The 141,102-nt window shown below is 47.0% G+C and overlaps 1 protein-coding gene across 1 annotated transcript; it reads left to right on the top strand.

Moving 5' to 3' along the window:
• The first annotated feature begins 24,294 nt into the window (after nucleotides 1-24,294).
• On the top strand, nucleotides 24,295-91,321 carry LOC147109296 (protein ELYS-like). Its single transcript, XM_086004184.1, has 9 exons — nucleotides 24,295-24,322; nucleotides 25,690-25,786; nucleotides 55,400-55,532; nucleotides 79,845-79,959; nucleotides 80,739-80,838; nucleotides 81,511-81,689; nucleotides 81,909-81,970; nucleotides 82,068-82,163; nucleotides 90,817-91,321. Exons 1-8 carry the CDS (start codon nucleotides 24,295-24,297, stop codon nucleotides 82,122-82,124), a joined length of 771 nt encoding a protein of 256 aa, XP_085860310.1. The 3' UTR covers nucleotides 82,125-82,163; nucleotides 90,817-91,321.
• Nucleotides 91,322-141,102: the final 49,781 nt, after the last annotated feature.

The following is a 141,102-nucleotide window of genomic DNA, read 5'->3' as shown; positions in this document are numbered from 1 at the left end:
TCAGCACTGCTCTCCCCTGCTTAAAACAGAACATAAACTGCCTAGTAACAGTTTGTTGTGTGCTTTTTTCTGTGTGTGTGTAAAACTGTTGAGGAATCATATAGGTAAAGGTCATTACTTTTTTTCTCAATGACTTGCTGATTAGAGCGTTATTTGATCCAGTTAGGAAATTAAAGCTGTTGACGTTGTGGAATTTTTAATCGTTACAGGAAACTCTTTTTTATCCGGCACCGGCGTGGTGCCGGTTTATCAAAAAGTCCCGATTACAGAGAGGTATAGTAAAAGGTACGAGAGCTCCGTACACGGCCACAGATCCAGGCGTCCCTGGCAACAGGTGCAGGAACCCCGGCCACAGATCCAGGCATCCCTGTTGCATAGCAACAGGTGCAGGAACCCCGGTTACACGGCCGCAGATCCAGGAATGGCCACTAATATAAAGTAAAACTTACCTGAACCTACTCCTGAATTTTGCCGGTTAACAGAGATTTCCGGTTATTTATGTGCCGGTAAATCGAGAGTTTCCTGTATATGCGTGCAAGAGGAAAGTTAGGCACTTCCAGGTAAAAACTTAGCCCTCACAGTTATAATGTCATGCAAGGTGCATGTATCAATCATTTCAGATATCATTTTTCCAAGTCCCGTAGTAGTGAAGTTACTGTCACTTTTGCCCTCAGTGAATCCTAATTCAGTTCATGTAATCTGTAGTGCTAATTTTCTTTAGCTGCTATTAAAATATCAGGGAGCAGTATAGCTCTCAACCTGCAGACTAAAAAATCAGGGAAATAGACCCTAAAAGTCAGTGGCACAAATGGCCAAAATCAGGAACACTTTACATGTGCATTTAAATAATCTATTGTTATCATTTAATTATAAATAATTGAACATTAGCATTTAATTATAAATAATCTAATGTTATTATTTAATTACTTATTTACTTCTAATAAGTTTCAGGTATTATTACAGTGCCCACAGATCCAAATACAAATTAAGGTGGTTGAAGTCTGGTACGTGTTTAATGCTTTTCACCCCTCTTAAACAGTATCATTAACATCTTATTGTGGCTTTAACAATATGTAGCTAAATCATTACACTATGTAAAATACAATAAACTGGTCATTCCTGGTGAAAGGCATCTCCTCACTGACCTGTGTGCCCATAGAGCAGTGGATATCTATAAAATTTTGGAATGCCTTCATCATGGTTGCCCATAACCATTCGGCAAGTGAATTGAAGCCAGGCATGACTGAACCTTGTAGTTGGAAACCAGGTCCCCAATAGCAGCAATCATGAAAGGTGCTGTTACTCTGCCAATAACCAGTGTGAGTGAGGTCCCCTCTCTAAATGTCCTGGAATCACATGCTCAATGGCGGCACAGACAATCAGTGGTCCTTGGCTCATATGGCTAATGGCCGCACACGTCCTCCACACTCTCCAGATCACCTTGAGCAAAGAGGTAAGTGATTACTCAGCACAGAACTGCTGCTGTGACAACCTCTGCTTCAAAAAAGGCCCATCAAGTCCGTATTCCCATATACCTCAGTAGCAGCACTCAGCATGTTCAGCTTGTACATCTGGCCTCCTATCAACTAACACCACTGATGCTCCTTTCCTCCTCACAGTGCTCAGTATTTCATCTGTGCTTCTTTCTTTTTCCTTAGTGTGTGTATCTTGCCTGGCTTCTGCTTCAGGTTAGGGTAGTGATGGTTATTACTCGCATGTGGTGTACTCTGGGTGCAGTCGGTGTCCCATTGGGGATAAAAAGAAAGAACAAACTGCAAATGCTGAAAATCCCAAATGAAAATATAAAATGCTGGAAATATGCAGCAGATTAGTCAGCATTTGAAAACAGAATTGATAGGCTAACATTTCAGTTAGGGATGGTTTCAAAAGGTCTCTACCCAAAAAATTAACCCGTCTTTTCTCTTCAGATGCTAAAGGACCTGCTGCATATTTTATGTTTTCATTTTGCTTTTTGCAGAAAGGTTTCCAGGTATTTCAGCGACTTACACCCGTTTTACACGGGTTTTATACCAATGACTGCACCAATGTGAATGCAAATAAGCTGACTCAGGAAACCCATGTGTAACACCACAAGTGCAACCTTATTTTTGAGGAAGTGGTAGGCCAAGAAAACAGGGGAGTAAGTCAGGGTGATTAATCCCAAGCAGCACCATTATTACAGTGCACTCACTTTCCCATCATGGTTTGTGGAGAGCATAACCTGCATAGCTCTGCTGTTTTCACTTCCAGTGCTTTGCATTGCTACATGTTTGCTAACGTTTCAATGTCAGACAAGCATTTTTTTTAACAACTTCTCCTTTCCTGTGCTGTTACTTTACAATAATTTGTGCTCTTCTTTAGATTGTGCACCTTCTTTTGGACCTCATGCCAGGTTCTTTTTATTGGTGGAGACAGCGTGAATGTGACTGTCATGCATTGTTATACTTCAGATCTTTTGCATAATTGGGGCTGTCCTCCCCCGCCAAACGTGACTTATTTTAGAATTGTCCACTGAAGGAGCAGATTAATATCTATAGTAAATCAAACTGTACTTAATTTAGCCTAACAAAGAAAATCAAAAAGCACGCCACACTGTCCCTGTTAGAGGGTTAAATGTAACTTTTTTGATCAACAATCCTTCTGATTCTGACCAACTATATCTTAAGGATAACTTGCGCCTAGTCTCTCCATCAGCATACCTTCTAGCAAGGATTGCCACGTGTGTGCGGTCGATGGCGCTCTGCACCTGTGGGAAGCCAACCTGAGCCGCAAAGCCGAGCACCCACTCATTCTGATGGCATCACCGCAGGCAATGTGGACATAATTGGCAAACAAGAATCAGTGACTTGTCTAGTGCATTTGTGGGCCGCCAATTGGGAGATCCTGGATATGTCTGCGGCAGAGCCCTGGAAGGATCGGAGGCAAAAAAGTTGAGGACGGTGGTGACTTTGAGAGCCACTGGTAACATGTGGCCACCAGGTCCAGCAGGCAACTGGTCTTCTAGGAGGCTGCAGATGTCTGCCACCACCTGACATGATATCCTGAGCCTCCTGAGGCACTGGTGTTCAAATATATCAAGGAAACTGAGCCTCTGTTTCATGGGTAGTGCCTCTTGCGAGCTGCACCTCTCTGCTGGTCTCCTCTCTGCTGGTCCCCTCTCTGCTGGTCCCCTCTCTGCTCACCACCTCTCTGCTGCTGCCCTCTCTCCTGGGCAGCTACAGGTCTGTGAGCAGCAGACTGTTGCTGGTGCTATTGCTGGTCACATTGGTCCTCATATCAGGTCCAATCTAAGGTAGCATAAGTGGCACCCATTCTGATCTGATAGAGCAAACCTGCAAACTGTAGATCTCGGGGGCGATTTTGCCAGCCCTGGGGAGGCAGGTTTGGAGGCAGGACTGCCGGGAAAATGGCAGAATCTGGGAACGGCTACCCATTCCGTCCCCAACCCGCCTCTGTGCCATCTTCCCAGGAGACGGGTAGCCGACCCGCACTGGGTCCCGTCTCCTGGAGGCGAGAAGGGGATTACAGCCACTTAACTGCCTGTTAACAGGTAGTTAACAGGCAGTTAAGAGGATTATCCTCATTTTTCCACCAGAGGCGCGGGCTTCCCGTCGTTGGGGAAACCTCGCCAGGGTCACTGAGGCGAGCAGTGGGTCTGCGGGGGTCTGCGGGGTCCAAAAGTGTGCTGTGGAGGTAAGTGATGGGTGCAAGTGTGGAGAGGTAAGTATGTGAGGTAAGTGGAAGGTGTTAGAAATGTTTTACTTACCTTTGTTTCTTCCTGCAGGCTTCAACTGTTGGGGATGCAGAGACTCTCGCATCTCACTGGCAGAGATGACAGATGGCTGCTGCATTCTCCGATGCAACAGCCATCTAATTTCTGCTCACAAAAGATGTTTGATGAGTCTTGAATACAAGAACTCATCAAACAACAGAGAATGTCAGTGTTTGACAGCTTCACAGAGCTGTCAAATGATAACAATTCATCTGTCAAAAATTTTTGACAGATGAAACGTCATACGCTGACGTTCTCTGTAACCGGCTTCCCCTTAATTGGCCTGCTAAGCTCGCTGGGCGGGCTTAACAAGGTCAATCAAGGGAAAATAGCATGGGTTGGCCACAAGTCGATGGAGGCGGGACTAAAACCCGACAAGTGGGAGTCCCGCCTCCAAAAGCTCCCCATTAACAAAATCCAGCCCCAAATCTCCAAAGTGTTGATATATTCACAATTTTATATTTACAATTCACAACAGTTTCAGCATGTATTAATTGTAATCTTTTGCAACCAACCCCAATCGTGCTATTTCATTTGCTGATGTGCAGCAATAAACAATTCCACTCCCTGAAAATGGAATTGCTTCACCATGAATATTTTTTGGTCCTTTATTGGGTAAACCCCGCCCCCCTTTCCATGGCTGCATCAGAGAATTGGGGAGTCCTGAACAGCGCCATGCTGCCTGCTGCTTCTATAACTTGCTCTCCACTCACCTCCCCTTTAAGACTGCCTTTTAGTGACAGCCTCCCCACCAGATATCCCGCCCTCCCAATCGGTGAGCTGTCTATTAGGAGCCAGTAATTCACAAGTTGCATTTAATTGAGGCAGCAACCACGAAAATTGACCGGACCTCCCAGAAATGCCATCGGGCGGGTGGAGCAGACCCACTGCTCACCACCCAGCACCTACTGCCCACTGCCCACAGGCTAGCGCCCACTACCCAACCCCCACAGCATGCCACCCACTGAGCATATGGCCTGCACAAGAATCGGATTTTGGCGTGTAAATGAAATGCTAAAAGCAAATTCCTTACAGGAGCTAAAAGTAGAGTGAGGTTCTGTGCACCGAGTATTAATTGTTTAGAGTCTGTGCTTTCTTTTTAATGATCTAATGACATTTTCTGTTACTGACAATATGAGTGGTAAATGATTTAATTTACATCTGCATTGAATCAGTTTAGCTTAGGGTGATTAAACTTTTAAAATGAGGCGTTTTAAAATATATCTAGTGGTCATCTGGCAATATTTGAAAATGTGTTGTTATAATTATTGTGAAATATTTTAAAATGGTGAATCATACAGACAGAGCAAAGTAAATTGATCAGTGCCAGGCAAAAAAAACATACTGCGGCCATTTAAAAAATATTTGTGTAGTGGGCGTGTCAGTTTTCTACTGACCATGACTTTATTTCACATCCATCTTAATGTTTTCAGTATGAATCACATAGTAAATGATAACCCATAGTAAATCTGACACCCACAAGTAATTCACGCATTAATTCGTATTGCATTCATGACAATGCTACTCTTTGTGTTAAAAGTACACACCAGCAGAATTCTAGGTCCACCTTATAGTTGCACAATGTCAATCTAAGCAGCTTTATAAGAAAGTGAATTACCAAGGTGTGAGATTAATGAAATTCCTGCCTTTCAGCTACACAGACACCTGAGCCTTGATTTAGGCCTGAGCCAACTAGGAGTAGGGTGGAGTGTGGGACATGAATTATAAATTTAAAATATTAACTAATTACACAAAATGTAATTTTGTAGACTGGAAGCTGCACCACCAGATTTGAAAAATTCCTTCTTCCAGACACCATTAACAGTACAAAGAGAATGGAGATATTTACTATTCCCTGTGTTTGTTTTTTTAGACAGGTTTTATAGTATAATGGGATATCACTTTACATGCTAAAAGCTTCTTGAATTGGTGTGAAGCACAATTTTAGATATGGTATTATTTTGAGTTATGATGATTAACATAAAAATTGATCTGTATATTGTACCCTTGTTCCTGAACATGCTACATAAATTACACTGATATATACTGAATCTTAAAGTAGGCATTATCTACTGACTCGTGCACTAGATTTATGATAATGGATTTTTGATTGTTGTCCTTCATATATCATAGGTGAGCTGCATTCTTTCACCAAGGAAGTTTTTAACTGATTTTCATCTGGAAACATGTAACCTTGTTTGCCCTGTATAAAGTACTGTACCACCTATTCTGTGTTTGCAATTGAACTGCAACCAAATGGCATACGTGAAACCTTTACTTTAAGCAATACATCTGCTTTTGGCCTGTGGACATTTCCTCAGAACATGTTGAGATTTGATTGAAATAAATTACAGTTTTAAATTTCAGTTTGACGTCAAGTCCTAGCCTTAAAATCCTGGTTGACCACAAGAAGGCGTTTTTGCAAATGAATGATAATAACTGGCGCCTCTAATACCTTTCATCAGACCACACTTTTGTACGTATGTGTTTTACCAATGAATTCAAGGAAAAGCCAAGAAAAAGAGTTATCATTGTAATGATATCAGCAAATAGTGATGGTATTTGCCTGTTTGATTATGATGCCTTACCAGCATAGTTGCCTGATTGATTACTTATGCCTGAGCAGCAGAGGTCATGTGAGAGACAAGCAGTTTAGTTTTGGTTTCGTTTTAGATGAATCTGAAACATGATGTCTCCTGTGATGCTGTTTAACTGAGTTGAACATACTTTAGATAAAAAGACATTCTCTTTCATAAATGTCTCGTCATTGAACCCACAAAGAAATCAATACATGGTGTCAGAAGTGGGATCCGATGAGGTGTCAAACTGCACAATATGCCTGAAATATCGAGCAAGCAATCCGGTAGAACCACTAAAGCCACACCCAGCGCCAGACAGACCTTACCAGAAGGTAGGCGCTGACCTATTCGTATGTCAAGGGAAGGACTATCTTGTAGTCACAGACTATTACTCCCTGTATCCAGAGGTTTGTAGACTGTACACCACCACTGCAGATGCTGTGATAACATGTATGAAAGCCATATTCTCCAGACATGGCGTGGCAAGCGAGGTCTTCACAGACAACGGACCCCAGTTTTACAATGCAAGTTTCCGACACTTTGCCAGAGAGTGGGACTTTGTCCACACAACGTCAAGTCCTCACTTTCCACAGTCCAATGGACTAGTGGAAAAATCAGTCCAGACAGTGAAAAGACTGATGTACAAGGCAAAAGACAGTGGAACTGACTTCTACCAAAGCATGCTTGTATACCGCACAATGCCACTCGAGTGTGGTATGTCACCAGCCCAACTCCTTATGGGACGTCTGCTAAGGTCAAACCTACCCATCCCGGAGAACCTCCTGAAAACAAAAGAGGGGGAGAAAGTGAGGAAGTTCAAAGAACAACAGAAAGAAAAGCAAAAGTACTACTATGACAGAGGAACACAAAACCTACCTGAACTCCACACTGGTGACCAAGTAAGGTTCAAAGACAAAACAAACATATGGACTCAGAAGGGAACTGTCCTGAGTGAAGTTCAACCAAGATTATACACCATTCAGACAGATTAGGGTGCTGTTCTGAGAAGAAATCATCGAGATCTTCTCATGGGACAGCAAGTCAAAAGACTGATACTGTTGAACAACCTGATCACACAGCAGGTCAAAAGACTGATACTGTTGAACAACCTGATCACACAGCTGAGAAATCATCATCTGAGGCAACAACTCAGATTCAAGGACAATCAATCAGAAAATCCTCAAGACGCGTGAAGCCTCCTGAGAGACTCATTGAGCAAATTTAAGGACTATTGTTATAGAAGGAAGTAATGTTATCTTATTCTTTCTTCAAGTTCTAGTGTATTTACATATTTCATGTGAACACACAAAGCAAGGTTAAAAAACCTTGATAATGATAATGTTAATGTAAGTTCATTAAGTGTTACAGTTAAAATGCAGATTAATACAAAGAAAACATGTTGTTAGATAAAAGTAAAATACTTTTGTTTTAAGAAAGGGAGATGTAATGATATCAGCAAATAGTGATGGTATTTGCCTGTTTGATTATGATGCCTTACCAGCATAGTTGCCTGATTGATTACTTATGCCTGAGCAGCAGAGGTCATGTGAGAGACAAGCAGTTTAGTTTTGGTTTCGTTTTAGATGAATCTGAAACATGATGTCTCCTGTAATGCTGTTTAACTGAGTTGAACATACTTTAGATTAAAAGACATTCTCTTTCATAAATGTCTCGTCATTGAACCCACAAAGAAATCAATACAATCATAATTTGGAGGAGCTTGTTAAGCGCAAAAAGGAGCAAACAGGATAATAATTCCAAGTCATTCTGAACAGGCAACTGGTTCATGGCTAAATTTTATTTCAGACCATAGACAATCCCTGTTTTGGGTCTGGGACTTGCCTCTGCTGATGTCCGTGAGCCAGTTGCATTTAAGGGGCTCATTCTCTTATTTTTTGCTTCTGGATTGTCTACTCTGCTAACTACTGCTGACATGGCAACCTCAAGGGCGAAGGCCTCACCACGATTTGCTGCTGACTCCCTCCATGCTCTTGTGGAGGATGTCAGAGGTCAAAAGGAGGTACTCTTCCCATCCTCTAGGAGGAAGAAGCCACCACAGCAGACCAAAGTTGTGTGGCAGCAAATTGCACAGGAGGTCAGCTCGACATCGATGTGCAGTCTAACCTGGGTGCAGTGCCGAAAAAGGTTCAATGACCTGGTCCGCTCAGGGAAAGTGAGTATAACATCACCATTACCCACAATCTGCTTCCCATCTCCTCTCATCACCATCACTCTGCATTGTCAATCTACTCCTCCACATCCCACTTTACCCTTACATCCCTTGCACCCTTAACCATCCCTCTCTCTATGTACACAATCTCTTCACTATTCGACTATGCTGCCCTCACACTCGCTACCACTGTTATGCAATGCCAACAACTAACAATGCACAGGGTGGGTCCTTGGTATTGGCACCTCACGCCATCTTTGTTTCCTTCTAAGCATCTATGCTATGGCTTCTCTACACTCACTCCATTGTTCTCACACAAACTCCACTTGTGTCCCTCATTGCAGGAAAAGAGAGCCCACAATAAGAGGGAGAGGGCTAGGACAGGAGGAGGGCCACCTTCAATCACCCATTTGACCAACGCTAAGGAGGCTGCCCTCAAAATAATCGGAGGTGGTGAGGATCTGGAAATGGGGGACGGTCAGATGGGCGCAGCAAAGCAAGCTGGTAACAGAATAGATTTGCATCTCTTTCATTTACATTGCATGAGTGACTGATATGGCATCTGATGCTGAAACAGATTGACTTATGATGATCTGCACGATTTCATGTGCATGCTACGTTAATATCACATGTGTAACTCATGCCTTTACTCCCCCACAGGACCATCGACAGCCCCTCTCCCCACTGTCCAGGAGGAAGAGCCGGAGCCAGAAGACTCCTCAGAGGTACCCGCAACCTCTGAGGGTGAAGCGTCAGCAGAATTAAGCGCACCCAGCACCGGCGCAGACACTCACACCTCGGTGGGTCCTTTGGGAGATAGAGTAGAGTTGTCACCTGGTGTATCACAGCTCACAAGTGAGCATCAGCAGATGGTGGAGACAGGGACAGCAGTGGAGAGTCCTTGTCGGAGGCTGCAGGGCACTCCCAGCTCTGCTTAGCTGCATGTGGACCCTGTGCCTTTGGGTCCATCCAGAAAGAGAGCGGTGCTGGAACTCCAGGGACAGGTGCAGGAGTCTCTGACAGGTCTTGTCTCCAGGGTTACTGCGCGTGTGGAGAGGATGGAGGAGTCCATGTCTAACATGAGCAGTGCCTTTGTGGAGGCAATGGCACATGGACGCACCAACACAGATAGGATGGCAACCTCCGTGGAAAGGCTGGTTATGGTCATGGAGGAAATAAGTTGCCAGAGTCAGGAAAACATGGTGACTGTTCAGAATAGACTGACATCTCTGGAGTTGCGATGGGCGGCTATTGAGCAGAGAAACCAGAGCTTTATGGAAGTCCTTTTAAGTAGGACTGCCAGTGCAGATACAGGTCCTCATGGCCCCCCTGATGTGCAGCAAGGTGCTGTCAAGCCACTTGCTAACACTGAAGTGGGGCTGACCCATGAGAAGGATGTTGGTGGCAGGCAACAAGGAAGTGGGGGCTCCTCTCCAAGTGCTCACACTCCCATGCCACTGAGTAGCCCTCGGTCAGAGCCCCATTAGAGTCCTTATCCAACTGAGATGGGCGTCTCAGCCCCTGCACAGACGCAGGAGGAGCAGACTGTTGCCGAGCCCTCACAGGCTCGCAAACCCAGAGGACGCCCGGCAAAAGTGTCAAAGCAGGAGCAGCATGAAAGTGAGCAAGGTGCCTCCACATCTGCTGAAGCCACATGGGAAGCACCACATAGAAGCACGCGTAAGAGGAAGATAAAGCACAATTAGTCACAAGGGTAGTCACTTGGGTGTTCTGTTATGTTCTGTTGTGTATAATTTTTGACATTGTCATCCTTTTGTTAATGGATTAAACAGAAGTGATGGCAAACAGCTGAAGTTCTGACCTATGTGATCTCGGAAATGAAAGTTCCACGTTGAGGGCTCAGGACGACTTGCATGTGTAATGATGGTGGTGAGAGTGATAGGAACCCACAGGTTCTTGTACATTGTATATGGTGTGATAAGGAAGTGCCAGCCACATTTGTTTGATTCGTCTACGTAAACTAATCTGGCAAAGATTAGTGCATCCCTTGCATCATGGGCAGTGAAGTGTTTGCGTGCTGCTGGAACTGGCACATCCGCCTCTGCAAGGTCTTCCTTCTTCTCCTCCTCCTCCTCATCTGAGGAAGCTATGCGCTGAACCACTTGTTCCTCAGGCAGCTGCAAGCCACAAGCCACAATGCTGTGCAATGTTGTGCAGTGCACAGCAGACCATGACAATTCTGGAGATCCTGGCTGCTGAATACTGTAGGGCTCCACCTGATCTGTCAAGGCATCTGAATCGCATCATCAGCAAGCCAATGGTTTGCTCGATAATGGATCTGGTCGAAATGTGGCTGGTATTGTAGCGATCCTCAGCTTCGTTCGATGGTCTCCTCAACGACGTCATCAGCCACGTCTTCAGGGGTTAGCCCTTGTCTCCAAGTAGCCACCCAGGAAGTTGGTTTGGCGGATTGAAGAGCAGAAGCACACTAGACTGGCGCAGGATGAACAAGTCATGACAACAGCCAGGGTACTTCGCGCAAACATGCAAAATGTCCTTCTTGTGGTTACACACCAGCTGCACTTTGAGGGAGTGGAAGCCCTTGCGGTTGACAAAAACAGCTGGGTTGTGATAGGGTGCCCTAAGGGCCACGTGTGCAGTCTACGATGCCCTGCACCCTTGGCAAGCCTGCCATATTTGCAAAGCCAACCACACACATGGTTACACATGCTTGATCCGTCGAGAAGTGTATGTAATTGTGTGCCTTGGCAAAGAGAGCATCAGTTACCTGCGTGATGCAAGTGTGTGCGGCTGACTGGGAGATGCTGCTGACGTCTGCTGATGAGCCCTGAAGCAAAAAAATTGAGGGCGGTGGTGACTTTGACAGCCACCCACTCTTCTGGGCTCCAGGTGTTGGTGCAGTATTGCACAGGTGTCATCGACTACCTCTCGCGAAAGTCTCAGCCTCCTTTGGCACTGCTGCTCAGTCATGTTGAGGTAGCTCATCCTCGGCTTGTAGACCCTGTGTTGAGGGTATCTCCTGCGGCGACGTGCATCCCTGCGCTGGTGCCTTCTGCCCTGTGCACCATCAGATGGCTGAACAGGAGGTTGACGCTCCTGCTGTTGGTGCTGCTGTTGTGCCTGGTTCTGCTGCTGCCACAGCTGCTCGTCCTCCGAATCTGAGGACCAGGATAAAAGGAAATAAATGGTTCCCATGCTGCTGGTGGATATCTCTGTTGAAGAAGCACTCAGTCAATGTGGGGAGAGGGTTTTCTCAGGAGGTCACAGTGGAGATGGATCTCAGCTTCACCACTTCCAAGATCAGTAGACCTGCAAAAAGTTTTCCAAGACCCGAAAAGACAAAGTTCTGCCACCTGCAACTGATCCTTGTTGAGAGCTCCATTTTGATGCTGGAGCTGTAGCTGTCAAGAAGGCAGCCACTTGTGAACCCGGCACAATCAGCTGGCGTGGTTTGGGAATGGTGTGGAACACACAGAAAAAGTGGTAAAATGTAAAATGACTGTCAAAATAGCATTATCCAGGCAGTTAACAAGCAGTTAACTGCCTTAAGTGCCTATCCCGCCGCTTGGTGGCGGGACCGAACGGGAGTCTCTGAGCCCGCCTTTGGCAAAGTTGCACGGAGGTGGGTTGATGGCAGGATCAGAACCCACTGTCATTTTTTTCAATTTTACCACCTGACCCACCTCCAAACCCGCTCCCTGAGCGCCGGCAAAATCGCAGCCATTGTGTGTGACACACATGAGTCGTAGGCATCCTAGAATCTTGCATACACAGGTGTCAGAAATTTGAAAGTTGGTTATCTGAGATTTGTGAACAAAATGTCAGCTATATGTAACTGGGCAAGATCATTGTTTTGTAATTATCTACTTTTATTCAAGTTAACGATGAAAGGAAATGATCAACTTCTTGTAAATAGAGCCTTTGTATTTCATCCTCGTTATTTAGTTTGCTTTCCACATTTTGTATTGCACATACTACAACTAGAAGTGGAGTGCCATGGGTAATGGCAAAATTTGTGATATTATTAATCAGTTCTAATTTAGTTTATTATCTGGGTATATATGACTACTCAGGAACATGATAACAGACTACAATAAAGATTAAAAGGTTAGAAGAATTACATCAAAACTGGAAGATATCGAAGAGAAACAGTATTTAAAAAGGAATAGAAACAAAGGATGGGATGAAACACACACACACACAAACACATGTTAGAGAAGAAATGAAATGGAGAAAGAACTTGCATTTATATAATGCCTTTCATGACTTCAGAATGTCCCAAAGCACTTCACAGCCAATTCATTACTTTTGAAGTGTAGTCACTGTTGTAATGTAGGCAAATGCAGCAGCCAATTTGCATACAGCAAGGTCCCACAAACACCAATGAGATACATGACCAATTAAACTGTTTTAGTGTTAGTATATATTGGCCAGGATACCAGGAGAATTGCCTTGCTCTTCTTTGAATAGTGCCATGCGATATTTTATGTCCACCTGAGAGGACAGCCAGGACCTCTGTTTAACACTTCACCTGAATGATGGCATCTCCAACAGTGTAGCACTCCCTCAGTACTACACTGGAGTGTCAGCCAAAATGATGTGCTCCAGTCCTGGAGTGAGGCTTGAATCGACAACCTTCTGACTGAGGTGACAGCGCTACCACTGAGCCATTGTGGCAAGCCATCCTGGCACCAAACAGAAGTAAGGCCAGAAAAGGCCCAGAAAGGTGAGCAAATGTTTTTTTTGGTTTTCTTGTGGGCTGGGAGGAATAGGAGTGCTCCTCCGGACCTCACAAGGAAACCTTAGGGCCTGCCTCAAGGTGGCTTCCCGCTACCTCCCAACCGCAATGCTTTCCCAACACCCCTCCTAACCACTTAACCGAGTGCCGTGGACCGTGCTCTCTAACCCCTCGAGGAAGCCTCCTACCCCCGAAATGAAAACCTGAAATCCTGCTTCCCGGCAGGTTTGGACAGGATACTGACATGTACCATACACATGAGGCCCGGGCCTCATGCTGTGGAGGGCCAGACATTTTCCCATCCGCCTCAGTCCCTGTGCTCACGACACCCCCTGGGAGTTAAAAACCAGGCTTGAAAACCTGATTTAAAGGGGCAAACATCGGCAGACAAAAGAGTATTTTGCTTAATGTCTTAGTTGAGTGATGTGGAACCTTCTGAAACTTCAGCACTGACTAGAACGGGCGGGTTATTTGAAAATTCTCGCCAGAATGTATTCTTTGCCTTCATGGAGGGTGAATGAGGAGAGGACGCACGGGAGTGATTCTTGCAACCCAATTGTGGGCAGAGGAGGAGGAAGAGCATCAACAGCAGCAGCAAGAGCAACAAGGAGAGCATGCTGGAACTGTGCAGGTGATATCAGAGCGGCACATAGAAGAGTGTTTGCCCACAGGTGACCCCACCCTCCATATAAGGTTTATAGACCCAGAATCAGTTACCAGGAGCTCACTAAGGAGGTTCTCCTGGCACACAGTAGCAGACCTGTGCCGCCTCCTGCAGGAGAACTTGCAGGTTGCTGTGCCATCTGGTCGTTCTTTGCCTGAATTCTTTAGCTTCAGGGTCCTTTCAGGCTGCAGCAGGGAACTTGTTAGCCAGTTGGCTGCATGCCTAAAAACAAGTGGCAGATACTCCGTTCACTAAGGCAAACCAGTACATCAAGATCCCCATGGACACTGTCAATCAACATGGCAGGACAGGGGGGTTTGCAGCAATTACCAGGTTCCCACAAGTCCACGTTGCTATTGTCTACACTCATGTGGCAATTAAGGCACCGCCACATGAGCCAGCACCTTTTATGAACAGGAAGGGGTGCCACTCTCAATGGGCAGCTGGCGTGTGACTATGATAGCCAGGGAGCACTCAAGCACTAATAGGAACATAGGAATAGGAGTAGGACATTTAGACCCTTGAACATGTTTGGCCACTCAATGAGATCATGGCTGATCTGTACCTCAACTTCATTTATCCGCCTTTGCTTCATATCCCTTAATATCCTTACCTAGCAAAAATCTATTGAACTAAGTCTTCAAAATTTCCATTGACCTAATATCCACAGCCTTGTGTGGGTGCGAGTTCCAGATTTCCACTACCCTTTGTGTGAAAAAGTGCTTCCTGATTTCACTCCTAAATGGCCGAGCTCTGATTTTAAGATTTTGCCTCCTCGTTCTGGATTCCTCCAACAGAGTAAATAGTTTCTGTATCCTATTGAATCCCATAATCATTCTAAACACCTCAATTAGACCACATTCTAAACTCCAGGGAATACAAACCAAGTTTAGGCAACCAGTCCTCATAATTTAATCCTTTAAACCCTGGTATAATTCTGATGAATCTACGCTGTATCCCTTCCAAGACTAATATATATTTCCAGTGGTTTGGTGCCCAAAACTGAAGGCAGTACTCCAGATGGAGTCTGACCTAGGCTGTGTACAACTGAAGCATAACTTCCTCCTCTTTGTATTCCAAAACCCATGAGATATAGGCCAACATTCCATTAGCCTTTTTGATTACTTCTTATACTTGTGCACTAGGTTTTGGTGATTTGGATACATGGTCACATAAATTCCTTTGCTGCTCCACAGCTCCTTGTCTCTCACCATTTAGAAAATATTCCAATTTGTCTTTCTCAGATCCAAAGTGGATGACCTCACGCTTCCCCACATTGAACTCCATCTGCCATAGTATTGCTCACTCACTTAGTCTGTCGGCATCCCTTTGTAACTTACTGCTCCCATACACACAATTTACTGTGCCCCCAAACTTAGTATAATCTGCAAACTTGGATACAACTCTTTGGGGGAAAAATTCAGTTGGTTTGCGCCTCCCGTTAGTGCCTTAAGAGGGCACTAATGGGGCGCAAAGCAACTAGCGCACGTGCGCGGTGATGTTTGCGCTGCTCACGAAATTAACTAGACATTTTGCGGTGGCGCGAAACACTACTGCCACAATCGCCTGCACCGGCAGATCGTGACATCAGTCGAGTGTGCAACGCCGGATATTGAGTGGCGCCCCCTGTCTTACCACCTGCCGCTAGCAACGACAGGTTGAGGGGAGCGTTTTGCAGTCAGGAAGGGACTGGGGGAGCACTATTTAAAGGTGACCGCTTCCTGCCTTTTTTTGTTGGTGACATTTTTGCACCACGCATTCTGAGAAAGAGAGAGAGAGACTTCTGGAGAGATTCAATGCTGTGAAGGAGTTTTGGGTACGGAGCAGCACTTTGCAGGTTCATTTTGATTTGCCCTTCCTTGAATCGATTTAGAAGAGACTGTGTGGACTGCACTCTGAGCTCTTTCCCTGGGCCTCTCCATTGTTCTTTCCAGCAGATTTGATGTACAGGTCTCTCCAGGCCGAGATTCAAAGTTGCAATGAGTAGGATGTGGATGGAGAGCAAGATCAACCCTCCCCTTTAAGAACTGGTCGGTGCCAGTGTGTCTGTGTTCCATTGCTGAGTGACATCACATCAGCTTTGCCAGCGCTCTGAGGTAGCGCCTCGTTCCTCAGCCTTTGCGCCTTAAGAGAGGTGTGTAGCGCCTGATTTAGCGCTCCAATCAACTCCGGGGGCAGTTGGAGGTGATAATTAGCGCCAGGCGCTAAACTTTGCGCACGGCTGATAATCGCGCCCCAAACGGGGTGATACTGAATTTCCCCCCCTTTATTCCTTCATTTAAGTCATTAATATACATGGTGAAAAAGCTGAGGTCTCTACAGATTCCTGAGGAACACCACTTGTTACATTCCGACAATCAGTGAATGTTCCCTTTATCCCTACTTGCCATCTTCTACCTCCCAACCAATTACCGACCCACATTACAAGGTTACCTCCAATGCTGTGCACACTCATTTTTGCTAATAATCCGTTGTGTAAATTCTGGGTCATTCTTCCCATAGTGTTGCCACTGTTTCCAACCTTACTGAAATCCCTTCTTTCTACCGCATTAACTGTGCCCTTTATCAATATTATTATGGCTCCCCAACCTTGTCCTTTCTAAAGATCGGAAAGCCTAGAATATTTAGCTCCCATTCATGCTCAAGTAGTCTGTAATGGCTACCACATTGTGCCCTTTAAGTTGAATTTGAGCTTCCAATTGACTTGTTTTATTTCTTACGCTGCATGCAATTGTGTACAGAGCTCTTGTCTGGGCAACTGTCCCCACCCTGGCCATATATCCTGCTGCTCTTTTTCTCATAGTTTTGACACAGTGTGAATTTTCCCCTCCCACCCCGCTAACTAATTTAAATATTTCCCCACTGCCCCATTTATCCTAACACAAGGACACAGGTGCATCTCCAGTTTAGATGAAGGTCATCCTGTCTCTACAACCTTCCCTGGCCCCAAAAAGTGGCCCCAGTGTTCCAGAAATCTGAAACTCTCCTTTCTACACCATCCTTAAAGACATCCGTTGACAATCCTAATCTTTCTCCCCCAGAGATTATTACACTGGAGGTTCTGCTTCTTGATCTAGAATTTAGCACCTTGATGCCCCTTTGCAAAGCTTTGAACCTACTCCTATGTCCTTAGATCCCACATGAAGCATGACCTCTGGCTGCTCACCCTCCCATTCCAGAACATTTTGTATTTACTTTGTGATGTCCCAAATCCTGGCACCTGGGAAGCATTTGGGACTCTAGATCAAGAAACTGTTTACTACCCAGACTATAGAATCCCCACAATCACCACTTGTCTACTCTTACTATCTATAATGTTTCTCCCATGGGTAACCACTCGTTCCCCTGTGTCTTGTTGTACCTCATGGATACCCTCCTCTGTTTGTCCAAATCACTGGTACCAGAATATGTATACCCATTAGACAAATCCAGCTCCATAGATGATGGTCACCCAACCGTCTCCCACACCAGCTTCTCTACTCCTAGCAACCTGTGGGGTGACCACCCTCTGGAACATCTGCTCCAGAAAACGTTCTCCCTCCTGCATGCATCACTACAGATTCTGATCCTGTCAAATGTTTTTATAACCCAATAGATATTTAACCCAATAGCAAAATACTGCGGATGCTGGAAATCTGAAATAACAACAGAAAATGCTGGAAATGCTCAGCAGGCCAGGCAGCATCCGTGGAGAGAGAAACAGAGTTAACGTTTCAGGTCTGGGACCCTTCATCAGAACTGGAAAAAGCTGGAAATGTAACAGATATTAAGCAGGTGCAGAGACAGGCAGGGGGGGCGGGGGTGCAGGTTGGGGGGGGGCGGTTTAGGAGGGGAGGAAGGAATTGAACGAACATCCTGTACTTTTGTAAGAGGCAGGAAAGATAAAATGTTGCAAATGGGAATGGCAAAAATCATACAGTATGAAAAATGGGGGCAGGGATTATTATCTGAAATTGTTGAACTCAATGTTGAGTCCAGAAGGCTGTAAAGTGCCTAATCGAAAGATGAGGTGCTGTTCCTCGAGCTTATGTTGAGCTTTATTGGAACAGTGTAATAGGCCGAGGACAGAGAGATTTAACCCAGATTTTTTTAAGTCATTGTTTTTTGAATTATTTCTAAGTACTCACTCTATTATTTTTACTTAATATGTTATGATAGTCTATGTCCTACCCCCTGAAGCTATTATATAGTAAAAGCTGTAAATTAGAGTTCAGAAAGAATAATTTGTTACAAAATACTTAATGCTTTCTTGCCACTGCTGCTCCTCGCTTGTAGGTTTTTGGTTTTTTTGGTGGGTGGGGAATGGATTGTTGGGACTTGTACTGTGAGAAAAGGTGGCCGACTTACCCGCTAACATTCCTAAATGCTGGTGACACCTGGTAAGCTGATACACAGTCTATGATTTGCTGTATCCTAATCAACAAATCTGAATATTAGGAAAAACTTCCAGCATACATCCACCCTGAAATGTCCTTACCTGCACTGGCCTATATATGACTCCAGTCTCACACCATTGTGATTGACTCTTAACTGCTCTCTGAAGTGGCCTTGCAAGCCATTTAGTTGTATCAAACGCAGGGTAACTAAGAATGAGCAATGAATTCTGGCCTTGCCAGCAATGCCCACATCCCGAGAATAAATAAGTCTCCATTTGTAGGCTGGGCTTGTGAGGTCTACATCTTGATCAGCAGAACTTCCCCCATCCATAATCATTTGCTTCTTCTCACTAGTGCTATGCAAAACCACTAGTGCATCCCTCTCTAGCTCACTCTCTATCCGAAACTCTGTGCTGATGCTTGGAAGAGATAGAATGAGTGACAATGCTTTTTGGGAGGGTTCTCCTCCTCCAAGGTTTCTGCTGCAGCTTTCGAAGGACGAGGAGAACCTAGAGAAGGGGAGAAGTTTCTTAGGGTGGCAACAATTAATGAAGCAATGGATGGCTGTCAGCGCTAGACTGCACCAAGATGCCACACAGCCTACATGCAACATAGCGAGAGGAAAGAGAGAATATAGTTTAAAAAAAAAGGGCAGACACCCTGCTGTGGGCTTGCACCAGCCTCACTATGTACAATACTTCTCGTTCTTCCTCCTGCCAAAATCTGCATGGCTTCCTTCTCCATTTGTGACGGGGTGGATGGATACAGGCTCCCTGCCCCCACCCCAGCTTGGGTCCCCTCCCTCTCGTTATGGACTATATTCTCCTGTAAAAATAGTTGCAGAAAGTTTGTATTTATTTGGTGTAAAATGCTGTTCAGCTGTGTGAGTCTTCTTCATCTAGACTGCATGCCAAGAGGGAGAAGAAGCAGGTATGGAGAAGGAAGGGGGGGTTGTCTTGTGCAGGTCAGTGGCTGCAGTGAGAAAAGGAACCACTGAGGAGATGAGTGAGAGGTCTTCCAGAGGCCAGCGGGTGGACCCAGACTGCAGTTTGTGAGCGTTGTGAGGGCATGAGCAGCAGGTGAGTGTTTGTTTGAAACAGAAGGAGACAGCAGGACCAGCATCACACTTTGGCCTAGAAATTCGGTATAGCCGCGTTTGGGGCGCTAGTCCTGGCGATGCGCAAAGTTTAGCGCCAGGCGCAATTTAGCGCCACCTAGCGCGATATTGGGTTGCAGCGCCCCTAAAGGTGATTGCAGCGCTAAATCAGGCACTGCACGCTACTCTTAAGGCGCTAACCCGGCGGCGCAACCCAATTTCGCGGCGGCGGGGCACAGCAAGGGTGCTGTCAATAATCACTTTCCCTGAGACACACTGGCGCCGGCCAGCTCTTAAAGGGGCAGGTCAATTGGCATCACCAGACACACTCACTACCTTGTAGGCCTTCAAAGCGGTGGGAGCCTACCTGTGGCGCACCAGCCTAGCAAGAAATGGAAAGGGTGAGGCAGAGGGCGGAACGCCTCACTGATGGGGCATTGGATGCTTTGGTTGGCGCAGTGGAATCAAGGCCAAGGAAGATGGTCGGAATGTGATTTATGTTTTGGACAGTCTCCCGGGTGTGAGAGCCAGTTATGTCTCAGTGTATTAGTTTTGCTTTCTGTTGCCATAGCTTTCTCATATTTGAAGGAACCACATTTTGTGCAATGAAACACTTTCTTCATTTACAATGGCCATGCCTTCTATTTACATGCATCTTGCTCTTCACATGCTTGGGGGTATCAGACCGGTTCCATTCCTGTTCTTGGAATGGCAGCAAGCATTCCGAGAGGGGCCTAGAAGCTACTTCTGATCAGCCTCTGACGCGCAGCCTGAGAAGAGCCGCTCGCATAGAAGTTCAGGCCAGCAGGCATCTTCTCAGCCACCGACAGAGATGTCCTGCACCTTATCTGAGGCTGCAGATCTGGCTGAAGCAGCTGGCACAGCTCAGTCACCACCTCCTTTCTAAATCGCAGCCTTCTGACACACTGCTCCTCCGGCATGTTCATGTAGGAAAACTGCTGTCGGAAAACCCTGCCAGCGTAAGGTCTGCTGTGGCGACGTCTGTTGGCCCTCCTCCATCTGGCCATGCCCGCCCCCCTCTCCCAGCGTCTCAGTGCCATTTCCAGATGATTCAGCAGCAGGACGTTCCCCTCCAATGCAGCCCCCATAATAAGTGCCCACAGGAAGGTTCCCCGCTGTCAGGGCTCACCAACAGCAAGGTGATGGTCAGAAGGCTGAAGATCGTCTGCCTGCGCTGGCTCAGTGGTCAAATGGCTCTCAGTGTGCAGCTCAGCAACTCTTTGTAGCTCTCGAGGAAGTTGTGCTCCAAAAATGGCTGCCGCTTTTAAACCACACCAGTCCCCTTTAAATAACGCTCCTCCAGCCCGAGAGTGACTTGGTAAGGTCCAGGTAAGCTGGCACTATTAGCGCCAGGCGCTATGGAGGGGGGCACCACTGAATTTCCGGTCCGGGGCGCCCAAAAGGTGTTGTACACTCAAATGACGTCATAATCAGCCTGCGCCCACGAGCGGGCGCTAAGATATAGCGCCGGCGCTAAATGCATGCTCAATATGGGGCGAGGCGCTAGGCGCCTTGCGCCCGCCTGGAAATTGGCTAGCGCCCCACTTCTCGGCCTCTTTAGGCATTAATTGGTGGCGCTAACAACCGAATTTCTCCCCCTTTGGCTGGTCAAGTTGTTAAGCCATTTTCACCACTGAATCCAGGTCTGTGGGGTGATGCTCAGTCTGCTCACTGTTTCTGCAACTTCCTTCCAACATTGCTGCAGGGTCTACTTGGTGCCACCTCTGGGGAAGAGGCAGTGTTGCCAACCCTCCAGGGTTGCCCTGGAGCCTCCAGGAATTGAAGATTGATCTCCAGGACACTGCCACAAGCAACCCGGGACTAAACTCACAGGAGCATTAAAAAAGGTGTTTTATGCATTTTTTTGAACACTTTCATTTGTTAGTTATTAAAATATTGGACGCCAGCAAAAAGTCAGAAATCATCCAATCAGGTAAGAAAGCGTCTGTTTGCTTTCCAATTGGTGTGGAAAGGCAGTGCCTGGTGAGGATGGGTGTGCCGGGCGAACAATGGCGGGAGTGTTGTGATGGGAAAGTGGGAGACGGAGGGTCATGTGATGGAATCGCCTGGAATACATCCAATTATAGTTGTCAACCCTACCTGCCTTCTTCCCTCACTTGGTCCATCACTTCCATTGCCAGCTCACTGAATCTTGTAGCTCGGTGTTTGGCCATTCTGTAAGCACTTCAATTAAGTGGAGAAACAGTCGGCCAGTGCGCTTACAGAGTGACTTTAGCGATTGGTCAAAATTCAGGACACAACAATTCGGCACGAATGTCGAGGTGAATTGACACGCCTCTTTAAGAGGTGCTTTCACCCTTGAAATATCGAGGACGGACAGCAGAAATCTCGACCCCCAATTGGTCAGGCTGCCCATCATCGGTCCCAACGCCTAGGCAGCCCACCAATGAGATGCAAATAAGGCCCTGGCATCAATATCAGTCGGGCCTGATGGCCACGTGATTGGGCGGCTGGATTGACTGCATCACCCAACGGTCCCAACACCGTTCCATGGGAAAATCTACCTCTGTGTGTTAGAGCACATCACCAGACTAGGTCATCGTCTGCAAAAGTGAGTGTCAGTAAAACTTCAATTAGTAGACAAAAAGTATAAAGAATCTGCTAAAAAGTGTAGCTTACTCCATGACTTTGTTGCTCATGTGCTATACAGTTCGTTCACCAGTAGTAAAAATATGGTGCCATTGTTGTGAGTTTTAATGTAAGTGGAAGTGATTGCTTCACAAAGGCTGCAAAGCAGGAAGAACTTACAGGGAACAAGGTGAATAAAAATGCTTACTCTAACCACAGCTATGGTTATGCGTCATTTAAACAAGCATTCTCTCAATTTTAATATAGGAATTTCTTATTCAGTCAGTGATGAATAGCTATTCAAAGGGGCTGGGGCATATACTTTATATAATAGAATTCAGCAGAAAAAAAACCCTGTGAATACCTGAATCATGAATTTCTCAGCTCTTTGTCCTTGTGTACACCTTGGGAGCTTACTTCATCTAGACTTTATTCTAACAGCGCCAATTGGACATTTATCAGATGTAATACAAACTAGCACAAAATAGAATGGACCTGTGATTGTCTTGGTCATGTGAGTATCTGTGCATTTGCCTTCATGCACCTAGCAAATGCTGCTAAACGTTATGGATGAGGAACTACTTCAGCCCCAATGTTGAGGAACTATTCCAGCCCCAATGTTGAGGAACTATTCTAGCCCCCAATGTTGAGGAACTATTCCAGCCCCAATGTTGAGGAACTATTCCAGCCCCAATGTTGGGGAACTATTCCAGCCCCAGTGTTGAGGAACTATTCCAGCCCCAATGTTGAGGAACTATTCCAGCCCCAGTGTTGAGGAACTATTCCAGCCCCAATGTTGAGGAACTATTCCAGCCCCAATGTTGAGGAACTATTCCAGCCCCAGTGTTGAGGAACTATTCCAGCCCCAATGTTGAGGAACTATTCCAGCCCCAATGTTGAGGAACTATTCCAGCCCCAGTGTTGAGGAACTATTCCAGCCCCAATGTTGAGGAACTATTCCAGCCCCAATGTTGAGGAACTATTCCAGCCCCAATGTTGAGGAACTATTCCAGCCCCAATGTTGAGGAACTATTCCAGTCCCAATGTTGAGGAACTATTCCAGCCCCAATGTTGAGGAACTATTCCAGCCCCAGTGTTGAGGAACTATTCCAGCCCCAATGTTGAGGAACTATTCCAGCCCCAATGTTGAGGAACTATTCCAGCCCCAGTGTTGAGGAACTATTCCAGCCCCAATGTTGAGGAACTATTCCAGCCCCAATGTTGAGGAACTATTCCAGCCCCAATGTTGAGGAACTATTCCAGCCCCAGTGTTGAGGAACTATTCCAGCCCCAATGTTGAGGAACTATTCCAGCCCCCAATGTTGAGGAACTATTCCAGCCCCAATGTTGAGGAACTATTCCAGCCCCAATGTTGAGGAACTATTCCAGCCCCAATGTTGAGGAACTATTCCAGCCCCAATGTTGGGAACTATTCCAGTCCCAATGTTGAGGAACTATTCCAGCCCCAATGTTGAGGAACTATTCCAGCCCCCAATGTTGAGGAACTATTCCAGCCCCAATGTTGGGAAATATTCCAGCCCCAATGTTGGGAACTATTCCAGTCCCAATGTTGAGGAACTATTCCAGCCCCAATGTTGAGGAACTATTCCAGCCCCAATGTTGAGGAACTATTCCAGCCCCAATGTTGGGAAATATTCCAGCCCCAATGTTGAGGAACTATTCCAGCCCAAATGTTGGGAACTATTCCAACCCCAATGTTGAGGAACTATTCCAGCTCCCAATGTTGAGGAACTATTCCAGCTCCCAATGTTGAGGAACTAATTCAGCCCCAATGTTGAGGAACTACTTCAGCCCTGAATTTTACTCTCCCAGGTAATTTCTTACAAATTGATGCAAAAGTTGCCCCCATCTGCATTTGTGTGTAAGCCTCCAATCTTCTGTCCATGCATAGGAGAGTAAAGCATATTTTGTAAATAACATAATTGCCCAAGTGGTTAGTCTTGGCACCCACTTTCAGCTTTGCCCAGGCAGAATTGTATACACGGGGATGATTTTCAACAGCCTTCTGCCAAAGTTTTGCCTGGAAAATGGGAGACCATCAGAGGAAAATCAGGGGGGTGGGGGGCGGGGGGCGGTTGGGGGTGGGATTGGGAGTGCAGAACGTGTGTGCTTGGCTACCCCTTGGAGGCCCAAGGCCTGCCTGGTGCAATATTTAGGTGACCCTGTAAATGGGCAATCAATGTGCTCACCTGTTTGGGCGGGAGGCTGTTTAATTATATAAATTGGATTCCTACGCCTCTGCAGGGCCCCATTTGCAATTTTGATGTACAAGTGGGTAGAGCCTGCATGGAGTCTTGCCCATTTGTACCAGGCGGTGAGTACCCATATCAGCGGTCCTTAAAGGGACCACGGGTAGCCTCTCCGCAGGAAAGGCCCCAAACCTTTTTTATTTATTTTGTGGTGCCAGGAGGTGCATTAATACACTCCTGACTCCACAAAACTACTGGCTTGTGCTTGTCCACCTGTTGGGGAGGCAGGTCCAGATATTGAAAGCAGCATTCAGAGGGGGAAGGGTGATGCATAATCCATTTCCTTTTAGATGTGTAGCACAGTAACAACATATACCAGGCCAACTTAATTCTATGTCACAGATAGATCTACTAAAAGAATGAATCTGATGGCATTTTACTGCATATAAAACTTTAATTTGCCAGTTCTATTTCTAGAAATTGTTTATACAAAAATGCACAGTTGCAGATATGTTAGCAAATATGCTGTAATGGTAGTTTTGTTCTTGCATGTAATTGGACAACTGATATACAGGAAGCTCTTTGGTATCCGGCACCGACGGGACCGGGATGGTGCCGGTTGATTAAAAATTCCGGATGACGGAGAGGGTTATCTACCGAGGCTATTTTTAACAAACAAAAATTAAAAAATCAAGAAATGTGCAGTATATTGGGTACTCACCCACAGAATGTTGTGTTAAATGGATGGTGGAAGATGCTTGCCAGTTGAGGGTAATCCATAACTCTTTAATTACTTAACAGTAAAACAAAACTTATACAGTAAACAACTGCATACAGACAATAGTTGACTGTGCACTTATTCCAAGTCAGCTGGTTCATCATTGAGGTGTTCGGACCTCCGACAGCGCCAAGAAGCCGAGTAGTGGCAGTTTGGAGAACTACCCCCACTGACTAACTCGGACTCGGCAACACTTCTGGTTATTGAGGTGTTGTTTTCGGAGTATGAATTTTGCCGGTTAATAGAGAATTCTGGATATTTAGGTGCCGTTTAAACGAGAGTTTCCTGTACAGACCACTATCATTCTTACAACATAATATTTCAACAACAATAGAACTGAAATAATCCCCAGTACAGATTACACTGCACGTTATCTTTCTATTTTGAGTAAGCAGAAAAACAGACATACTGTAGCCAATGAGAATTCAAGGTTTTGAGATTACTGGATTACATGGATTTTAAGATTTTCTCAGTCATGACTGGCTGAGGTACAAGCCTGACATTTCTTAATCTATTTAGCAAAGCCATCTTTAAATGTATGGTGACAGAGTTGCAAGATACAAGTGCTCCGTGTAGTAAAATGCTCCTAAGAAAGAATGAAGCATGTAAAATGTGCATACTTGATGAATATGTTTAGTTCCATGGCTTTACATATTTTCTATTATAGTAAGTACAGCCATACCTTGCTTATTGTTTCAACATGTTTTATGTAAGTCTTAAAACTTGTTTTATGGTTCTCCAAGGAATATTCAGCCATAGGTATTTGGGAATATGACTGTAAGAACACCACTAAAGATTCAAAAACAACAAGGTATGTAGTTTTCTTATGTTTACAACAGATTTGGAAGGTATTGAGTTATAAAAATGCATTGTTGATTTATAACCTATAAAAGCCAACCTAGTAAATCAGTATCATTTTATTGCTTTTGCTGTTAATTGTAAGTGCTGTTATATAAAATACTGTAAAATGGGTATACGGAAGTGCTTTGAAATAGCACCATTCATTTAACAATGTACAGTACAAGCAATGTGATTTAAGATGATGAACAAAGTTTAGAATTCTTTCTTATGTATTTGTGCTTTAAATTACCAGTCACCACATTTACTATAATTGCGTTGTGAAACATGTTTCAGAATAAAGAAATTATATGGTAATAGTTTCATCAAACTATTTATAAAAACATCCTCTTGCCAATACATACTGTTATTGAAAGGATAGACTGTGCATGCTTAAATTTAAAGCTTGACTCAGATTTTTCCTTTATTCTATTTTAGTTGCATTTATATATAGAAATCTGTGATCTTCTGAATTACCCTTAAAATGCGGTCCTTTTAAATTATTTTTTATTTAGTTAAAGAGTACACATGACCTTATTCAACCTTTTGTAATATTTAAAAACACACCAATATTCAATGTAGTAAGCTTTCAATTTAGCTAATTTAGGCATTGCGATACCATTCAGGGTCAGCTACGATGACAAATATAAGTGAGCCTATTGGATTTACACATGTACCTGGGAATCATGGAGAACCAGCTTAGGTTTTGGGGGGAGAAGGAATATGGGTAGATTTCCTGCTCCAATGTATTGGTAATGTATTTGCATATCAAGAGCAGAAAATTTGGGGAGGAGTGGGAGAGCTGTAAATGTGGCAGGAGTGCACTTCCCAGTGATTTCCGACTGGGCAATGCTGAGGTGTTCAGGAGGCTCATGCTGCTACAGCGTGCGGGCCTCATTAGAGTTCACAACAATATGCCAAATAAAGGGGAGGCTACCCTCTCCTGTGCTATCCAATGAGTTCACCCATAATGCAATGTCATTACTGTAAGCCTATATAAAATCAGAGTGTCTATTGACACCACTGTGTCAGTCAATGAGTGGGAGGCAGCGCAGGACTTAGCAAACAGTGGCCTAGAAATTCATTGTAGCCACTTTTGGGGCGGTAAAGTAGGGCGGCCGCTAAAGTTTGTGCCCGCCGCCAAATCGAGGCCACTTCTCCGATATTCATTAGCTTCGCCCTAAGAGTTCGCTCGAGCGCTAAAACTGGTGCTGGACGCCTCTCTTTGGGTGCTAAGCTGGAGGTGCTGATCGATAGCGCCGAGGCTGGGCGCAGCGCAGGTGCGGCCATCTCGTGATTGACAGCAGACACCCTGGCGCCGGCCAGCTCTTAAGGGGGAAGGGTCAACTGTGTCTGCTGCCACGCCCTGGATAGTGGAGCCCTCCAGCTAGGCCTGAACACTGCTGCTGGACCCAAATAGCGCCTGAAGCCATGCAGAAGGCCCGTGAACGTGCGCAGCGCTTCTCAGAGCGTGATCTGAGTGTGCTGGTTGGTGCTGTGGAGAAGAGGCGCCATGTTTTATACCCGGACAATGGCAAGAAGGCGCCGTTCCGCGTCTACAGGAGAGCCTGGAGGCATGTCGCCAGCAAGCTGTCAGCCAACAGCGAGGTCCCCAGGAGCGGTGTCCAATGCCGCAAAAAGTTTAATGACCTCACTCGCATTGTCAGGGTGAGTACCCTTTCCAGTGACCTCCTCATCCTTGCATGTGCACCTCACATTATGGGCAAAGGGACCTGAAAGCCCTAATGGCCAGCCCTCATCCAGCAGCGATGGGACAGGCATGAACATCAATTGCACATTCTGCACTTAACACACTGGCCAAACTATTCCACCATGGGAGGCAGTGCACACAAGATCAGGGCGACACACTGGCCAGGCTATTCCACCATGGGAGGCAGTGCACACAAGATCAGGGCAACACACTGTACTTAGAGGCTGTCCTTTCTCTTGCAGGCCAAGCTGGCGAACAATAGGAAGAGCCGGACTGCGACTGGGGGAGGCCGACCCCATATCCAGCCACTCACTGAGCTGCAACATTGCGTGGAGTGCATCATGGGTGGCCGGGTGATTGGGCCCGTTGCATGTGGAGATGCCGACCCTGTTCTGGCCAGCAATGTTAAGGACATCACCTTTTGGACCTCTCTCGTCCCACTTGCGCATCAGATCTACATCCTTTGCCACTGTCCGACCAATGTGCTGAATGCCACCACTCATGCATCCCTTGCTGACGCCCTCTCCTCACTCTAAAGCTACTCTTGTGCCTTCCTGCTTTCAGATGGTGAGGAGGAGGTCCCTGAACTTGCCAGTGACAGCCCCTCAGAAGAGGAGCAGGAGGAGGAGCAAGAGGAAGGCAGCCCATCAGGGGAACCCTCAGCCGCGGCCACCCAGGCCAATGTAGGGGACACGTCTTCCCTGGAGGGGAGCGTGGCGGAAGTGTCGAAGGGGAGGGGAGCTCATGGGACCTGCGGCCTGCAGAAAGGCCGGAGGGGGGTGGAAGCTCGGCGGCCTTCTCCCCAGAGGGGGGATGCGTCGGAGGGGAGTCCAATTGCTGGGCCCAGCGGCGTCCAGCAACGCAGGAAGGGTCGGCCAGCTCGGCGGCCTTCTCCCCAGAGGGAGAGTCCGGCCTCCAGTCCGGAGATGGTCTTCGCCGAGGAGATGGAACGCCTCGAGGACTTGTCCGCGGACTCGGAGCGCCGGCACACGGAGCTCATGGCGGCAGTGGCACGGTTGCCTGAGGCCATCGAGTTCCTCTCTCGGAGTGTGACCGAGTTCGGGCCCTCAGAGGCCACCAGTCGGGCGGAATTCCGGGCAGATCAGGCAGCGAGTCGGGCGGAATTCGGGGCAGCTCTGGCAGTGAGTCGGGCGGAATTCGGGGCAGCTCTGGCAGCGACTGGCCAGGTGATCAGTGGTGTCGCCCAGTCACTGGCTGCTCTGATGCGGTCAGTGAACAGGTCAACACGGGCACTCACTGCTGCCACACTCGCTGTGTCAGCCAGGCATCGCCAGGGCACCCGGCGCACTGCAGCAGCACAGCGGTCTGTCCCTCGGCAGATTGGTGCACATGCTGCAGTGCTGGCCCGGGCGAGTGCCAGTGTCTCAGGCGACCAGCGAGCGCCTGCCATCCGCCAGCTTGCCCCCATTCCTCCAGCCGCCACTGCCACTCCCCCAGTGGAGCTGCCAGGAGCTGCTGCAGCGACTGATGCTGGCCAGCCACAGCTGCAGCATTCAACAGCCGCCCGCTCGACGGCCAGACCTCGACTAGGCCGACCCCCAAGGGCATCTGCCGTCACGACATGTGCCCCTCAGGAGCCTGCCCCCAGCCTTGCAGCAGCCAATGGCCTTACTTTGAGGAGGAGCAGCAGGGCGGGCAGGGGCCACACAAAGATGGCCAAGGCATCGCCCTAGCGGGCCAAATAGTCGAATGTGTGGCCAGTTGTGTTTGTTTCTTGAGGCCGAGAATTGGATGTTTGTTTTTTGAAGGCTGATGATCTGATGTTTGTTTTTTACGAAGGCCGAGAATGACGGCCATTTTCACAGAATCACAGAAACCCCACAGTGCAGATAGAGGCCATTTCGGCCCATCGAGCCTGCCCGACACATATCCCACCCGATCCCCGTAACCCCTACACCAACACATATCCCACCCTATCCCTGTAACCCCACGTATTTAATCCCCCTAACACTAAGGGTCAATTTATCATAGCCAATCAACCTAACCCGCACATCTTTGGACTGTGGGAGGAAACCGGAGCACCCGGAGAAAACCCACGCAAACACGGGGAGAATGTGCAAACTCCACACAGACAGTCGCCCCAGGCCGGATTTGAACCCGGGTCTCTGGCGCTGTGAGGCAACAGTGCTAACCACTATGCCACCGTGCTGCCCATTTTAGTTGCACTATTTTGTTAATCCTCTCCAGGTTGTGGGAGCGAGTAATGTGTTTGAGTGTTTTTTGGGGGTTTCGTCTGTTTTTGGTATTCATGTGGGAAGGGACCTGAGTTTGAACAATAAAGCATTTTATTTATTAACATTGTCCATGTTTGATCTTTGAAGTGTTTGTTGCCTTAACCGGCTGAGGGCTTGCGGAGCGGCTACAATCATGTTCTTTCATTGGCACAAGCCATTCCCTGACAGGGGGCCTAGAAGTGACGTTCAATAAGCCGCCGACGGGCGGCCCTTGGACCTTGTGCCTCCCTCCTGGGCTGGTACTCCTCGTCCTCCTCCTCCTCATGCTCCTCCTGCTCCTCTTCCTGAGGTGGTGGTCCAACGTGAGGTGGCAGTGCCTGAGTCCTGCGGATAGCCAGGTTGTGCAGCATGCAGCAAACGACGACGAATTGGGAGACTCGATCCTGCGAATACTGGAGGGCTCCCCCGGAGCGATCGAGACAGCGGAACCGTTGTTTGAGGACGCCGATTGTTTGTTCTATGATGTTCCTAGTCGCTTGATGGCTCTCGTTGTATGCCTCTTCAGCAGGGGTCGTGGGCGCGTGGAGCGGGGTCATGAGCCAGGTACACAAAGGATAGCCTTTGTCCCCGATAAGCCATCCTCTTGGGGGAGGCTGTGCCTGGAACATGTCAGCCACAGTTGTCTGTCGCAGGATAAAGGCATCGTGGCTGCTGCCTGGAAAGCGGGCATTGACAGCTAGGATGCGCTGCCTGTGGTCACACACCAGCTGTACATTGAGGGAATGGTAGCCCTTCCGGTTGCGGTAATCCTCGGCATGCTCAAGAGGTGCCCGCAAAGCCACATGCGTGCAGTCAATGGCGCCCTGCACCATGGGGAAGCCCGCTATTCTTGCAAATCCCACTGCACGCTGCTGCTGCTTGTCCAGGGTCATGGGGAAGGAGATGAATTGATGTCTCCTTGTGAAAAGGGCTTCGGTCACCTGGCGGATGCAGCAATGCATGGCGAACTGGGAGATGTTAGCGATGTCCCCAGTAGCGGATTGGAAGGAGCCGGTGGCATAGAAGTTGAGAGCCACCGTCACCTTCACTGCCACCGACAGAGACGTCCTGCGCATCAGCTGTGGCTGCAGATCTCTCTGAAGCAGCCGGCAGATGTCTGCAACCACCTCCCTTCTGAATCGCAGTCTCCTAACACACATCGCGGCAGACATGGTCAGATAGGAGGTCTGCTGGCGGTATACCCTGGGTGGGTAAGGCCTCAGTTGGCGATGCCTGTTGCCCCCTCTGCGTCTAGCCAGGGCTGCCACTCTCTCATGGCGTCTGTAAGCCCTTCTGGCATAAGGCTGAAAGTCAGCGTTGCCACCCAATGCAGCCCCCATTATATGCTGGCAAACACTGAGCTCTCAATGAAGGCAAAGATAATTGCTAAGCTCTGGCCTGAGCCAAAAATACCTGTCCTAGTGTTGGTCCAAACCAGTAAGCTCTCCTCCTTGGTCTCTGTCCAAAAAACCGTTGCACAAGAGTGAATGCTGCAAAATGGCGGCCCTTTATAGTGCAGGGTAAGTGCCCTTTAATTAGCGCTCCCCGCGGCCCGGCTTGGCTGTGTACCGTTCCACTTCACAGTCGTTAGGGCCGCCCGGCGCACAATGGGCCGGCGCGAGTGAAGTTCCGGTTTGGGGCGCACAAAGGGCGTTGCACTAGTAAATGACGTCATGATCTGCGCGCGCAGCAGGGCGCGTGCTAAGACTTTGCGCCGGCGCTAAATGTGTACTGAAGTTGGGGCGAGGCACAGATCGCGCTGTGTCCGGGCGCTAAGCGCCTAGCTCTCGAGATCTACTCCTCCTAAGGCGCTAACGGCTGGCGCACCCAACTGAATTTCTAGTGTGTATTACAGCAAACAAAGCAAACAGCAAAGCAAACAAAGTCTATTTACAGAGTCTATTTAAAAAGAGTCTCTATGAACTGCAGCTAACATAGAATCGTAGAATCATAGAATGGTTACAGCACAGAAGGAGGCCATTTGGTCCGTCGAGCCCGTGCTGGCTCTCTTGCAAGAGCACTTCAGCTAGTCCCACTCCCCCGCCCTTTCCCCGTAGCCCTGCAATTTGTTTTCCTTCAGGTACTTATCCAATTCCCTTTTGAAAGCCATGATTGAGTCTACCTCCACCACCCTTTCAGGCAATGCATTCCAGATCCTAACCACTCACTGTGTAAAAAAGTTTTTCCTCATGTCGCCTTTGGTTCTTTTGCCAATCACCTTAAATCTGTGTCTCTGGCTCTCGACCCTTACACCAATGGGAACAGTTTCTCTCTATCTACTCTGCCTAGACCCATCTCATGACCAAAATTGGAGCAACTTCTCCTGATAAAAGCACAGCGATTTCTCCAGCAAAATGCAGTGAGTGGAGGATAGTTACATAATACAAATTATGTGCGTAAAATCAATCCCAGTCACTTACTGCAGTGCGGTCTCCAGGCCTGATTGACGGCGGAATTACCCAATCATCTCCATTCTGGCCAGGAATAGTGGTGTCAATATATGCGGCCAATTTTTTTGACAATTGTTTTCAGACTGGAAACAGTCCCTGTTGCATACGATGGGTGTTCCTCATGGCCTTAGAGAACTACAGGATGAGAAGCAGTTCCATGGGCCTGAGCGGAGTCAGGTGTATCTGCATTAGAGGTGGGTCGAGTGGACCCATTCCTATCCAAGTAAGCAGGTGTACAGGCAATGCCACAGTTATTTGGGTATGTCTGACAAACTCTATGTTTGCCTCCTATGCTTCACTCCAGGAGTTAGGAACTCCTGCAGCGATGTCTGGGGCTGTGATGATTGGCTTCCAACAACTATGACCATTTTCCTTTTGTCAGAGATGACTCCAGCCACTGAGGGTTTTCCCGTTTGACTCCCATTGACCTCAGTTTCGCCAGGGCTTCTTGGTTATAGTTTTGGCCAAATACTGCATTGATGTCAACAGCAGTTACTTTCTCCTCCCTTTGGCATTTAGCTCTTGTTCTCATGCTTGGATCAAGGTTGTGATGATGTTTGGATTCCTGTGGTTCTGGTGGAACCTGAACTGAGTGTTGCTGAGCAGGGTATCAGTGAGTAAGTGTTGTTTAATAGCTCTGTTGTTGACTCCTTCTATCATTTTACTGATGATTGGAAGGATGCTGATAAGACAGTAATTAGCTGGGTTAAAATTGTCCTACTTTTTATGGATAGGACATAACTGTGGTGTATGTAACCTGTTCCACCTTAAGAGAACGACCTTAAGAGATGTACTACTTTCTCTTGGCTGCTGTATACTGTAATACCGGTGGTGACCACACCGGTATATAAGTGTTGTGTAGGGATTTGCTGGGAAGTTCAGCCCTGACCTCCGAATAGTAAAGACCTGTTAAAAGTTATTCTTGTTGTCTGTGTCCAGTGATTGATCCCAAGCATAACTGGGACACACAGACTCAACAGTGGCGACGAGTCCGATCTTACCCTGCGGCAGTTTTACATCCAAGGCAGCTTCGTCCTCAGAACGGGCGTCGAGAAGAGGCATCCGCCCTCATCATCCTGCTGAGCACCATCGCACGGGAGGCATCGAGAACCCGGGTTAAAAAGAAAAATTCTGACCACAAAGCCCTCCATCAGCGACAGGCAGTGATCATCCCTTCTACCACGGTGGTGGGTAAGTCGATCAGCGACACGAGCAGAAAGTCGGCTGCGTTGGCTGTGGAGTAGGGGAGGGAAAACGGAGGAATAAGGGCGGAGAACTCGACCACGGCCGGTAAAAAGGGCCGGGCTGCAATCGAGGCCGAGAGGCGCAGCGACTGGGGCAGCTTAAGGCACGAGAGCCGCGGAGAACTCAAACGCAGCCGGTGTAAAGGACCAGGCTGCAAGCGGGGCTGCGAGGCAAAGCAGCGTCGGGGAATTGAGAACCGCTGGGGAGGCGAGAACGGCAGCAGCACGGCAATCGCCATTGCAGCCAGCGGGGGAAGAAGGCAAACGCAGGAATCCGCCATTGTAGTCGGCGGGGGAAGAAGACGAGCGCGGGAAAGACCACCAAGCGCGGGAAGCCGCCATTTTAGTAGGCGGGGGAAGAAGACAAGCGCGGGAAGCCGCCATTTTGAGAAAAAGAAAAATTTAAAAACTTGCAAGGATGCCTAAACATGGGAACATTAATACCTTTGATAGCGATATCGAAGATTGGACCACGTATGTAGAACGCATGGAAGTTTATTGTAAAGCAAATAAGGTACCAGATGATGAGAAAGCACTAACCTTATTAAGCTCAATGGGTGCGAAGACATACGGGCTATTGAAGCACCTTCTATCACCAAATAAACCGGCGGATCAGACTTTCGTGAATATTGTTACTGTCCTGAAAAATCATTTAAACCCCACGCCGCTGATGATAGCGGAACGATTTAAATTTTACAGAAGAACGCAGCTGAAAGACGAAAGCAACGCTGAATTTTTAATTGAACTGCGTAAGCTATCGAAGTACTGTCAGTTTGGAACAGGACTAGCAGATGCGCTGAGAGATAAATTTGTGTGTGGATTGTTAAAAGAAGGAACACAAAAGCGACTGCTTGAGGAGAATGATCTTACGCTTGATAAAGCTGTCACTATTGCAGCATCGCAAGAAGCCGCAGCGAGAGGCACGGTGGAAATGCAGCTATGGTCACCGGAACTCAGCACCAATCAAATGGTCTTGGGTACAGTAAAATGTTATCGTTGTGGAAAGACAACGCATGATCAGAACCAGTGCTGGTTCAAAAATCAGGAATGCAGAAAATGTGGCAGGCTTGGTCACATAGCTAAAGTATGCCGGTCAGGAAAGAAGACCAGCAACAAAATGTCACCGCAGGAAAAGTACAGAAAGGTACACAAGGTGACAGAGAACAGTTCGAACGAACAGAAGTCAGATTCAGACTCCAGCAGTAATGAACTGGGTAGTCTAAGAGTACACAATGTTGGTAAGGAAGCAGACCTCCAAACAATTTGGGTCACACTTCAGATAGCAGGAGTCCAAGTGAAGATGGAATTGGACACTGGATCGGCATTGACGGTCATGAATAAGCAAGATTACAAAAGGTTATTCCCACATATTCCCCTACGGGATACGGAGATTGTATTGAAAACATACACGGGGCAAAGAGTATACCCCATCGGGAAGATAGAGGTAAAGGTGGTCCACAAGGGCAAAGAAAGCCGAGGAATGGACTTATATGTGCTACCTGAGGGAGGTCCACCACTACTGGGACGGGAGTGGATTAGGAAAATAAATATGGACTGGCATTCCTTAAAAGCACTAACGGTAGATTCCGGTAAAAAAGATGTCAAACCTAAACGATTGTCCAGAATATTGGACGATGCTAAAGAGGTGTTCCAACAGGGACTGGGAACACTGAGAGGAATTACGGCAAACATCAAGGTTGAAGAACATGCAAACCTGAAATTTTTCAAAGCCAGACCGGTACCTTATGCGATACGACCTGCTGTGGAAGCTGAGCTGGAAGGGCTAGAATGTTCAGGAGTACTGTCTAAGGTAGACTGGAGTGAGTGGGCTACGCCCATTGTTCCCGTCATGAAGCGTTCATCGAGTAACAAGCCGGGGGAACTGGGGAAGGTTCGCATCTGTGGAGATTTCAAGATCACTGTTAATCCGGTGCTTCACACGGTGCAGTATCCGCTTCCGCGGATTGAGGATATCTTCGCTTCGTTGTCTGGCGGGAAACACTTCACCAAGATAGACCTGGCGCAGGCGTACTTACAGATGGAAGTTGAGGAAGAGTCACGCCAGTATCTCACGATCAACACACATAGAGGCTTGTACCGGTATAATAGACTGGTTTTTGGAGTGGCATCGGCTCCAGCAATTTGGCAGAGGGCCATGGAGCAGGTATTACAGGGAATTACAGGCACACAATGTTACCTGGACGATATTCTGATTACAGGAGATGATGACGAGGAACACCTTGCAAATTTGGAACTGGTGCTCACCAGATTGAAAGAATATGGACTTCGAGTTAATCGCCAGAAATGTGAGTTCTTTCAGAAGCGGATCTCGTACTGTGGTCATGTCATTGACAAGGAGGGGCTTCATAAGTCTCCTGACAAGATCGAAGCTGTTGTGAAGGCTCCCGCTCCGGATAATGTATCCCAGTTGAGGTCGTTCCTAGGGTTGATTAACTATTACCATAAGTTTCTGCCAAATTTATCCACGGTGCTGCACCCGCTGAATGCTCTTTTGCAGAAGGGAGTACCATGGAAGTGGAGCGAGGACTGTAAGAGGGCCTTTCGCAAAAGCAAGGCATTGATCACCTCAGAGGAAGTGTTCACAGAATCGCAGAATCTACAGTGCAGATAGAGGCCATTTCGGCCCATCAAGCCTGCACCGACACATATCCCACCCTATCCCTGTAACCCCACGTATTTAATCCCCTAACACTAAGGGTCAATTTATCATAGCCAAATCAACCTAACCTGCACATCTTTGGACTGTGGGAGGAAACCGGAGCACCCGGAGGAAACCCACGCAGACACAGGGAGAATGTGCAAACTCCACACAGACAGTCGCCCGAGGCCAGATTTGAACCCGGGTCCCTGGCGCTGTGAGGCAACAGTGCTAACCACTATGCCACCGTGCCTCCCCTCACTTCAACCCAACGCTGCCTATTCGTTTGGCTTGTGATGCTTCTCCATATGGTATTGGGGCAGTACTCTCACACAAGTTGCCAAATGGCCTGGAGAGGCCAGTCGCGTTCGCATCCAGATCATTGACCTCCGCGGAGCGCAACTATGCTCAGATAGATAGGGAGGCTCTCAGCCTTGTGTGGGGAGTAAAGAAGTTTAATCATTACCTGCAGGGCCAAAAGTTTACGCTTCTGACAGACCACCAGCCGTTGGTATCCATTTTTAACCCTAAGAAGGGTGTTTCAGTGATGACAGCACAGAGACTCCAGAGATGGTCCCTTTTCCTAGGGGCACATCAATATCAGATTGAATTCAAAGGTACAAAGCAGCATGGTAATGCTGATGGGCTGTCGCGCCTGCCACTACCTACAGAGGAGGAGGCACCGACGGTTGACCCTGTTGAGTTATTTCACTCGACCATCATCGAATGTTTACCAGTCACCAATGCAAGTATTGAAAGAGAAACCAGGAATGACCCGACACTGTCCCGGGTCTACGAAGTGACAGTGAAGGGATGGCCAGCACATGGTGATCCACTGTTACCGGCATTCTCAGCAAGACGAGAACAGCTGTCCGTCTGTCAAGGAACATTGATGTATGGAACAAGGGTGATTATTCCTCCTAAGTTAAGAGAGAGAGTTCTAAAGGAACTGCATGAAGGTCATCTGGGGGGAGTCAAGATGAAAAGCCTTGCTAGGGCTTATGTGTGGTGGCCGGGTATCGACCAACAGATAGAGGGTCTGACGAAAAGCTGCTCAGGGTGCCAAAAAGTGCAAAATGCACCTCTGATTGCACCGCTGCATCCATGGGAATGGCCTTCAACCCCATGGCAATGTGTACATATTGACTTTGCTGGTCCATTCATGGACTCCATGTTTTTAATTGCGGTGGACGCACATTCTAAATGGCCAGAAGTGATTAAGATGACTACCACTACCTCGGAAAAGACGATCGCGGTGCTAAGAACGATATTTGCAAGAAATGGATTGCCAGAACAAATATGTTCAGACAACGGACCGCAGTTCGTGTCAGAAGAATTCCAGAAATTCATGAAGAAGAATGGGGTGAAACATTATACCTCTGCCCCATATCATCCGGCTACAAACGGGTTGACCGAGAGATTTGTACAAACGTTCAAAAAAGCAATAAAGGCCATGAGCGAAGATCAGATTCCACTACAACACAAGGTGGACAAATTCCTACTGCCATATCGAAACACCACTCATGCAGTGACAAACCAAAGTCCTGCCATGATGTTCTATAACAGGAGGTTGCGGTCCAGGTTGGACTTGTTAAAACCAAATGTGCGGAGGGAAGTTGAAAACAAACAGTTCCAGCATATAAATAACAAGACCACTCGGAGTTTTGAAATAGGACAACCAGTGTTAGCCCGGGACTATAAAAATGAGAAATGGCAATCTGGAACAATTCGGGCCAGACAAGGACCCCTGATGTACACGGTAGATATTGGTGAAAATGTAATACGGCGTCATGCTGACCAACTGGTAGAATCGAGAACAAGGGTCGAACCCATGGTTACGGCAGAGACAACCGTGGAAGAAGTTAGTGAACCTGAAGCATCTACCTCAGAAGTGAATGTACCTGATGATGATGTCCAATCCATAAGAGACCAACTAGATGAGTCACCCCAGCAACGAGAATCAGAGACCCCTGAAAGGCGTATTCCAACTCGAATCAGGAGGCCTCCTCAGAGACTGAATCTTTGAACTGTTTTGCATGAAGTTGTATATATATATATATATGTTATTATGTTATGTTAAATGGGGATATAACTGTTAAGCTAAAAAGGGAGGATTGTGGTGTATGTAACCTGTTCCACCTTAAGAGAACTACCTTAAGAGATGTACTACTTTCTCTTGGCTGCTGTATACTGTAATACCGGTGGTGACCACACCGGTATATAAGTGTTGTGTAGGGAATAGCTGGGCAGTTCAGCCCTGACCTCCGAATAGTAAAGACCTGTTAAAAGTTATTCTTGTTGTCTGTGTCCAGCGATTGATCCTAAGCATAACTGGGACACACAGACTCAACAATAACCTGGGCAATTTCCCACATTATTAGGTAGATACCAGTGTTAATGCTGCACTAGAATAGCTTGGCCATGGCGAAGGGGTGGGGAGTAGCTAGCTCTGGTGTGAATGTCATCAGCACTACAGCCAGAAATATTCAGAGTCCATAGCCATCACGGTGCCCAGTGTACACAGCCATTTTTTAAAGTCATGCAGAGTGAACTGATTTGGCATCTACTGATGGGGGCATCGAGAGGAGGCTGAACGAGATCATCCACTTGGAACTTATGGTTGCAGATACTTGCAAACACATCAGCCTTGTCTCCTGCACTCATCTGCTGGCTTCCACCATTGTTGAAGACAGAGAGGTTCTTGGCACCTCCTCCCCTTGTCAGCTGCCTGATTGTCCTACCACCATTCTCAACTGATTGTGAAAGGGCTTCTAAGTTTTGTTCTGATCTGTTAGTTGTGGGACTGCTTTGTTCAGGCGATAGCCTGCTGCTTTTGGTGTTTAGCATGCAGGTAGCTCTTTGCAGTAGCTTCACTAAGCCATAAGGTTACAGATTGTGGCTATATACAATTCTGCTGTTGTTAATGGCCTACAGCGCCTCATGGATGCCCAGTTTTGGGCTGCTAGATTTATCTTTAGTCTGTTCCACTTAGCATGAAGGTGGTGATACACAATGGCAGGCTGTTGCTTGACTAGTCTGTGGGACGGTTCTCCAACTTGGGCACCAGCCCAAGGAGGACTTTGCAGGATCAACTGGGCTAAGATTAACTTAGTCTTGTCCTGATTTGATACCCAGGTCATTGCTGGTAGGTCTGCTTGATATTTCTCTTAGAATTCTGTTCTGCTGCAACTGTTTTACAACTTAGTAGACTGCTAGGCCATTTCAGAGTGAGAGTCAACCACATATTGTGGGATTGGAGTGATGTGTGGATATTTTATTTAATTGACTTTGGACTATTCATCAGCTGTAAGGTATTACATTTAGACTGTTCCAGAAGAGAGAGAATAAATCATTAATTTATTTTCTTCAAGCAGCGTTAGAGATCACAGGCATATAACATTGTCCATTAGGATTCACAGAACATTTTTGAATATTATTGGCAAGCTGATTTTAGAAGATTTTGTTAATGTTGTTATGATTTTTTTAACTGCCAGTATTTTTACACTGAGTGTTGTTGGAGCAAGGAATGCTTTGCCACAGGCTGAGAGCATTACATCTTTAAAAGGGAAAGTGGAAAAGTATTTGAAGCAGAGAAAGATGCAGGACCACAGGGAGAGCGGGGACACCAGTAAAGAACTGACACAGACACAAACCGAAAGGCTTCCTTCTGTGCTGTAAAACATTATGGGGGAAAAATTGAGTCGCGCCCCCTTTGGGGCACTAACTTCGCCTTTTTAGCGCCCCAAAAAAATTAGCGCCCCCGCGGCCAAAATTCATCGGTAGCGCCCCAAGAGGGAAGCCTCCCTCTTGGGCCACTGCGAGGGAATATCACGGCGCTACGTGCCACTGTGGCACGTCGCGCCATGGTATTGCAGGCCTTCCTCCACTTCTTAAAGGGGAGGGGCCTTGCGCAGCGTGACTCGGGGCCCAGCTGGGCCACTGGGGATCGGAGAGCCGGCAAAAGAGCCCGGTGTTATAAATCTCATCATTCATCAAGAAACTACTCATGAAATAGTGCTGGACGGCCAGCTGGTGGCACCGCCCAAGGAGTATAAATACTCGGGCATGGGCCCAGCTTTTCAGGGACATTTTGTAAGACAAGGAACTAGTGAAGTACAACTAGACCTCCATGTTCTGAAACAAGTTGATTAAAGCCTTGCTTTATGCTCAAACCAAGTGCGTAGTGAGTTTTATTACGTCACCCGGCACTCAAGAGAAGTGCCGGGCTCATGGAGCGCAGCCGACACTCCGCGCGGGCAGTGGGGGGGGCGGGTGTTTGCTAAGGTGTCTGGGGAGGGCAGGTGCTGGCAGGCAGCCAACAACAAAAATGGCCACCCGGCACCTCGCCTTTAATTAGCGCCGCCCCGGCCGCAGGTAGGCTCCCCTAACCCCGTTGGACGTAGCGTCCGGCGGTAAGTCAGGGGGCGCTACCGAAAATCATGGCCGGGGCGCGAACAGGGCGCTGTGCACGGCGATGATGTCATCGCCGGCGGTGCAGCGCTGCGGGGCGCTAACGGTTACCGCCGCCGCTAACCTCCCGCTGAATTTTGCGGGAGGCGTTGGTGGCGCCGCGCCCGGGTGCTAGTTGTTTTGTGCCCCGTTAGTGGCCTCTTAGGGTGCTAACAGGAGGCGCAAAGCAACCGAATTTCTCCCCCTATGGTTCTAAGTACATTTAAAAAGAAAACAACAAACAATACAATTTACCAGAATGGGAAGGTTCTCCTATAAAGGGATTTCTTGCCCCAAGAAATACATTTTTGAATTTGAAGCGCTGCCTCACTAAATCAACAAATCAGTCTCCGTGAAAAATGGGGGTGGGGGCGACATTCAGTTTCAGCGCACATCAGATGGATGGTGAGTGGGGCCTGCCCTGTATCAGTCTGAAGGAGCCAGCATCAGAACCTTTTCGTGGCTAGGCTTCATTTACATTAATTCACTGAGCTCCCTATAGGCGGCTGATCTGGAGGCCAGGAATTCTAGCGGGGTGGCCGATTTTGAAGAGCTTGCACCAACCCTTAAAGGGGAGGCGTGAAAGCATCGGGAGTGAAAGGAAGCATCAGTTTTGAGCTTTAGGCAACATTTAATGTAGTTAGCACATATCACAAGTCTCTTGCCTGTTTCTGGTGGAAGTTGTGGCAGCTTAGATTGAGGTCTGCACCAAAATCAGTATGGGCGAGAGTCAGCCATGCGATTTTGGTCCCATTAACCTCAAGCAGGATGGTAGGGACATGGAAATTGTCACTATGGTCTCCTTTGAGGCCTTTCTGTTTCGCATCATTCTCTTACCTTTATTACAAGAATATTAAAAGCCATATTTATTTACGTAAATCATATTACAAAATAATTATGTTGAGGAAGGCCGTTCAACCCATCTTAGCTCACCCAGCCAGAAACAATCTAAAGTCCGCCCACCCCTGCAGCATTCAGTTGGCTCTTAAATTATTTCATAGCTTTTGCATCCAATGTCCTATCCTGGAGTCCATTTCATGTATGGCCCACGCTTTTTGTGAAGAACTTTTTTGTTAGATCCATGATTCTTTAAATAGGATGTTTCCCCAAGAACTACACGGATGCTGTAACTTAACAATCAACAGGTATTTACTGGAGTAGAGTAGTCTCAAGACTGAAGTACAGAAGCCTGCTCCGGCTTTATATACAGGTGTGGTCATTGCCGGTACTACAGTACACAGGAGCTGTAAAACAGTTCTCTCTTAAAGGTACATACACAACAATTCCTCCCCTTTTAGATTAACAGTACCATAACATTCATTTAACAATTAACATTTTTAACATGCAACATTAACTGAAAATAGTCCATTTATAGATTCAGTCTTTGGGGCGGCTTCCTGATCCTTTTGGGATAGTGCCTTTCCTGAGGTTCTTGTTCTTGGTGCAGAGGCGATTCTGGCCCCTTTTCGTCGGTTAGTTCATCGGTTTCCACTGCTACTGGTTCGGAGGTAGATGCTACCGGTATGTCGGGTTCATCCCCAGGTACTCGAGACATGGAGTTGACTCGTTCCTGTGACGCTAAGATCTGATCGACGTGGCGTCTCACAATGTTCTCCCCGACATCCACTGTGTACAATAATGGCCCCTGCCTTGTGCATATCGTTCCGGGTTGCCATTTCTCTGTTCGGTAGTCACGGGCCAAGACTGGTTGTCCTACATTGAAGCTCCTTGTCGGCTTCTCATTGATGTGCTGGAATTGTTTATCCTCAACATTTCTTCGCACATTGGGTCTGAGCAAATCCAGACGAGATCTCAACCTTCGGTTAAAGAACATCATGGCCGGGGTCTGGTTGGTAACTGCATGTGTCGCATTTCTGTAGGCTAATAGGAAATTGTCCACCTTATGCTGTAGTGGAATGTCATCGTCGCACATGGCCTTTATCGCCTTTTTAAAGGTTTGTACGAACCTTTCAGCCAATCCATTTGTGGCTGGATGATACGGGGTGGATGTGTAATGCCTTACCCCATTCCTTCTCATAAATTTTCAAAACTCTTCGGACACAAACTGTGGTCCATTATCAGAGCAAATCTGCTCTGGCAAGCCGTTCCTGGCAAATATGGTCCGTAGGACTGCAATCGTTTTCTCTGTAGTGGTTGAGGACATTTTTATCACCGCAGGCCATTTCGAGTGAGCATCCACTGCTATTAAGAACATTGAGTCCATGAATGGACCAGCAAAATCAATATGCACCCGTTGCCATGGAGAGGAGGGCCACTCCCATGGGTGTAGACGGGCATGTGGTGGTGCATTTTGGACCTTCTGGCATCCTGAGCAGCTCTTGCTTAGGTCCTCGATTTGTTGCTCGATCCCCGGCCACCACACATAAGCCCTAGCAAGGCTTTTCATTTTCACCCCTCCCAGATGACCTTCATGAAGCTCATTTAGCACTCTCTCCCTTAACTTGGGCGGAATCACCACTCGGGATCCACACATCACTGTCCCCTGGCATACTGACAGCTGTTCTCTTCTGGATGAGAATGCTGGCAACAGTGAGTTGCCATGTGTTGGCCATCCCCTCACCGTCAAATCATATACCCGAGACAGTGTCGGATCATTGCGGGTCTCCTTCTCTATATCCGCGTTCGTTACTGGCAATCGTTCAATTATTGACGAATAAAATATCTCGATAGGGTCCACTGCTGGTGCTTCCTCCACAGTAGGCAGTGGCAGGCTAGATAGCCCATCAGCGTTTCCATGCTGTTTTGTGCCTTTATATTCTATTTCATATTGATTCATCCCTAGAAACAGGGACCATCTTTGTAACCGTTGTGCAGTCATCACTGGAACGCCCTTCTTAGGATTAAAGATGGAGACAAGTGGTTGGTGGTCAGTCAGCAAGGTGAACTTCTGCCCATGCAGATAGTGGTTGAAATTATTTACTCCCCATACTAGGCTGAGGGCCTCCCTGTCAATCTGGCGTAGTTGCGCTCGGCTGAGGTTAGTGACCGAGACGCAAAGGCTACTGGCCTCTCCAACCCGTCTGGGAATTTGTGCGACAGCACCGCTCCAATACCATAGGGTGATGCATCACATGCCAAACGAATTGGTAGTGCTGGGTTGAAATGGGCCAACACCTCTTTTGATGTGATCAATTCTTTACACTTCTGGAAAGCTCGTCTACGTTCGTCATTCCACTTCCATGGCACCCCTGTTTGCAGTAGGGTGTTCAGTGGGTGTAATACCGTGGACAAATTTGCTAAGAACTTATGGTAGTAGTTTACCAGCCCGAGGAACGACCTCAGTTGTGACACATTTTCCGGTGCTGGAGCCTTGACTACTGCCTCAATCTTTTCAAGGGACTTATGTAACCCCTCTTCATCGATGACGTGGCCACAATACGAGATCTGCTTCTGGAAAAACTCGCACTTGTGGCGATTAGCTCGTAGCCCATATTCCTTTAATCTGGTGAGCACCTTCTCCAAGTTGGCGAGGTGATCACTGTCATTTTTGCCCGTGACCAGGATGTCGTCCAAATAACACTGGGTCCCTGGAATCCCTGGCAGGACTTGATCCATCGCCCTTTGCCAAATAGCCGGAGCCGATGCTACCCCGAACACCAGCCAGTTGTATTGATAGAGACCTTTATGAGTGTTGATCATGAGGTATTGTTTTGAGGCTTCTTCTACCTCCATTTGCAAGTACGCCTGAGCTAGATCAATTTTGGTGAAGCGTTTACCTCCAGATAGCGAGGCGAAAATATCCTCAATTCGTGGAAGCGGATATTGTACCGTGTGAAGGACTGGGTTCACTGTCACCTTAAAATCCCCACAGATGCGGACCTTCTTTGGTTCCCCAGGCGTATTACTCAATGACCTCTTCATTACAGGAACGATGGGTGTAGCCCACTCGCTCCAGTCTACTTTGGACAGTACTCCTGAATGTTCCAACCCTTCCAGCTCTGCTTCGACGGCTGGTCTGATCGCATAAGGCACTGGTCTGGCCTTAAGAAACTTTGGGCTTGCATTTTCCTCTATTTTAATCATTGCTGTTATGCCTTTTAGTGTTCCGAGTCCCTCCTGGAACACTTCTTTTGCATCAGTTAGCATTTTTGACAGTCGTCCAGGTATGACGTCGTCATCCTTTTTGGCCTCAACCTTCAGTGCCTGTATGGAATGCCAATCTAATTGTATCTTCCGGATCCATTCACGTCCTAGCAGTGGTGGTCCTCCATCTGGCAATACATATAAGTCCATTTTAGGTATTTCCTGGCCTTTGTATATCACTTTCACCCTTATTTTTCCTTTGGGGTAGACTTTTTGCCCCGTGTACGTCTTCAAGACAATCTCTGTAGCTTTCAAGGGTATATGTGAAAATAGCCGCTTGTAGTCCCTTTGGTTTATGACTGTTAGGGCTGATCCTGTGTCCAATTCCATTTTCACTTGGACTCCGTCTATCTTGATTGTAACCCAGATAGCCTGGTGATCCTCCATTTTGGTTACCTTATGTAGTTTCAGACAACCCAGCTCCTTGCTTCCGGGGTCTGTGTCACTTTTCTGTTCGTCTGAACTACTGTCCATCACCTTGTGTACCTTTCTGTACTTCTCCTGTGGAGATTTCTTGCTGTTGGTTTTCTTCCCAGACCTGCAGACTCTTGCTATGTGTTCTGCTTTTCCACACTGTCTGCACACTTGGTCCTTGAACCAACAATCCTTCTGGTCATGTGATGTTCTGCCGCAGCGATAACACTTCCCTGTTCCATAGGACATTTCATTGGTGCCATATTCTTGCGGTTTCCGTTGTATCTCTGCAGCGCCCCTTGCGGGTGCTTCGTGTGATACTGCCATACTGAAAGCCTTGTCCAGCCTAAGATCCTTTTCTGATAGAAGCCGTTTCTGGGTTCCTTCACTTTGAAGCCCACACACAAACTTGTCCCTTAACGTATCTGCTAGTCCCACTCCAAACTGGCAGTGTTTCGGTAGCTTGCGCAGTTCCGTTAAGTACTCAGCATTGCTTTTGTCTTTGTGTTGGTTCCTTTTATGGAACTTAAATCGTTCTGCTATCAGCAGCGGTGTGGGGTTTAAGTGGTCCTGTAGGATTTCTACTATGCTTTCGAAATTCTTATTCACAGGCTTCTCTGGGGTTATTAGATTTCGCAGTAACCCATAAGTTTTTGCACCCATGGAATTTAACAAAACCAGTGCTTTCCTAGCATCTGGCACTTCATTCGCCCTGCAGTACACCTCAATACGTTCCATATATGTCGCCCAATCTTCAACTTTATTGTCGAACGTAGAGATACTGCGACTCTTCGGCATCCCTGGGTGTGATTTAACTGTCAAAAATGGCGTCTCCCGCGCTTTCCTTTCTTCTCCACTGGCACAAAATGGCGTCTCCCACGCTTTCCTTTCTTCCCGCGCTCGCCCTTCTTCTCCGCTGCGGCTTCTAAAAATGGCGTCTCCCGCGCTCTTCCTTCTTCTCCGCGGCTCAATGGCATCTCCCGCGCTCTCCCTTCTTCTCCCCGTGGACACTGTTCAGCCCTTGAGCCCTGGCTGTGCTCTGCGCGTTTTTTTTTTCTGTGCGCCTTTCCCGTTTCCGCCGCTCGGTCCTGAACCCGGCTGCTGCTTTACCCTCTCTCTCTCCGTTTTGTTTTTCCTCGACGCCACTCGGTTTTCAACCCCCGGCTACGCCCTGTGCGCTTCACCCTCTATCTTACCCCGTCGACGCTGCTCGGCTTTTTCTCTGCCGTCGGTCGGCTCCAGCCGCCGCTGTCTGGGAAGGGTCTGCGCTGTACCTGTCGTCAGTCTGTTGCTGATCGTCGTGGCTGGGGAACCAAGCCTGGCTCTCCACAGCCTCCCCTGCGATGTTCACTCTCTGCCGGATGACTGGGCGGTTGCTCGTGGTCGACGCCCGTGTTTCTGGCCTCGACTTTCTTCCACTGCCCTCCCGGAGCGAATCCTTGAAGGGAAATGCAGAGTTGCAGGTAGATTCGAATCGACACTCGTCGCCACTGTTAGATCCATGATTCTTTAAATAGGATGTTTCCCCAAGAACTACACGGATGCTGTAACTTAACAATCAACAGGTATTTACTGGAGTAGAGTAGTCTCAAGACTGAAGTACAGAAGCCTGCTCCGGCTTTATATACAGGTGTGGTCACTACCGGTACTACAGTATACAGGAGCTGTAAAACAGTTCTCTCTTAAAGGTACATACACAACATTTTTGACATCAGTCCTAAATTTACCTTTTTAATAGTCTGAACCTTTGGCCAGAATTTTAATTTGGAGGCAGGCAGGGAGCAAGGCCGGGGGGTGGGTGCCGGAAAGCGGTCAGGAATCCTGGGAGAACAGGGTTCCCGCAGGCACTGCTGAATTTAACGGGAGGGCCTGATTAGCATTTCAGATCACTGATTTCCACTCGCAGCCAGCCAGATTGAGAGGCTAGCTGGTTGGCAGGCGGGTAGGTATGCACCACCAGGCCGCAGAGAGGATGGAGGGAGGGATCGTGGGGGGGATGGGATTGGAGACCGGAGAGGGATCGGGGGCTGGAGGGGGGAGGTTGGAAGGTGATCATGGACTGGAGGAGGGAGGTTGGAAGGCCGGAGGGTGGTTGGGGGCTGGAGAGGGGTGGTCGGAAAGCCGGAGGGGGATTGGGGGCCGGAGGGCGGAGGTCGGAGGTTGGAAGGCCGGATGTGGGATCGGGGTCTGGGGGCTGGGGATCGGAGACCTCGGCGGGAGATCTGAAAGGTCGGGGGGGGTGGGTGGGTGATGTCCGATTGCGAAGGGTTGGCGAGGCAGGGCACTGGATCCAGCAGGTATGTGGAAAGGCACTTACCTCTTGGATCCAGCAGTCCTTGCCTTCCTTTAACTGGCAGGTTCCCCGTGGCCTTGGAAATCCGACCAGTCAAAGTTAAATTGAAAATTGTGGATCACCATGAGGCACGGGGCCTCAATATAATATTTAAAGTCCAAACCCACCTCCTGGGAGCGGGTTGGCTGCCCGTCCCCGGCCCACCTCCTGGGAGCGGGTTGGCTGCCCGCCCCCGGCCCACCTCCTGGGAGCGGGTTGGCTACCCGCCCCCGGCCCACCTCCTGGGAGCGGGTTGGCTGCCCATCCCCAGCCCACCCCCTGGGAGCGGATTGGCTGCCCGCCCCCGGCCCATCCCCTGGGAGCGGGTTGGCTGCCCATCCCCGGCCCACCTCCTGGGAGCAGGTTGGCTGCCCGTCTCCAGCCCACCTCCTGGGAGCGGGTTGGCTGCCCGTCTCCGGCCCACCTCCTGGGAGCAGGTTGGCTGCCGCCCCCAGCCCATCCCCTGGGAGCAGGTTGGCTGCCCATCCCCGGCCCACCTCCTGGGAGCAGGTTGGCTGCCCACCCCCTGGGAGCGGGTTGGCTGCCCATCCCCGGCTCACCTCCTGGGAGCAGGTTGGCTGCCTGTCCCCGGTCCACCTCCTGGGAGCAGGTTGGCTGCCCACCCCCTGGGAGCGGGTTGGCTGCCCGCCCCCGGCCCGCATCCTGGGAGCGGGTTGGCTGCCCGCCCCCGGCCCATCCCCTGGGAGTGGGTTGGCTGCCCATCCCCGGCCCACCTCCTGGGAGCAGGTTGGCTGCCCACCCTCTGGGAGCGGGTTGGCTGCCCATCCCTGGCCCACCTCCTGGGAGCAGGTTGGCTGCCCATCCCCGGCCCACCTCCTGGGAGCAGGTTGGCTGCCCACCCCCTGGGAGCAGGTTGGCTGCCCATCCCCGGCCCACCCCCTGGGAGCGGGTTGGCTGCCCGCCCCCGGCCCACCTCCTGGGAGCGGGTTGGCTGCCCGTCTCCGGCCCACCTCCTGGGAGCGGGTTGGCTGCCTGTCCCCGGCCCACCTCCTGGGAGCGGGTTGGCTGCCCGTCTCTGGCCCACCTCCGTGGGCGGGTTGGGGTTGGGATTCAGATTTTTAACTCCTTAACCTCCCATCCGACCCCAACTCACCCGTTTTTTGGGGTTAAAATTCCCCCTGTCCCTTGTACTGCTCTTGTTTAATTTATGGTACCTTCAATTTGTTAGGGAGGTAAATTTGAAGTAATGGCCCATTGGATGGTTGAATTTCCTACTGATGGAAAGTTAACGTTCGAGGAAACAGAGAGATAGATTTTCTGCAGAGGAACTCCCGATCTCCGCCTGCGACTTTGGTTGACGCCCCAGAGAAACGGTAGAAGGGGCTGGTTACACCGTTTCTCCAGGATTTCTACTGATCTTAGGCTAAAATTATGGCAAGAGAGCAGGAGGAACCCCACTGGCATTTTACCTCAGAATTTTTAGTGTTTGTGGCTTGGTGACTGTTAAGTGTCTAAGGGCTCGATTTTATCTCAGCCGTCAGGCTGGCTTTGAGGCATGTGGGGGGTTAAAATCACAAAACCTGGGGGTCGGGACCCCCCGCCTAGTTCCCGACACCTAGCTATTTTAACCCAGGCGTGTCTTTAGGGCCCTTAAACAGCAATCATTGGCCTTTATAATCCCATTTTAACAGGTCCTTGCCTGTTTAACCCTTTTCCCACGTAAAACTCGCCTGGTGGGGATCACGCCTGTGAAACCTGGCGTGAACACTATTGGCTTGCTGACTATCAGCTGCAGGTCAACCATTAAAGAGGATATTTGATCAGTCATCATTTGCAGGTGGCAGGACTTTGTTGTTTCAGGCCTGGGGCAACTTTTACCAGGCTTAACCACACCTGTGGAAGGTTGGAGCCTCACACACTTCTCCAGTGTGACCTCCTGTGAAACCCCTCTCACCACCCTCACTCAGCACTTCCTCAACGGAGGCATCTACCAGAAGCATGGGAGGCCTTTTTTTCCTTTCTTTCTTGGCATTAGAGGACCTCCAGCCACATTCGCAAAATGACACACGCCACAACTGCAGAAGTTGCCATCAGAATTTTTATGCAAAACAAACAACTGATGGCATTTTTACAGAATACACAACATTTCACCCAAGTGACTACCCTTGTGACTATTTGTGCTTTATTTTCCTCTTACGCGTGCTCCTACATAATGGTTCCCCTGTGGCTTCAGCAGATGTGGAGGCCCCTTGCTCACTTTCCTGCTGCTCCTGTCTCGACACCTTTGGCGGGCGTCCTCTGGGATGGCGAGCCTGTGAGGGCTCGTCAGCAGTCAGCTGCTCCTGCGGCTGTGCAGGAGTTGAGATGTCTACCTCAGTTGGGTGTGGACTCCAGCGGGGCTCTGACCGAGGGCTCTGCAGTGGCATGGAAGTGTGAGCGCTTGGAGAGGAGCCCCCACTTCCTTGAGGGCTGCCACCAACCTCCCTCTCATGGGTCAGGTCCCCCTCAGTGCCTGCAAGTGGCTTGAGTGCACCTTGCTGCACATCAGGGGGGCCATGGGGACCCGTATCTGCAATGGCAGTCCTACTCAGAAGGACTTCCATGAAGGTCTGGTTTCTCTGTTCAATAGATGCCCATCGCTCCTCAAGAGATGTCATTCTATTCTGAACACTCACCATGTTTTCCATACCCTGGTGACTAACCTCCTCCGTGGCCGTAGCCCTCCTCTCCTCTACCGTAGCTAGTCTTACCACAGAGGCAGCAATCATTTCCACGTAGGTAGCCATCCTTTCCATGTTGATGCGTTCATGTGCCAATGACTCCACAAAGGCTCTGCTCATGTTCGCTATGGACTCCTCCATTCGCTCCACACTCGCAGCGACCCTAGAGACAAAACCTGCCAGAGACTCCTGCATCTGTGCCTGGAGTTCCATCACCTCTGATCTTATGGATGGACCCAGAGGCAGAGGGTCGACATGCAGCTGAGCCGAGCTGGCAGAGTCCTGCGCCATCCGACGAGGACTCTCCACTGCTGTCCCTGTCTCCACAATCTGCTGATGCTCGCTTGTGAGCTGTGATACATCAGGTGACAACTCTACTTTATGTCCTGAAAGTCCCACCGAGGTGTGAGTGTCTGCGCTGGTGCTGGGTGCGCTGAATTCTGCTGACGCTGCGCCCTCAGAGGTTGCAAATTCCTCTGAGGAGTCTGGCATCTCAGGCTCTTCCTCCTGCACACTGGGGACGGGGGCTCTCGATGGTCCTGTGGGGGAGTCAAGGAAAAAGTTAGAGATGTGATGCCAAGGTTACATGCACATTGCATTTTGCAGATGATCATAAGTCCATATGATGTAGCTTCAGAATCATTATCAGCGACTCATGCAATGCCAATGAGAGAGATGGAAAACTATTCTGTCACCAGCTTGCAGGGATGCACCTGTCTCTCCTCCCCCAATTCCCGCATCTATGTCAGCCCCGACAATCTCCGGGACGCCTTCCTCCCAGGGGGTGAGCTGGGCTAATGAGGGCGGCCCTCCTCCTGTCCTGGCTCGCTCTCTCCTGTTGTGAGCTCTCTTTTCCTGCAATGAGGGAGACAAGTGGAGGTTGAGTGAGAATGAAGGAGTGAGTGCAGAGATTGCATAGCATAGATACTTAGAAGGAGACAAAGATGGAGTGAGGTTGCAAGACCAAGGGCCCTCCCTGTGTGTTGTCAGTTGTGTTCAAAGCATCAAAGTGAGAGGGAGTGTGAGGGCTGCATAGTGGAATAGTTATGTGAATGTGAGCATAGAGAGAGAGGGAATGGGTAAGGGTGCATGGATGTGAGTGTCAAGTGGGATGTGGAGGAAGAGATTGCTAAAGCTGAGTGCTGGTGAGGAAAGTCAATGGGGATCAGATTGAGGGTGATGGAAAGTTCATACAGTACTTACTTTTCCAGTGCAATGAAGGTCATGGAATCTTTTCCTGTACTGCATCCAGGTGCGCCGTGTGAGCCCCAAGGAGTTGATTTCACCAGCCATCTGTAGCCACACAGCCTTGGTCTGACTGGGAGGTCTCTTCCTCCCTGAAGAAGAGAACAGGACCTCACTGTGGGCCCTAGCACCATCCAGCAATGCCTGGAGTGAAGCCTCATCAAATTTGGGGGCAGCTCTTGCCCTCCCGCTGGCCGTTGCTCCTGCAGGCTCCTGTGCCATCTCAATGGTGAAGTTTGGAAGCCTGCAGAGGAAGCAAGGCTTGCTGTGGGCCCTAAAAGCAGCAGCAATGATGATGTCATATTCTGCGACTTTCTGACTGAAAATACTCAATTGCCAAGGCTTCCCACACGTTGAAAATCAATTGGCCAATTGAGTGAAAATTGCATCAATCTCACAGACCCATTTAGATTCGTGTGGGAATCACCAAATTCGGGGAACCCGACAATTCCCCGCACCTGAGTTAAAATCGAGCCCTAAGTGTCTTTATGCCTGACAGTCGAAATATGGGGGCATATATTTCCCAATCTATAGTCAGGGATTGCGAAATGGTTGGTGGAGTACATTGCTCTCTTTGCCAGGAAATGAAGTTTCAGTGGTAATAAAAGTTCATTAGACCAACAGTCACTTTATATAATAACTACAGTCGCATAGAATTTAAAAAACATCTGAAAAGAGCTGCAGGAAGTAATCTGCTTATCCTCCGTAGTCATTGCTGATGTGTCCTTTATATAAGAAAGACAGCAGTTCATCAAAGCTCCGCTTACATTACTCTTTAGCACTTTTCAATTGAGCTTTCCAATCTTCGAAGAGCTGCTCCCAATTAATTGTCTTAAAGATTTAGTAACAATAATTTTTCCTGACATTGTTTCCTGTGAATCTAGATTTATCAATCTCCGTCTGGGGTGGTCAATTTCCTGTGTGATTTCCTTGCTGTATATAATATTTGGTTTCCTTTCTTTAATTTACATTACAACTACTTTACTTCTTCTTGTCACCCTTCAGTCACTTGCTGACTTCATACTAATATATGGCCACCTGGGGGCAGTCATGTATCGCACAGGATAAGAAAGTTATGCTGACAGTTCAGCATCTCTCAAGGAATCATCTCCTTGTGACTTTTTATGAGTCAGTTAAGTGATGCCCTTATGTGAGTATCATCTCTTGATGTGATGAATAAAGACTATTACACCTAGCCATTTCGTACAAATAAATCTTGTGAGATAACGCCACCTAGCTTTAAATAATACACATAATACCATCAATGTGCAGTCGCCTCAGAAACATGCCAAGTAGATTTTTGAAATTGTACACTTGAAGCAAATGTTTTTACAATAAACAGCTTTTGCTCAACAGGAAAGCAGCAATTACACATTAGTCGCCTCTAACTGATGCAAGGAACTAATTCTTAGTGAGAATGTTGATGGCTTTATGATATAGCGTGATCCTTGCTCTGCTTAGAACTAAGCCAACCAGCAAACCCTCCAAGTTTTTAATTAACATATGTAACAATGTAATAAACATCAATCTATCCCTAAAGAACATAAAAATGAAGGATTAACTCTACTTTTGGAAAATTACATTACCTAACATTGTCTGTCATATTAGTTCAGAATTGAAACTGAGTCAAATTTGATTATGGAGAAAGGGCAAAACCTTCGCAAATTCTGCTAACATCATTTTGTTAATGATATTTATTCATTAACATCAAGTGAAGTCTGCTGCCGACCAAAATCAACATGATTTAATTTAGGCCGAGGACCCTATTGGTGAATAAAAATAAATTTGTGCAGAGCTGTAAGCTGTTCCTTGAATTGGATCTCAATTAATGGAAATTGATGCCACTTCTGAGGTTGTTCTCAATATGTTTAAAAGGGGTTTAAATTACAAAGGTCAAAAATGTTACTTTATTATGACTTTAGAACAATCATATTTTCCATAACATTTGTCAGAAAACTTTGAAACACAGACTGGCCTAACTTTAATATGTCAATATATATTTATTAGCTGAAACATAAATGCAGTGTTGTACAGTATGTTGTCGTTGCTCTAGATTTTTAAAAACATCTTTCATATAATAAAATACAGTTGCAACATTTTTACTCTATTTTATTCATCAAATGTGTGCTCAAAATCACATTGATTTTGTTGGATAATGTCAGGAACGAGTTCTCCTGGTGTCCTGGCCAACATGCATCCATCAAAAAAACAGAAAATTTTATAGCACAGAAGGAGGCATTTGGCAACTTGTGTCCATGCCAACTCTTTGCTAAAACATGCCAAAAACGTATCCCACTGCCCTGGTCCCTCCCCATAGCCCAAAGCCCTCAGCCAACACCATCAAAACAGATGAATTAGTCACTCGTTTCATTGCTGTTGTGGTTCCTTGCCATGTGTCATTTCGCTACTGTGTTTGTCTACAGAAACAACATTGGCTACACTTCAGAAAGTCATTCATTGGCTGTCAAGTGCTTTATAAAGTTCTCAGGATGTGAAAGGTGCTATATAGTTCCAGATCCTTCAGGCTGAATTTCCTCGTAACTTCTCCGGTTCCACAGCTGTAACTTCAATGGAAGTGCGGCGTAAACGGGGTATCCACCGCACTGCGCCCAAGTTACGGGAGAAGCTCTGAGGAAATACACCCCCTTATTTCTTTCTTCCTTCTTCTATGTGAGTAAAGGAGTACAAAGTGTATTCCATGAGGATGATCCTATCACTCATAAGTGCAATAAATTCTGTGTCCCACAATTACCCACTATGTAGAGGAGGATGTTACACAGGATATAATAAACCAAGCACTGACGTATTTAATTCAGAACTGTGAAAAGTCCATGATTTATGCATGCTGCGGTGAATTCTGAGTTCCTTCTTATGAGGGAAATAAACCTGCATCACAGGTGGTGCAATATTCTGTATTTAAACGTCTCCGACTATTGAAATGTGGAGAAAATGTGCAAAATATGTTGCGGTTCCAGCGATGAGTTTTCCTGAGAGGCCGCTGGAACCTTTTTCCAAGCAGTTAAGAACTTGCAAGTTCTATTGTGTAAAAATTGCTGTGTTTGTTAACGTCAGCGAAAATTCAGTATGAAATGAAAGGAAAGTGCAGCTTGGAAGTCACTTTGGGAAGTGTTAGCTTCTCTACTGTTTTAATGGAGGCATCAATCCGCTTATTGTAAATGGGTTAATGATTCGTCGGTGGTAGCGCAAAACGGGCCACAGCAAGTCGGCAGCCTTTTTAACACCCCGCCCAATTTTCATGCCCTTTGAATAGTAGAGAGAAATTTTAGACAAATGCATTGAGTATGATACCATCATTCACAGCAACATCCCTAAATAAAAACTAAATGCAAAGTGTTGTATACGAAGTAGATAAATCACATTCTACCTAATGCATAAGCAGCAAATATCAGGATTGAGTGACCTACACAAAATCGCCCACTTGTCTTCCAGTTGGTGTCATTCAGTGGTTAAGTTTTGCCCTTGATGTCTAGCGTCTTTGTAGAAAATGAGTTTAAATGTGACATTATATTGAATAAGTTTTATTTGTGGAATAACACTAACCTTGGCTCTGGAGTGAAGAATCTTCAGGATCTGCTCCACTTTGCTCTGGGGATGTTATTTATTCAATGTTTGCTGGCTTTGTAAAGGTGTAAGTATATCGAGAACAATGTTGAGTTTATTTTTTAGACTGCAGCTGGTGGCTTCAGTTAGCTGTATCATTAAAACTGAATCTTTCCCAACGATTTAGTGCTGAAATAAAGCCGGCTAAAGCTCTGAACCACCCGGACCTGTGGGTCTCAGGTTCGAACCACGGTTTTGCTGAATTAACTGAGCTCAGTGAGGGCAGCTACAATATGGAGGGGGAAAATCAGCCAGTGTCCCACTCCTGATCGCTATTCACTGACCATGGTTGAATAGCTTACTGACATTCACTGTAGACACACACACGAAAAATGGCTAATTGGATGAGACACTGTACTCCAGCAGTAATCAGTCCTTTCAGGTGACGAGGAGAGAATTTTTTTTTTTTACAAAAACAATGAAACCATAATTTCTGTTTTCAGTTTCTTTTTCTGTCCACTTAGAAGATGCTGCCTGCCTCCAAAAACAAAAAATGGCAGTCGTTTTCGCAAGAAACACTTTGCTGTGTCACAGAAGACAAACATCATTCATCATGTAAAGGCAAACTCTCGAAAGGTAGTAAAGTTGAATTGCTGCTATTTGTACTTTTACAGATTTTCAAAACATCTGGACAGTGTAATGTAATTTCCCTTATTTTTTTGTTTGTTGTATAAACCTTCCAATGCCACAGTGGTTCACGAGTTTTTTGTTGGACCTCAGCCTTCAGGCTTCTGTAGAGCTGCTTTCTTGCTCTCCAGTTCTGTTGCTGTTTCCAGATCAGAAATGCCTTGCGCTTGCGGCTTATTAGCTCCTGGATCTCCTGGTCAATCTCGTCGAACCAGTCTTGGTGTTTCCTGGTTGAGTGACCGAGCGTCTCTTCACAGGTGCTGATTATGGAGGCCTTGAGTGCAGACCAGACGCTGTGGGCACTCTGTGTCTCTGCATCACTGGGAGTCGCCAGGTTGTTTGTGAGGCGCAGGCTGAATAGGGCTTTCTTAGCGGGGTCTTTGAGTACTCCAGCATTAATTTTCCTGTGGCATTGTTTCTGTTGCCGCCGCTGTTTTGGGGCTACATTGATGGAGATGACAGAGCGGATTAGGCAGTGTTCTGTCCAGCAGTCATCAGCTCCTGTCATGACGCAGGTGATGCGGACGTCCTTGCGGTCCCTCGCTCGGACGATGACGTAGTCCAGCAGATGCCAGAGGAGTTTCCCTGCTATCTGCCACAGGGAAAGTCATCGCAAGAATCCTCCTCAATCGCCTTCTCCCAGTGGCCGAAGAGCTCCTCCCAGAGTCGCAATGCGGATTCCGCCCACTAAGTGGCACAATGGACATGATCTTCACCACACGCCAATTACAAGAGAAATGCAGGGAACAGCACCAACCACTGTACATGGCCTTCTTTGACCTCACAAAGGCCTTCGACACTGTCAACCGTGAGGGATTATGGAGTGTCCTCCTCAAATTCGGCTGCCCTCAAAAGTTTGTCACTATCCTCCGCCTGCTTCACGGCGACATGCAAGCTGTGATCCTGACCAACGGTTCCACCACAGACCCAATTCATGTACGAACTGGGGTCAAGCAAGGCTGTGTCATCGCACTAATGCTCTTCTCAATCTTCCTTGCTGCAATGCTCCATCTCACCCTCAGTAAGCTCCCCACTGGAGTGGAGCTAATTTACAGAACAAACGGGAAACTGTACAACCTCCGTCGCCTCCAGTCCTGATCCAAAGTCGTCCCATCCTCTGTCGTCGAATTACAGTATGCAGATGATGCTTGCATCTGCGCTCACTCGGAGGTCGAACTCCAAACCACCGTAAACACCTTCACCAAAGCATATGAGAGCATGGGCCTTACACTAAATATCTGTAAGACAAAGGTCCTCTACCAACCTGCCCCTGCCACACAGTGCTGCCCCCCGATTATCAAAATCCATGACAAGGCCTTGGACAACGTGGACCACTTTCCATACCTCGGGAGCCTACTGTCAACAAGGGCAGACGTCGATGACGAAGTCCAACACCACCTTCAGTGTGCCAGTGCAGCCTTCGGTCGCCTGAGGAAGAGAGTGTTTGAAGACCAGGACCTCAAACCCGGCACTAAGCTCATGGTCTACAGAGCAGCAGTGATACCCGCCCTCCTGTATGCCTCAGAGACATGGACCATGTGCAGCAGGCACCTCAAAGCACTGGAGAGGTACCACCAATGCTGCCTCCGCAAGATCCTGCAAATCCATTGGCAGGATAGGCGCACCAGTCAGTGTTCTTGCTCAGGCCAACATCCCCAGCATCGAAGCTTTGACCATGCTCAATCAGCTCCGATGGATGGGTCACATTGTCCGCATGCCTGATACGAGACTCCCAAAACAAGCGCTCTACTCGGAGCTCCGGCACGGCAAGAGAGCCCCAGGTGGGCAGAGGAAACGTTTAAGGACACCCTCAAAACCGCCTTGAAAAAGTGTAACATCCCCACCGACACCTGGGAATCCCTGGCCCAAGACCGCACAAAGTGGAGGAGAAGCATCCGGGAAGGCGCCGAACACCTCGAGTCTCTTCGCCAGGAGCAAGCGGAAGCCAAGCGCAAGGAGCGCACGTCAACCCAAGCACCCCACCCACCCGCTCCTTCAACCACCGTCTGCCCCACCTGTGACAGAGACTGTAGGTCCCGCATTGGACTAATCAGCCACCTGCGAGCTCATTTTTAATGTGGAAGCAAGTCATCCTCAGTTCCGAGGGACTACCTAAGAAGAGAAGACAATGGTTCCCTGGTTAGGCCGGTTGACTCATGGATCTGTATTGGAAGTGATCAGCTCTGTATCTGGGAAGCGGCTGTCCTGTCATGACTTTGGGGATAATGCTTCAATCAACCAGGTGGTCGAGTTCATGTCAGACAGAAACTGGACACTGTTGGTTGAGCTCCAGTCACAAAGCGTGGGACTGATTTGTTTGTACAACCTCAGCACTTCCAAGGTAGTAAGGGCCATCAGCATCCTTAACAAGGTAAGATCAGCTGCCTTACTTCAAGTATCAGCATCTTTCCTACAATGGCATAATTTTAAATTTCAGGTTCCTTTTGAAAATTCTAATTTTAGCCTGGGGCTTTCCTGCACTTGAGTGCACAGTGAATTGGGACGTGGGTTACATAGGAACAGAAGTAAGCTATTCATCCCCTTGAGCCTGTTCTGCAATTCAATCAGATCATGGCTGATCTGATCATCAATGCCATACACCCTCCTTTGCTCCATATCCCTTGATACCCTATCAATCTCAGTCTTGAAAATTTCAATTGACCCAGGGTCCACAGCCTTTTGGGGGGGTGTTGAGGGGGGGGTGGTGGTGGGGGGGTGGGGGGGTGTTGAGGGGGGGGCGGTAGAGTTCCAGATTTCCACTACCCTTTGTGTGAAAAAGTGCTTCCTGATTTCTCTCCTAAATCCCTCAAACTTCTAAACTCAATCAAATTCAAGCCATGTTTATGCAACTTGTCCTTATAGTTAATCCTTTAAGCCCTGATATCATTCATCGTTAGGTCACAGTAATTACAAAAATTCAAATAGGAGATAATGGTATTTTGACAGGTTTCAGAGAGAGACACAAGAACTAAAGCTACGAAATATTGCAAAGATGCAGATTTGTTCTCTTATACCATGATTATGGACCAAGACTCATTAAATACGGTGAACTGCAGTCCTACTTGACACCTCATAATATTTCATAGCAATAGACCATCTTTAAATATTTCATCTATCACTGTAAATGGTTCTGCCTCTCTACAACTGAGTACAAGGGATGAACATGTAGGAACAGAAGTAGGCCATTTAGCCCCTCAAATCTGTTCTGCCATTCATGGCTGATCTGTACCTCAACTCCATTTGTTCAACTTTGTCCAATATCCCTTGACACCCATACCCAACACAAATCTATCGAGCTCAGTCTTGGAAATTTCAATTAACCTAGCATCCACAGCCTTTTGGAGAAGAGAGTTCTAGATTTCCTTTGTGTGAAAAAGTGCTTCCTGATTTCACTCCTAAATGGTCTAGCTCCAATTTTAAGATTATGCCCCCCTTGTTCTGCATTCCCCCACCATAGTTTTTCTGTATCTACCCTATTGAATCCCTGAATCATTTTAAACACCTTGATTAGATCACCCCTCAATCTTCCAAATTCAAGAGAATACAAGCCACGTTTATGCAACCTGTCCTGAAAATTTAAACTTTAAGCTCTGATATAATTCTGGTGAATCTCCATTGTACCCTTTCCAAGGCCAATATATATTTCCTGAGATCTGGTGCCTAAAACTGAACACAATACTCCAGATGGGGTCTGACCAAGGCATTGTACAACTGAAGCATAACTTCCTCACTTTTGAAATCCAATCCCCTTGAGAGAAAGGGCACCATTCCATTAACCTTTCTGGATAGGTTTTGCACCTGTCCACTAGCGTTTAGTGTTTTGGGTTCATGGACACCTAAATCCAATTGTTTCTCCACAACCCCTAGTCTTTCACAATTTAGAAAATATTCTGATATGTCTTTCTGAGATCCAAAGTGTATGACATCACACTTCCCCACATTGAACTCCATCTGCCATAGTTTTCCCCATTTAGTCTGCCTATGTCCCTTTGTAACTTTTTGCTTCCATCCACACAACTTACTGTGCCTCCTAACTTAATATAATCTGTAAATTTGGATAAACAACTCTCTATTCCTTCATCTAAGTCATTAATATATATGGTGACTACTAAGGCACTAGTACAGATCTCTAGGGGACACCACTTGTCACATCCCACCAATTAGCCTAAACCCTTTATCCCTACTCTCTGTCTTCTACCTCCTAACCATTTACCGACTTATGTCATGCGGTTATTTCCAATTTGATGTGCTCTCATTTTTGCTAATAATCGCTTGTGTGGAACCTTATCAAATGCCTTCTGGAAGTCCATATAGACAACATCTGTCATGAATCTTATCATTCATGAAGAAATGACTCATGAAATAACACTGGGCAGCCAGCTGGTGGCGCCGTCCAAGGAATATAAATACTCGGGCGTGGGCCCAGCTTGCCCAGGACGTTTTTGTAACCAGGAACTTGTGATGTAACTAGAATCTCATGGTTGTGAAACAGTTGATTAAAGCCTTGTTTTATACTCAACCAAGCGCTTAGTGAGTTTTCTTATATCAACATCCTTATTCACTCCTCTATCCACCATACCAGTGACTTTATCACAAAATTCATCTAAATTAGTCAGGCATGACCTACCCTCCATGATGACTCTTTGATCAGCTGATACTTGTCTAAGTGTTAGGCCATTCTTTCTCTGGTGATAGATTCCAGTAACTTCCCCGCAGTTAATGTTAAACTGACAGATATATAGTTACATGGGTTCTCCACACACTCCCCACCGCCCCCCACCACCGCCTCCCCTCCCCCGTTCTTAAATAATGGGTGAAAATTGCAATTTTCCAATCCAAATGCACAATTCCTGAACCTAGAGAGATTTGGAAAATTCTGGCTAATGCATCTGCAATTTCCGTACCTATTTCTTTTAATACTCTGGGATGGAAGCCATCAGGTTTTAGAGATGTGTTTATCTTAAGTCCCATTATTTTCTCCATTACCATTGTTTTAACTTCTATTAAATCCACTAAGTTCCTCCCACTAAACTTATTTTTAAGTTCCCTTTTACCACTGGTATTTTGTCCTCTTCCTCCACTGTGAAAATGGCTACAAAGTATTAATTTAACAAATACTTATTATCAATTATAATCTCACTGGCATCCTTCTTTAATGGATCCACATTTCATTTTCCACTTTCTCTCTTAATGTATTCATAAACACTCCTTTTAAAATGTATTGGGCTAGATTTTCAGTCGCTTGCGCCAGCAGTTAGCGCCTTAAGAGAAGTGATTTTTGGGCGCTATGCGTGTAGCGCCCGGGCGCAGCGCAGTTTGCGCCCCGCCCCAAATTAAGTTGCCCGTTAGCGCCGGCGCAAAGTTTAGCGCCCGCCCGGATGCGCGCGCAGAAAATGACGTCACATCCTCGTGCAACGCCCTTTGTGCGCCCCGATTCCAAACTTCAGTCGGACCGCCCCATTGTGCGGCTGGTGGCCGGAGCGTTTGGAAAAAGGAACGCAACACAACCAGTGCGGGCCCCGGGGGGCGCAAATTAAAGGGGACGTACTCTCCGGTATAAAGGCCAGCCTTTTTTCAGAAAACACTCTTGTGCAACGCATTTCTGGAGACACAACAAGGAGGATAGCTAACTGGTTTCAAGCAGCAAGAGCCAGGTATTTTTGGACTCAGGCCAGAGCGCTGCAAGTGGCCTTTTGGAAATTAGAGTGTTTGCCAGGATTTGATGGGGGTTGCATGGGGTGCCAACGCGGAGCTGCAGCTCCATGTCCGTAGGGCTCGCAGACGCATTGTGAGAGGGGCAGCCCTGGCTAGAGGCAGAGGGGGCTACAGGCGTCGGCCACGTAGGCCTTACCCAGTCAGGCTATACCGCCAGCAGCGCTCCTACCTAAACATGAGTGCCGTGCGATGTGTTAAAAGGCTCCGATTCCGAAAGGAGGTGATTGCAGAGATCTGCCACCTGCTTCGCCGAGATCTGCGGCCAAAGCTCAGGTGTAGGACGTCTCTGTCGGTGGAAGTGAAGGTGACGGTGGCATTGAACTTCTATGCCACCGGCTCCTTCCAATACGCTGCTGGGGACATAGCAAACATCTCCCAGTACGGCGCGCATCGCTGCATCCGCCAGGTGACCGAAGCACTGTTCAGAAGGAGAAGCCAATTCATCTCCTTCCCCATGGCCCTGGAGAGCCAGCATCAGCGCGCATTGGGATTTTCCAGACTCGGGGAATTCCCCTTGGTGCAGGGCGCCATTGACTGTACGCATGTGGCTTTGCGGGCCCCTCTGGAGCATGGCGAGCAGTATCGCAACAGGAAGGGCTACCATTCTCTGAATGTGCAGCTGGTCTGTGACCACAAGCAGCGCATCATGGCAGTCAATGCCAGCTTCCCAGGCAGCAGCCACGATGCCTTTATCCTGCGGCAGAGTACTGTGCATGACATGTTCCAGGCACAGCCTCCCCCAAGAGGATGGCTACTCGGGGACAAAGGCTATCCTTTGTGCACCTGGCTCATGACCCCGCTCCGCGCGCCCAGGACCGCTGCTGAAGAGGCCTACAACGAGAGCCATCAAACCACCCGCAACATCATCGAGCTAACTATTGGGGCCCTCAAGCAGCGGTTCCGCTGCCTTGATCGCTCCGGAGGAGCTCTCCAGTATTCGCCGGACCGGGTCTCCCAATTTGTGGTGGTTTGCTGCATGCTACACAACCTGGCTATCCGCAGGACTCAGGCACTGCCACCTGACGTTGGACCAGCACCTCAGGAGGAGGAGCAGGAGGAGCATGAGGAGGAGGAGGAGCAGGAGTACGTTCCCAGGAGGGAGCGACCAGGGCCAAGGGCCGCACGACGCCACCTTATTACACGGTACTTCTAAGCCCCCTGTCAGGGAATGGCCAGGGGCCATGAGGGAAGATGAATGCAGCCGCTCCGCAACCCCTCAGCCGGCGAAGCCAACAAACACTAAGAAGAACAACCATGGAGACTGCATGAATAAAGATAATTTTTTATTACACAAAAATGAAAAGCCCTTCCCACATGAATCCCCAAAAACAATAAACGGGCCCCACAAAAAGCCCAACAAACGACTCACTCCCACAAACTGGGGAGGAGTCACTCCACCTTTCTTCAAACCGGGCCTCAACGTCGGCCTAACGCAAAAAATAAGCCCTCCAACAACACAACCATGGGCAAAATAAAGATGGCCACCGCCATATAAAAGGAAAGCTGCCCACACCCTCTACTGAGTGGCCCGCGAGGGCGAGACCTTGCCCAGCCTTTTGCCTCCCCTGCCCGGCCTGCTGCTCCTTCGCAAGCTCTGCCCAGTGGCTGCTGCGAGGCTGGGGGAAGGCGCCTGAGGCTCAGATGCCCTTCCGCCAGATGCCGCTGGGGGGCGGCCTACACGGTGTTTGGGCCTCGAGGGGCCGTCTGCTGAGTGGCGCACCTGAGCCTGGCCACCATCAGCTGCAGCCGCTTGCCCTTGACGCCCCAGTGGGGGAATGGCGGCGACGGATGGCGCAATGTGGGCCAGCTGGCGTCTGGGATGCGCTGGCTGGTGCTGTGGCGCGGTGGCACTCGGCCGGGCCCGCACTGCAGGATCCGCAACAATCAGCCGAGGAGCGGCTTGCTGGGATGGTCCAGCGTGGCGGCTGCCCTGGCGATGCCTGCCTGAGACAGCGCGTGTGGCAGCAGTGAGTGCCCCTGTGGTCCTGGTGTGCGCGCGCATCACAGCCGCCAGGGTCTTGACGGCATCAGTCAGCATGCGGCCACTCGCGGCAGTTGCTGCCCCGAACTCGCGCACACTGGTCGCCAGCGACTCGATGGCCTCAGGCATGCGCCCCACCACGCTCATGAGCTCCGTGTGGCGCCGGTCCGAATCCTCGGCCATCTTATCCAGCTTCCGCACCTCCTCCGAGGTGAAGGTGTCCGGACTGGAGTCGCGACTCACCCGCTGGGGAGGAGGGGGCCGAACTAGGGGACCCTTGCCGCGTTGGTGACGGCGAGTGTGCCGAGCAGCAGCACTCCCCTCTGATCCTTCCCCCCTTTGGGGGGAAGGCCGCGGGCCACGTGCACGGCTCCTGGGTGGCTGGACGCCACTGGTCCCAGAAGCTGCATTGCCCTGCGACAGTTCCTCCAGGCACTCGTCCAGTGAGGAGGTGTCAAGCATCTCCTCCTCTCCTGCGGGACATGACTGTTCCCCCGAAGGTCCGGCTTGCTCCTCCTCCTCCTCCTGGTCGGAGGTGCTGTCACTGGCAGCTTCAGGGTCCTGGTCGTCACCAGCTGAAAGCAGGAATGCACAAGAGTAGCTTCAGAGTGAGGAGACGGCTTCAGCGAGGGAGTTAGGACTGGTGGCATTCAGCGCATTGGTGGGACAGTGGCAAAGGAGGTAGCTCGGATGGGCCAGTGCGACGCGAGAGGGCCAAAAGGCGAGGTCCTTACCATTGCCGGGCAGTGGAGGGTCGGATACTCCGCACGCTGTGGGGACAATCACACGGGCTCCCATGAGCACACACACACGCTCCTCCAGCCGAGTGAGCTTCTGCAGCTTGGCGCGGCCACCCCTGGCACGCGCCTGGCGATTAAACGCTACTTTAGCCTGCAAGAGAAAGGACGGGCTGTAAGTGCGCAGTGAAGCCCTGATGTAGTGTGCACTGCCTCCCATGGTGGAATAGCTTGGACAGAGTGAAGCCCTGATGTAGTGTGCACTGCCTCCCATGGTGGAATAGCGTGGACAGAGTGAAGCCCTGATGTAGTGTGCACTGCCTCCCATGGTGGAATAGCTTGGACAAAGTGTAGAGTGCCGAATGGCCATGTGATGCTCATGACTGTCCCAATGCTGCTGGCTGAGGGCTGGCCAATAGGACTTTCAGCTCCCTTTGCCCATCATGTCAGGTGTACATGCAAGAATGAGGAGGAGACTGGAAAGGCTACTCACCTTCACAATCCTGGTCAGATCGTTGTATTTTTTACGACATTGTGGGTCCTGGGGGCATCGCCGGTGAACGTCACCCTCTGGGCGATCTGCTTCCAGGCTTTGGTGTAGTCGTGGTGGGTTGGATTCCTCCCACTCTCTGGGAACAAGATCTTGCGCCTCACCTCCAGAGCTGTGACCATTATGTCCAGATCACCCTCTGAGAAGCGCAGGGCACGCTGACGGGCCTTCTCTGGCGTTGCCATGACTCCCTGGGGCTGAGCAGCAGTGTTGAGGCCTCTTTGCAAGGCTGCAGTGTGCAGGGCGTGGCAGCAGACCAATTCGTCCCTTCCCCCTTTAAGAGCTGGTCGGCGCCACGGGGTCTGCTGTCAGTCCAAAAATGACCGCACCCACGCTGCGCCCCGTCTGGGCGCTATCCCTCTGGACCGCCGGCTTAGCGCCTAAAGATAGGAGTGGAATGCCTCTTTTAGCGCTCCACCAATCTCTTAGGGCGAAGCCACTGAATTTCCGGCAACGGGGCGCTACTTTGGGGCAGGCGCTAACTTTGGGTGGGCGCTAAGGTTAGCGCCCCAAAACTGTCTATACTGAAAATCTAGCCCATTGTCTTTTAACCACTGGTGCCATTTACTCTTTAATGTTTTATTACAAAATTCCATGTTTAAGATAAAATACAGGTGCTACTGAATTTTTTCTTGAGTATTGTCAAAAATAAATATACATGCATCTTTCTGTTCAGAAGTAAAGGCTAACCTGCAGTTCTATAGTTAACGTGAATTTGATTAGAACTCATTTACAAAGTCATAATTTTCATGATATGAAAAGATTAGACAGATTCACTTTGAAAGCTGATACTTGAAAGTTGCATTTGCTGTAATTTCATGCATGTACTGTAACATAGTCTTTACAACAGCCCTTCGTTACTTTGAAATATAAACTTTGTATAGTTATCAAAGTAAATCTAAGTAATCACCTGATGCTGCACAGGACACAAGGGATCAGCACCTGACCACATTGCTGCTTGGGACGCCAGGGATGGCCTCACCATGGCCAGATTTACTTCACTTGACGCTGTACATCCTGGCTGTCACATGATGTGCCAGGTTGGCACCACCTCACACCTACAACATAAAGCATCCCGACAATGTCCAAGCCATTCCTTTCACACTCATCGCCATTGACAGGGGGTACCGTTATGTCTCACTATTCACTGCAACTCACTAAGTCACTTCCAAAGGTGCACACAAATCTGTCCAAGAACACAATTTGTTGAAAATAAAGGTTTCAATGTTGGACACCACATTAACAGAAACTTAACATGAACATTGCATAAAACACCCAGGTGCCTACCTTTGTGTGTTGTTAGTTGGTATGATTGCACTAGGATGAGGGTGAGTGTGAGGGGTGGCTAGTGAGATGGGGATGTGATAATATAGATAGAGGGGGATGGGTGGAGGTGCAAGGTAGGTTGGTGTGAGTAAGGATGTGCAGGAGTAGGGTAGAGAAGGCAGAGAGATGGGGATGTGATGAGAGGCACAGCAGGATGAAGTTGAATGTGGCTTTGTACTATTGTTTTGTGATCTACTGAAATCATTGAAACATTTGCACCACTGCAGCCTGGTCCTCCTGACCACATCCCTGCTTGTGCCCGCATCTGCATTGTGCAACCAGGCTGTGTTGGTCTCCTGGGGAGGTGTCTTCCGCCCATGGGAAGGGAAGAGGACCTCCCTACGTGCTAAAACTCCCTCCATAGCATATGGAGGGAGTCATGGGAGAACCTGGGTGCAGCCTTGTGCCTTTGTGCAGTCATTGTCAGTGTTTGCAGCACCTCAATGCTGTAGAACACTGACAGCATAAATGTCAAATTAAATTTGGACATGGTCCCTTTAAGGAAACTGGCTAATGATGCGCCATCAAATGATGTCACCAGACCCACTTCCTTTAATTGGCTGGCAAACACACTGGGTGGGCTTAACGAGCCCCATCAAGGGAAAGTCATTTCAGACAGCGGGATGGAGCCAGCAGCGGGGTCGGGACCCGCCACTGATGTCGCCCACCACGGACCTGCCGAGGTCAGCAAAATTGCGGCCCAATTTTTTGGAATGTAATATGTCCCACAGCAATAGGAATACCTTAACTAACACAGGAGCACAATGGCCCTGAATTTCTATAGTGGTGGGGTGTTGGGGGTGGGGCTGGTGGGGTTGTCCCAATCTCCTTACATAACTTCATTAGGAGATTGGTGGAACCCCTGGAGAAGTTACAGCAGGAGATTGGGAGAACCCCACAGAAATTCAGGGCTAATGTCTGTAACCTCTGACCAACCTTATCAATCAGACTTAAGCAAAAAGAAAAAGCAGCATGAAGCATTACTGAAGTTTGGCATCGCCCAGTGTTTACTTAACAGCATTGAACTTTTTGGCCTTAAAGGGACACAGCTTCACCTTAGCAGTGTAATAATATGTCATACATTATATGCACCTACCTTATAACAGTCCTGTTGCATCTGATTTACTATTAATCATAGTATCACACAGAATCACAGAATCCCCACAGTGCAGATAGAGGCCATTTCGGCCCATCGAGCCTGCACCGACACATATCCCACCCGATCCCCGTAACCCCTACACCAACACATATCCCACCCTATCCCCGTAACCCCACGTATTTAATCCCCTAACACTAAGGGTCAATTTATCATAGCCAAATCAACCTAACCCGCACATCTTTGGACTGTGGGAGGAAACCGGAGCACCCGGAGAAAACCCAAGCAAACACGGGGAGAATGTGCAAACTCCACACAGACAGTCGCCCGAGGCCAGATTTGAACCCGGGTCCCTGGCGCTGTGAGGCAACAGTGCTAACCACTATGCCACCGTAGTTCTACTATATTATAAAAATATTATACATGACCAAATCCATCATCTGACAATATGTACTGAGATATCCATGAGAAAGCTTCATATCATTTCTCATTTTATTTCAGATAACAAGTTTGGCAGTACCTGTAGTAAGTGATTTGACCAATGCATCAAAAAGTGCAAAGTGTCTTCATAGAACCTTGCAGTGTTTCACTGGTGTAGTCGCACTAGGGACAGATCAAGGGCAAATCATGTTGGTAGACATGGCTTTGGATGAGAAAACGCTCTTCAGGACTGTTACCGCCGAATTGGAGCCTGAAAGGACCCAGTGATTTACAGGGTCAACGTATACCCAACTTTGACTTATAGAGCAATAAACTCAGACTACTGCGGACCTTGCTGGAATGTGCGAGTACACTTTTATTTACAGAGCGCTCTGGGAGAAGTGCTATACACCCCCTTGGTGCAATCGCCAGCTTCTCAGCTTTACAATAGCAGCCGCGCTCCTTTTATACAATTTAAAAACAGGAAAGATACCATATTACATTAATTCCTTGGCCAATCTGGTACTTTAGCATCCTTTAACTTTGGCCAATCCGATACCTTAGCAACCCTTAATCACATTCTGTCAAAAACAAGTTGATTATATTATTATACCGTTAGCAAACAACTTAATTATATTACTGTTCTGTACAAGTGACATCACACGTTTGGTGTAAGCAGATCAAGTCAGCTGTCTGTTATGCCAGTGTCTGCAAAATGTCAATGAATGTCAAGTATTTCAGCAGGCACTACGGTGCCATTTAAAAATTTCCTCCAACAACGACTGAAATACAACCAGCAGGTAATCAAAGTTCTAACAAAGGGCTGTGCCATGTCATGTGCCAATATACCTAGTACTATTGTATATGTGAGATGCTTCACAGCTTCATATTTATCTTGGAATTTTTAAGATCATTGTGAGAAAGGAACACCACTGATAAGGCAAAATAGAAAATGCTCCTTCAATTTAATCATCCTCAGGATATTCAAACATGTGGTAGCACTTGGCATAAGAATGGACCTCTTATAATTAATTATTTTTGGTCTAAGATGAAAATATTTCCAGTTTTTACATAAAACTAATAAAGTAGTCAAGTCCCCTACATAACTCACTAGAAAACGGAATACAAACTTTCTGCAATGCTAATCAAATTTAAAATGGAGTAAAGAAATGTGTTTTGGAGTAGAAGAAAGATGAACATTGGAAATGGGACTATACATGGCTGAGTAAGCTGAATGGTAGAGAATGGTCTTTTGTGTTGCTAAGATCTTGTTTTAGAAAAAAAATGGGTGAGAATGTGAAGTAAGGCTGGAGAAGTGTTAAACATGCTAACTGCACAATAAATAGGTTGGTCCACATTGGTGATAATAGACAATTTTTTAATATGATGGCCATTTACTATTACAGTTTAAGGCAGTAAACTTTTGCTGTAACATGGATTATGTTGGGGACTCAGTTATTTACAATCTATATTAATGACCTAGATGAAGGAACCGAGTGTAATGTTTGTTGATGATAGAGTTTGTTGATGATACAAAGCTAGATGGGACAGTAAGCTGTGAGGAGATCACAAAGGCCGCGATTTTGCCGGTGCTCAGAGAGGCGGGTCAGAGGTTAAAGTCCTATTGATTGATGGCGGGTCCTGAACCCACCTCCAAACAGCCTTCCAAAGTGTCAGGTCCCCGATTTACAAATGGACCCGATACCTAGCGGCGGGAAACAGATTAAAGGCAATTACTGGCCTATTAACAGGTACCTGTCAGTAGTGTTCAGCCTGCTTTTCGATTTTCCCGCTTCTGGGTCGGGTTTCACAAAGTCCGGACAACACGCCAGGTAAGTGTGACGTGTTGTGAGTCTGGCCTGATGTCTGTGAAACGATGACAGCTGCAGAAGTGGTGTGAAGGATGCAATGTTGCACATGGTGAGTTTCAAAGCAAAGAAAATGTTGCTTACTGCATTTTTAAAACATATACAGATTTCTTTAGCTTACAAGTTTTTAAATCCAACTATATGGCAAGTGCTACCTCATTGGGACAACCTCTCTCACCAGTGACAGATCGTTTCTGTCATCTCACCTGCAGCTACCATCTATTCCAGCATATGGAGGAAGTCATTGGAGAGCCTGGGTGAAAGAGTTTACCTTTGTGCAGTGTTTGGCAGTATTTTAAGCTGTCAAACACTGAGAAATCAGCAGTCAAAATAAAATAGTGCATGGTCCCTTTAAGGAAACTGGCAGATAATGCGCCATCAAATGATGTCATCACACCCGCTTCCTATTAATTGGCTGGTACAAGACCAATCAAGGGAAAATCATGTCTGTGGAGTGAAGGCAGCTGGGGGTGGGACCAGAACCCGGAAAGCAGCTGACCTGCACCCATCCCGACACTGAATGCAAAATCGCGGCCAAAGAATCTGCAAAGGGATATAGATAGACTAAATCAGTGGGCAGTAAGGTGGCAGATGGAGTATAATGTATGGAAATGTGAGGTTATTCACTTTGGTAGGAAGAATAGAAAAACAGGATATTTTTTAAATGGTGAGAAACTTTCAAATGTTGGTGTTCAGAGAGATTTGAGTGTCCTCGTGAAAGAAACACAGAAAGCTAGCATGCAGGTACAGCAAGCAATAAGAAAGGCAAATGGCATGTTGGCCTTTATTGCAAGGGGGTTGGAGTATAAGAGTAAGGAAGTCTTGCTACAATTGTACAGGACATTGGTGAGACCACACCTGGAGTACTGTGCACAGTTTTGGTCTCTTTATCTAAGGAAGGATATACTTGCCTTGGAGGCGGTGCAACAAAGGTTCACTAGATTGATTCCTGGGATGAGAGGGCTGTCCTATGATGAGAGATTGTGTAGAATGGGCCTATAATCTCTGGAGTTTAGGAAAATGAGAGGTGATCTCATTGAAACATACAAGATTCTGAAGGGGATTGACAGGGTAGATGCTGAGAGGTTGTTTCCCTGGCTGGAGTGTCTAGAACTAGGGGGCATAGTCTCAGAATAAGGGGTAAGCCATTTAAGACTGAGATGAGGAGGAATTTCTTCACTCAGAGGGTTGTGAATCTTTGGAATTCTCTGCCCCAGAGGGCTGTGAATGCTGAGTCTTTGAGTAAATTCAAGGCTGAGATATAGATTTTTGGACTCTAGGGGAATCAAGGGATATGGAGATCGGGCGGGAAAGTGGAGTTGAGGTCGATGATCAGCCATGATCTTATTGAATGGCAGAGCAAGCTCAAGGGGCCGTATGGCCTCCTGCTCTTATTTCTTATGAGATTGATAAATTAATGCATTATACAGGGACAAGCTTAGAGTATGAATGCTCCAGTTTCACCTTGGAGCCTGGAAGTTTCAAACCTTACAATAACTTAACTCAGCATTATAGTTGGTTGCCATCAACTATCTAAAAACAAAATAAAAGAATCACTTTTGGGAAGCAGTGGCTACCAGACTGTAGATGGAGCTCAAGCACAGAGATTGTGAGAGCCACAGACATGGAACTCGCTGGTAGAGTGTTTGCTGAACACATCCATGTTCATATAGCAGCACTGCTCGAGATAGTATTTCTTATAGACACTTTGCTCTTTTAATAAACAGAGCTGAACAAAAAAACATTGATGCAGTGTCATCATCATATTTTCAAACATATTTGCTGCTATTAACTTACAGGTATTATGTTTATCCTAACTTTAATGAAAACTGAGATTCAAGTTCAAAAATACATTCTGGAAACTAAACCAGTTTGAATTAATCCCTTTAAACTTGATTTGCAACAATATAATTCAAACCTCAATCTGTGACTAATCCAGCTGGTTTATCAAAAGTAGGGGAAATTTTAGAGTTAAACTTAATTGATGGTAGGTATCATTGCTAGGGCTGATCTCCTAATCACTAATATACTCATATTCACAGAATCACAGAAACCCCACAGTGCAGATAGAGGCCATTTCGGCCCATCGAGCCTGCACCGACACATATCCCACCCGATCCCTGTAACCCCTGCACCAACACATATCCCACCCTATCCCCGTAACCCCACGTATTTAATCCCCCTAACACTAAGGGTCAATTTATCATAGCCAATCAACCTAACCTGCACATCTTTGGACTGTGGGAGGAAACCGGAGCACCCGGAGGAAACCCACGCAAACACGGGGAGAATGTGCAAACTCCACACAGACAGTCACCCAAGGCCAGATTCGAACCCGGGTCCCTGGCGCTGTGAGACAACAGTGCTAACCACTATGCCACCGTGCTGCCCTTATTATTCTTATTTATATTAGGCTGCAAATCCATACCTGTATCTGTAGAAAACATCAACATGAAGCTAAGAGAAATAAAGTTACAAGGGCTGCATGCTTGCCTGAAGCTGCACCAGACCCCAGGAGTGCAGATCGCCTCATTTCTCTACATTAAGCAAACCAATCTGCTGGCTGTGGGCTGCTCAATGGGAACTGTGCAATTATGGAGCCTCCAGTCCCTTCGCAGAGAGTACGTTTTTGACACTGACACTTGTCTGACTTAAGAAATGATATGTCTTTAACAGGAAAGCATTCAAAATATTTATACTGCAGTGTAAAATGGCCGATATCGAATTGGCCGCCCAATTCACACGCTGTCTGATTTTCCCTTCCATTGATTTCAATGGAAAGGAACAGTGAATGGGTGGCTATTTTGATAATGGCGATTTTACTCCATCGCCCAAAGTTAAAATGACCCCCTATTTGTCTGAGCACATACTCATTTCAAATGTGGTTTACATAGGGTACAAAGAGTGATACAAAGCCTGCAACACAGTAAGAGATGGGATCATTTCAAATGTGCTGTTAAAAATTACACACAAAATGTACAAATCTATGAAAATGTCCAGGGAGAAGTTTACTATTTGTAATGAAATCGTCAGCATATTCTATATACAGTACATGTATTTCTAATTTTGCAAAGAATACTGAACAGAGGAACAGAGGAATTCCCCTTTCAATGTCCAGATAATATATCAAAACCATTAAGAAAGCAAATAGAAGTCTGAGGTATACAGCCAAAGCAGGAAAATTTAAGTATACAGAAGTTATGTTATGACATTACATTGTCATGTTTAGAATACTGTGTTCATTTCAGTCACCATACCATAAAAAATATACCTGCATTAGCATGAGTACAGAAAAGACTGATTCTAAGTGTAAAGGGATGAGCTTTAAAGCAAAGTTAGAGAAGCTTAAGCTTTATGATTTAGAAAGGGGGAAATCAACAATACATTCCCTGACTCACTGAGCAATGCTGCAGGAAGCCTGCTATACAGAGGACCAGAGAGATTATGGGGCAATAGTGCAGTGGTTGGCATCCATTGCATTCAAGATTACTGAGCTCTGGCTCCCCATAACATCATGTACAGGGTAGCCATACTATACACTAGATGCGCTCTGTATAATGTGCTGGGAGCCTGCACACCAAATGTGTACAAGGCTCATTAAGGCCACACAACTTATTTAAGCATGCTCTGGTTGCCTAGTGCCCATTTGGAATGGGTGCTTCAGGGCAAACCCAGGACTGTTTGTGAAGCTTTGCTGCTAGGTGGCCCTCATCTCATGAGGGGAGCACCCTCACTTTTGCTGCAATTTTTCAGATTTCAGTGGTCACATCCATGGTTGTGCACTCAAAGAATAAATGATCAGCAGCCAGCAGGCCATCGCTGGCTGGTGTCACCTGACATTGGGCCCTATCCAACCCCGTTCCCGGTATGGTACTCCCAGCACATCCTGCATTAATTGCCAGGAACACCAAAAATATTTAAATAGTCTGGCCATGGAATATTGTATGAGGCCAGCACTTGATTAGCTGCAGTCCCAGTGCTGCTGTGCTGGGGATTATGTCACTGATCCCTTAATGTGACGAGGGCGCAGCTTCAGGCCATATGGCCTTTTCTCAACTTGAACTTTTGTTAGTTCTTAACACATTGGAATCATGCAGTGGCGATCGCCACTGACCTCAAAGAAAGCTGCCCACAGAGCTCGCACAATCTCTGTGGTGAAAACTTTAGGTTTCTCAACGTGTAATTGATTGTAGCACTGTCAATAGGGGATTCCTAGAGCGATGCAGCACTGACATCGTCAAGCTGCCAATCACATTGAAGAATTCTCATAGACAGCAAACCAGGAAATGAAGAGCACTGATTATCTGCACTTTAAAAAAAATATTACAGAGAGTGAAATACAGATTGGGACATACACATGGGGTTAAGGTAGAAGCTGAAATATCATGAAAAAACTTTAAAACATTCTTTTTTGAAGCAATTTAATTTTTCTCATAATGGAGAAATTTAACATTCCACAAATCTAAAAATTAGTGTTTCAGGGCCAGAATGGTTGCTTAGCAGTCAATACGCTGTTAAAACCCCAGTTATACCTATTCCAACAAGGCTTTGGGGCGGGGTTGGCAGGGCGGGGGGGCGGCGGGTGTGCAGCCTGTGTCAGAGCAGTGAATGACTAACCGCAACTTCAGGATTTCCGCGTTTAGATGCGTATGCGCTAAATCCTGAAGTTACAGTCAATTTCAGAGGGGTAATGACAACGAACACTGACAGTTCGTCATCATTACTCACTGCAAATTCCGGGCCATTATTTGCGGTCAAAATTACAAAATCCTTTTGAATGATGTATTCTTTATTTCATAAATAGCATTAGCTTTATTTCAAACCATTGGAAGAACCTTGGAGAATAAATTCACACCTAAAAACTATGGCTAAAAATGAGTAGTAATGCATAGGGGGTCATTTTGACTGTGACCGATAGTGTAAAACGGGCGATATTAGATCAGCTACCTGTTATACATCTCTCCTGATTTTCATTTTAATTGAAGTCCATTGAAATGAAAATTGGGAGAGATCTATAAAGGCCAGCTGAATCGATATTGCCCGTTTTATGCTATCGCCCTATAGTCTTATTTGCTTTTACAGGTGGTTCCTTATTTCTTTGATCATATGGAACATTTGTTGTGTTTTATGGTGTGTTTGAAGCCAGCTATTGCTCTGCTCTGCTCCCTCCATGCAGGTTCCATATCCAGCTGCAGCCAAATCTATTCCCAGTTGTTGCTTTGTTGTATCAAGACTCGCCGAGTAATGACCTGCCCAAGTGCTACCTCTGGACAGCTCAGCCCATGCATAACAGGTTACTGTCTCAGTTAGACTGCTAGAGATTTTCAGTGCAGCAGGCATGAATTAATCATTGAAGAAAGTTACCAGTGACCCATCAGGACTTCCCAATGAAGTGTCTGGGAGTAATACTTTTGTAAATATATGGGTGATCTTACAATTCAACTCTTCCAGCAGCGAGTTGCACGCACAGGGAGCACAGGTCGAAGAATCAGGAGTACAGTGTTGTGGTCCTATTTCTGACCTGCGCTGTCTGTGAAAGCAACTCCCTGATGGGACTGCGGAATTGTGGAATTGCGTAATAACCCCTTATATGTATAATATAAGCCCAAATGTTTATTTACCATTAATCTGTGGACCAATAAAACTCAGAGTAATATAGAACCTGATAATATTAATATAGGCAAAAACACTAAAAATACACAGAAAGTCTGCTAGCATCAATAAAGAGGAGAAACAGGTTAGGCCTTTAAGGATGGACCTTTTGGGAGACTTTTTGCTTGTATTACATTGGGGAAGAAATTGGTTCCCACCGCACACGTTTTTTGGGTGCAAAATTCACATTGAGCGGGGCAAGTTTCTGGGCGTGATCTCCTGCACCCAAGACTTAGCTGTGGCCGGCCTGGCACCCGAGCTACCTGTTTTTGAGACGTCCCCAACAAGCAAGCTGCATCAGGATGCCCAAATGTCACATGCAGCTCACTGGTTTTATAGAAATGAGGCCCGGGGCCCAACTGAAGCGAGCCTCAGGCCTCCAGTTACAGGTGAGCATTCCAGACATCTGCCCAGTTTGTGAAACCAGTTGATCCATGATCCAAGTGAAGCCCTTATCCAGTCGCTCTACCAGTCCTTTCAAGGCAGAGGGGACGGTGGAGCCCAGGGCTTTCATAGCCCCAGTATAAGCATCCATTAGAGATCCTATTATTGCTGCCAGTGACTTCTGTATGGAGGGCCTAACTGCAGCATCCATTGAGTTGACCACAATCTCCATATATGACTGCAGAGTGTCATTGTCATGTGCCAGAACCCCACCCAAGTTGATAGTGGACTCCTCTATACCCTCCAACAAGATGCGGTAGCTCCCAGTCCTCAGCTATCTCAGTTAAGTTGGCAGTGGGTGGGAATCAAGCAGGAACAAGGTGGTAAGCTTTTGCTATTTAAACTGTATGTCTGCCCCGTTCCCACTGGGCAGGGTGGATTAAAATTCCCCCACTATCTATAGTCCATGGGGTGGCAATTTCTGTCCTGCTGCGTGGAAGGGCAAAAATGAGTCATGGCGCATCTTTGGGAAGGTTCTTTCCTTCATCGTGTGCTGCAACAAGGCCCATGACATTTGATGGATCTAGAAAGAGGGAAGAGGGACAATCAAAGGCCTTCAATAGCAGTTGAATGGTAGTGGAATCCACTACTAGCTTGTTGTGCTAAATGTATAAGTGAGAGAGTTAAGTATAAAAAGAGAAGGAAGGAGAGACGCCTAAATACCCTGCTGTGCATAGCTCCAACCTCACCATCTCCAATGCTGCCACTTGTGGCGATGTCGAGCTCCTCCATTGGTGTGAGCACATGCCTCAAGTGAGGACCTCCTCCTCTTCTTGCACTCTCTCTTTCTGTTGTGTGCTAGCTTCTCCTGCAGGAAGAATGGAAGTGGGTTAGCGTGTGCCCATTTTGGAGGGTTTTGAAAGATGTGTGAGGCAGCTTAGCACAGTGTGCACGCTGAGTGGAGGTGGCAGCAGCTGTGGGAAGAGGAGGGAATAGTTGTGAGAGCAGTGTCAGGTCCTGAGGTGCAAGCAAATGAGATGCAGTGAAGTGTCCTATCATGATGGGAGGAGAGGCATGGGAAGGAGGGGAGGAAGTACTGCTCGTGCTGGGGCTAAAGCTGGATGGTTCAGGGCTGTATAGAGAGTAAAAGAGATGTGAAGGGGAGTCTAACCTTGGCACTCCTACTGAGGTTTTTAAATATCTCTGCATTGCTGCCATATGCTTGATACAATGCTTGTAGCATTCACATGCTCCACACCACTCTCCATTGTTGTTGACGAATTTGCCTGGGCAGCCAGCGTCCATCAGTGAGGACAAGGAGCTGCTGCCTGCTGCTCACTTGCTCAATTAGCACCTCCATGGCACCATCAGAAAACCTGGGTGCCCCTAGCTGAAGTCATTTTGCCAGCAGATTCTGAAAATCGATTGCCAGTAACCGCCATTGTAAAATGCACTTCAACTTTAAGAAAATAAGGTTGCCTTTAAGTAGTAGCAGCCCCACTGGGTGTCCTGCCCTCCCAATTGACAAGCTACCTATAGACAGTACGATTAGCACTGGCATCTCACTGATTACCTGACTATGACGTAAATCGGGTTTACCATCGGCTGCAGCCACATCAGGTGGGAGGAGGGGACAACATGCCTGATTTGCGCTGGACACCAAAATCCATCCCCATATCTCTTCAGGCACTCCATCACAATAAACTTCTTACCCTTTCACTTGTGTTGTGTTTCTATTGCAATTAATGTCCCTGCCACACAATGGTAAGATCTGATTTTAAATGGGGGTAAAACCTTTGTTAAAATAGCAGTCAAAGAAAGGTTGTGTGAACCTGATTAGCGTTAGTCTGCTAATATCACCAACAGTTATTTCTTGGCTAGAGAGATTAAGGCTGTAATTCAATGATAAGGTTCTTCTACCTTTGCATGGCTTAGGATATCAACAGATCCCTATCAAGTAAATTAGAATTCATATCACAATTTAGGCAAGTTTATCTTTATGTTTATATTGGTTGCTGTGAGGCTTCCTCCTTTTTAAAAATGCCTGATTTTATTTCTATTTGATCCCTATTTTCTCCTTACTAGATGCAAGATGTTAACATAATGTTGAGCCGTTATAAGTAGTGTATTTGGCAATTTATGAAGAAAAAGAATCCTAGTCTATGCGAAAAATATGAAATATGCTTCTCAAAATCCAAAGATCCTTTGTATGGAATAGTAGAAACGTCTTAAAGTTACTGCTAATTATTTCCTGTGTATCTAAAAATAAAACCAAATTTGAAATATACCTCCTGTAAAAACACAAGTGACAACTCACAATTTTGATTTTCACGGCAGCTAAACACACCACTTTCACTTTTCATGTTAAGTATTTAACTTTTTCTTCATTCTTGCAGTGAAGGAGCGTCTATTCAGCTAAATCTCCTCCAGCTTGGCTTTCAGCAGCAAGACAGTTATTCAGATATTATTTATCAAGTAAGTTGCAGCACTGATTACTTTTGTTTTCATAGCAGTTCCAATAAAGTCACTAAAAGCTCTCCTGAAAAGATATGAAAAGCCATTTATTATGAAGCTAAAGTAGCTGCTGCTCTCTTGCCATTAACCAATGACACGTTATCTTTAGGTTTCTTGCTGGCTTCATTGTCATGGGAGGTCTTGGCTGAAAAACAGCTTTTAATAAATAAATGCTCGCCCATGGAATATTTTAGTGATGGTCTTTAAATAATTGCAGTCAAATGCAGAATGTTTTTTGCTTTATTACCTGTCTTTTAGATGAAGCTTTAATAGTCCTTCATTATTCTGCTGTATGTAACCATTATTTCTGTAAGGAAGCACCAGGAAGGCTGATGATTTCTAATCTGCATAATATTGCCTGCTGTAATTCTGAATCCAACAGTGCCCTGTTTCCTAATGGATTAGGAACATTCTCATTTCATCAATTGCGTTTTGGGTACTTTGCTTGATAAATGGATGAAATTGCTTGTAAGTTATGAGTTTGACTGAGCTGTAATGAATGATATTCAAATTTTAAAAGTTCCCTTAAAGTGTTTCATTATGTACATAATTTCTGTGCAGTTATGCAGTATCTTTCTACTTACCTACAAAATCATAACTGAACAACATGAAGAGAGTTGCTGCACCTTGTGGTTTTATGCCACCTAATATCCATAAAACATTTTTAGTTCAATAGTTCCTTTGTCACTCTTCATACAGTACTTTACAACCAGAAGTTACTTGCATCTTATGTATGAAATGAGCTGACTATACATTCATTTTTAAAATTGAATTCCCATTCTCTAGCTAAAACTATTTGTCCAGCTTTCTTCCAGACTTCTGCAAACAGTGCTCTATTATCTGGACTCTGGGAGGAGTGCCAGAATGATGCCAGCTGACTTGCCCTTTAGTCTTATCACCTTGGACCAGAATTTATTTTGTCCTTTGGCTCAGAACTAGTAGATGCACCTCCATCAAGACTTACATTATTCTGAGGATGTCAGCATCAAAACCTTCATCAACTATCTTGCTGTGAATCCATTTACAGTTTCTATACATTTGTCAATTTATCTTTAATTGATAATACTTTTACAATCAGTTACAAAGAATTCAACTTCATTGTAACATCCTTTTGTATCCATTTCTGTTGATTTTAGGAAAACCTTTATTTAAGTGTTGGTGATATCATTGGGCAAGTGAGTAACTGAGGCCGACTGTGTAAATTATATCAGCAGAGATAATGATTAATCCAGGGGGTTTCAGTGATCATGTCCTTTTAATTATGGCCCCGATTTTGGTTTGGAGCTTTTATCAGGCGGTGGGCATCGCTCGCCTGATGATGTCATTGAGCCTCATTGAAATTTGACAAACGAGCTGCCAGCCCAAATCTAACTGCTCATTGGTAGCTTGTCATTTGGGAGGGCAGGAAATCCAGCAGCACTGATGCTTCTTAAAGCTGCTGGCATTGACCTTCTCAGCCATCTCTTTCCAGGCCTGCTTGACGGTGGCCTTGGGAATGCTCCTGTGGGTGTTGGGGAACAGTAGTTGTGTTCTGGCCCCTCACTTCCTCCACTAGGACCTCCAAAGAGGCATCAGGAAAGCCGGGGGGGGGCAGCCATTCGACTCATTGCTGCAGTCAGCTAGAGTTCCATAGTTGTTTAATGAAAACCACAAGTGATGGATGCAACTTCGCTTTAAGAGGTGCATCTCCACTTGAAATAGAGTCAGAGAAGGCAATGGAAGTTGCATGGGTCACGTAGGCAGGCTGCCCGATTCTGCAGGCAAGGCTATTTTTTTAACAAAATTAATTTACATATTTAACACATTTCAAGGACTGCTTCAGTAAGGTGGTTAAAATTTAAATGTGATTAAAAAAAACCCTCAAAAATGCTTTCTACAACATCTGTGACATCAAATGGTGGCAGTAGTTACACTCAATCAGCACCATGTTTGCTCTCTCTCTAATCCCTTTCAAAAGTTAGCTTGCATTTAATTTCAGATCAGATGCCCTTTGCATGAACAATCTTTTCTGTTTCCAGGGTTTTCGTCACTGCCACGTATGCTACACACAGCGGCTGTGCCATGGAGTTCTGCCTAATCCTGGGTCTTCCAGCTGTTGCCTCCTCAATTGCCAGATTATAGAAAGCTGTCAAAGTAAGATGTCATTACACTGTGTGATGCAGAAACATGGTAAACCACTGTTCTTTAAATAAAAATTAATAAAACATTTTTTGGAAGAATTCTAGTCAGAAAATACTGTGAGTGGAGCACATCTATCGACCACCCATTGTTACCCTCGTGAGGCCCAGGCCTCTGGCTAACTTTTCCTTAATGTGGCAGCTCAAAGGTTGGGGAGGGTTGGGAATCGATTGGCTCCTATGCTTAGGATCTGGCCTACAGTAAGAACCTGGGGAAGAGGAGGGAGGTGGGGTCGGGGGGTGGTGCGGGGATTGCATATGCAGGCAATGGCCGGAGTTTTTTTTGTGGGTTAAGGAGCAGCACTCCTGTTCAGCCTGGCCTCACAAAAATTAATGTTGAAAGGAAACTTTGGCCATTTTCTGAGTGGCCTCCAGTGGCCCCTTTAAGTACCGCTGGTTAGACTGCTCAATGCTGATACAAATGGCAGAGTATGTGTGGTGCACTCTTCACCCATTTGTACCTCAAAATTGCAACTGGGGTCCTATGTATGAAATAGGACCACAATTTGCATTATTACAAGTGGCCTCCTCCTCCTGAAACAGGCAGATGCTCCAGCCGCCCCGCTCAGGACCCTATTCAATGTGGTGGTGCTGGATCTCCAGCGTAAATGAAGTGGTAAGTGACCAGGCACCATTTTCAGGTCACTTATGTGTATACTAGAATATTAAGTAGGGTACTATGAACTGAAAATGTATTTGTGGATAGTCTGATTGTTTTTCTTTCACTTTAGCCAGATGCTCAACCCAGATGCTTAACCTGGGATGTTAAAGTTGTCTATCTGGCCTTATTTGACATTGACCAATGGCTATGGGAAGGCAGACCTAGTTCACTAAGGTAAATTCTATATTCCAGGTGAAATATTAGGATAAAGGGTAAAGAGTAAATGTCCTGCTTATGTATACAACTCAACTCTGATAAATACATAACTGGCATGCCAAACAGTTTCTGCTTAAATCAAGGATTCTACCAAATACTTATTGAAAACCTGAGCCATTTTACAGTATGCTAATGTCAGTGCATCTAATTACTGCTGCTACAAATGAATCAAACATAAAATAATGAATGCAAATTATAATCTTTTACAAGACGCTGTTAGTGTACTAAAGCTGTCTGACATGAGCTGGACTGACAATACACAACATTGCTGAGCACTGGAAACATAAATCATTAGGGAATATTTTACGCCCAGATCAGGGATTCTATACAAGTGATTAGTAAACAAATGCTACAAATTTGAGCTCAGTGTTTATAAGGAGTGAGCTATGTTTTGAATATTTTATTTTCATTAAAACCATAAGCTATGCATCAGTGTTGTGCATGGCCTTCCATATTTATAGAAAACAACACTAAATTGAATATAAATTCAAATTTATTATCACCGAACTCTGTGGCAGATGAACACAACATTGAAGGTTTGACAAATTTATACAGTAATATAATTGTAATATAGGAGCATTATTGTATTCAGATTCGAGTAAGGTGTTTTTCTTTCTTTATATCTTGTAGATCAAACAATGAGTTGAAAGACTGCCAGTATTTTGGCATTTGGACTCTGTGCTTTGAGAAGAACAAGACTGATGATGTGAACGTATTTGATGTTATTATTCGTAAAAGCTTTCTCTGGACAAAAGACAAGGCAGACCATTCAGCACAGCCAAACCATTCACTGGGTAGCTGTATGCTCGGTATGGATTATTTTAGTGGCATAGTGAGTTTCTTTGAAATAACAGATGTTAAGCCTAGCACTTTATTTTGATAAAATATCATACAACATATACTATATGATTCTTCTCTAGTCATTTGTGCATTGAACAATGGTGTCTTCAGTGTGTCCTTAAGTGCTTTTGTATGGCTATATATCACTAATGAACTTGCCTTGGCTTTTATGTCTCCATCCTTTAAAGATGTTATGACTCTATTTGACAATGGAATACAATACAATACTTTCCTAGGATATAACCACGAGGTAAGCCCCACATTAGGGATTCAGATATATTGTGTGCAAAGGTCAATTTGTTATATTTTAAATTTAGTTTAAATTAATTGTATTTGTGTGCCATCAGATCACATCTAAATGGAAAGCAATTGGTACATTGGATGCTGTGTCTGATTGTCCTTAGCACTGCAGGAGTCTGCCAACAAATCTGTTCTGGTTTCAGGTAGATGTGACAGTCCTGAGTTTTTTTATCAATTACATCTGTAAAGAATTTCTGGAATGTGTCATTCCACTGAAGATCTTTTCTTCCAGGGTTTGAATCACTCATCATATAAATAAATCCATTCAATTTCCAGACCCAATGATGTCAAACTAATGTCCATTATACCAGAAAACAGGCCATTTGGACTGTGATCACTCTGACCACTATACGCTTGTACATTTCCCACAAGAGGGGAGAACACACTGGATCAAGTCTACACGAGCATTGTAGACGCTTATAAGGCCATTCCCTGCCCCCACCTTGGGAAGTCTGACCACCTCTCCCTGTTTCTAGCCCCGGCATACAAACTGCTCATCAAAAGAGAGAGATTAGTGAAAGTATGGCCAGAGGGGGCAGTCTCGGAGCTTCTGGATTGCTTCGAACGCACTGATTGGGGCATGTTTGCCCATAATGACATCGAGGAATACACATCCACAGTGCTATTCTACATTAACAGCTGCGTCGAGGTAGTCACGACCCATAAAAATATCAGGACATACCCCAACCAGAAACCCTGGATGAACGGAGAGGTCCGCTCGCTGTTGAAAGCACACGACGCAGCATTTAAATCTGGCGACGCGGCGGCTTACAGTGCAGCTAGGACCAACCTAAAAAAGGGTATCAGGGCTGCCAAAAGGAAACAGACACTGTGGATAGAGGATCATTTCCACAACAACTCGGACCCCCGGCGCATGTGGCAAGGCATCCAGTCCATCACTGACTACAAGGGCAAAAACACCAGCCCCCCGGTTAGCGATGCCTCCCTTCCGGAGGAGCTTAATAACTTCTACGCTCGCTTCGACAGGGACAACAGGGAGCCGGCTACCAAAGCCTTGCTACCCCCGGAAGACCAGGTGCTCACTCTGTCGACCTCTGACGTAAGGGGTGTTCTACGCAGAGTGAACACACGAAAGGCTGCTGGACCGGATAGCATCCCTGGACGGGTACTCAAGGAATGTGCTGATCAGCTGGCTGATGTCTTCACCGCCATCTTCAATCTGTCATTGGCCCAGGCAGTAGTCCCTACATGCTTCAAGACCGCTACCATTATTCCTGTGCCAAAACAAACGGCTGTGACGTGCCTGAACGACTATCGACCTGTCGCACTCACACCCATCATAATGAAGTGTTTCGAGAGACTGGTCCTGGCTCACATCAAAGCCAGTGTTCCTGCCTCTCTTGACCAACACCAGTTTGCCTATCGTGCAAACAGATCAACGGAGGATGCAATCACAACTGCTCTACACTCAGCACTGAATCACTTAGATGGTAAAGAGACCTACATCAGAATGCTGTTCATAGACTACAGCTCAGCATTCAACACTATCGTCCCCAACAAGCTGGCCACCAAACTCCAAACTCTTGGCCTGAACACTTCCCTCTGCAACTGGACCCTGGACTTCCTAACAAACAGACCCCAGTCTGTCAAATTAGGTAACCACACCTCCCCCCCCCGACCCTGAACACGGGGGCCCCACAAGGATGTGTGCTGAGCCCCCTCCTCTACTCCCTCTTCACCCACGACTGTGTGGCTGTTCATGGTTCCAACACCATCATCAAGTTTGCGGATGATACCACGGTAGTAGGCCAGATCACCAACAACGATGAGTCAGCCTACAGGGAGGAGGTCCAGCATCTCGTGAAGTGGTGCGCCGATAACAACCTGGCCCTTAACACCAAGAAAACCAAAGAAATCATTGTGGACTTCAGGAAGTCTAAAGGCGGAAGTCACACCCCCATCCACATCAATGGGGCTGTGGTGGAAAGGGTGGACAGCTTTAAGTTCCTCGGAGTCCACATCACGGAAGACCTCTCCTGGTCCCTCAATACCTCCTCTCTGGTGAAGAAGGCCCAGCAGCGCCTATATTTCCTAAGGAGGCTGAAGGGATGTAACCTGTCACCCCTGATCCTCTCTAACTTTTACCGCTGCACAATAGAGAGCATCCTGACAAACTGTATCACAGTATGGTATGGCAGCTGTAGCTACTATGACCGAAAAGCCCTGCAGCGGGTAGTCAAAACTAGCAAAGCATTACCAGCACCCGGCTACCGACCATAGAGCACATATACCAGAAACGCTGTTTACGGAGATCACGGTCCATCATCAAAGACCCTACCCACCCCAGCCACAGTCTGTTCACCCTCCTGCCATCTGGGAGACGCTACAAATGCATTCGCACCCGTACGACCAGATTTAGGAACAGCTTCTTTCCCAGGGCTGTCATCCTACTGAACTCCACAAATAAACTCTAAAGCCTGCACATCTGCCAATGCACTTTATTATGGTTATGCTTATGTTAATGTATTACAAGCCAAATGTATGTTGAATGTTTAAATGTCTTAATCTAAATGTACACTCTCGGGAGCCGCAAGCCTACATTTCGTTGTACTGCACTTGTGCACTAACAATGACAATAAAAGTTGATTTGATTTGATTTGATTTACACCAGGACTCAAACTATTGCCTGCAAAAAAGGTTAACAGTTATTTGAAGATAGAGATCAATCATTTTGCTCTGATAAAATGCTATTGGGCTGGATTTTGCTCTCAGTGGTGAACGAATGGCACCAGCCATTCATTCTTGCTCACAGACTTTCTATGGGATTTTGCATTGGAACTTCCGGTAATTCGAGAGCCATTTTGGCACAGCGCCCTCTACAGGGCATCTGGGACCTGTGTGAACAGGCCAAGCAACTGTGCATATCCTTACCCAATCAGATTGAAGAATTCTTAATGAGCAGTGCAGAGTCTGAACCAGGAAAAGATGGGATTAAAAGAGAAAGATAAAAGAGACAGGAAAAAAAAAATTTACATAAAAAAAAAATCTACAACAATAATTAAGATCTGAAGGAATGAAACTTTGCACTTGTAAAAGTTAATATTCAGTGCCATAGAGGTTGTTTGGCAGTAATTAAGACTTATTAACGCAATTAAAAATATACTTGGTGTGCCTCAATTATTCCGAGACTCGAAGTTAGCAGAACAAAAGTAAGGCTTTTATTAACTCAGAACATAACACGTAAAATAGAGAGATGTCTACCTTCAGGAGGCTGATGCCCGACTGAAGTTAGATTACAAAGGAGCCAGGTATGGGCGGAGCCCTGCACACAACCAGTTCCAGCACATTCCAATACATAATACATGAGGACTGGGGGAAGGGAAAAGACACAGAAGGCAGGCAGTTACAAGACACAGAAAACAGGCAGTGATGAATGGAATATATTTCATCACATTCACCCCTTCTATAGATTTAGTCTGTTCGGGGGTTTGATAGTCCTCTGCGACCGACGTGGCTGTTGTGGTGCCGCGGGTGTCGGCTGGGTGTCCCCGGTAGCCTCCTGGGTCTCTGCCGGGGGTGCCGCCGGGGTTGTTGAAGGGGTAGTTGGTGGGGGTGTCGTTGGTCGATGTTCTTCCGGGGGTGATGAAAGAATAGTGGGTGGGTAAGGGTTGCTGTGATCGTCGTCGCTGCTATTGCCGTGGTTGTTGTCGATGCCGGCTGGGGCGACGTCTTTTATGGACACGGTGTCCTCCCTTCCGTCGGCGTGCCGGACATATGCGTATTGGGGGTTGGCGTGGAGTAGGTGTACTGGCTCCACGAGAGGGTCCGTCTTGTGGCCCCTCACATGCCTTCGCACGAGTACCGGACCTGGGGTGGAGAGCCATGACGGCATGGATACGCCTGAGGTGGATTTCCGAGGAAAGACAAACATTCGTTCATGAGGCGTGGCATTAGTGGCCGTACACAATAGCGACCGTATCGAATGGAGCACATCCGAGAGGACTTCCTGCCAGCGGGAGATAGGGAGGCCCTTGGTCCTTAGAGCTAGAGTGACTGCTTTCCACACTGTCCCGTTCTCTCGCTCCACCTGGCCGTTACCCCGGGGGTTGTAGCTGGTGGTACGGCTCGTGGCGATCCCCTTGGACAGCATGTACTGGCGTAGCTCTTCACTCATGAAGGACGCCCCCCTATCCGTGTGGATATAGCTCGGCATACCGAACAGGCAGAACAGGCTGTTGAGGCATTTAATGACCGTGGCGCTGGTCATGTCTGGGCAGGGGAAGGCGAATGGGAAACGGGAGTATTCGTCCACAATGTTCAGGAAGTAAACATTGCGGTCGACGGACGGGAGGGGGCCCTTGAAATCTAAGCTGAGCCGCTCGAAGGGCCGTGTAGCTTTGATTAAGTGGGCTCTATCTGGGCGGTAGAACCGAGGCTTGCACTCAGCGCAAGTGCGGCAGTTCCTGGTCAGAGACCGAACTTCCTCAATCGAGTAGGGTAAGTTACGGGACTTTATGAAGTGGAACAGCCGCGTGACCCCTGGGTGGCAGAGGTCGTTGTGGAGGGTCTGTAGCCGATCCTCGGTGGCGCTGGCACACATCCCTCGTGAGAGGGCGTCAGGGGATCCGTTAAGGGCCCCTGGCCGGTAAATGATGTCGTACTCGAAAGTGGAGAGCTCGATCCGCCACCTAAGAATCTTATCATTTTTAATCTTCCCCCTCTGTTTATTGTTGAACATAAACGCTACCGATCGCTGGTCGGTAAGTAGGGTGAAGGGTTTGCCGGCTAGGTAGTGGCGCCAGTGGCGCACTGCCTCCACGATGGCTTGGGCCTCCTTTTCCACGGAGGAGTGTCTGATCTCGGGGCCTTGGAGGGTCCTCGAGAAGAAAGCTACGGGCCGCCCCGCCTGGTTGAGGGTGGCCGCCAAGGCGAAGTCGGACGCATCACTTTCCACTTGAAATGGAGTGTTCTCGTCCACTGCCTGTAGCGTGGCCCGCTCAATATCCTGCTTAATGCTTTTGAAGGCGGCGTGGGCCTCAGCAGAGAGCGGAAAAGAGGATGCTTTCAAGAGGGGGCGGGCTTTGTCGGAGTAGTTGGGGACCCATTGGGAATAGTAAGAAAATAACCCCAGGCACCTTTTCAGGGCTTTGGGAGTGTTGGGCAGGGGCAGCTCCCGTAGGGGGCGCAATCGGTCGGGGTCTGGTCCGATTTCCCCATTCTCCACCACGCTGCCCAGTATGCAGAGGCGCGTGGTGTTGAAAACGCACTTGTCCTCGTTATAGGTGAGGTTGAGTTTTTGTGCGGTTTTCAGGAACCTCTCGAGGTTCGAGTCATGATCCTGCTGGTTGTGACCGCAGATGGTGACGTTGTCGAGGTAGGGGAAGGTTGCCTGCAAGTGGTGGTCATTGACCATGCGATCCATCTCCCTCTGAAAGACCGAGACCCCGTTCATCACCCCAAAGGGGACTCTGAGGAATTGGTAGAGGCGTCCGTTCGCCTCGAAGGCGGTGTACGGGCGGTCCTCTGGTCTGATAGGGAGCTGGTGGTACGCTGACTTGAGGTCGATGGTGGAGAACACCCGGTATTGGGCGATTTGGTTCACCATTTCTGATATGCGGGGTAGCGGGTAGGCGTCTAGTAGGGTGTACCTGTTGATCGTTTGACTATAGTCGATCACCATCCGTTTCTTCTCGCTACCCCTTACCACTACCACTTGGGCGCGCCACGGGCTGTTGCTGTGTTCAATAATGCGCTCTTTCAGGAGCCTGTCTACCTCGGTCGCGATAAACCGCCTGTCCTCCCAGCTGTACCTCCTGCTTTTGGTCGCTATTGGCCGGCAGTTAGGGGTAAGGTTCGCGAATAGCGAAGGCGGCTTTACCTTCAGGGTAGCCAGACCGCACACTGTGAGGGGCGGCTGGGACCCACCGTACTTGAGCGTGATGCTTTGGTGGTTGCACTGGAAATCCAAACCCAAGATCACGCTCGCACATAGATTCTTCATGATTAATACTTTAAAATTATCATACACAGTTCCGTTAACGCACAATTGTACCGTGCAGTAACCCAGAATGGTCGATGTCTGGGTTTTATCGGCCATAGAGATGGTACCCTGAGCAGGGACCACCTTTAGGGAGAGTTGTTGTGCCAGTTCAGGGTGAATAAAACTCTCCGTGCTTCCACTGTCAATTAAGCATTTAACCCGGCACCCGTTTACCTCGATGTCCACCATTGATTTGGATAGCGGATGCGGCCTGGTCTGGTCCACTGTGACCGATGCCACTGTAGGGCCCTGATTGAGACAAGATGGCGTCCACGCTGTCTGCTCATAAGATGGCGGACCCCACGAGGTCGGGCAAGATGGCGTCCAAGATGGCCGCTCCCACGGCGCACACGCGGCGGTGGCGGATTTTCCGGCGGTTGGTTTTCCGGCGGGGTTCCCTCTGCACACCTTCCCGAAGTGCCCCTTCTTACCGCACTTAAAGCAGGTGGTGCCTTTCGCCGGGCACAGGTTTCTGGTGTGCTTTGGCTGCCCGCAGAAGTAGCAGTTGGGTCCTTGACGCGTCGCGGCTGTCGTAGGGCTTCTGGGGGGAGAGCTGGGCCCCGCCGGTGTCGGGCTGCCGGGCGGGGAAGATGCCTTCCAAGATGGCGGCGCCCTCGGCGCACACGTGGCGGCGTGGGCGGCGCGGGCTGAAGAGTAGGCGTCCGAGTTTCTCTGGGCCATCTCCAGGGACCGCGCGGTGTCCGCAGCCTGTTTCAGGTCCAACTCCGTTTTTTCCAGCAGTCTTTGCCGGATGTGAGTGGAGCTGAGGCCTGTGATAAAGGCATCGCGAACAAGCTCGTCGGTGTACACTGCGGCTTTTACATCTCGGCACTTACAGTCCTTGCCAAGCTTTTTCAGGATGCTTAGGAACTCCTCCACCGATTCCCCAGGTCGCTGTGCGCGAGTAGCGAGTAGATGCCTAGCATACACCTCATTCGTAGGCTGCTGGTAATGCGCCTTTAAGGTGTTGCAGGCGGCCAGGTACGTATCGGCGTCTTGGATGAGGGGGTAAACCCGGTGGCTTACCCAATTCCGTAGCATTCCGAGTCTCATCTTCGCAGTGTCCGTAGCGTCTTTGACGGCTGCGGAATTGTCCAGGAAGAATTCCATACAGTCAAACCAGTGTCCGAAGCGTGCTGATGCGTCCGGAGCATGTTGATCCAAATCCAAACGTTCGGGTTTCAGGAGTTGATCCATAGTGTTGAAAATTGAGTTAATAAAATTGATGTGCCTCAATTATTCCGAGACTCGAAGTTAGCAGAACAAAAGTAAGGCTTTTATTAACTCAGAACATAACACGTAAAATAGAGAGATGTCTACCTTCAGGAGGCTGATGCCCGACTGAAGTTAGATTACAAAGGAGCCAGGTATGGGCGGAGCCCTGCACACAACCAGTTCCAGCACATTCCAATACATAATACATGAGGACTGGGGGAAGGGAAAAGACACAGAAGGCAGGCAGTTACAAGACACAGAAAACAGGCAGTGATGAATGGAATATATTTCATCACAATACTTACACCGGAATGGATGAGTCCTAACATTTTCTGCCATGTTTAGTGGGTATCTATCCTGTAAGTACAGCAACTTCACTCTGTTTCATGTGTTTCAATGCTGAGACTTTTGGCGCGATGCTATTATAGCGCAACTTCTGGAGGAGCAGGGCAACTCAGACAGCAACTTTCTGATTTTCACCATTAACTGCGCATGTGTGGTCGCTGGAAGTTGCTGTCCGATTTGCACTTTAATAAAAGTGATCACGGTTAGCCTCACCGTTATTTCTACAGCAAAATCGGGACCATTAAATCATTTAAACAATAGAGTGAGAAGCAGTGCATCTTAATTATTTCTGTAAGAGCTTTTAGTTTTGGTTGGCATAAGGACATATCTTTGGAGTGGACGAATCAAATGTGTAAAAGGGTACTGTTCCTAACAACTCGGCTTCATTAGAAGAAAGCTCACACATAGTTCCAGTTTTTGTTATGTTTTTATCTGTCTATCTCTAGCATGATTTATGTTTCTCAGCTGTTGTTCCATTTCATGTGGACTCCAATTAAGTGTATTCTAACTATGCCCATGCGCCGCACAACAGCTTTTAACTGTGTCGTTGCTACAATAGACGCGTGGAGTGGTAGGTTTGAACTGAGTTCCGTGGTGCTACCCACTGGCGCTCCTGTGCACAGGGTGACTATATCGTGCACTGCATTCCATGTCTAAAGCTGATTTGCTAAGCATTCCACATAGGCACCTCCCAGAATCAACACTGGGGCCCAGATTTTGCGGCGCTAATGACGGTGAAACTGCTGACGTTCACCATCGTTACTCCTCTGAAAGTGACAGCGACTTCTGGAGTCAGCACATGTACAGATAAACACAGAAATCCAGAAGTTGCTGTCAGTGATTCTACGCTTCTCCGCAGGTTGCGCTGTGGAACGCCCTGAAGTCGGCAGTCAATTCAAATCACACTGAAATGTAGCTCCTGATAAAAACTTCCCCTGGATGTTGGAATATTGCTGCTAAAAAACTTTGAAAATGTTCAAAGAGGTGTTACTGGGTTTTTAATGGCGTATTGACTGCTGAACAACCGGTCTGGCCCAGATAAACTAATTTTATATTTGTGTAATGTCAAATTAATATAAGAATGACATGGTTTTTAATATAACTTTTTGTTTATGATATTTCAGCTTCTACCTTAATCCTATGTGTATGTCCCAATCTTTATTTCGCTCTCTGTAAAATTTATAAAAAGTAAATTATAATCTGTACATTTTGCTTCCTGGTTTGCTGTCTGTGAGAATTCTTCAGTGTGATTGGCTGCTCAGCCTGCTTGATGACATCAGTCTTGCTGGACGCTGGAGATTCGCTTGATTCGGCACTAGATTCAAACTAACGTTGGGAGAGGTAAAATTCACGACACAGAGATCACTGTCGCGTTGCTGCTGACTTCAAATTCCGGATCTAGATTTTTGTTAGATAGGCCCAATAAGTTCTTTGGGCATTTATTCATTGAGCATAAAAGGATTATTACAGGCACAGTACTACAGAGACTGATGTAGGTAGCTCCTCAGAGACAGGTGGACAGATTTCACTAAAAATTATTCAATCGTTTAATATAGCAAACCATGCTATCAATGAAACAAGTGACATAATCCGTGTATCTGGCTGGACCTTTAACTGTTGTTTTTATGGTTTCATATGAAACTGGCATATCAGAAAGTGAGAATCACAGAAAAAGGATCCTGAATTTCACACTTTAGGAGAGTTTGATGATGCTTTACCTTCAACTTTTGTGCTAATATTTCACAGGATAAATGGCTGGAAGATCTATTAACAAGTTTTTTAAAGAATGACAATATCAAAATGATATTTAACTGGATAAAAGAACTCGCAAATGAAGGTAAGTCGAACAAACCGAATTTAATTTCATGAATATTTTCCCTATTTTTACCTTCTCCCACAGAAGTCCACAAACAGAAGACATATGTTTATAGGCAAATGAGTTTTATCAATTCCCCCCTCATCAGAATGGATGATTCCATTTCTATGGGGTTGCCTGTCTAGTAGCTCAATTGAAACTAATGAAATACATCTGTAGCAGGGAGATTTGAGTGATAAATAGCTCAGGGATTTAAACCTGCACCTAAGGATTTACAGTACGAGGCCATTATATTTTTTGAAGTCCTTGTGAAATTCTCCCAATGTCTAACTATGTGCATTTTTATAATATTACATGCAAGCACTTCTGACCAGATTAGATGTACCAGTTGGTCACAGGCTCCGTGTCGGTGGAGTCAGAAGATAGGAGCTCAAGGCAAAGAGGAGTTGATCAGCCTATGTAAGTTCATGATTATTGACATGAATGAATCAACTGAGTGGCCTGCGGGTGGTGCTGTCCAGGGAGAGTATAAATACTCGGGCACGGGCCCAGCTTGCGCAAGACATTCTTAACAGGAACTAGTGAAGGACACAACTAGACCTCCATGTTGTAAAACAGTTGAGTAAAGCTTTGTTTAATGCTTAATGTTTAATGACCAAGTGCCTAGTAGTTCTGTTACATGAATTATAATGCTGAAGAAGGAGTGAGCCTTTGGCGCAGTGGTAGCATTCCTGTCTCTGGACCAGAAGGTATCAGGGTTCAGAACTCCACTCCAGACAGTCCTAGGGAGTGGCGTGGAGCGGAGCGCAGTGCAGCAGGATACTTGCATCCGGTTGGTGTGGGTGGCCCCCGGCACCCCCCTATCATATGGGTTGTGAGAGCAAATAAAACCCTCCTGCCGTATAGCACTAACTAACTGGTATTAAGATGGTTACATGGAAGGAGCGTTAATGCAGCCAGTCAGACTGTTAATCGGCCTGCAACTCCTTCCACTGCTTCACACTGATCCCCAAAGTGAAGACACAAGCTGAAGAAGAATGTAGTTAAGTGTTACAAATATACACAGCTCTAATGAGTTTGAAAATCATAAAAGATATGCCAACACAAAACTAGTCAAATATTCAATACTTTCATTTGCATTTAGTAAAAAGGAGAGTAACTGCCATTTTGAATACTCATTATCTTCCACTGCATAAAATAGTGCCTTATGGGTTTGCCATGATAAATGTTCCTGCTAAAATTATTTGGATAGGAATACAAAAGTTCACGTGGGCATCACTTAAAAATCATCAGAATTTCAACAGAAGTTTTACTAATTTTTAAGTGTGATTGTTATTTATATAGTGGCTGCTTTCGGAAGGATACAGGAAATTTGAAAGGTACTTGTGGGCTTGGAGGTGGAAATGATGATAACATTGGCCTGCTTTGTGAAATAAACTGTAGTGGCTTTGGGAAAGAAAGCACTAGTGTGAGGATGAGACTGGGTGTGAGAGAAGTTGTGAGAAAATATATTCGAAGGGTTTATTGGTTTAACATAAGAACATAAGAAATAGGGGCTGGAGTAGGCCATTCAGCCCCTCGAGCCTGCTCCGTCATTCAATAAGATCATGGCTGATCTTCTACCTCAACTTCACTTTCCTGCACTATCCCCATATCCCTTGATTCCCTTAATATTCAAAAATCCATCGATCTCTGTCAACGACTGAGCCTCCACATCCCTCTGGGGTAGAGAATTCCAAAGATTCACCACCCTCTGAGTGAAGAAATTTCTCCTCATCTCAGTCCTAAATGGCCGTCCCCTTATTCTGAGACTGTGACTCCTGGTTCGAGACTCCTCAGCCAGGGGAAACATCCTCCCAGCATCTACCCTGTCAAGCCCTGTAAGAATTTTGTATGTTTTAATGAGATCACCTCTCATTCTTCTAAACTCTAGTCTAGTCTACTCAATCTCCCCTCAGAGGACAATCCCCCCATTCCAGAAATCAGTCTGGTGAACATTTGATGCACCCCCTCTATGGCAAGTATATCCTTCCTTAGGTAAGGAGACCAAGACTGTACACAATACTCCAGGGGCTAAAAATTGAGTAGTGCCCCAATTGAGGCGCTAACTTCGCCGGGGCGCTAAAAGTAGCGCCCCAGAAAAATGAGCACCCCCGCGCCGGAAATTGAGTGGTTGCGCCCCAAGAGGGAAGCGGGGTGCTACTGGACGCGACCCGCCTCCCTCTAGGGGAACTGTGAGTGAATATCATGGTGCTACGTGCCGCAGCGCCACACGCTGCAACACGTCACGCCGCGGTATTGCAGGCCTTCCTCCCCTTAAAGAGGAGGGGCCTTGTGCAGCGCGACCTGGGGCTCAGCTGGGCCCCCGGGGATCGGGAGTGCAGGCAAAAGAGCCCGGCACCCAAGAGAAGTGCCGGGCTGTTGGAGTGCAGCCGGCACTCCGCCGGGGGGGGGGGGGCGGGGGGGACGTTCAGGAGGCCGGGGACAGGAGCGCAGGCAGGTGCTGGCAGGCGGCCAGCAACAAAAATGGCCGCCCCGCACCTCGCCTTTAAATTGCGCCTCCCTGGCCGCAGGTACGCCCCTTGACCCTGTCGGACATGGCTTCTGGCGGTAAATCAAGGGACGCTACCGAAGATCGTGGCCGGGGTGTGAGCAGGGCGCTGCGCACACCAATGACGTCATCGCCAGCGGCGCAGCGCCGCAGGGCGCTACCGGTTAGTGCCACCACTAACCTCCCACTGAATTTTGCGGGAGGCGTGGGCAGTGCCACACCCGCGCGCTAGTTGGTTTGCGCCCCACTTAGCACCCTCTTAAGGCGCTAACGGGTGGCGCTACCAACTGAATTTTTCCCCCCAGGTGTGGTCTCACCAGGGCCCTATATAATTGCAATAAGACATCTTGGGCTAAGAATTGAGTAGCGCCCCATTTGGGGTGCTATCTTCGCCAGGGTAGCGCCCTGCAAAAATGAGCACCCCCGTGCCGGAAATTGAGTGGTTGCGCCGCAAGAGTGAAGTGGGGTGCTACTGGAAGTGCCCTGCATCCCTCTTGGGGCACTGCGAGTCAATATCGTGGCGCTACATGCCACAGCACCATGCGCTGCGGCATGTCATGCCGTGGTATTGCAGGCCTTCCTCCCCTTCTTAAGGGCCCCCGGGGAGCGGGAGTGCCGGCAAAAGAGCCAGCACTCCGCGGGGGTGGGGGGGGGGGCATTCAGGAGGCCGGGGACGGGAGTGCAGGCAGTTGCTGGCAGACGGCCAGCAACAAAAATGGCCACCCCACACCTCGCCTTTAAATAGCTCCTCCCCGGCCGCAGATAGGCCCCCCCATAACCCGTCAGACATTGCGTCCGGCGGTAAGTCGGGGGCACTCCCGAAGATCGTGGCCGGGGTGTGAGTGGGGCGCTGTGCACGGTGATGACGTCATCGCTGGTGGGCCTGTGCCTCAGGACACTTCCAGTTAGCGCTGCCGCTAACCTCCCGCTGAATTTCGCGGGAGGCGTGGGTGGTGCCGCGCCCAGGCGCTAGTTGCTTTGCACCCCATTAGCGCCCTCTTAGGCGCTAATGGGAGGCGCAAAGCAACCCAATTTCCCCCCCTTTACTCTTATACTCAAATCCTCTTGTAATAAAGGCCAACATACCATTCGCTTTCCTAATTTCTTGCTGTACCTGCATGTTAACTTTCAGTGATTCATGTACAAGTATTCGCGTACCCAGTTCCCTCTGAACACCAACATTTCCCAATCTCTCACCATTTAAAAAATACTCTGCTTTTCTATTTTTTCTACCAAAGTGCAAAATGTCATATTTCTCCACATTATATTCCATTTGCCATTTTCTTGCCCACTCACTTAGCCTGTCTATATCCCCTTGAAATCTCTTTGCATCCTCCTCACAACTTATTCCCACCTAGCTCTGTATCATCTAGGTTTCTGCTAGATATATGATGAACTGCATTTCTATTGTGTCTGATATTTGTATTTTGAAATATCAAGTTGATTAAACCCATTCAGTAGTGAACCTCATGCTTAGTGGAGTCATGCTCTAAGGACCTTATCGCCTCACCCAGGTTGTCAATAAAAAGTGTTGAATTATGGGTAATATTGCATTGTGTGCTCATGCCCACTATGATCTGTGTTGTGATTCATCAAATTTAGTTCAATTAACTGAGTGCCACTTTACAATGATGAATGCAATTAAATGTTGTTTATGTAGACAGAAAATAGTACACTGCACATAGCAGTGAAACATAACGTTTCTGGCATAAATCAACTTTGAACCAGCATGACACAATCACAAAAAAACAAAAAAAAATATATAGCAAATATAACCTTGTTTTGCCAGCTGAGTTGATTTGGTTCAAATGTGAATGTTTACAGTTTAACCAAACCAAATCAAACAGAGTGAGGTCTGGTGACTTATCCCGGTGCATAGTGTGGCCTCTGAGGAGGTCATGGTCGACCTAATAAATCTGTTACCATGGTGATCATAGAACTGTACATGCATAAGCGGGTTAAATAATAACTTGCTAAAATTTTAATTGTATACATCAAAATGACTTTCAAAGAGTAGATTTTTTTGGACCTTGTGACTATATCCGTGTGGAGTTTATCACCAAGGAATGCCCCATTCAAATGGCAGGGTTCTAATATGTTTCTGCAATAGACAGACCCATCCTTAATCAGATTATAAGTAAGAATCTCTAGAAGAGGCTTATTGAAATATATTTGTATGTGTTGATATGTGATTGACCTATCACATGAGAAGGCCATAAGTCACCTGATTCACTTTTTAATGCACTTCAGGCTTTAGTTGTTGCACAGACTCCTGGATATTTTTGGACCAACAAACCCTTCAGTGTGTGGTTAAACAGCAGAGACTACTGAGAAATGTTGCTGCAGTCATAAAGGTTTTAAAACATCAGATCCACCTCAAGAAGGAACCAGGTGAGGGATGGTTGAAGTATGTAACCTGATGTATCTGAAAAATAGCACCTTTTCACAACTCCCCACAGAGTCTGAGAATGTGACCGGTTTGTAAGTCCATGAAGATTTATAGGACAACTAATGCCATTTAAGTTTTATATCAGAACCCTTGCACTGGAAAGCACTACTGTGCAATGCACATGGATGAATGATATTTGGCGGGTCTTACTTCAGAGATCTTCACTACACTATGAACTTTAACCTGATTGTTTTACTATTAAGAATATCACTTATCAACAGTACATGAATTATCAGTATCTTTTGTCTTCCTTTGTTAATTTTCTACCACTGATATCAAGATAATGCATTGAGTTCAATTCATATATTTCATGGTACCTAAGAAGCAATAACACTGAAAACATGTTAATTTAACTCAGAATTTCATATTATTAACAATGGATTTTACACCTAGTGTTCTTGGAGAATGGTCTTTGATACAAACAGTGCAAACTTTCACAGCATTTATAAAATATGAAGTGAGGGTGGCACAGTCTAGCAAACAAAAAAAGTGACTTTCATTTATATAGTGCTTTTTCACTCAGAAATACTTCAAACACATGAATGATATTGAAGTGCAGTGATTGTTCTTATGTAAGCAAACACAACTGCCATATTCCACACAGCAAGATATGGGCCTAGAAATTCAGTATCGCCACGTTTGGGGCGCTACAGCCGGGCGTTCGCTAAATTTAGCGCCTGGCGCAACTTAGCACCACCTTCGCCGAAATTGAGTTGCATCGCCCCAAGAGGTTGCTGCTGCGCTAAAGCAGGCGGTGCACGACTATCATAAGGTGCTAAGCCGGCGAGCTGAGGCGCTACCACCGAGGGTGGGCGCAGCGCAGGTGTGGCGAGTTATCGATTGCAGGCAGACACACTGGTGCCGGTCAGCTCTTAAAGGGGGAGGGTCGATTTGGTTTGCAGCCACGCCCTGCACACTGCAGCCCTGAATCTAGGCCTAGACAGACCTGCTTCGACAACACAACGCCCACGACCATGGAGAAGGCCAGGCAGCGAGCGCAGCGCTTTAGTGAGGGTGCCCTGAAGGTTCTGGTTGGCGCAGTGGAGCGCAGGCGACCTGTCCTCTTCCCTGACAGTGGCAGGAGGCCACTGCCCAGCGAATACAGGAAGGAGGGAGGTGGCAAACAGAGTGACCTCCAGCAGCATGGTCCCCAGGACACCCACGCAATGCAGAAAGAAGTTCAATGACCTCACTCGGGTTGTCAGGGTGAGTACCCTTTCCAGTATCCTCTTCATCCCTGCATGTGCACCTCACTTTATAGCCAAAGGGTCCTGAAAGCCCCAATGCTCAGCCCTCATCCAGCACCTATGGCACTCTCATGAAAATCACATGCACATTCACCACTTTACACACTGTCAGGGCTATTCCACCATGGGAGGCAGTGCAGGCAAGATGAGGGCTTGACATTGTCAGGGTTATTCCACCATGGGAGGCAGTGCAGGCAAGATGAGGGCTTGACACTGTCAGGGCTATTCCACCATGGGAGGCAGTGCAGGCAAGATGAGGGCTTGACACTGTCAGGGCTATTCCACCATGGGAGGCAGTGCAGGCAAGATGAGGGCTTGACACTGTCAGGGCTATTCCACCATGGGAGGCAGTGTAGGCAAGATCAGGGCTTCACACTGTACTCAGAGCCCGTCCTTTTTCTTGCAGGGCAAGCTGGCGCACAACAGGAGGCAGCAGCTACGGACCGGGGGAGGCCGTCCTGAACTTAAAGACCTCAGCGACCTGGAGCAGCGAGTGGAGCGGATTATGGGAGGCCGGCTGATTGGCCCCGTCGCCACTGGAGATGCTGACCCCGTTCTGGACAGCAATGGTAAGGTCATCACCTTTTTGACCTCTCTCTTTCCACTTGTGCCTCACACCAGCATCCTTTGCCACTCTCGAACCAATGCAGCGCATTGCAGCACTCATGCCTCTCTCGCTGCCGCCCTGTCCTCACTCTAAAGCAACTCTTGTACCTCCCTGCTTTCAGATGCTGATTCGCCAGGTGAGGAGGCGGGCCCTCAAGCTGGCACTGTGAGTGAATCGGAAGGCGAGGAAGAGGAAGCCGGACCATCAGTGCCACCCTCAGCCGAGGCAGCCCATGGCCATGATGGGGACACGTCTTCCCTGGAGGGGAGCAGGGGGAAGGGTCTGATGAGGGTGAAGCTCCGGGGCCCAGCGGGCTGCAGCAACGCGGGAGGGGTAGGGAAGCTCGGCGGCCTTCTCCCCGGAGGGTGAGTTTGGCCTCCAGTCCTGTTACAGTGAGTGCAGAGGAGGTGCGACTCCTTGGTGAAATGGGCGCCCAGGCTGAGCGCAGGCACATTGAGCTCATGGCTGCAGTGGCTAGGATGCCTGACTGCATAGAGTCACTGGCAAGGAGTGTGCAGGAATTCGGGGCAGCACAGGCCAGGAGTCTGCAGGAGGTCGCTGCATCACAGGCCAGGAGTCAGCAGGACGTCGCTGCATCACAGGCCAGGAGTCAGCAGGATGTCGCTGCATCACATGCGGCTTCCAGCCAAGTGCTTAGTCGTGCCATGCATTCACTGGCTGGTCTGATGCAGACACAGATCAGGGCCACACGGGCACTAACTGCTGCCACCCTCGCTGGATTGGCCAGGAATTGCTGGGGCCCTCGCCGCGCCGCAGCAGCCCAGCAGTCTGTGCCTCAGCAGATTGCTGTGCATGCTTCAGTGCTGGCCCATGCGAGTGCCAGTGTCTCGGCCGACCAGGGAGTGCCTGTGCGCTGTCAGGTTGGCAGCATTCCTGCTGCCAACACTGTCACTCCTCCACTGCAGCTGCCACCACCCGTAGGACAGACTGCTGCCACCCAAGCAGAGTTGGAGCAGTCAGCAGCCGGGCCCTCCAGGCCCAGAGCTGGTCCAGGCCGTCCCCCAAGGGCATCTGCCGACTCACTACCTGACCCTCAGCTGCCTTCCCCCAGCCTTGCTGCAGCCACTGGGGTCCCATTGAGGAGGAGCTGCAGAGCGGGAAGGGGCCAATCGCGCAAGCGAGGCGGATCACCCTCGCAGGCCAAAAAGTAGGAGGTGTGGCAAAATGTTGAATTTTTTATGAAGGCCGAGAATGTTGTGTTTGTTTTTTATGAAGGCTGAGAATGTTGTGTTTGTTTTTTATGAAGGCCGAGAATGTTGTGTTTGTTTCTTATGAAGGCCGAGAATGTTGTGTTTATTTTTTATGAAGGCCAAGAATGTTGTGTTTGTTTTTTATGAAGGCTGAGAATGTTGTGTTTGTTTCTTATGAAGGCTGAGAATGTTGTGTTTGTTTTTTATGAAGGCCGAGGATCATGGTCATTTTTGTTTAACTGTTTTGTTCATTTTCTCCAGGTTGTGAGAGCCAGTTATGTGTCTGACTGTTTTTTGGGGGGTTTCTCTGTATTTGTTTGTCATGCGGGAAGGGCACAGAGTTTGTTAAATAAAAAATTGTCTTTATTCAGATTGTCCATGTTTGCACTTTGAACTATTTGTTGCCTTGACCGCCTCAGGGTTTGCGGAGCGGCTCCATTCATGTTCTTTCAATGGCACAAGCCATTCCCTGAGAGGGGGCCTAGAACCGGCTTGCAATAAGCTGCTGACAGGACGGCCCTTGCACTTTGTGCCTCCCTCCCATCTTGGTGCTCCTCCTCCTCTTCCTCCTCCAATGTCTGCTGGTAGTGGCTGAGTCCTGAGGATAGCCAGGTTGTGCAGCATGCAGCACACTACAACGAAATGGGAGACTCGCTCAGGCAAGTACTGTAGGGCTCCCCCGGAATGGTCCAGACAGCGGAACCGTTGCTTCAGCACGCCGATTGTGTGCTCAATGATGTTCCTGGTCGCTTGATGGCTGTCATCGTATCGTTCTTCAGCAGGGGTGGTGGGCGCACGGAGCGGGGTCATCAGCCAGGTGCACAAAGGATAGCCCTTGTCCCTGAGAAGCCAGCCTCCTGGGTGAGCCGGGGCTTCGAAAATGTCTGCCACAGAAGTCTGGCGCAGGATGAAGGTGTCGTGGCTGCTGCCTGGAAAGCGGGCATTGACAGCTAGTATGAGCTGCCTGTGGTCACACACCAACTGCACATTCAGTGAATGGTAGCCCTTCCGGTTGTGGTAATCCTCAGCATTCTCTAGAGGCACCCGCAAAGCCACATGCATGCAGTCAATGGCGCCCTGGACCATGGGGAAGCCCGCTATTCTTGCAAATCCCATTGCACGCTCTTGCTGCTTGTCCAGGGTCATGGGGAAGGAAATGTACTGACGTCTCCTTCTGAAGAGGGCATTCGTGACCTGGCGGATGCAGCAATGCACCGCGAACTGCGATATATTGGCAATGTCCCCAGTAGCGGATTGGAAGGAGCCGGTGGCATAGAAGTTGAGAGCCACTGTCACCTTCACCGCCACCGACAGAGATGTCCTGCTCCTCAGCTGAGACTGCAGATCTCTCTGAAGCAGGTGGCAGATCTCAGTGACCACCTCCCTTCTGAATCGAAGCCTCTGAATGCACTGCTCCTCAGACATGTTGAGGTAGGAGAAGTGCTGGCTGTATACCCTGAGAGGGTAAGGCCTCCTGTGCCAACACCTGTTGGCCCTTCTCCATCTGGCCATGATTGACACTCTTTCTCGGCGTCTCTGAGCCCTTTCAATGCAATGCAGAAACCCAATGTTTCCACCCATTGCAGCCCCCATTATATGTAGCCACTCAAGGCTATGGCACTGAAAAATAAATCCAACTGCAAAGCTCTGGCCTGAAGCCAGAAGTACCTGTGTGAGCGCTGAGTCAAAGCAGAAAGCTCTCTCCCTTTGTCTCTCTCCAAATCTCTCTCTCTCACACAGAAGGAGTGGAATAAAATGGCTGCCACCAAGAATGCAGGAAGAGTCCCCTTTAAATAGTGCCCCCCCAGCCCCACAGGGACTGGGAACTGTTCCACTCAACCAGTCGCTGGGAGCGCCAGGCACAAAGAAGGGGGGCGCCACTGAAGTTCCGGTTCGGGGCACACCAAGGGCGTTGCACCATGAAATGACGTCAGGATCTGCGCGCGCAGCTGAGCGGGTGCTGCGGTTTTGCGCCGCCGCTAATTCTTGACTCAAGTTCGCGAGAGGCGCAGATCGCGCCGCGCCCGGGCGCTAGCCACTTCGCGCCCCACTTCTCGCCCTCTTAAGGCGCTAGCGGCTGGCGCTAACAACTGAATTTCTAGGCCATTATCTTTTAATCTAGTTTTGGTGGTGTTGGTTGAGGGAGGAACATTAGCCAGGACACCAAGATCCTCAATGCTCACCCGGACAGTCAGATGACAATTTAGTTTAATAGCATAAATTCACTGGAGAATGAGCACTATCTCCAATGCACACTCCCTTCAAACGTAGCTCCCCACTGGGAATTCACAATGAATGAAATATATCATCCAAAGGACTGAAAGGTACCACATTGCACTGGTGTGTCAGCTTACATTATGTGCTCCAGTCCTGGATTGGTGCTTGAGCCTGCAACCTTCTGACTCAGAGGTGAGAGTGCTACTACATACTGAGGTAACCTGACACATGGGAAAGTATAGGATAGGTACAAGCACACAATTCTCTACATAGTGAGCACCTGCATTCAAGACAGAGCTACAAATATGAGTCCAGATGAAATGAATGGGAAGCAGAGAGATAGAGGCAAGTCTACTCATAAGTCTACTACATATCCTACAATGGTGGTCAACAGGCAGGCATTGACAGAGACATGGGAGCAAGCCACCTTCTTGCATTTCAGCCAGGGAGTATTTATGATATGGGAAACAAAATAATAAGTGCCTAATAAAAAATAAAATCTGAACAAACTAAAAAGAGTTTTAAAACACATTGAAGATTTATACAATTTTCCTTAATAAGAAAATAACTGAAAGCCTTTCACTAGTGATTGTATCCTTACCTTCCAACAATGGAGAGGTGGACCTTCTGCTCAGTAATGGAGTTCATCTGGAATTTCTGCAGAGGTCTCTCAATCTCCCGCTGTAACTTAGGCAAAGGATTGGTGGAACCCCTGTAGAAATTCCAGGCAACTGTCTTTAGCAGATGACAAATCATTAAACATTTAGAAAGACATAGGCCGCGATTTCGTCGGCAGAGGCGGGTCCAGTGTGGCTGGGGTCGTTAGCGCGGTCCCAGCCCGTTGCCTGCTCCAGCCCACTCTCTCCAAGTGATTTTATGTTGATTGGGCTTGTTAAGCCCGCCCAGCGAGGTTACTGGAAGCGGGTCTGATGACATAATTTAATGACGCGTCATCAAATGGTTTCCTTAAAGGGGCCATGTACAAATTGATTTTGACAGTTGTGCTGTCAGTGTTCTGCAGCATTGAGGTGCTGCAAATACTGACAATCACTGCACAAAGGTGCACGGCTGCACCCAGGCTCTCCCATGACTCCCTCCATATGCTTATGGAGGGAGTCACAGCACGCAGGGAAGTTCTCTTTCCTTCCAATGGGTGGAAGACACCTCCCAGGACATCAACGTAGCCTGGTTGCTCATTGCACAGGAGGACACAAGCAGGGATGTCATCAGGAGGACCAGGCTGCAGTGGCGCAAACCTTTCAATGATCTTAGTAGATCACGAAACGTTACTGCAAAGCCACACTCAAGCTCATCCTGCTGTGCCACTCATCACATCCCCATCACTATGCCTTCCCTTCCTGCACATCCTTACTCACACCAACTTACCTTGCACCTTCACCCATCCCTCTCTATCTACTTTATCACTTCCCCATCTCACTAGCCACCCCTCACACTCACCCTCATTCTACTGCAATAAATCAACTAACAACACACAAGGGTAGGCACTTGGATGGTTTAGCCAATGTGAAGTTTCTGGTAACGTGCTGTCAAACATTGAAATCTTTATTTTCAACACTTTGGCCTAGAAATTCAGTTGTTTGCGCCAGCCGCTAGCGCCTTAGGAGGAGGAGATGTGGGGCGCTAGGCGGCTAGCGGCCGGGCGCAGCGCGATCTGCGCCTCTCCCCAACTTCAGTAAAGATTTAGCAGCGGTGCAAAGCCTTTGCGCGCGCTCAGCTGCGCGCGCAGATCCTGACGTCATTTCATCGTGCAACGCCCTTTGTGCGCCCCAAACCGGAAATTCAGTGGCGCCGGCCTATTATGCGCCTGGCGCCCCTAGCGACTGGTAGAGGGGAACGGTTCCCAGTCGCTGCGGGGCGTGGGGGGCGCAAATTAAAGGGCACTCCTCCTGCAGTAGAAAAGGCAGCCATTTTGCAACACTCCTTCTTTGTGAGAGACGGATCTTTGCAGAGAGACAAAGGTAGAGAGCTTTCTGGTTTGGCTCAACACTCGCACAGGTACTTGTGGCTTCAGGCCACAGCTTTGCACTTGTCTTTAACTTCAGTGTCATATCATTGATTGGAAACATATAATGGGGGCTGCAATGGGTGCAAACGTTGGCCTTCTCCATTGCATTCAAAGGGCTCAGAGACGCCGTGAGAGAGTGGCAGTCATGGCCAGACGGAGAGGGGGCAACAGGCGTCGGCAAAGGAGGCCTTACCCACCCAGGGTATACCGCCAGCAGTTCTCATATCTGAACATGTCTGACGAGCAGTGTGTTCGGAGGCTGCGATTCCGAAGGGCGGTGGTCACTGAGATCTGCCACCTGCTTCGCGGAGATCTGCAGCCACATCTGAGGAGCAGGACATCTCTGTCGGTGGCAGTGAAGGTGACGGTGTCTCTCAACTTCTATGCCACCGGCTCCTTCCAATCCGCTACTGGGGACATTTCCAACATCTCCCAGTTTGCCGTACATTGCTGCATCCGCCAGGTGACCAATGCCCTTTTCAGAAGGAGACGTCAGTTCATCTCCTTCTCCATGGCCCTTGTCAAGCAGCAACAGCGTGCAATGGGCTTTGAAGCATTAGCGGGCTTCCCCATGGTGCAGGGCGCCATTGACTGCATGCATGTGGCTTTGCGGGCACCTCTAGAGAATGCCGAGGATTACCGCAACCGGAAGGGCTACCATTCGCTCAACGTGCAGTTGGTGTGTGACCACAGGCAGCTCATCCTAGCTGTCAATGCCCGCTTTCCAGGCAGCAGCCACGATGCCTTCATCCTGCGCCAGACTTCTGTGGCAGACATGTTCCAGGCCCAGCCTCACCCACGAGGATGGCTTCTCGGGGACAAAGGCTATCCTTTGTGCACCTGGCTGCTGACCCCGCTCCGTGCGCCCAGCACCCCTGCTGAAGAGGGATACAATGACAGCCATCAAGCAACCAGGAACATCATTGAGCAAACAATCGGCGTCCTGAAGCAACGGTTCTGCTGTCTGGATCGTTCCGGAGGAGCCCTACAGTATTCGCCTGAGCGAGTCTCCCATTTCGTGGTCGTGTGCTGCATGCTGCACAACCTGGCTATCCGCAGGACTCAGCCACTGCCACCAGACATTGGAGGACCACCAGAGGAGGAGGAGGAGGACCAGCACAGGAAGGAGGCCGAAAGTGCAAGGGCCGCCCGTCGGCGGCTTATTGAACGTCGGTTCTAGGCCCCCTCTCAGGGAATGACAAGATGAATGTAGCCGCTCCACAAGCCCTCAGCCGAGCAGGGCAACCAGGACTTCCAAAAGAAAGCATGGACAGTGCGATTTAAGAACATTTATTACTTTGATACCTCTGCCCTTCCCACATAACAAACTAATGGAGAGAAGCCCCCCCAAAAAACACAAATCGACCAGTCTCGGCCTTTCAAAAAACACAAATCCACCCTCCCCCTTTAAGAGCTCACCGGCGCCAGAGTGTCTGCCATCAATCAGCAGCTCACCACACCTGCGCTGCGCCCGCCCTCGGGGGTATCGCCCCGGGCCGCCGGCTTAGCGCCTAATGATAGTCGTGCATCGCCTGTTTTAGCGCAGCAGCAACCTCTTAGGGCAATGCCACTGAATATCGGCGAAGGTGGCGCGAAGTTGCGCCGGGCGCAAACTTTAGCGGCCGCCCGGCTGTAGCGCCCCAAACATGGCTATACTGAATTTCTAGGCCTTTGTGTTCTTGGACAGATTTTTGTGCATCTTTGGAAGTGTCTTAGTGGGTTCCAGTGAATGGTGAGACATAAGGTTCCCCCCCCCACTCAATGGTGATGAGTGTGAAAGGAATGGCTTGGACATTGTAGGGATGCTTTATGGTGCTGGTGTGGGGTGGTGCCAACCTGGTGCATCATGTGGCAGCCATGGTGTTCAGTGTTAAGTGAAGTAAATCTGGTGTCCCAGACAGCAGTGTGGTTGGGTGCTGATACTCTCTGTCCTGTGCAGCATCAGGTGATTGCGGAGAAGGTTGGTGTTGTTGTTGGTGCTGCTGGTGTGCCTGGTGATGCTGGTGTTGGGGCTGATCGTGTTGGGATTCTGAGGACCAAGGTGAGACTTTTTCAAGGGCACCAATACTGATGGAATAGATGGCAGGTGAGGTTGAGATGACAGAAGCAATCTGTCAATGGTGAGAGAAGTTGTTCCAATGAGGTGACAGTGGATAGAGAGTTTGCTCCAAACACTTGCAACCTACATACAGGAAACTTTTTTTTATCCGGCATGGACGGGACCGACGTGGTGCCGGATCATCAAAAATTCCGGATAACCGAACGCTATAGTAAAAGATAGGGAGAGCTGACAGCTCCGTATAAAGCAACAAACCCTGTTGCTTAGCAACAACTGTAGAACAATGAACACACGTTTCAAGCGTCTCTGTAGCTTAGCAACAGCTGCAGCCACACCCTTGCACAGCACAGATGGACGAAGGCAAATACCAATATGAAGTAAAACCTACTCCTGAATTTTGCCGGTTAACCGAGATTTCCGGTTATTTAGGTGCCGGTAAATCAAAAGTTTCCTGTAAATCTCAATCTGTCTTCCAAATGCAGTAAGCAACAGGTTCTAACCTTGGAAAGTGAAGACCTATGAAATGGGAGCTTTCATAGAACATTTGCAGCTGCCAGGTTAGTAAATCATTCCATGCTGACACAACACCTGACTTCCTTACCTGATATGATCCTCGCGCACCGAGAAACTTATGGAAAAGCTGATAAAATGGTAAGCACATGGTAAAATCCTGCTTAACTACCTTTTAACAAGCTGTTAACTATCTAAATTGGCTGACCCGACACTTGGTGTCAGGTCTGTTCAGAAATGACAGACCCGACACTTGGGAAATTGACACAGAGGCAGGATGACAGCGGGATCTTTTTGATTTTGCCAGCAGACCCACCTCTGAACTTGCACTCTGAGCACTGATAAAATTCCGGCCATATATTCCTTGTTGGACAGAAGAAAGTGAGACTCTCTACCAGGAGTATTCGCTGAACAAGAACCCAGCCACAGCCACGTGAAAGGTGGAGGAATCTTGTGGAGAAGACTAACTTCACTCACTCCAGCAGGAAAGCATGGGTCCTGCTCTGTCAACTTGGTAGGGTAAACCCGCCTATAAACACAGGACGACCATCAGAGCAGACACCATTGCATCCCACTCGATACAAACATCAAAATCTCCGGTGGACAAAGAATTTCAATGCCAGGTGAAGTGGCAACTTTCGACAAACTTGATGGCAGCACCAAGATTGCCAACTATGTCTGATCCATTCACCTTGGATGAACTAAACGCAGCCCTGTCGACAACCAAATCTGGAAAAGCTGCTGGTCCAGCTGGTGTTTACCCAGAATTCTTATAAGAACTGGGACCCAAAGCGAAGAGATGGTTGACCTCCTTCTCCGAGGTACTGGCAACTGGTAAAATTCCATCTATTTGGAGGGAGACTAAAATAATTGCCCTCCTGAAGCAGGGGAAGAATGTGTGTGAAGCCTCCAACTACCGCCCGATCTCCTTACTTTGCACTTGTTATGAAGTGCTGGAGAGGCTACTACTCCACAGACTAGCCCCCAACATCGAGCCAACCATCCCTAAGGAGCAAGCGGGCTTCCAGAGCGGCCGTAACTGCTGCGACCAAGTGGTAGCTTTAACAACGCACATCGAAGCAGGCTTCCAGCACCAGCTCAAGACCGCCATAACACTCGTGGATCTGTCAGCGGCGTATGACACAGTATGGAAGCATGGACTGCTTTTCAAGCTCTCCACCATTTTGCCCTGCAGAACCATCTTCTCAACTCCATGCTTAGCAACCAATGCTTCTGTGTGTACACTGGCACCCAGAAGAGCAGATATAGGACATTGAACAATGGATTCCCGTAGGGTTCTGTCCTGGCACCCATGTTATTCAACATTTACACCAGTGACCTGCCTGAAACAGAGTCCCGCAATTGATGACATTGCCTTGGCCACACAAAACATGAATCTGTCCATCACCGAGGAGACCCTGGCCAGTGATTTACAGAGGATGGAGGCCTACTTCCGCTGATGGCGGCTTCAGCCAAACCCGCAAAACACCGTCACCTCAACATTCCACCTCAACACCCATCAAGCAAACCAAACTTTGAAAGTCTCCTTTTGCGGTGCAGAGGTAAACCATGCCAAAAAACATTCCTAATCACGAGTTGCGCTTGATCGCACCCTGTCATAAAGGCAGTATTTCCAGAACCTTGGGAAGAAACTAAAGAGTAGGGTCAACTTGATCCAGATGGAGAGCAGACACTCAAACCCTCTGTAGGGCAACACTCACCCTGGTGTACTCTGCGGTGGAGTACTGCTCTCCGGCATGGCTATCAAGTCCGCATGTCAAATCCGTTGATGTCCAGCTGAATTCTACTATGAGAATAATCACCGGTACACTTTTATCGACACCAACACCTTGGCTGCCCGTGCTTGCAAACATCGCACCACCATACCTACACCACAAATATACAGTCTTCAGAGAATACAACCACTACACCAGCAAAGACATGCCAATCCAGGCTGACTTGAACAACCTACCACTAACCCATCTCAAATCTAGAAGGCCACTTTGGTCCATCACCGAAGCCCTTCAGCGATCTCCCCTCAGCCTTGATGACCAATGGCGAAATGCTTGGAAGAACTGTGACATACGGAATGGATTCCTTGTAGAGGACCCCACAGTACAACCTGAAGGATTAAATCTTCCTCGCAAACAGTGGACAACCATCAACGCCTCAGAACTGGTCATAGTAGATGCTGCCACCTTCTCCATAGATGGAAGATTAAAGCATTCCCATCATGTGACTGTGAAGCTCCTAATCAGACCCTGGAGCACATCATTGAGCACTGCCCTTGGAGGAAATTCGCAGGCAGCCTTCAAGATATCCACGCTGTTACACCGGAAGCTTTGGCCGGAATATCTGACTTAGATATTGACATCTGATTTGCTTTGCTACTACCATATGACAGAAGAAGAAGACTATTAATACTACAGATATCAGTAAAAACAGGACATCATAAATATGGCTGTACCTCAACAGATCTATTATTAGTGATATTTTTTCTTTTTCAGGAGCGTTGCACTTAGAAGATGAATATAAGAGTGTTAAGCAGCACATAAAATTTGCCCAAGTGGTAAGATGGTGCTTCCACATTGGACTCCTCCCAGAAAGCTGTGGTAATTAACTAGTATTGTTTGATATATTCAAAAGATCATTTTAATAGAAAGACACCATTATTATCCTTTACAGCAACTGGAATATTTCAGCTGGGTTATTTGAAATTTGTTAAAATGTTCTAATATCTTTTCAGACCAATATGAATGCAGCAAGATTTCACAGATGAGGCTGGCTATGAAGCAGCATTTCACAGAGCTCCGCATGCGTAGGTTCGGGTAAGCCTTTGTTTTAACACTTGTGCACGGCTGATTTTTACTTTATAATTAGAGCAACTGATCTGGTCTGGTGCACCATCCCATCACAATCCCTATAAATGTATACATTAATCCATCGAGTGTGATTTTCTGTTTAAATTTTGCATAAACTGGCTTTTTAACAGATAACAAATGACTTGCTGCAACAACCTATTGGCTTTATTTACGATGTTCATATACATTTTTTAACTTCTGTATTACTCAGAGATCTTCCCTTTACAAACTTATTCTTCTGCTTCCATTGCAAATGGAACAATGCTGGATTAATGATAAATGGAATGGTGACACATCTAGGAGAGAAGCATGGCTCCCTGTGGGATAGGCATCATGGTGCTATGTGGGGCTATCCACCTCCCAGCTTGCAGGTAAACCAACAGTTTGGAATGGCACTATTATTATTTGCCCCTCAGACTAAATATTGCCCCTGCAAGCATTCATATCTTAAACTTTTTGAATGACTGTATTACTCTTCCAACTTCTTAAGTAAAGACAGACGTGTAGTAGATGGAAGGAGCAGCAGAAGCATTAAAAAAAATCAAAACATTTAAAAATAGCTTATTTTTAAAAAGGACTATCAGCACTACAATATAACAGTTAAGGAAAGTCATTTAGTTTTAGTAGAGAACACGTTTTCTTAATGATGGTGGCTCACCTTAGTTGATCAATGTTCAGTTAAGTCATCTAACTGCACTTGGACTGAGTTTCATCAGTTCCCTGCCAAGCTACTGGTATTGGCGAAGAATCCAAATGTTAGGAAAGATTAGAGAGGAAAAGTTAATTTGAAAATAATAAGGCATTGTGTAGAAATAAATGATATCCTGTGAAGATTTGTATTATTTTTTCTAGGTTCTTTTAAAGCTCTATTTAATGACTGGATGAAGCTCATTTGATTGATTGCATTGTATCCTTTTGCCTGGACTGCTTTTGATTTAAGAATTCTAGAAGATGGATAGCCTGGTGTACGGTGCATTAGCAGTGTTGTTGCAGTGTGGAGTGGGGGGAGGGTCCAGTGGGCAGTATATTGGAGCATTATAGAATAGTATAACACTGGTCTGAAAAGCCTAGTGACGCATGGTAATATGTTGGTAGGACATTGATTATAGAGACAACTTGATCTGGTGATGCCGAGCACCAGCAGTGTGTTGGTAGATCGTTGGTTCAGCAACTCTACCTAATAACCATATTGGCTGGAAACAGTGCATAAACCACATGTTATAAAAAGAGGGGAGAAAAAATTACAAATGGGTATAGAAATACATCAAGTACTAAAAATATCCACTTGATATGTAGAGGTGTTTTTTTCTTCTGTCTGATTTTCATCTGTTATCCCTCCTTTCCTGAAAGGAGTGAATCAGGTGTATATCAGGTCTACAGCTCTTTGGTGCCTTGTCCAAGCAACAATCCAATGTGTACAGGTCTGGGGCCATCACAGATGATGTGGTCCTATCTTTGCACAGTATTCACACGTGTGTACTTTCAACAGGGAGCTCACCAGTGATCAGGAGTAGGAAGCCTCTGTTTTTTCTCTTAGGCCACGGAGGCCAGTTTCAGTGGGAATAAAAAGAGGGAAAAAAAACTACAAATGCTGGAAATCTGAAATAAAAATGTTGGAAATACACAGCAGGTCTATTAGTGTCCATAAAGAGAAAAGAAAGTTAACATTTCAGATGTAGACCACTTCATTAGAATATTGGCCTCTCTGCTTCCCTGGCGGAGATTGATTAAGCCTTCTGGAATCTTCTTTTCTGTATGGCTGAGTACCACACTAACTGTACGTTTATTCTCTAAGCTAGTGGGGATACATGATCTGATTGTAGTGTAAATAACCAAATGTGTGTATCTCTGCTCACAAATACCTTGACCATTCCTGTTAGCTTCTTTATTTCATATTGGATGTTCTATATTTTGATCAAAATGAGAAAGATACTTTGAAGGCATTTTCCTCTGCGTTTACTCTGCCACTCAGTCTTAGTCGACTAATTGAATGATTCTGGCTGCTGGATCATAAACAGACGTCGGTGGGTGGCCTTTATTACTCATAGTGTGTAAATGAAACCGCTTTCATTTGATTTGAAACAGTGGCCTATTTGTGTGTCAGTGATCTATTGTGAAGCTACCTGAGCAATTTTCAATTTTAAAAGTTTAACAGTGCATTTTGTCCATGTCAAGGTGAAGGACATCAGTTAATGGGAGTGGAATTCTTTTTCCACTCTTGTCAGTCAGTGCCAGTACGAAGCATTACTAAGTCAAGTATAGTCTTGCACAGACAAGCTGTAGATTAATGATCCTTTTACTCTGCCCAAAAACATGCTTTATCCCCAAACTCAGAAGAGGACCCTTACTGCACTAACCTGAGTTTGTTTCCCCCACTTCCCAAAGCAGCAATTTGTATGGCCTGTCAGAGAGAGGTTCTTTATTAATGCCAAATATGGATAGTTCAGTGTTGCTAAGCTGAGGCCCGTGTTGTTTCATACCCACAAAAAAAGGCTTCAAATTCACTTCACAACCAACGAAAAGAAAATGTCTTCCAATTAGTGTGGGCTGCATTCAAACCCAAGCACCATCAATGAGAGGGCAATATCTAATCCCCTTCACCACTCTTTACCCCAAGCATGTTTATTTACCTTGGGCCTGATTTGATATTTGCTACTACGGTCACTGCTTTCTGTCTGTATTAAAGGGGTGCAGTCACTATAGGAAAGTATATTTCAAGGTATTGTACCACTAATTACCTCTATTACTATAAGTTACTTTTATTGGAGATTGACTGAAAACTAAGATAAAAATCTGAAAACCATATTGAAAAAATATTCCCTTGCAACAAGCATGGTCTGGTGCAGTGTCAACTTTCCCCACAATATAAGCTAGTGCTGTTTTGGGTGAGTGAAACAACTGGCTCCAAGCAATCACTGAACCTGCCACAAAACATCCTGACATAAAGAGCCAGCTTCCCGCTGAGCGGTTTGGCATTGTGGCGTGAATTTCTTAAAATATTCTCAGCTCAGGGAATTGATCAAATGTTGGTGTTTTTTCCCAATACACTTTGCTTAGTTTGTTCATGCTGGTGGTCCATCTAAAGGTGGGTAAGCCCAAAGACGTTGTGAATGACAGCATCTTAATAAAAGAAGAGGCTGCTTGAAAATGCTGTGCCCTGTTGTTTTTCAGGCTGCCTTAGAGATATTTTTACATCCCTCCATGCTACTTAACAAGTCGTGGCTTCCATGGCATCAAACATGGATCACTAAAGCATTGTTGAATGAAGAGGTTCAAGCTGCACTCAAATACATTCAATTTATGAGACCATCAATTACAAAATTGGATGAGCTGAAGCTGCATATCAATGTGCTGCTTCACAACAGGTAGGCAAGATGGTCAGTGGTATGGAATAATTATCATTAATATTAGAGGACATCTCGTGAAATTGCTCACAGTTTGTCAGAAGATACACAGTTTTATCCCATATAATTAGAATATTTTATCAGGGCCTCTAGCTTAAATGGTTGAATGAATGAAGTAGTACATAATTTTATGGCAGTGTTAGTGGTATCTTCATGTTCAATGCTATGATTAGACTGATTTTTTTATGGATACTGTAAATCGGTGTCCTGGATTACTATTATATGTTTCTTTTGTCTCACATTTTTTTAAAGTTCGGGATATATTTTGTGGGACAGAATAAATGGAACTACAGTGCAGAAGCATGAGCAAAGTAACGAGCAGAGCGGAGAAATTGCTGAGACTAATGTGTGAAAGTCTATCAACAGTGGTAGAAAGACAAGTTGATGTTTTGGGTATGAGCCTTCATCACAACTGACTCACCAGATCCGAATGCCAAGCCCCATTGATTGTATGTACTTAAACTGCGCAATTTCACCCATTGTAAAGAATAATTAACTCACCCCGATAGCTGTATAATTAAACTAAAAATTTTGTAAACTTATCAGTGCATTAAATAAACAATCACTGTAATTCTTTAATTTGAATATCACTACAAGAATTACTTCCGAGAGACTCAAGTAAGTCAAATGAAACTCATAAGAAAATGGACTTGCAACACAAAAGGAGCTCCTTTGTAAGTCTCCTTCCCAACTGATGGAAAGCGCTGTGGCATGTGGACATCAGTCCGGGATGAACCAACAAAGTGGCTGCCACTGTGGTTCATGTGAAGAGAAGTCTAACTGTTGGCTTCTCCATGAGGAAGTTTCATCATCCAGCAGTTGCCTTAGGTGTGTAGAAGGTCACCAGGAGAAATGCTGTTGGTAATGAGATTTTAACTTTGGCAACTTCCTCAAGTTTGAGCAGGTACTGAAGCATTTCCAGTCCCAGGCAGAGCACTGGGTCAAGATAGGAAGAGAAAAGATGGTGTAGAGGTTAAAGTAAACATAGAAACACAGAAGATAGGAGCAGGAGTAGGCCATTCGGCCCCTCGAGCCTGCTCCGCCATTTAATGAGATCATGGCTGATCATCCAAATTCAGTATCCTGTCCCTGCTTTCTCTCCATATCCCTTGATCCCTTTAGCCTCAAGAAATATATCCAACTCCTTCTTGAATATATTTAATGAATTGGCCTCAACTGCCCTGTGTGGCAGAGAATTCCACAGGTTCACCACTCTCTGGGTGAAGAAATTCCTCCTCATCTCTGTCCCAAATGGCTTACCCCTTATCCTTAGACTGTGAACCCTGGTTCTGGATTCCCCCGCCATCGGGAACATCCTTCATGCATCTAGTCTGTCTAGACCTGTTAGAATTTTATAAGTTTCAATGAGATCCCCTCTCATTCTTCTAAACTCTAGCGAATATAAGCCTAATCGACCCAATCTCTCCTCATATGTCATTCCTGCCATCCCAGGTATCAGTCTGGTGAATCTTCGCTGCACTCTCTCCATGGCAAGAACATCCTTCCTCAGATAAGGCGACCAAAACTACACACAATACTCAAGGTGTGGTCTCACCAAGGCCATGTATAACTGCAGCAAGACATCCTTGCTCCTGTACTCAAATCCTCTCGCTATGAAGGCCAACATACCATTTGCCTACTTAGCCGCCTGCTGCACCTGCATGCTTACCTTCAGTGACTGGTGCATAAGGACACCCAGGTCTCGTTGCACTTCCCCTTTTCCCAATCTATTGCCATTCAGATAATAATCTGTCTTCCTGTTTTTGCCACTGAAATGGATAACCTCGCATTTATCCACATTGGGCAGATGCATTGCAAATGCAGTATAATCACCCAACCTGTCCAAATCATACTGGAGTTTCTCGGCATCCTCCTCCCAGCACACACGCCCACCTAGCTTTGTGTCATCTGCAAACTTGGAGATATTACATCTAGTTCCCTCGTCTAGATCATTAATATATATTGTGAATAGCTGGGGTCCTAGTACCGATCCCTGCGGTACCCCACTAGTCACTGCCTGCCACTCGGAACTCTTTGCTTTCTGTCTGCCAACTAGTTCTCTATCCAAGACTGTACCTTACCCCCAATCCCATGTGCTTTAACTTTACACGCTAATCTCTTATGCGGGACCTTATCGAAAGCCTTCTGAAAGTCCAAATACATCACATCCACTGGTTCTCCCAGTAGCAGGATCATAATAGAGTTGATGATGAAGCAGGTAGGAAACGGTGAAAACAGCAGTTCTACTTCAGGATGATATTGGATTTCAAGAACAAATCAGGGATCTTATGCACACATGACAAACCCCTGTTTTGCACTCCAAGACAGCACTTTAGACCAGTGTGAGCTTGTCCATGCTTGTTAAAAATCAGTGTGGATTCAAATTGAGAATTAAAAAGAAACAAAGTGCAAAAACTGTACTTTTGTTCTTTTCCTGCAATGCAAGTAATGGAATGTTGTGTATATCTGCGGATTTAGTTACAACAAACCCGTGACCCACTGCATTTTCAGTGTGATTACTTGTTTTCACACCATAGACAAGAGCATTGGGCTTCAATTCTCCCAGAAAAATGGAAGGAAGCAGATAATGCATTCTCCAAAACATTAGTCATAAAAATCCTGGAATCTCAGGGAACAAAATTGCAATTTGATTTAAGTTACATGACTGAATAAGCCAAAGTATAGCTTTATGACCTATAGTCTATATTCAGAGCTGCTTTGATGTGTCTACTTTTTTGAGTTGTTTGTCAGCTCTTGTTAATATTCTAGGTTGGCATGTCATCTAATATTACAGCCATAATTATATTATATGGAGATGGCCAGGACTCTTACATTCCTGAAAGGTTAGAATGACATTGTGATCTAGAAGAATGAAGGTTGAGCAGTTTTTGCAGTCATCTAAATTCCCTAAGATAATTCCCCAAAATATCCTTAAAGACACTCACAGCCAACTTTTGTTTATTATAAAAATCTATCAAATCTTCTTCCTGTTTCTGAACTTTCCCCTCCTTGTCTCGCTGCTGGAGCTTTTCTTTTTTTGTTAATGGCATGTTTTCTTGGAATACTGCTCCCCACTTCCAAATACAGTCTGCTGGTTTTAAGTTACGCAGATATATAGGCCTTTTTTGCAAGGTGGACTGTTAAAATTCAGACATTTCTCCCTGAAGTACCTGGATGTAAACTCTGCAGTACAAATCTAAGTAACAGCGCACACAGCGAGATGCCCCGCTCCCTGGGGTGCCCCATTAGTTAGACTTATAATTTCATGTTTAGGTTTTAACATTTTTTGCCCACAAAGTTGCTGGAAGTGCAAGTTGATAACAGCACAGTGAGGGTAACAGGGCATCGGGGAACTTGTTGAACAATGGGACCAACAGTGTATCTCCTTAACCAATTAGATTAAAGGATTGAGAAACAAACAGAGAAAGCACTGAGAAGGAGTGTGAATTAGAGTGGGCGGATTCAACGTCAAACCAGGTACAGCAAGTAAATTAAAGAGGGTGAAAGAAAGATTGGATTAAGAGAGAGACAGAGAAAAGAAACAGAAAGGACAAGTAAGAATTTTTTTTTTTTAAGTTGGCATTTTTAAATCTAAAACAATTCACAACCTGAAGGAATGAAACTCCAGACTTATTGGCAGTCATTAACAATTCATGTTGTTAAAAGGATACTTACACTGATAATTACTAGACTTAACTTTCTGTGGCGAGTTTAACGGGCAATTAATGTGCAAATGCAAGAATTTCATGAAAAGCATGGGGAGGTTAAAAACAAGACGCCGTTTTCATGAAGCTAATGGCGGTGGATCAGCGCAAATCGGCCAGCAACTTGTGGTAATTCACAATTCACGGGGTATCTCTTCCTCGCCTCAAGTTGCTGGCTGATTTGCACATTAATAACAACATACGTTGATCAGACACTGTTATTTCTTCAGGCCCAATGTTTCCAGCCAGCCTTATGTCAGTGTATTGGAATCACATCTGCATAGAGGAAATGGTTTTAATTGCACAGGAAGTTAAAAAAAAAGTAATCTCCTCTTGAATCCCAAATCAGGCAAAACAAATCAAACAATGAAAATGGCACTAAGTGAGGTTTTTGGGAACCCCTGGCCTGCTGTAAGTTATGCAAAAGAATGACTGATTAAATACAGGTTATTTTCATCCCTCTTCTATGTGCTGGAGTGGGTACTGTGGGGATCAAGGCCAGGTGCTGATGTCCTCCCTAAAAATAAATAAAATGACCTTGGTTTCATTTTAGGTTCTGCATAATATTGTTCCTCTACAGTGTCTCAGCACAGATATCAGAGAACACCACGAATGGGATATCAGATCAATCAAATGCATGCTATAAATGGAAAAAAAATGTTTTTGTGCCTTAGACTATACAAGAGCAATAACAAGTTCCCCAGAAATGAATATCTAAAGATAATGCAGCATGTCCTAAAAAAAATACTGTTGTTAAAATTTCTGGTAGAGTGCTGATATAGTAGTAGCCTGCTGTTGGACATCCTGGAGAGATGTATATTGAACATCTTGGGGAGTTAAAGGGCTCAATTTTAATTCCCGAGGCGGGTTGGAGTCGGGTTGGATGGTGGGTGGGTTCGGGAGCCGATTCCGGTGGGAACAGCTGCAGAGTTGTGATTTTTATTCAAGAACCTTGTTAATTTCATGGAGGTGCGCTAGCCGGTCCAATGAGTGGGAACGGGTCAGCTTGCTGCCTCTGATGACATCACAATAGAAGCTCCTTTTAAAGCTGTGTAAGATCTTTATGATCCCTGAGTTCTTGGACAAGACACCAATAGGCAGCAGCCAGTATGTTTGAACAATAGATCAAGATTTATTAAGCATACAGGGCAATATACTTAACATTAGGCGATAGTTTTAACGAGTAGCTCACAGCCCTTGGTCTCGGGAACCTCTCAGACACAGACGTACTGCGAGAACAAAGGAACAGACTTAAGACGACATCATCTGTGTCTGAGAGGTTCCAGAGACCAAGGGCTGCGAGCTACTCATTAAAACTATCGCTTAATATTAAGTATATTACGCTGTGTTATAAATCTCATCATCATCAAGAAACTACTCATGAAATAACGCTGGACGGCCAGCCGGTGGGCCGTCCAAGGAGTATAAATACTCAGGCGTGGGCCCAGCTTTCCTGGGACATTTTGTAAGACAAGGAACTAGTGAAGTACAACTAGACCTCCATGTTCTGAAACAAGTTGATTAAAGCCTTGCCTTATGCTCAAACCAAGTGTGTAGTGAGTTTTATTACATCACGCTGTATGCTTAACACTGACCTCATCTCCTCTTGAGATCTTCCCCCCGCAGCCACCAACTTCATAGTCCCCCAACCCCGCACAGCCCGCTTCTACCTCCTTCCCAAGATCCATAAACAGGACTGCCCTGGTAGACCCATCGTTTCAGCCTGTTCTTGCCCCACGGAACTTATCTCTTCCTATCTCGACTCTATTTTTTCTCCCCTTGTCCAGTCTCTTCCCACCTACATTCGCAACTCTTCTGACGCCCTCCGTCACTTTAACAGTTTCCAGTTTCCTGGCCCCAACCGTCTCCTTTTCACTATGGACGTCCAATCCCTCTACACCTCCATCCCCCACCAGGATGGCCTTCAGGCGCTCCGTTTCTTCCTTGAACAGAGGCCCGACCAGTCCCCATCCACCACCACCCTCCTCCACCTGGCTGAACTTGTTCTCACATTGAACAACTTCTCCTTTGACTCCACTCACTTCCTCCAAATTAAAGGTGTTGCTATGGGAACCCGCATGGGCCCTAGCTATGTCTGCCTGTTCATGGGATATGTGGAACACTCTTTGTTCCAGTCCTACTCAGGTCCTCTCCCTCACCTCTTTTTCTGGTACATTGACAACTGTATTGGTGCTGTTTCCTGCTCTCGCCCTGAACTAGATAAGCTCATTCACTTTACTTCCAATTTCCACCCTTCCCTCACCTTCACATGTTCCATCTCCGACTCTTCCCTTCCTTGACTTCTCCGTCTCCATTTCTGGCGATCGGCTTTCGACAAACATCCACTACAAGCCCACCGACTCCCACAGCTACCTGGACTACACTTCCTCCCACCCCGCTTCCTGTAAGGACTCTATTCCATTCTCCCAGTTTCTCCGTCTCCGCCACGTCTGTTCTGACGATGCCACCTTCCATACCAGTGCTTCCGACATGTCTTCCTTTTTCCTCAACCGAGGATTCCCCTCTACTGCGGTTGACACGGCCCTTGACCATGTCCATTCTATTTCCCGCACTTCTGCTCTCACCCCTTCCCCTCCCTCCCAGAACCACGATAGGGTTCCCCTTGTCCTCACCTTTCACCCCACCAGCCTCCACATTCAACGGATCATCCTCTGCCATTTCCGCCACCTCCAACGTGATCACACCACCAAACACATCTTCCCCTCACCTCCCCTTTCAGCATTCTGAAGGGACCGCTCCTTCTGCGACACCCTGGTCCACTCCTCAATCACCCCCAACAGCCCTTCTCCTTCACCTGGCACCTTCCCATGCAAGCGCAGGAGATGCAACACATGCCCTTTTACCTCCTCCCTTCCCACTGTCCAGGGCCCCAAACACCCCTTCCAGGTGAAACAGTGATTTACTTGTACTTCTTGCAATTTAATATACTGTATTTGCTGCTCACGATGCGGTCTCCTCTACATTGGGGAGACCAAATGTAGATTGGGCGACTGCTTTGCGGAGCACCTCCGTTCAGTCCGTAAGGGTGACCCTGAGCTTCCGGTTGCCTGTCACTTTAATTCACCGCTTCACTCCCGCTCTGATCTCTCTGTCGGCCTATTATATTGTTCCAATGAAGCTCAACGTAAGCTCGAGGAACAGCGCCTCATCTTTCGGTTAGGCACTTTACAGCCTTAACATTGAGTTCAACAATTTCAGATAATTATCCCTACCCCCATTTTTCATGCAGTATGATTTTTGCCACTCCCATTTGCAACATTTTATCTTTCCTGCTGTAATGTATGTAATGTACATATACCTTAAGGGAGAGAACTACTTTTTACAGCTCCTGTATACTGTAGTACCGGCAGTGACCACACCTGTATATAAACCCTGAGTAGTGATCTGTACAGTTAGTTCTAGAGTAACCCTCATTCAGTAAACACCTGTTGAATCATTCCCTGCAGTCTGTTGTCTGATTATTGAAGGACACAACATTAAGATACACGGACATAACATTGGCGACGACGCAGATTCGAACCTATCTGCAACTCTGCATCACCTCCCAGGGATTCGCTACTGGAGAACAGTGGAAGGAGGTCGAGTCCAGAAGCACAGGCGTCGACCACGGGCAACCGCCCAGTCATCCAGCGGAGATTTGAGCATCGCAGGGGAGGCTGTCGAGAGCCAGGCTTGGCTTTCCAGTCACGGTGGTCCAGCGAAACGGGCTGGCAACAGGTACTGCACAGACCCTTCCCGGACAGCAGCGGGCTAAAGCCCGACCGAGCGGCACAGAAAAAGGCCGAGCAGCATCGACGGGGGAGAGAGAGAGGGCAGAGTGCACAGGGCGCAGCTGGTGTTCAGGACCGAGTGGTGTCAACGGGGGAGAGAGACGAGAGAGAGCAGAGCACAGCCGGTGGTCAAGGGCCGAGCAGCGTCAACGGGAGAGAGAGGCGCGCAGGAAAACGTGAGGCGCTGCCATTGCCACGAGGACTGCAGAGAGCAGCATTGGCAGCAGCACAGGAGCAGCGCACGAAACCCACAGGGCATCACCATTTGCCACGAGGACTGCCGAGAGCGGCGTTGGCAGCAGCGCAGGAGACGCCATTTTAAGCCGCAGCGGGGAAGAAAGGAAAGCGCTGGAGACGCCATTTTAAGCCGCAGCGGGGAAGAAAGGAAAGCGCGGGAGATGCCATTTTAAGCCAGTCTAACCACACCCAAAAATGCCGAAGAGTGGCAGCATCACAGCGTTCGACAATGAAGTTGAAGATTGGACGACATATGTCGAATGCATAGAAGTATACTGCAAGGTGAATGAAGTGTCGGATGACAAGAAAGTGCTGGTATTGTTGAATTCAATGGGTGCAAAAACATATGGCTTACTACGAAACCTAGTAACCCCAGAGAAGCCAGTAGAAAAGGATTTTGAAAACATAGTGTCAATCCTACAGGACCACTTAAACCCCACACCGCTGCTGATAACAGAAAGATTTAAGTTTCACAAAAGGAACCAGCATAAAGATGAAAGTAATGCTGAGTATTTAACAGAACTGCGCAAGCTATCGAAACACTGCCAGTTTGGAACGGGACCAGCAGATACTTTAAGGGACAAGTTTGTGTGTGGGCTTCAAAGTGAAGGAACCCAGAAACGGCTTCTATCAGAAAAGGATCTTACGCTGGACAAGGCTTTCAGCATTGCAGTATCACACGAAGCAGCCGCACGGGGCGCTGCAGAGATAAAACGGAGACCGCAAGAATATGGCACAAATGAAATGTCATATGGAACAGTGAAGTGCTATCGTTGCGGCAGAACAACACACGACCATAATGATTGCTGGTTCAAGGACAAAGTGTGCAGACAGTGTGGAAAAGTAGGACACATAGCAAGAGTCTGCAGGTCGGGAAAGAAAACCAGCAGCAAGAAATCTCCACAGGAGAAGTACAAGAAGGTACATAAGGTGACGGAGAGTAGTTCAGACGAACAGAAGAGTGATACAGACTCCGGAAGCAAGGAGCTGGGTTGTCTGAAACTACATAATGTGATCAAAACGGAGGATCACCAAACTATCTGGGTCACGCTCAAGATAGCAGGAGTCCAAGTGAAAATGGAATTGGACACAGGATCAGCCTTAACAGTCATAAACCGAAGGGACTACAAGCGGCTATTCTCACATATACCCTTGAGAGATACAAAGATTGTCTTGAAGACGTACACGGGGCAAAAAGTCTACCCCAAAGGAAAAGTAAGGGTGAACGTTATATATAACGGCAAGGAAACACCAAAAATGGACCTATATGTATTGCCAGATGGAGGACCACCACTACTAGGACGTGAATGGATCCTGAAGATACAGCTAGATTGGCATTCCATACAAGCACTGACTGTAGATGCCAAAAAGGATGACGACGTCACACCTGGATGACTGTCAAAAATGCTAACTGACACACAAGAAGTGTTCCAGCAGGGACTCGGAACACTAAAAGGCATAACAGCGACGATCCGCCCAGCCGTCGAAGCAGAGCTGGAAGGTTTGGAACATTCAGGAGTACTGTCCAAAGTGGACTGGAGCGAGTGGGCTACACCCATCGTTCCTGTAATGAAGAGGTCGTTGAGTAATACGCCTGGGGAACCAAAGAAGGTTCGCATCTGTGGGGACTTTAAGGTAACAGTGAACCCAGTCCTTCACACTGTACAATATCCGCTTCCGCGGATTGAAGATATTTTCGCCTCGCTATCTGGAGGGAAACACTTCAATAAGATTGATCTGGCCCAGGCGTACCTGCAAATGGAGGTAGAAGAAGCCTCGAAACAGTACCTCACGATCAACACTCATAAAGGTCTCTACCAATACAACCGGCTGGTGTTCGGGGTAGCATCAGCTCCGACTATTTGGCAAAGGGCAATGGAACAAGTCCTGCAAGGGATTCCAGGGACCCAGTGTTATTTGGACGACATCCTGGTCACGGGCGAAAATGACAGTGATCACCTCGCCAACCTGGAGCAGGTGCTCACTAGATTGAAGGAATATGGGCTCCGAGCTAATCGCCACAAATGCGAGTTTTCCAGAAGCAGATCTCGTATTGTGGCCACGTTATTGATAAAGAGGGGTTACAAAAGTCCCCTGAAAAGATTGAGGCAGTAGTCAAGGCTCCAGCACCGGAAAATGTGTCACAACTGAGGTCGTTCCTCGGGCTGGTGAACTACTACCATAAGTTCTTGCCGAATTTGTCTACCGTACTACACCCACTGAACACCCTACTGCAAACGGGGGTACCATGGAAGTGGAGTGACGAATGTAAATGAGCTTTCCAGAAGAGCAAAGCATTGATCACATCAAAAGAGGTGTTGGCTCATTTCAACCCAGCACTACCAATTCGGTTGGCGTGTGATGCATCACCCTATGGCATTGGAGCGGTGCTGTCGCGCAAATTCCCGGACGGCTCGGAGAGGCCAGTAGCCTTTGCGTCTCGGTCACTAACCTCAGCCGAGCGTAACTACACCCAGATTGACAGGGAGGCCCTCAGCCTAGTGTGGGGAGTGAAGAAGTTCAATCACTATCTGCACGGGCAGAAGTTCACCTTGCTGACTGACCACCAACCACTTGTCTCCATCTTTAATCCAAAGAAGGGCGTTCCGGTGATGACTGCGCAACGGCTACGAAGATGGTCCCTTTTTCTAGGGGCGCACCAATATGAAATCGAGTATAAGGGCACGAAACAGCATGGAAACGCTGATGGGCTATCATGCCTGCCACTGCCTATTGTGGAGGAAGCACCAGCAGTGGATCCTATCGAAATATTTCATTCGACTATAATTGAATGCTTGCCAGTAACTAACGCTGGTATAGAGAAGGAGACCCGAAATGACCCGACACTGTCTCGGGTATATGATTTGACGGTGAAGGGATGGCCAGCACATGGCGACTCACTGTTGCCAGCATTCTCATCCAGAAGAGAACAGCTGTCAGTATGCCAGGGGACCTTGATGTGTGGATCCCAAGTGGTAATTCCACCCAAGTTAAGGGAGAGAGTGCTCAATGAGCTTCACGAAGGTCATCTGGGAGGGGTGAAAATGAAAAGCCTTGCTAGGGCTTATGTGTGGTGGCCGAGGATCGATCAGCAAATCGAGTACCTGACAAAGAGCTGCTCAGGATGTCAGAAGGTCCAAAATGCACCACCACATGCCCCTCTACACAGAATCACAGAATCACAGAAACCCCACAGTGCAGATAGAGGCCATTTCAGCCCATCGAGCCTGCACCGACACATATCCCACCCGATCCCCGTAACCCCTACACCAACACATATCCCACCCTATCCCCGTAACCTCACATATTTAATCCCCCTAACACTAAGGGTCAATTTATCATAGCCAATCAACCTAACCCGCACATCTTTGGACTGTGGGAGGAAACCGGAGCACCCGGAGGAAACCCACGCAAACACGGGGAGAATGTGCAAACTCCACACAGACAGTCGCCCGAGGCCGGATTCGAACCCGGGTCCCTGGCGCTGTGAGGCAACAGTGCTAACCACTATGCCACTCATGGGAGTGGCCCTCATCTCCATGGCAACGGGTGCATATTGATTTTGCTGGTCCATTCATGGACTCAATGTTTTTAATAGCCGTGGATGCGCACTCGAAATGGCCTGAGGTGATCAAAATGTCCTCCACCACCACGGAGAAAACTATTGCAGTCCTACGGACCATTTTTGCCAGGAACGGCTTGCCAGAGCAGATTTGCTCTGATAATGGACCACAGTTTGTGTCCGAAGAGTTTTGAAGATTTATGAAAAGGAATGGGGTAAGGCATTACACATCCACCCCGTATCATCCAGCCACAAATGGATTGGCTGAGAGGTTCGTACAAACCTTTAAAAAAGCAGTAAGGGCCATGTGCGATGACGACATTCCACTGCAGCATAAGGTGGACAATTTCCTGTTAGCCTACAGAAATGCGACACATGCAGTCACCAACCAGGCCCCGGCCATGATGTTCTTTAACCGAAGGTTGAGATCTCGTCTGGATTTGCTCAGACCAAATGTACGAAGAGATGTTGAGCGTAAGCAATTCCAGCACCTCAATGAGAAGCCAACAAGGAGCTTCAATGTAGGGCAACCAGTCTTGGCCCGCGACTACCGAACAGAGAAATGGCAACCAGGAACGATATGCACACGGCAGGGCCCACTAATGTACACAGTGGATGTTGGGGAGAACATTGTGAGACGCCATGCTGACCAGATCCTAGAGTCACAGGAACGAGTCAACCCCATGTCTCGGCCATACGTACCTGGTGAGGAACCCGACGTACAGGTCGCATCTACCTCAGAAACAATAGCATTGGAAGCTGATGAATCAACTGATGACAGGGTGCCAGAATCGCCTCCGCGCCAAGAGCGAGACACTCGGGAAAGGCGTTATCCAGAAAGAATCAGGAAGCCTCCCCAGAGACTGTGTAAGAATTCGCAATAATTTACAGTTCTGTAGATTAATTTTTTTGATTAAAGAATCCCTGGGCGTTGTGCTTTTAAATTTCCAGGGATAAAAATGGCTGTCACCACATGGCCGAAGACAAAGGACAATGCTTTGTTTACAAAGCAATTGAATGCTATTAGCATTTGTTTGTATATCGAGTGGATGCATCTAAACTGCAGAAGAGACTTTTGGATCTTGAATGGGAACCGTTTAAGAACTGAATGGGCTTAAATCACCTAGCATTCTGGACAATAGAGCAGTTGTATTTCCCTTTTGTTTCAGCCCAGGGAACGCCGGAAGACACATTAACCCAGTCCAACCACTCTGAGTTAGCCAATCACTGCTTTCTCTTGTGTATTGGAACCTTTGGGTGGGAATTTTGCACACAGCCCTTGCAGGGCAGAACGGCAGGACCTCACCAGGTGTATAAGATAGCTGCTGAGAAGCTATCACTCTTTTTACTTCGCTGGACCACAGGTGAGCAGGGTGTTCTGACTCCTCAACAAGGCAACCTAGCAGGAGTGAGGGGGTGGTGATTTGAGGCTAATTGCTAAGATTGTTTAAGTAACATTGGAGCCATTTTATCCCTCATTTTCACCGTCTGCAACCCCCGTTATATAGTTTTACTGTAATTAATGTGTTCGTGTGGTATGGTTTATTCTTTTGATTGTAGTTTATTTAGGTAATAAAACTTGATTTTTCTCTCATCCAAACCACTTGTCCGTTTTAATATCATTAATTATAAGTTCCTCCACTCAGAACTGAATGAGGGGTAGCGATTTGAAACCGCTGTTTGTAAATTGGTTTAGAGTGCAGCAGCAAAAGGCTGCTGACCAGGTGAATTACCGTAAACCAGGTAAAAGGTTGGAATTGGTCAGAGCTCAGAGGCAAAGGCTGCTGGCCAGGTAAATTACCGACTGAATATATGAATGGACTATTTTCATATAACATTGTATGTTAAAAATGTTAATTTTTAAATGAGTATTATGGTACTGTTAATCTAAAAGGGGAGGAATTGTAATGTATGTAATGTATATATACCTTAAGGGAGAGAACTACTTTTTACAGCTCCTGTATACTGTAGTACCGGCAGTGACCACACCTGTATATAAACTCTGAGTAGTGATCTGTACAGTTAGTTCTAGAGTAACCCTCATTCAGTAAACACCTGTTGAATCGTTCCCTGCAGTCTGTTGTCTGATTATTGAAGGACACAACATTAAGATACACGGACATAACACCTGCCACTTTCAAACGTACAGTATGTTCTTTCAATTCCTTCCTCCCCTCCTAACCCCCACCCCTCCCTGTCTCTGCACCTGCTTAATATGTTACATCTCCAGCTTTTTCCAGTTCTGATGAAGGGTCCCAGACCTGAAACGTTAACTCTGTTTCTCTCTCCACAGATGCTGCCTGGCCTGCTGAGTATTTCCAGCATTTTCTGTTGTTATATCAAAAGTGAGTATCCCATCTAACTTGCCTTCACTCTGCCTCCCTTCTCTTCTCATCACCAGCACTCTGCTTTGGAAGCCTCCTCCTTCACATCCCACCTTACTGTTACTTCCCTTGCACCCTTTCCTATCCATCTCTGTCTCTGCACTGAATCACTTCAGCATCCTGCCTATGCACCCCTTAGACTCGCTCTCACTGTCATGCAGTGACAACAACTAACAACACACAGGGAGCGACCTTCCTCTTGGCACCTTACTCCATCTTCATCTCACTCAAATCCTCTATGGTAGGGATTAATCACACTCACTCCATCACTGTGGCTGAAACATCGCTTGTGTCCCTCCTTGCAGGAAAAGATAGCCCACAATAAGAGGGAGAGAGCAATGACTGGAGGAGGAACAGCTTCCCTAGCAACATTGACCAGTGCTGAGGAGGCAGAAAACGAGATTGTTGGAGGTGGCGAGGACCTGGAAGTGGGTGATGGCGAGACGGGCACACTAGGGGAAGCTGGTGACATAATAGATATTCATCTCTCTCAGAAAGCAATGCAATATGATGTTCATAGAGAATCATTTGTATCATCTGCTCAAAAGGATGGCTTCGATTTTCTCCTCGGTGTCGGGATGGGGGCGGGTCAGCTGTTTTCTGGGTTCCAGTCCCGCCCCCAGCTGCCTCCGCTCCACAGACGTGATTTTCCCTTGATTGGCCCTGCGGGCTTACCGGCCAATTAACAGGAAGTGAGTCTGATGACATCATTTGATGACGTGTCATCTGCTGGTTTCCTTAAAGGGACCACGCACAATTTTATTTTGACAGTTGATTTTTCAGTATTTGACAGCATTGAGGTGCTGAAAACACTGACAATCACTGCACAAAGGTGAACTCTTTCACCCAGGCTCCCCAATGACTCCCTCCATATGCTGGAATAGATGGTAGCTGCAGGTGAGATGACAGAAGCGATCTGTCACTGGTGAGAGAGGTCCCAATGAGGTGGCACTGGACATATAGTTGGATTTAAAAACTTGTAAGCTAAAGAAATCTGTATATGTTTTAAAAATGCAGTAAGCAACATTTTTTTTGCTCTGAAACTCACCATGTGCAACATTGCATCCTTCACATCACTTCTGCAGCTGTCATCTTTTCACAAACATTAGACCAGACTCCCAACACGCCACACTTACCAGACATCATGAAACCCGACGCAGAAGCTGGAAAATCAAAAAACAGCCTGAAAACTGCTGACAAGTACCTGGTAATAGGCAGGTAATTGCCTTTAATCCGTTTCCTGCCACTAGGTGTCGGGTCCATTCGCAAATCGGGGATTCGACACTTGGGAAGGTTGTCTGGAGGCAGGTTGACGGTGGGTGCGAAAACCGCTGTCAATCAAAACAACTTTAACCTCTGACCTGCCTCCAAACCCGCCCTCTGAGCGCTGGCAAAATCGCGGCCGACATGTCTGCTACATCAATATCAGATATCTAATTCAAGCCTTTACTCTCTCACAGGACCCTCCCCACGATCCAGGACGAAGACCCAGACATCTCCTCTGAGGGACCAGCGTCACCAGGACTCAGCGCACCCAGCACCAGCACAGCAACGCACACGAGTTAGAGTAGTGTTGCCACCTGGTCTATCACAGCACACAAGTGTGCATCAGCAGATGGTGGAGACAGCGACAGCAGTGGAGAGTCCTCGGCGGAGGTCACAGCACTCTCCTAGCTCTGCTGAGCTGCATGCAGACGCTGTGCCTCTGGGGCCATCCAGAAAAAGAGCGGTTCGTGAAATACAGGAACAAGTGCAGGTGTCTCTGGAAGGGATTGCCTCCAGGGTTAGTGCGAGTGTGGAGAGAATGGAGGAGTCCAGCTGTAACATCAGCACTGCCGTGGAGGCAATGGCGCATGAACGCACCACCATGAATAGGATGGCAACCTTCGTGGAAAGGATGGCAACCTCAGTGGAAAGGATGGCTACAGCCATGGAGGAAATAAGTCGCCAGAGTCAGGAAAATATGGTGACTGTTCAGAATAGAATGTCATCTCTGGAGGAGCGATGGGCAGCTATTGAGCAGAGAGACCAGAGCTTCATGGACGTCATTTTGAGGAGGTCTGCTAGTGCAGGTTTGGGCCATCATGCCCCCCCTGAAGTGCAGCAAGGTGTTCTCCTGCCACTTGCCAGCACTGAGGTGTGGCTGACTCATGAGAGGGATGTTGTTGGCAGGACAGAAGAAAGTGTGGGCTCCTCTCAAAGCGCTCACATGACCATGCCACTACAGAGCCCTCGGTCAGAGACCCACTTTGCAGAGACAACTGAGATAGCCGTTTCAGCCGCTGCACAGCCGCAGGAAGAGCAGACTGTTGAGGAGCCCTCCTAGGCTCCCAAACCCAGAGGACGCCTGCCAAAGGTGTCTAAGCAGGCGCAGCATCCTAGTCAGCATGGTGCCTCTACATCTGCTGAAGCCACAGGGGAAGCACCACATAGAAGCACGCGTAAGAGAAAGATTTAGCACTTATAGTCACAAGGGGACTCACTTGGGTGATGTTTCTTTTTTTTCTGTTGTTGGTATATTTTGTCATGTGTTAAAGATAAATTATGTCAAACAGTTGATTGTGTGGCCTATGTGTTCTGGGAAATGACAAAAGCGCATTGAGGGCTCAGATTAACTCACATTTGTAATGCTGATGGTAAAAGTGATAGGAAATAAGAGGGTCTAGCAGAGATGAAGCATAACGTTGGATAAGTGGCCACCTATGGTCGAAGAGTAAGCTTATGGTAGTGCGGCATGGCAGTGCATACCTTGGTTGACGGGCAGCAGTGAACTGGAGAGATGCTGTATTGGTCACAACAGGGCATGCAAGGCTCCCCTCATTCTCCTCCTACTCCTCTTCCCAAGAAGATCTCTGGTAAGCCACGCGGCTTCTACTCCCCCGACTATGAGGACCAGGATGAGAGGGCATAAATGTTTCCCATCCCTTTGCTATAGATTTCAATTGAGATAGCTATCTTGCAAAGTGCACAGTCGAAGTGGCCTGAAATATTTCCATTCATGACACACTGCAGATGGGTGTCAGCTTGAACAGTCAGAAGGTCAGTAGATGTGCAAAATGTTATCTCATACCTACAATAGCAAAATTGTTGCATTTGAATATCAGCCATGTTTCAGGGGCGCTTTTAAAGCACTCCACCAATGCATACAAATCATGTCATCCAGCAACTCGTCTCCTTGGACCTGGCCTGTTTCTGACTAGTCGGGAAACAGGAGCCAGTAGCAGGAAAATTAGAAACCACTATGAAAATAGGATTAGCACGGCAGTTAACAGGCTGTTAACTGCCTTAACTACCTGTCCCACCAGTTGGAGATGGCTTAGTTTGGGAGCGGCTAAACAGACACTCAGGAAAATCGAGTGGGGGTGGGATGGAGGCGGGTTGGGTGTCTGAAACCATTCTTCCTGATTTTCCCAACAGACCCGCCTCCAAACCCGCCTCCTCAGGGCTATTAAAATCGAACCCAAGTTTAACATTCAAACTTCTTTGTACCTTGGATTAACAGGCTTCCAGGCTTTCCAAGATATAAACAGGATGGGCTGGATTTTGTCAATGGGAAGCTTTTGGAGGTGGGACTCCCACTTTTTGGGTTGTAGTCCCGCCTCCATCGACTTGTGGCCAACCCGCACTATTTTCCCTTGATTGACCTTGTTAAACCCGCCCAGCGGGCTCAGCAGGCCAATTAAGGGACACCTGGTTACTGGTGACATCAGCGATTGACATTTCATCTGTCAAGAGCTTTTGACAGATGAAAATTCAGCATTTGACAGTTCTGTGAAGCTGTCAAACACTGACAATCTGTCTTCTAACTTGAGTCCTTCTACTCAGACTCAGTTAGAGAACTCTCCAGACCAGAAAGCAGAGGCTGCAGCTTTTGACAGTTCAGCGGCCATTCTGCTTTCTGTGCCGGTGAGCTGAGGGACTCCCGAGAACTGAAGGAAGGAAGCCTGCAGGAGAAAGTAAAGGTAAGTAAAACTTATTAAAACACTTTACACTCACCTCACACACTTACCTCTGCACACATGCACCCATCACTCACCTGCACAACGGACATCTCGACCCCTCCAACCCCTGCAGACCCACGGTCCACCTTGCTAACTTGGCGTGGTTCAGAGCCATCGGGAAGCCCACACTTCAGGGCTAAAAATAGGGATTGGCAAAAAACTGCCTGTTAACTACCTGATGAGCCACATGGCTTCTACTCCCTCGATTATGAGGACCAGGATGAGAGGGCATAAATGTTTCCCACCCCTTTGCTATAGATTTCAATTGAGGTAACTATCTTGCAAAGCGCACAGGCGAAGTGGCCTGAAATATTTCCATTCATGACACACTGCAGGTGGGTGTCAGCTTGAACAGTCAGAAGGTCAGTAGATGTGCACAGGCAGTTAATTGGCACTAATCCCCTTCCCGCCGCGGGGAGGCGGCTCCCAGCACAGGTCGGGTCCCCGCCTCCTGGGACATTGGCACGGGGGCGGGATGGGTTCCTGCCCCCCTGATTCTGCAATTTTCCCACCACTCCCGCCTCCAAACCCGCCTCCTCGGGGCTTGGAAAATCGAGCCCGATGACTTTGAAGTGTCGTGTGGAGAAAGTGTGGCTTGTTTTCTGAGATGTAAAGTGCTTGTGTAAGGGAATAAATGTTACTAATGAGGTCACCCATGAGTGGTTTTGTTTTAGGGTAACAAACATGGGTAATAGAGATCCATTAACTACAGATAGCAGTTGGTAAAGTTTTTACTTCAAAGATGCGAACAAATGTTAAGTCAGGAAGTCTTGTGTAGGGGAAGTGGTTCTGAGGTAAACAATTACAAACTGTTTACATGAATATTCTGTTTTCAAAGGATTTGGGGAATAGATAGTCTGTTTTCAAAGGGTTTGAGAATTGATACGTCATACCGACAGCAAATTCTGGCCCACAGACTTATCTATAACATTTTCCTTTGATGTAGTCAAAATATGGTCTGTAAAGGAGCATGGTTATCAACAGTTTATCAGAGTGTGCTCGAAAGATACAGAAACCGGGAAAAAGCCATTCCCTGTTTACAGTTAAAGGCCGATCACCTTTTTACTGTGTTACAATAAAGTCTGTTCTGTATACTCCACTACAAAGTCTCGTGCTTACTCGAAACGTGTTGCTGTGAACCAGAGGAGAGAGGAGGTTGAATGCTAACATTTGCTAGTATTGGTGAAATTGTTTTTTTCACCTTTACACCCACCCAATGAGATAAAGGAGAAAAGGTAGACATGTTGATGTTATATTAGAGAAACCAAATGCATTGCAATAAGTTTGAATAATCTATCTTATTCAAACAGATCTCCGTTCGTTTTAATTCAATTGGAATGATTCTACACTTGTTAACTCTAATCAAGAAATCCAATCAGACAGTTCAATAACGTGTTTATTTAGTCTTTGATCTCACTGATAATTTAACATGAATCCAAAAGAGCGCAAGAGTGAACACAATGTATTCACAATATGTCACCAACATTGAATACTCAGAACAATTATACAGTTTTCTGCCTGAATCATCAGACAGGTTCTTTTGACAGCTGATTAACAGTGTAATAAAAAGCTGTCCTCACAGAGCACACTGTGAATTTGCACCTTCATCATATAAAATTCTAATTCATTATCAACATTGACTGAAGTTTATTAAATTGCTTTAGGTGCATTACAGAGGCCCGGCATTTACTCAGGGGATTAGTGTGTGAAGACTGTGTTGATGAAATGGTTCAAGATTTCTTTGAAAGCTGTATGGAGCTGGGAATATTGGAAGAACTGATGGATTCACCCTTCAGGGTAGAAAAACAGGTATTTTGTTAGAATGTTCTTTAATTAACTGCAATTACTCATTATATTTTTAAAAGCTGTCAGGAGAACTGAAGAGTATTCAACTTTTTTATTCCAATATACATAACAGGAACAAATCACTGACATTTAGGCATGTGCATTCAGGTTATTTTTAAAGTCTGTCCCGCTCATCGGTCACTAATTTCTCAAAGGGGTACTCTAACAGCTATTAGGCCCCTAAATTACACATACGCAGATTGGACGCAGTCTGCCCATTGCTAAATTGGTATGTTTTGCGCCTATTTTACACCTGAAAAACAGATGCAACTCATACCAATTTCTACCCCCTATCTTGAGATATGCATATGTGAAAAAGACAAATGTAACAGTAGTTGTTTATATAGAATTCAATTTGTAGTGAACGTTAACAATGAGCTAGACTTTAGACATCATTATTAAGTACCTTGTTGTGCCACCCTATGTGTTTTCTACTCATTGTGTTTTCTAATCTATTATAATGGATTTATTATTAAAAAAAAATATTTGTCATTTACCCAGCAGATGCACAACCAGCTGAGTCAAAAATAAGCAAAACAAAAATTGTTGCGCTGAAACCCTCTGGAAAGTATTGTGCTACACTCCACAACACAGACAAACTCTTTGAACAACCTCACATGCAAAGACCATCTGTTAGCTTCCCAAGCAAGTAAGTTATGCCACAGAAGTGCTCTCCGGCACTCTATTTTTGACTGTGACTAGTTAGAGATGAGTTTTCCTGATCTTTCCAGATGAAGGCCCTTACAAAGGCTGTCGGGCCCTCAGACCATGTCGGCTATTTTTGAACAGTGTTTGGAATTTTCATTAAAGTGAAAGTGGCCTTCAGAAAAGAGCGGTCTCTGATCATGTTTTCATGTAACAACTGAGGGAACATAGCAAATCTGCTTGGAAACGGTGAATGACTTAATACAGCTAAGCAGCTGATAACCTAGTGATAAGGCACACCACGTGCTTGAGTCCGAAAACCCTAAAAGTAATGATTTTTTGAGTATACATCAAAGCACAGTAAATTTTGTAAGAACTGACACTAGTGAGTTGGATTTGAGATTAGCTGACGATGAAACACAAGGAAATTGGTAACTGCTTCAATGCAGTGACTATCCTCAGATCGGCAAAAAGTGTAACATTGAGTATAATATTGCTATTTTAATAACATTTAAATGGTCAGAAATGTTACATGGTTAAAATTCAAATCTCTTTGAGTAGTAAAACAAGATCACCTCAAAGAGGCCATTTCAAATGAGATCTGAAAGTGCATCTCTATTCCCTGCAGATATAATTGAATTGTAAATTATGCTTCACAGGCAAAGCTCCGTGATATAAAATAATATTGCAAATCGGTACAGAACTGCACACATTGAGAATTCAGTAGAGCCATTCTCTTTATAATAACTATTGCGAATCATAATCATAGAAGCAAGCGGGGCTAGCCAAATTGAGAATGTACCAAGAGATTGCACCAATGTAGAATGTAGCAAAAGATCGTACCGCAACACCTCGATTTTAAAATTCTCATCCTTGTGTTCAAATCCCTCCATGGCCTCGCCCCTCCCTATCCCTGTAACCTCCTCCAGCCCTACAATCCTCCACGATCTCTGCGCTCCTCCAATTCTGACCTCTTGCGCACCCCTGATTTTCATCGCTCCACCATTGGGGGCCGTGCCTTCAGCTCCCTGGGCCCTAAGTCCTCCCTAAATCTCTCTGCTTCGCTTTGATTCTCTCCTCCTTTAAAACACTCCTTATAACCTACCTCGGTGACCCAATCTGTCCTAATATCTCTTTATGTAGCTCGGTGCCAAATTTTCTTTGATACATAAATCCAAGTTGCTGTTGTGGTCAATTGTACCGGATTTGTGACAATGAATCGAAACTTGTGCCCACCAATGCTCTGCAGAGCTAAATACAGCACAATTTGTGCGGTCGGATCATTAACATACTCATTGGTGGTTCTCTAGCTCAAATGCTATGTAAAACAGGAGCACTGTGCTTGGGAATTAAAGTGCAGCTTTTAAAATGTCAGGCCCGGCTGAAGATTGCAATAGCAGGCTGGGTGAGGAGCAGGTTACTGGAGAAGTGCTTGGCTCATTGAGTTGACTGTCAGCTGGCTCCACTGGATAGCTCCTGTGCAATTTTGTTCCACTTTTCAAGAATGTCTTTCACTGTAGGATCTGGCAGTGACCGCCAAAGAAGGGACAAGGACAGTGTAAAGAGGAACAAAAGAGTGCATAATTTCAATGAGATGAACCTTCAATTCCTCCTATAGAAAATTCAACAAAGGATAGAGAGAAACTGCTGGATCTCCATGAGAACGTTCCACAAAAAATGTGTCTCATGCCATGTGGAGGGAGGTGGTACTAAAACTGAGTGCTAACTGTCTCACTGTAGATTAGTGCCACACAAAGTTCAATGATCTGACAAGGCAGGCAAGTAACACACTGGCCACTTTCTCTGGTCTTCCTTGGGCACCCTGGGCCCCAGCACACTCTTCACCCTCTAGAATTAAGAGCTACGCAACTAACCTTTCACACTGTACTCTGGCTACTTCTTATGGCACTGATCTACAAGGAATAGTTACAACTCTGTTCTTCCTCCTCATCATAATCATCATCTACCTCCTCCTCTGCCTACCCCATTGCTGTGGTGAATCTGCAGGAAAGAAAGGTAGAAGCTAACGATATGTGAGCATTACCCCTTGGGATTAAGAAGACAAACAAAGGGATGTATGATTCTTATGTGTGCTGCTTAACAGGGATGCCAGGGCAACAGTGTAAATGTTCACTCATTACCTGGATACTAGCAATATGCTGCTGACCTCCCACGGCAAGAGCAGAGTGGCCTAGAAATTCAATTGTTTGCGCCAGCCGCCAGCGCCTTAGGAGGAGGAGATGTGGGGCGCTAGGCGGCTAGCGGCCGGGCGCAGCGCGATCTGCGCCTCTCCCCAACTTCAGTAAAGATTTAGCGGCGGCGCAAAGCCTTTGCGCGCACTCAGCTGCGCGCGCAGATCCTGACGTCATTTCATCGTGCAACGCCCTTTGTGTGCCCCAAACCGGAAATTCAGTGGTGCCGGCCTATTGCGCGCCTGGCGCCCCTAGCGACTGGTAGAGGGGAACGGTTCCCAGTCGCTGCGGGGTGCGGGGGGCGCTAATTAAAGGGCACTCCTCCTGCAGTAGAAATGGCAGCCATTTTGCAACACTCCTTCTTTGTGAGAGACAAAGGTAGAGAGCTTTCTGGTTTGGCTCAACACTCGCACAGGTACTTGTGGCTTCAGGCCACAGCTTTGCACTTGTCTTTAACTTCAGAGCCATAGCATTGATTGGAACCATATAATGGGGGCTGCAATGGGTGCAAACATTGGGCTTCTCCATTGCATTCAAAGGGCTCACAGACGCCGTGAGAGAGTGGCAGTCATGGCCAGAGGGAGAAGGGGCAACAGGCGTCGGCTAAGGAGGCCTTACCCACCCAGGGTATACCGCCAGCAGTTCCCATATCTGAACATGTCTGACGAGCAGTGTGTTCGGAGGCTGCGATTCCGAAGGGCGGTGGTCACTGAGATCTGCCACCTGCTTCGCGGAGATCTGCAGCCACAGCTGAGGAGCAGGACGTCTCTGTCGGTGGCAGTGAAGGTGACGGTGTCTCTCAACTTCTATGCCACCGGCTCCTTCCAATCCGCTGCTGGGGACATTTCCAACATCTCCCAGTTTGCCGTACATTGCTGCATCCGCCAGGTGACCAATGCCCTTTTCAGAAGGAGACGTCAGTTCATCTCCTTCTCCATGGCCCTTGTCAAGCAGCAACAGCATGCAATGGGCTTTGCAGCATTAGCGGGCTTCCCCATGGTGCAGGGCGCCATTGACTGCACGCATGCGGCTTTGCGGGCACCTCTAGAGCATGCCGAGGATTACCGCAACCGGAAGGGCTACCATTCGCTCAACGTGCAGTTGGTGTGTGACCACAGGCAGCTCATCCTAGCTGTCAACGCCCGCTTTCCAGGCAGCAGCCACGATGCCTTCATCCTGCGCCAGACTTCTGTGGCAGACACGTTCCAGGCCCAGCCTCACCCACGAGGATGGCTTCTCGGGGACAAAGGCTATCCTTTGTGCACCTGGCTGATGACCCCGCTCCGTGCGCCCAGCACCCCTGCTGAAGAGGGATACAATGACAGCCATCAAGCAACCAGGAACCTCATTGAGCAAACAATCGGCGTCCTGAAGCAACGGTTCCGCTGTCTGGATCGTTCCGGAGGAGCCCTACAGTACTCGCCTGAGCGAGTCTCCCATTTCGTGGTCGTGTGCTGCATGCTGCACAACCTGGCTATCCGCAGGACTCAGCCACTGCCACCAGACATTGGAGGACCACCAGAGGAGGAGGAGGAGGAGGAGGAGGAGGACCAGCACAGGAGGGAGGCAGAAAGTGCAAGGGCCGCCCGTCGGCAGCTTATTGAACGTCGGTTCTAGGCCCCCTCTCAGGGAATGGGCACAAGATGAATGTAGCCGCTCCACAAGCCCTCAGCCGAGCAGGGCAACCAGGACTTCCAAAAGAAAACATGGACAGTGCGATTTAAGAACATTTATTACTTTGACACCTCTGTGCCCTTCCCACATAACAAACTAATGGAGAGAAGCCCCCCCAAAAAACACAAATCGAGCAGTCTCGGCCTTTCAAAAAACACAAATACACCAGTCTCGGCCTTTCAAAAAAACAAATCCACCTTCCCCCTTTAAGAGCTCACCGGCGCCAGAGTGTCTGCCGTCAATCAGCAACTCGCCGCACCTGCGCTGCGCCCGCCCTCGGGGGTTTCGCCCCGGGCCGCCAGCTTAGCGCCTAATGATAGCCGTGCATCACCTGTTTTAGCGCAGCAGCAACCTCTTGGGGCGATGCCACTGAATATCGGAGAAGGTGGCGCGAAGTTGCGCCGGGCGCAAACTTTAGCGGCCGCCCGGCTGTAGCGCCCCAAACGTGGCTATACTGAATTTCTAGGCAGTGTCTCCCCATGACTCTATGGCCTTCTCCTTATAGGATGAGCAGGGTTTAAAGGTGGGGAGGCCTCTTGTGGGCATTGTGTGCCATTTTCTCCTGTAAGAAGATTGTGTAAATGAAGGGGAAGCTAGCAGTTTAGAAGTGTGTGCCAATTGGCATGGGAGGGCTGAACCAAGAGAAGTGGGAGTGTCAGCCTTAATGTGGAGGAAGGGATTTTAGAGTTGTGCATGTAAGTAATTGTTGTTCGGGTAGCCACAGAGCAAGAAGCTTGGTGCAGATGATTCTGCTATTGACATATTCTTGAATAGTATCATAAAAAAGATTGATGAACCACGCAGTGAAGTTATCTGACAGACAAGTGAGTGAGCCAAGCACTATTCCTTCCTTTTTTTTTCACGTACTCCAGCATGGAATTCGCACCAATGACTATTCCAATGGGTATACAAATGAGCTGACCCAGGAAAGCCTTGTGTAAAGACCTCTGCAGACCTCAGCCAGTGCAATTTATTTTGATTGGTGTAACTACGATGCAGCTCACCACATGGAAATTCACCCCCCCGAGTCCCTTGCAGCCTACTGTTCACTATGGGTTTTATATCATACAAGATTTATTTCAGAAGTTATGCATTAGGACAATGCACCTTTAACACATGTATTTAGTGCAGAGTATCAGTGGTGTCTATCTTTTGGATCAGGGTTTGAATCCGTGATGGTCTACTGATGTGTTTGCATCTTATTATCTAGTGATATACTTGGGTCTTATAACTTGATGCTTTTGTGTTGATGCAGAACAGTTTTGTGACAGTGTAACTTTGGGGGTCAGGAACTGATCTGATTCTTGAGCACACTGACGCCAGGTAGCATGAAACCACCTCTGATAGGTAGTCTCACACTTATTTAGACTTTACACCAGCTGTAGTATGACTCCAACTAAATGCAAGGTCATGTGTCAAAAGTGCCCAGGTAATCCACTAGATTTCCTGGAAACTTTCTAAACTGACTTTATAATCATGTTACTGTCAATAGGGATCTGGCACTCATACAAGCACTCTTCTAAAACACTAACGGGTCAGGGAGCAGAGCTCTGCACATGTACACAAACTTGCATGCCCAGAGCTCTTGCCTCACTGCAAAGGCAAAGAGAGATGCAGCTGGCTATGAAATTTAGGCACATTGCACTCTACAGATACCAGCCTGAGCCCAGTATCTGCAGTATAATGGCAACCTAACTCCCTGATAGACCGATGGGAAATATGAATCTAATTCTCTGGTGGTTCCTAAACTTGACAATTGGACAGAGCTGAATTAGCGCAGTCATTTCAAGGTGAAGCACTCTTTGTTAATGATGGTATTTCTTTTAATGTTCCCTCATACAATAGTTCTCAGTAGCTTCTACAAGATGATATGAGTGACACACAGTTTAAACAAACCTAATCAAAAGAGACAGGAAAGGATGTCAAAGTAATTGCAATTCTATGTAACTATTTGATTTTTAGTGTGGGACTTTAATAGTAATATCTCCTCTTTATTATATGTTTTTTTAATTCATTCTTGGCATATGGGCATTGCTAGCAAGGCAGGCATTTATTGCCCATCCCTATTTGGCCTTGAGAAGGTGATGAAAGAATGGCGATATGTGTATCGTTGGGATGGTGTGTGACTTGGAGGGGAACTGGAGGCGATGGTGTTCCCATGCACCTGCTGCCCTTGTCCTTCTAGGTGGTGGAGATTGCAGGTTTGGGAAGTGCTGCCGAAGAAGCCTTGGTGAGTTGCTGCAGTGCATCCTACAGATAACATACATTACTGCCATGATGCGCCGGTGGTGGAGGGAGTGAATGTTTAAGGTGGTGGATGGGCTGCCGATCAAGCGATCAGTTTTATCCTGGATGGTGTTGAGCTTCTTGAGTGGTGGAGAAGCTTTGGGAAGTCAGGCAGTAAGCCGCAGAATACCCAACCGCTGGCCTATTCTGGTAGCCATGGCATTTCATTTAAGTGACTGATCCAGCTGAGTTTCTATTCAATGGTGACCCCCAGGATGTTGATGGTGGGAATTTGGCAATGGTAATGTCATTGAATGTCAAGGGGAAGTGGTTAGACTCTCGCTTGTTAGGGATGGTGATTGCCTGGCACTTGTGTGGTGCAAATGGTACTTTCTGCTTATCAGCCCAAACCTGGATATTGTATTATGTGCTGAAAACAGCTTTACAGATCTGCAAATTTGGGAGGAATTAGGTCTTAGTCATTGGGGGTGAAATTTGACTTGGGCAGTCACGCAAAATGGGCAATAGCGAATTGGCATCTGGTTTTACACCCCGCCTGATTTTCTTTTCCACTGAAGTAAAATGGGCTGCTGATGCGCTATTGCCCAAGACCAATTTCACCCCCGCTGTTTCTTCAACCATTCCCACCATATACATGTAAATGACTGGTGTGCGCATTTTGTATTCCTGGTTCATTGCATACAGCAAAAATCTCCCGTAAATATTGTTTTTACTTTATCACTATATGATGGGAATGCATCCGTGGCCAACCATCAAATTGTGAAAGAAATACAGTCTGGAAAGCGTTAAGTGGAACATGAACCAAATAAACTACTTTGGGGTTTAGTTAAGCAATAACTTTCACTGATGTTTAGGATTCAATACACAGGGCCTGTGTTGATTAGATATCCAAGCTGAGGTGTTTAATTAAAGCAAGAGAACCATTTATTGTTAAGGGCAAATGTGGGTTGTGCCTATTGTACAATAATTTAAAAATTAAAGTTTAAATTTTATGAAGATCGAAAGATTGACCAAGTTTAAATTTAATGGCATAGAATGATATGGTACAATTTTCATATTATGATTGGGAATGAGCAACTATTGAAAGATATAAACAAAAAAAATTAAGGGGCAACTTTTGGATTTGGTTTAGAGAAATTCAGATTCAAGATGCCAAAATTTGCAGTCTGAATAGTGAAATTGCAGCATGTGAGTCAACACTGAATCATAGAATCATAGAATGGTTAGAGCACAGAAGGAGGTCCGTTGAGCCCATGCCAGCTCTCTGCAGCTAATCCCACTCCTCCACCCTTTCCCCGTAGCCCTGCAATTTTTTTTCCTTCAGATGCTTATCCAATTCCCTTTTGAAAGCCATGATTGAATCTGCCTCCATCACCTTTTCAAGCAGTGCATTCCAGATCCTAACCACTCACTGCGTAAAAAAGTTTTCCCTCATGTCACCTTTGGTTCTTCTGCCAATCACCTTAAATCTGTGTCCACTGGTTCTTGAACCTTCCGTCAATGGGAACAATTTCTCTCTATCGACTCTGTCTAGACCCCTCATGATTTTGAACACCTCTATCAGATCTCCTCTCAACCTTCTCTGCTCTAAGGAGAACAACCCCAGCTTCTCCAGTCTATCCACAAAACTGAAGTCCCTCATCCCTGGAACCATTCTTGTAAATCTTTTCTGGACCCACTCTAAGGCCTTCACATCCTTCCTAAAGTGCAGTGCCCAGAATTAGACACAATACTCCAGTTGAGGCCTAACCAATGTTTTATAAAGGTTCATCATAACTTCCTTGTTTTTGTACTCTATGCTTCTATATATGAAGCCCAGGATCCCGTATGCTTTTTTAACCGCTTTCTCAACCTGCCCTGCCACCTTCAACGATTTGTGCACATATACCCCCAGGTAACGAGACAGGATTAATTAAAAATGTCCTAGTAAAGGATCCCCTTGGAATGAGTGACCATAACATGGTTGAATTCCATATTCAATTAGAGGGTGAGAAGGTTGGATCTCAAACAAGCATGCTAAGCTTGAATAAAGGAGACTATGAAGGTATGAGAGCGGAATTGAGTAGAGTGGATTGGGAAAATAGATTAAAGGGTAAGACGATACATGATCAGTGGTGTACATTTAAGGAGTTATTTTACAACTTCCAAAAAATATATATTCCACTGAGAAGAAAAGGGTGTAAAAGAAAAGACAGCCATCCGTGGTTAAGTAAAGAAATTAAGGATAGTATTCAACTAAAAACAAGGGCATATAAGGTAGCCAAATCTAGTGGGAGGATAG

Source organism: Somniosus microcephalus, chromosome 12 (genome assembly GCF_052327205.1).
Source record: "Somniosus microcephalus isolate GS21.2 chromosome 12, FLI_Smic_1.0, whole genome shotgun sequence".
Taxonomy (NCBI): Eukaryota; Metazoa; Chordata; class Chondrichthyes; order Squaliformes; family Somniosidae; genus Somniosus; species Somniosus microcephalus.
The sequence above is the reverse complement of the archived record's forward strand: the minus strand, read 5'-3'. Positions and strand labels throughout refer to the sequence as shown.

Coding starts and splice junctions, on each gene's coding strand:
- LOC147109296 (XM_086004184.1), top strand. CDS start 24,295: ATGGAGTCTTGCCCATTTGTACCAGGCG. Junction 55,533..79,844: donor TAAAGGCAAACTCTCGAAAG/GTAGTAAAGTTG, acceptor TTCTGTTTCCAG/GGTTTTCGTCACTGCCACGT. Junction 80,839..81,510: donor GGCAGACCTAGTTCACTAAG/GTAAATTCTATA, acceptor TATATCTTGTAG/ATCAAACAATGAGTTGAAAG.